The sequence below is a fragment of the Mus caroli genome, unplaced genomic scaffold (assembly GCF_978045245.1).
Source record: "Mus caroli unplaced genomic scaffold, Mus_caroli_1 scaffold_9, whole genome shotgun sequence".
NCBI classification, from domain to species: Eukaryota; Metazoa; Chordata; class Mammalia; order Rodentia; family Muridae; genus Mus; species Mus caroli.
Genome location: NW_028227264.1, coordinates 82,789,979 through 82,934,157, shown reverse-complemented (window position 1 = coordinate 82,934,157; position 144,179 = coordinate 82,789,979). Strand labels below are relative to the sequence as shown.

At 44.9% G+C, this 144,179-nt stretch overlaps 1 protein-coding gene, 1 long non-coding RNA gene and 1 pseudogene across 3 annotated transcripts; 2 read left to right on the top strand and 1 right to left on the bottom strand.

The window, feature by feature from the left end:
* The first annotated feature begins 1,915 nt into the window (after positions 1-1,915).
* Positions 1,916-51,252, top strand: Aldh1l2 (aldehyde dehydrogenase 1 family member L2). 2 transcript variants are annotated; one of them, XM_085843064.1, is made up of 23 exons: positions 1,916-1,988; positions 8,834-8,978; positions 13,403-13,637; positions 15,921-16,086; positions 17,604-17,705; positions 17,908-17,997; positions 22,594-22,728; positions 24,195-24,320; positions 25,111-25,202; positions 26,714-26,861; positions 30,542-30,661; positions 31,142-31,269; positions 32,774-32,924; positions 35,099-35,169; positions 35,248-35,353; positions 36,751-36,838; positions 37,295-37,388; positions 39,500-39,599; positions 41,899-41,997; positions 43,367-43,532; positions 45,806-45,911; positions 46,653-46,852; positions 48,683-51,252. In XM_085843064.1, exons 1-23 carry the CDS (start codon positions 1,941-1,943, stop codon positions 48,736-48,738), a joined length of 2,772 nt encoding a protein of 923 aa, XP_085699190.1. In that variant the 5' UTR covers positions 1,916-1,940; the 3' UTR covers positions 48,739-51,252. The 2 variants fall into 2 exon arrangements, with proteins under 2 accessions (XP_085699190.1, XP_085699189.1); XM_085843063.1 differs by lacking the exon at positions 1,916-1,988 and having other exon boundaries at positions 8,695-8,978.
* LOC147002703 (uncharacterized) lies at positions 15,949-18,878 on the bottom strand. Its single transcript, XR_015048445.1, has 3 exons — positions 18,783-18,878; positions 17,904-17,975; positions 15,949-16,066 (listed from the first exon to the last, which is right to left on the bottom strand). It is a non-coding gene; the product is annotated as an uncharacterized LOC147002703 (long non-coding RNA).
* A 36,029-nt stretch (positions 51,253-87,281) lies between the features above and the next one.
* On the top strand, positions 87,282-130,879 carry LOC147002702 (igE-binding protein-like; annotated as a pseudogene).
* Positions 130,880-144,179: the final 13,300 nt, after the last annotated feature.

The window sequence follows — 144,179 nt, the reverse complement described above, 5'->3', positions numbered from 1 at the left end:
GCAATGTCTTGGACCAGGGCAGTGGTTAAGAGCTCACACTGCTCTTACGGAGGATGGGAGTTCAGTTCCCACCATCCACTTCAGGTGACTTACAACTTCCTGTAACGCCCCTCTGAGGCCTCAAGCACTCACATACAGACAACACATTGCACTAATTAAAAATGAAGTAAATCTTTTTTTTCCAAAGATTTATTTACTTATTTTATGTATATGAGTACACTGTAGCTGTCTTCGGACACACCAGAAGACAGCACCGAATCCCATTACAGATGGTTGTGAGTTACCATGGTTGCTGGGAATTGAACTCAGGACTTCTGGAAGAGCAGTCAGTGCTCTTAACCACTGAGCCACGTCTCCAGCAGAAGTAAATATTAAAATACATACATACATACATACATACACAAATGGAAAGATGCTCTCTAACCAACTGTGCATGATCTCTGAGTGCTCAAAAGTGAAATGGATTTAAGCAAGAAGTCAGTAACATTTGTTTCATATCATTACAAAGAAAATGCCAGACAGAGTCTCAGAGACTTCAGTAAGAATAGGCACATTTCACCAAATGTTTGTTACATCTTTGGGTTAAAGAGTGTATGGTTCATGAATTTAACAAAAATAATAAATAAATAAATAAAAAACCAAAACTGAAGATCTTTCAGATCTGCCTTTAACAGCTTCTTTAGGTATCCAGTGCCATCCAATGCCCCCCACGAGTATATAAACAAATCGAGAGAGTTGTTTAAGGGGACTAAGGATAGTGGAGTCCAACAGAAAGTAACTCATCTGTACGGATGTGACAGAGAACGCTGTCAATCTGTTCAATCAATGAATTCACAATAAACAGTTGGGAAGTAATAATCACACGGGCAGAAGAATATCAAAAAACAAGAGTGAACGAAACTCCACGCAGCCCCGAACTCCAGGCTAAGGAGTCCTTTTGGGACAAGGGTTTCACAACAGCATGTGTGCAAGTTTCTTCATAGAGGCAAGGGACAAATGCAGGTATGAGTTATCTACTGGGGACTGGAAGTGTGTGACAAGGCCAGCGGACAGTATCTTACCAACCCTCATCCTCAGATGATGGGGATATCAGACTATGCCTAAAGTAAGGGTGCCCAGCACCTTATCTTCCCAGTTCAAGCCGGAGCTCTACAAGTGTGCCTGTCGCTTTCTGGCGACTGTTAGGCCGGTAACTTGCGAAGTGTTCTAATTCATTTCTGTTGCGAAACACCCTGACGAAAAAGCAACTTAAAGGAGAAAGGGTTTATTCAATTTAGGAGTCCAGGTTACTATCCACCATTGTCTGGAAGTCAAGGTGGGAACCCGAGGCAGCTAGTCACACTCAGAGAGAGAGAATAAATCCACACATGCTTACTGCTCAACACGGTTTTTTTCGTTTTCACTCTTACTCTTAGTTCAGGGTCTAGTCCATGAAATGATGCCACCCACAATCAGGACGCATCTTCTCACCTCAGTTAACCCAAGAAATGTTCCATCTAGGTGTGCCTGGTCCAGGTAATCCCTTTCCCAGATCATCCTACCTTGAGCCAAATTGAAAATAAAAAGTAATCCTTACAGGGTGTCCGATTAAATTATAAGGTACATCTCTCTGCCTAACTCCGCGGGTCTGAGTAACTTATGGAAGGTCCCACCTCTAGCGAATACTTAGGCTATCCATGGAGCAGAGGCGGAGTCCAGGTAGTTTCCGAGAGCAAGCCCTTGGGTTAGGCACCGATTCATTCTATAGACCTGCACCAGGTCACGTGTGCTTAGGGGCAGGAGCTCTGCCAGCGGTGAGGGGCAGGACCTGCCATTCGAGGGGGCGGGGCCGTGAGCAGAGCTGGACTGAGCCGGAGCGAAGCACTCAACCCTCTGCAGCCCTGGTACCTACCCACTCCCGCCGCCCTCCTGGTAATCGCTCGCTCCTGCTCCTCTGCATCATGCTGTGGCGGGGTAGCCAGGCGCTACGGCACTTCTCCACCAGCCGGGTGAGTCCTGTCAAGGCGAGCATCCACATCCTGGTCTTGCTTTCCAGACCTCAGGGGTTGCAGGGCTGGGACGGTGAGGCTGGGGTGGGTAGTGATGCTCAGACCTTGCTAGAAGGGACAACAGCTTTTTTTCAGACTGGAAGACTCCAGAGAAGCCTGTGGCTGTATCCGGGATGGGAACTGTCAAGTGAGCCTTTGTCTGCTGCGGGGAATCAGCAGCAGACGCGGTAGTCAGGTCTGGCTGGGATGGCAAGCTGGTCTGGTGTTTTTTTTTTTTTTTTTTTTTTTTTCCTTTTTGTATTTCATGACCCTGACGTGAGCAGTTTAGGGTCGGAAAGGTGGATAAGTGTGAGCGAGACTGCCTTGCAAGGTTTACCAGATGAGACTGGGACCCAGGCAAGCTCAACACAGCAATCTGGGACAGCTTGATGCTTCCCACCGAGCAGCAGCGAGTAGTGGCGGCCAGATTTCCAGGATCACCCAGCGCTGCAGGAGTAGCCACGCTGGTGTGTTGTAAAACTGTAGAGTAAGAACCTGGCCCCGGCCCAGCTCACAGACGTGGGATTGCATCAGATCACTTCTAGAAATGGAAAGAGAGCCGACACGTTGCAAGTGGCTCTGCCTTCAGCACTTCGGTGGGTCTGGGGAGAGACAACACAGGCTGTGCACATAATCGCTTTTGTAATCAGCACGTCCTGGCTGTGTTATAAAAATATTTCCCCTCCGTTGGTATTTTTCTCTGACATTGCTATATGTAAAAAAAGTTGAAGGCAGAATCCAAATAAATGGTCAGAATTTATTTTGCTCCATACAATCAATGCAAGTGACTTTGGGGGACAGTCATAGTTTATAAGAGACCCGTCTGCCCTGAGCTTTGGACCATTCTGCTGGGTAACCCTCGGACCCTTCCTTAGTTGTTTAACCACTCAGGCCGTGAAATCTGGTCCTGGGGCACAGATAGCTAAGAGTCGCGTCTACTATCCTGGTCTTGGCTATCACCTTGTCAGTAAACTGTTGGGAAGCTAAAAGAAAGGAGTTTTGAAAGATGACAAGATTTCCACACTGGGGTTATAGAAGTTTTCATTTAAGGAAAAAAAAAAAAGCTGAACAAGCCAAGTGACAGATACCAGGAATAGAAACATAGTTGGGCAAAACAGCAGGCAGCCCCAGAGGCCCTTTGTCCCCAAGAATACATATGGGAAGGTGACCACAGACAGAGCTGGGAAGTGGTCATAGTTCTTCATGGTCAAAAGGAGAACAGTAAAGAATGAGGGAAGAACCAGAGATAGTTATCTACAGATAGTGCAAACGCATCCTTTGCACAGTGCTCTGTAAAAGTTATCTTAAAACAGACACCTACATGGTTAATAAGACTGTAATACAACCACTTTGGAAAACTGTCTGGGAGTTTCTTTTGTAGAAATTTCAAGTCACATTCTATTGGGAGTCGAGGATGTGGTGGGGGATGCCACAGCACATGTGTAGGAGTGAGAAGGTAAACTTTAGTAGTTAGTTCTTGCCTTCCTTCTTGGTGGTCCTGTGAATCAATGCACACACACAAGGCTGCCACGGTTGTACCCACACTCACAGGGCCCAAGCTCAAGGCATGCACACAAGAAAAAGGTGAATTTTATTGCATCTGAATTATACTTCATGTTAATCTGTTTACTGTGACTTTTAATAAATGCAGGGGCTGGGGAACCAATAGAGATTTCACTAGCTCTCAGTTCTGGAGACTTAAGAGAATGGTACCTGCATCTCCATGGCCCTGGTAAAGCCTTGGAGAGATGACATCACAGTGATGGGGACACATTGGAGAGTGAAAATGGTGTCTGCCCCTTTCTTTAAAGGCGTTGAGATGTTCTGTGGTCACCAGTTTCATGCCAGGAGCTCTCTCTCCTCACCTGGCTACTCATCCCTCTTCATTCCTCAGCTCCTGACAGGCCTTTTTAAAAATGTTTTTTATCCTTCTTTTTCCTTAAACAATTATTTATATTCATATATATCATATACATATACATGCATCATATACATTATGTATGCATACATATATACATATATATATATACACATATACATATGCATGTTTGAGAGGTACTTGAAAGCTGGCTTAGCGTTCTTGCTGAGGCCGTGAGTTCAGTTCCCTGAATCTGTGGATGGGTCCTGCAGGCTTTACAGCAAGCAGAAAGAAATGATCAGAGTGAGAGAAGAATACAAACTGGCTCAGCCTGGTTTTGGTAACCAGTGCTAGGACGAGACTTGAGTCTGACCCAGAGCATTTTACTTTAGCCATACTTAAGCATGGCCCAGTTTTGGAAGGAAGTTTTCAGAGAACAAGTAACTCAGCCCAGTGAGTACAACCGTTGACTTAGAAACAGTGCTCGAGATTAGGGTCTAGGAAGACTGACAGGGCTAAACACAATGCCCGTGGGGGCCAGCATTGGCTTGGCCCTAAGACCGCACAGAGGTCACTTAGGCTGTGGTAAAGCACAAGCGACATCGCTCATTAGGATGAGTTTTGTGACATAGAAGTAATGCTCAAGGTTCTATTGGTAGCGGAGGTCGGGGGTGAGTCTGGGATAAATAAACATCATATTCTGGGGGACACAAGCAGAGCTTGGCCCAACAGGAAGCAAAGATTATAAACTACATTCCCCTCCCCACCCCCCATCCTAGCAATCTGGGAAAATAGCTAAGCCCCTTATTCCAGGCAAGAGATTGAAACTCTGTGCTTAATTTTCCTGGCTTCTCCAGTGCTTATCTGTGTGTGCAAGGACCTCTGGACCTCTACAAGCATCCATATTGGGCAGTTCATCACCACCTGTAACTCCAACACCACTTTCTGGCCTCTGAGGCCACCAAACACTCATGGTATAAACCACAGGAAAGACAGGGTTTCCCTGGCTGTCCTAGAACTTGCTTTGTAGACCAGGCTGGCCTTGAACTCACAGAGATCCACCTGCCTCGGCTTCCGGAGTGCTGGGATTAAAGGTTAGTTCCATCATTACCAGCTTGAAAGCATTTTTAAAAGCAATGAGGGCTAGGCTAGGCTAGGCTATGGCAGACCTCTAGCCTGGCACCCACAGTGACTCAGCTTTGGCCCCCAGTACTGAGGGAAAAAATCAGTATGACAATCGACACAAATCCCTTCTTCATGGAATGATGCAATCAGGAAACCGAGCTCCACAAGCTTGTCACTGATGACACCATCTGCAAATCTTGCATAGCTTCATCTCTCTGTGAAGCATGACACGTGGCTCCTATTCAGGCGAGAGCTTGAAACACTGGACGTGGGCCTTTGCATGCTTCAAATACATTCAAAGTTCCTGACTCCGTTGATGTGTGTCAGCATCCCAATGATTCCCCATTTTGGATACTGTGCTATTTATTAATTTTCTTCTGTCTGGAACTTCCAAGGGTTCTCCCATAATCCTCCCCCACTTTCTTGGCCAGCTCCCAGAATGAGATGCCTGCGGTTCCCTTGAGAATTCCCTTGGGGAGAAGGAGATGGCTCAGCAGGCTAAAGTGCTTGCTAAAGAAGCGTCACGTCCTGAGTTCAGATCCCTGCACTTGTGGAAAAAGTTGGGTGTGGTAGTGTGCACCTGAAGCCTAAGAGCTGGGGAGGCAGAGACAGGAGAATTCCTGGAGTCAACTGGTTACCAGCACAGCTGAATCAGTCAGCTCCAGGTCTGGTGAAAGACCTTGTCTCAAATAATAACATGGAGGGCCATAGAGGAGGACACCAGGCAGTGACACCTGGCCTCCATGAACATACACACATATCCACCTGCACTTATATGTGTACACATGCAAAAACACGTATGGACACATATGTACAAATATCCTATCTCCTACCCACTATGAAGAACTCCCCGTAATATCTTCCCCTTTCAGAACCTGATTGTGCTTGCCCACCTATCTTAGCACTAAGTCACTGATACATCTACTTGAGTGTCTTCCCTCCTGGATGATGAATTCCCAGACAGGAGCCATTTTTTTCTATGCATCTTGTAGTGTAGAGGGTCCTAAAGAGAAATGTGCACAGAGAACAGTGGAGAGAGACAAAATGAAGAAGTGTGGGTATGTCTGTAAGAGATTTTCCTGACTGATAATTGATGTGGAAGGGCCCAGCCCACTACGGGCGGTACCATCCTTAGACACTTAGGCTGAATAAGAAAGCTAACTGAGCAAGAGGGAGGGAGCCAGTAAGCAGCTTTCCTCCATGGTTTCTGCTTCAGTTTGTGCTTTAACGTCCCACATTGGTAGACTGTGACCTGGAACTATGATCCAAATAAGCTCCTTTGCTCTCCAGTTGCTTTTGGTCCTGGCGCTTATCACAGCAATAGGAAAGCAAACTAGGAAATCCCATCCGGTTTCCTGGTGACTACTGGATTTCATGCTATGTCTCCACACCTCTTTGCTTTAATATCTTAATCTGTAAAGATGAGTTATGGATGCCTGTTTCTGAGAATCTGTATAGTCAAATCATATGTGTGAAATATGTGACGTGGGCCCACATTCTAGTCAAATGTTTCTAGTTATTTTTACTTTTTCTTTCTGCCCCCAGTTTCCCCGGGCAGTCTATCTCTTGTGGTCTGGTTCACCTGGTAAATGTGAGTGTGCTCACGGATCCCTAGGGAGCTTCCTAAGATGAGGCTTCCTGGGACTCTGATTCTGACTCACTAGATCTGCCATGAGAACCCAGAACCCACATTTGAAATGGCAGATTCTGAGTACCGTCAAGTACATCTGGAATTTTATAAATTCACAAACACACTTCGAGTCCTGAAACCTTGAGTATTTCCCAATGTTAAAGACTCACCCTGGGCTGGGGGTGTAGCTCTGTAGTAGAGCACAAACTTCAGGTTCAACTCATAGCTCCTGAGGGGTGTGTGTGTGGTGTTAGGGGAGGGGCGAGACGTCACCAGTTAAGCTCAGAGAATGTTTAATGAATATAATATTTTCAGTGACAACATGGTTGCTTTCAACACCCTTTCAAATCAGCCAAGCTGGAACTGAACTCCAACGAGTCAGATGACAGTCACATAGAATGTAGCGAGCACATGGCATTAAAGGAAGAGGTCTCTTGTGCGACTTCAGGTTTTCCACCGACACCCACATTTTGGTAATGCTGGTTGTTGTACCAAAGGTCTTGCACATGGGGAACAAATATTCCCCAAAGAGCTACATACAACCTAGCCCCTCTGAGTATTTTGAAAGCAGTGTTTTCTATATCTTAAAATATCTGGCATTAATAATTGTATAAGGTGAAGTTGAAATTTTTGTAAGGTGGCCAACAGGAAGATTCTATTTCAGCCCTAATTATAGGATACAGAGATAATATTTATAGAACATTTTTATATTTTTCTTGGGGTGTATGTGTGTGTGGTGTGTACTGGCCAGACAGGTCAACTCCAGACTTGTGCCTTGGACACACTCTACTTTGTTTTTTATTTCTCTCTCTCTCTCTCTGTATGTATGTATGTGAAACCTGCTGAGTCCAGTTAGTATTGCCTGTATGTATGTGTTTGGGGCTTGTCACTTAGAATTTGATAACTGTCATGTAACCTTGGGTGCAAGAGTTGTATGGAGATGTATCAGTTACATGCAGGAGTTGTATGTAGATATATCAGTTACATGCAAGAGTTGTATGGAGATTTATCAGTTACATGCAGGAGTTATATGAAGATTTATCAGTTACATGCAGGAGTTATATGTAGATATATCAGTTAGGTGCAAGAGTTATATGAAGATTTATCAGTTACATGCAGGAGTTATATGGAGATGTATCAGTTACATGCAAGAGTTGTATGGAGATGTATCAGTTACATGCAAGAGTTGTATGGAGATGTATCAGTTACATGCAGGAGTTGTATGTAGATATATCAGTTAGGTGCAGGAGTTATATGTAGATATATCAGTTACATGCAGGAGTTATATGTAGATATATCAGTTAGGTGCAGGAGTTATATGTAGATGTATCAGTTACATGCAAGAGTTGTATGGAGATTTATCAGTTACATGCAGGAGTTATATGTAGATATATCAGTTAGGTGCAGGAGTTATATGTAGATGTATCAGTTACATGCAAGAGTTGTATGGAGATGTATCAGTTACATGCAGGAGTTGTATGTAGATGGGGCTGGCCATACAGGATCAGTTGTTCTCTGCATTTTAAACAATCACGTGGCTTTCTGTAATTATCTCCATCTACTACCAAAAACTATCTTCTTTGCTAAGAGATGAGAGCTACACTTATCTGTAGGTTAAGTATGAGTATTTAGAATGCAGCAGGGAATCATACAAGTTTAATAAAGTGGCAGTGGGGTACTCTCCTCCAAGATTTATGACCTTACTAGTCATGGGGAGTTGGATAGGTTTACACTGTCAGGCATAAATTCCCTCTTATGTAGAGGGTCTTAAGTCCTTAAGTCCAACTATAAAGCTGTTGGTTACCACCAAGACATAACTGCCACTACTGCCCCTTTAGGAATATCATGTCCTAAGCGTCATTGTGGTTCATAATTGTTACAGGTAGGCAGGACTATTGATTGTCTCCCTTGCTTGCATAGCACCTTCTAGTACTATGAAAGTTATTCCTTAGGGAAGAGGTCTTCTGGTCAAATCCAGTTTGATTTTTCTAGAAGTTGACTCTTTCTCGTGCCTGAAACTGTGGTTGTTGTTAGAGTGTCTAGTTTGGGGAGAACATTATCACCCCCCACGTAGCATAGCTGGACTGCAAAGGGGTCTTGTAGTCCTCAAATCATCTTATGTGACTCATTCCTCAACATCTCATGCGACTGTTTTCTGTCCACAGCAATCGTTGTCACTATACTCTTTCACAGGTTTATTTCAAAAACAAGCTGAAGTTGGCACTTATTGGCCAGAGCCTGTTCGGACAGGAAGTCTATAGCCAGCTCTTGAAAGAGGGCCACCGAGTAGTGGGAGTGTTCACAGTGCCAGACAAGGATGGAAAGGCCGATCCACTGGGTGAGTGCATCTGGGGACACGTGGTCCAAACACTCTCAAGGCTGGTTGGTGATCAGAGCTGGGTTTGTTGCATCGCATGTGATCTCTGTTGTTGTTGTGCCATATCGAGACAAGGCTTTCATGGTCCAACCAAGTCTATGTTCCGGCCAGCAAACAGGGAGGGCTTGCCACCTGAGCTTGAGGACCTAGTTCATAGCTCCAGCACTCATTAAAAGCTGATGCCCTGGCTTTGTTTCTTATGTCAACATTGTGGGGCGAAGGTGGAGACGAGAGAATCCTTGAAATTTGTCGGCCAGATAATCTAGATAATTGGCAAGCACTTGGTTCAGTAAAAGAACTTGTCTCAAAAAATAGGATGTAGAAGAATTAAGGGACTCCTGACATTGACTTGTGACCTCTCTACACACAGGTGACCACATGGGCATGTGCATAGACTCAGACGAACATGCACACTACACCAAGAAGAGAAAGAAAGGGAGCACAGAATGAGCACTTTACTCTGGGCATAGCCCAGAAGTGGCACAAGTCACTTCCATTCATATCCAACCAGCCAGATATTAGGTATAGGCCAAGTCATTCACGGGGTTGCCTGAGATTGTCTTTGAGGTAGCTATCTATTTAAGTGCACAAAGTGTCTTAGTTTTGTTTCCTGTTGCTGTGACAATAATTTTCAACAGTGTCCTAACAAAAGCAACTAAAGGATGAAGGATCTCCTTGGCTTGCAATTTCAGGTTACAGTCCATCCCTGTGAGAATGTTGAGGTGCCTGGTCAGGTCACATCCATTTGATCAAGAGCAGAGAGTAATGAAGCCATGCATGCTTGCCAGTGCTCAGCTAGCTTTATTTCACTTTCAAACAGTTCACAATCCCCTTCCTAGGAAATCGTACTGTCCATCTCAGAACGGTCTTCCCACTTCAACTAGGGTGATCAGGATAATCCCCCACAGACCAGCCCATAGACCAGCCCGATCAAAAGTTTCTTAGTGAGATTTCCTTCCAAGATGATTCCAGGTTGTGTCAAGTTGACAACTAAAGCTGACCACCCCACTAAGAGATCCCACACCTGGAGGATGTGTGCAGACAACTAGCAGTCCTACTATGTACATGGATTTTTGGAATTACAAATATAATTATCAGACTCATTTCAAAATAGATCTGGGAAGAGGGTGTTTCCTTGGTACCTGGACCCAGGGTCAGGACCTCTTTCCATTAGTCATGACCACTTGAATTCATGATGTAAACTAGAAAAGGAAGAAAAACCCAACACAACTTATACCCAATATGGCCTTGAGACTGTGCAGCACGCTTAGCAACATATGCTCTAAGATCAGGCGATGGATGTGGAGTCTGCCCCCTTTCCACCCATGACCCTCTGCAAGTCACTTAACTTACTAACCTCCAATTCAGTGGCCCCTGCCTCATAGGGGGATGTGAGAGTTCACTGTGGGGAGGGGGTCGTATGTAAAATGCTATGCCTCACGTCAGGCTTATAAGCAAGTAAAAATGACAGCAGCCAAAAGCTCTCATCAGGAGAGTCCACTGAGCGAGTCAAAACTAGATCTGGGCAGTCAAAACCCACAATGAGACCAATAAGCTACCATCCCAAGTTTCTATCTCTGCAGAGCTCTTTTTTTTAAATAGTAAAAACATCTTCTCTACCCCATTTTCTTTCCCGAGCAACCTCAGATTCCTTTCATTATCACACAAGTGATTGTGTGTGTGTGTGCCCATGTGTGTGTGTACCTGTACTGTAGAGGTCAGAAAGGATGTCAGGTGTCCTGCTCTGTCACATTCCACCTTATTCCCATGAGATAGGGTCTCTCTCTAGGTTGGAGGCCATCAATTCCATGTGGTCCTCCTGTCTTTCCCCACAGTGCATGCAACCATGTCCAGTTTTTAAAAAAGATTTATTTATAATGTCATGCTTCAGGACTTGGGAGGCAAAGGCAGGCAGATCTTTGTAAGTTCGAGGCCAGTATGGTCTACAGAGTAAGTTCTAGGATACAAGGAGCTATACTGTGAGATCCTATCTCAAAAAAATATTCATTTTACTTTAATTATCTCTATATCTGTGAACGTGGTCACCAGGCACTCAAGACAAGTTCTGGGAACCACACTACTGAGCCACCTCTCCAGCCCTGAGTCCATCTTTTTAAAATGTGACTGCTGGAGATTTGAACTCAAGTCCTTGTGTTTACATGGCAAGCACTTTTATCCTCAGAGCCATCTCCCCATCCCCCATTATTATACTTTTACCTCCACTCACCTGCCATCTGACATGAACTACAGTTCTTGAACATTTTATTAACATGCATGTTTTGTGCATTATTGTGCTGGTGGCTCAGAGTCTTTCAAATGGCTTGATCAAGGACTAGCCTCCATTCAGATACCTTTGGGTCTTAACAAGGCTTCGGGGCTCAGTTTTGTCTCAGAGACCCTACCTCATCCTTTAGGACTGTGATAACTGCAGAAGGAAGGAAATGAAAGAACAGAAGCAAACCCTCCAGCCCTAGCTCCTGGAAATAGCCTATGGTAGATATATATGCTGTCACACACACACACACATACATGCACATGAACACACATATGCACAGACATACATGCACATGAACACATTGTAACACACATGCACACACATGCACATACATCAGACACATGTACACACACATGCACACAAATAGATACACATCAGACACATGTACACACACATGCACACACATATGCAGATACACATGCACATGAACACATTGTAACACACATGCACACACATCAGGCACATGTACACACACATGCACACACTTATGCAGACACACATGCACATGAACACATTGTAACACACATGCACACACATGCACACACATCAGGCACATGTACACACACATGCACACACTTATGCAGACACACATGCACATGAACACATTGTAACACACATGCACACACATACACACACATTAGACACATGTACACACATGCACACACTTATGCAGACACACATGCACATGAACACAATGTAACACACATGCATACTCATCAGACACATGTACACACACATGCACACACATTCAGACACACATGCACATGAACACATTGTAACACACATGCACACACATGCACACACATGCACACACATCAGGCACATGTACACACACATGCACACACATATGCAGACACACATGCACATGAACACATTGTAACACACATGCACACACATCAGACACATGTACACACATGCACACACTTATGCAGACACACATGCACATGAACAAAATGTAACACACATGCATACTCATCAGACACATGTACACACACATGCACACACATTCAGACACACATGCACATGAACACATTGTAACACACATGCACACACATCAGGCACATGTATACATAAGCACACACATATGCAGACACACATGCACATGAACACATTGTAACACACATGCACACACATCAGGCACATGTATACATATGCACACACATATGCAGACACACATGCACACACACATCAGACACATGTGTACACACATGCACACACATATGCAGACACACATGCACACACATCAGACACATGTGTACACACATGCACACACATATGCAGACACACATGCACACACATCAGACACATGTATACACATGCACACACTTATGCAGACACACATGCACATGAACACAATGTAACACACATGCATACTCATCAGACACATGTACACACATTCATACACACATGCACATGAACACATTGTAACACACATGCACACACATCAGGCACATGTATACATATGCACACACATATGCAGACACACATGCACACACACATCAGACACATGTGTACACACATGCACACACATATGCAGACACACATGCACACACATCAGACACATGTGTACACACATGCACACACATATGCAAACACACATGCACATTATGCACACACATACACACTCATGCACACAATAAATGAATAAAAGTGTAATGAAAGTTCTTTTAAGAAAAGACCCTTTCTGGCTGGGTGCTGGTGGCACACGCCTTTAATCCCAGCACTCGGGAGGCAGAGGCAGGCAGATTTCTGAGTTCGAGGCCAGCCTGGTTTACAAAGTGAGTTCCAGGACAGCCAGGGCTATACAGAGAAACCCTGTCTTGAAAAAAACAAACAAACAAACAAATAAGAAAAGACCCTTTCATCAAAATCTGAAAATATTATCCACTTACCAGTTTTTTGAACTCAAATACATTATGCATTCAATATATGAGTGTCCCTCTAGGGACAAACCTTATACAATATTAACAACATCAAATTCTAGTCATAATCCCAGTTGTTCCCCACTGTATTTAGCCTGTAAAAGTTGTGTGAAATCGCAATGTCACCGTGTGTTAATATGAGACCATGGTTTTTATAAAAGGGACAATCTCTTTTTTTGTGTGCTCAGCTTTGGCCGCAGAGAAAGATGGGACTCCCGTGTTCAAGTTCCCTCGATGGAGACTCAAGGGTAAAACCATCAAGGAGGTAGCAGAAGCCTACCAGTTGGTGGGGGCTGAGCTCAACGTGCTCCCCTTCTGCACACAGTTCATCCCCATGGATGTCATTGACAGCCCAAAGCATGGCTCCATCATCTACCACCCCTCACTCCTACCCAGGCACAGAGGAGCTTCTGCCATCAACTGGTGAGCCTTGGAATGGCTAAGATGACAGCTCGATTTCCATAGTCCATGGCTTTTCTGTTTCTCTTCTACATGATGCAGAAACGAGGTGTGCTTGGGGCTGGGGAGATGAGATGGCCCAGTCAGCGATGTGCTTGCTGTGCGTGCATGTGGACCTGAGTTCAGATCCCCACCACCCACATGAAAGCCAGGCATGGAGGCTTGCATCTGTGATCCCAGCTAGAGGGAGGTAGAAATAGGCTTGCTCCCCAGAGCTCACTGGCCAGCCAGCCTGGCTGAATCAATGGCCTCAAGGTTTCATAAGAGACCCTGACTCAAAAGCCAGAATGAAGAACTGAGCAAGGTACTTGATGACAGTCTCTGGACTTTGCATATGTGTGTGCTTCACATGTATACATCCACATAAACACGTGCATTTAGCATGCACGCAGGTGTGCTTATGTGCTCATGCATGTGTGTGTGTGCGCACACATACCTTGTATGTGTGTAAGATCCTGGCTGATTGCTTTGGTTGTTTGAACACCTCTGAGAGCTGGAGATACTACATGAAGAAGAATAGAATTCCCCAACTATGGCCTCTGGTTATGAATTCCAGTGGCTGTAACCATGTCCCCAAAGCTTCAGTGGTCAGACAAATAAGATCAATTTGGTTCATGCTGACTTATCTCAGGACTTCTTTGCACTTTTTTTTTTTGACCTGTATCTTCATAGTCTTCACAGTGCGTGATGCTCTCAGAACTTTTTCTTCTTATACAAATGATCTCAAATATATTTAAGAAAATGCAGAGTTACAGGAAACTACCTTCTTTATCAGCCATCTCCTTCCTTTGACTTAAAGCTTCTTAAAGAGATTTTGTCCAACATTCTCATATCTGTTTAACAACAGTTCCTGACAGGCCATAAGTACCCAACACCATGGTGCACTGTGCTGAGTCCTGACAGGCCATAAGTACCCAACACCATGGTGCACTCTGCTGAAGCTGATCTGGACTTTTCCCACCACCTTTACCTTTGTTCTCTTTTCTGCCACCTTCTTGGTATCTCTTGGCATCAGATTGTTGGATATATAAAAAAAAAATCTATATGTGGTTTAAATGTGCTGAAAAATACTCTGGTATTTAAAGATTAATACCAGGAATTGAGTTCCTTTTGGTTTTCTAAGTAGTAGTAGTAGTACATACACTTTGCACTTGGATCTGTTTTTCATTTTGAATTCTTTCTATGTGCAAAATCATTGGGTCAAAGCATATGGATATTCTCAAGGCTCGTGACAGTGTGATGATAATTCCTCAATATTTCTAAAAGAAAGACAGAGCCAGAGAGACCCATCTGATGACCGATTTAGGTGTTGCTTGCTTGATAGCTTGGAGAAACACAAATGATTTAGGGAGGGGTTGAGGCTCCAGAGATGGTTCAGAAGTTAAGAACACACACTGCTTTTACAGATGACCAGAGTTTGTTTCCTGCACGCAAATCAATATCTCACAACAGCCTGTAACTCCAAGTCCAGGAGATCTAGCTCCCTCTACTGGCCGCTGTGGTCATCTGCACACACATGCCATTTACTCACAGACACATACATATTAATACAAATAAATCTAAAAAATGACTCAGGGCATTGCCAAAGTATCACTTTATACCTTCTCTGTATGTGCCTGCTCTGTAAGATGAGTTTATAGATATCTGCCCACATATCCAACTTTTTGTTTGTATTACAAGCCTCTATGGAGCCAAGCTAAGAATTTCTCTTAGTATAGGCTGTACACAGCATACAGGATGAATCGATGATTTAATCAACTGACACTTACTACAGTTTACATAGCCAGTATGGAGCTAATTCTAAGTGATATTTATACTAAATTATACACTCTACATTAACAGTCAGTTTTCCTTCTCACAAGTACCCTGTGACATTGTTCATTCTTATTCTGCCTAGTATATGATCGAGTGTAATGTAGGAAGTATAGGCGGGGATGAAAATGATGCAGTCCTGAAGAAGAAAGCCAACACCTGCAGTCAGTGGGTGGTAGTGAGGACGGATTGTGACACATTTGAAGATGCACACAAGCCATTATTGCACGACGACACCTACACGAGGATGCAGTGCTAGAAACATAGGGGTGTTGCTCTCTACGAACACTGATGGCCCTGAGTTCTGCATGAACATCTGTAGGCCACTGTACTCACTCTCTGTGTTTGCAATGTAACCTCCTTACCTTTAACCTGACCAGTTTTCTGCTTGATGCAAGCAGCCAGCATTTTAAATGGAAACTCTTCTTTTTACAGGACTCTAATCATGGGAGATAAGAAAGCTGGGTTTTCTGTTTTCTGGGCAGATGATGGTTTGGATACAGGACCCATCCTTCTTCAGAGATCGTGTGACGTCAAGCCCAATGACACAGTGGACTCGCTTTATAACCGGTTCCTTTTTCCTGAGGGGATCAAGGCCATGGTCAGTATACTCACACCATCAGCATGAGTTTAGCAAACCTTTAACATTGGATGACTGTTTTTCAAATTTGCCAAGCCAGGCATGGTGGCACATGCCTGTAATGTAAATTGGAGCTTGAAAGTCTGTGACGATGACTTGTTCCTCTTCAAAGAGAGAACGGCCAAGACAACTAAACTGCTGTATCCTCTTGCCAAATACTCTAGCCGTGTTGATAATGACTAGTTATAAGGAAGAATAAAAAAATTTTAATTTTTTTCTATGTAACTTAGATTTCCTTTAAAGGTATGCTTGCTTAAGTCTACATAACAGGATGAAATGTGATTACTAAGTATTTATTAAGATGTGCTCAGAGTAAAAGATTCCAAACATTCATCTATACTGTGAAGTAAAGTAATTTATCCATAAAAATATTCAAAGATTCAGCAAGCAATTCCTATGCCATTTGGTTGTCTCCCCAACTTCCACCCCCACAAGAATTTGGTAGGAAAAAGTAGCAAGGTTCTATGAAGTAGTCATCATTGATGTGAGGGAAGAGTGAGACTTGTTTATGTCCCTTAGCGATTCAGTCAGAGGGTCCTTAGCGGCAGAGAGACCTGTCTTCAAGTCCACCTTCTACCACCTACAGAATGATGGTTTATGGGCTGACAACAGCAAGCCTTTGCTCTTTGGCCTTGGTTCCTTCCTATGTACAATGTGGGAAACTGTCTGGCTTGTACGAGTATTCTGCAAATGAAATGTCATCATTTGTATAAGGGACTTAGCACACAGCAGGTGCTCCAAACTGATAATTACAATCAAAATAGCACGAGGCATCCATGGGCCTCCCAGCGAATGTGTCAGGGAAGAGAAGTGAGACACGTCCCTAAGCAGTGACACCATGAATGGCTTACATCACCGTGATGGACAGAATGGCCCATCCTCTCCTGCCTTCCTGTCTCTCTAGGGTGAGCCGGGGCCTTGCATATGCCAAGCATGAGCTTTGCTCCGAAGCTTCACCTTGGGCCCCATCAAGGATTCATGCTCGAGTACGGGCTTGATGTTGGAGTGGGCACATTTATACCAAAGTATAAATCCTGCCAGGCATGGCAAACCCTTTGTCATTGTGAAATGACACTGTATTTTACAAAGTTCACACTTAAAAGATGTGCAACTGAGTTATCGGGAAAAAAAAACCTTTTGGTGTGTTAAGTTAGTTTCTGTATAACGTTGTGTCTAGTTGTATTCATAGCTATCCTTGACCAAATATGGCTGAGTCTAGAGTTGGTCGTCCAACTTTTCTGGAAATTACTGCTTCCTCATTTGCAAAGCGGGAATGTGATATACACCTTTCAGGATACTTGTGGTGTCTGTAAGGGATAACTTCCATAAAGTAGCTGTCATACCCCATGGGCTCAGCATGTACGTGGACCAAAAGACACAGATGGCAGTTGACACCACAGCCTGACTTTCTGAGCAGATCTATAGGCCATGCCTTTATGGCTCTCTGTCTCTCATACCAGTACTGGTTTTGACTTTAGGTAGAAGCCGTCCAACTCATAGCTGATGGAAAAGCGCCTCGCACTCCTCAGCCAGAAGAGGGGGCAACATATGAAGGCATCCAGAAGAAGGAGAACGCTGAGGTATTAATTACATCAATAACACACAGCCAAGTCACAGCCCTCTACTTCTCAATAGATATCCTAGGAGACCATTTCCTGACCCAGAGGCAGCTCTTGACCCAGGGTCAGCTGGCCCTATGTGTGTCCTCACTCGTTTCCCCGATGGAAGAGAAAAGTTAACTGTCACCTCTAGGCCTCACAACCCATATTTCTGCTCACCTAGATTTCTTGGGACCAGCCTGCTGAAGTTTTGCATAACTGGATTCGAGGTCATGACAAGGTCCCTGGAGCCTGGGCAGAGATAAATGGACAGGTACTCTTTTGAGGGATACATCTCCATCATACAATTCCTCTCTCCGTCTTCACCTCCCTCCCTCCCTCCCTCCCTCCCTCCCTCCCTCCCTCCCTCCCTCCCTCCCTCCCTCCCTCTCCCCCCTCTGTTTGTTTACTATTGGTATTTAAACCCAACCTTACACAAGCGATGAAAGCACTTTACCACAGTACTACACTTTGGACTACACTTTGGGCCTCATCTTACTAAATTACTCAGGTTGGTTTTAAATTGTAATCCTTCTTTAACTGCAGCTCTAGAGAGGCAGAGGCACAGAGACTTCTGTAAGTTTAAGGCCAGCCTGGTTTACATAGCAAGTTCCAGGCCAGGGCCACCATATCTGTACAGTGAGACCCTGTCTAGAAAGAATGGGGGACAGGGGGGAGGGGAGGGAGGGAGGAAGGGATGAAGGAAGGAAGGAAGGAAGAAAGGAAGGAAGGAAGGAAGGAAGGAAGGAAGGAAGGAAGAAGGAAAGAAAGAAAGAAAGAAAGAAAGAAAGAAAGAAAGAAAGAAAGAAGAAAGAAAGAAAAAATCAAATATATGGCCATTCATGTAAATACATAGTCCTTGGTATGTAGGAAATATTCAATACATAGTAACTATTACAGCCCAATAAATGACAGCCAACATTTATAAAATGATAACTGTGATGGTTTGTATATACTTGGACCAGGGAGTGGCACCATCTGAAGGTGTGGCCTTGTTGGAATAGGTGTGACCTGGTTGGAATGGGTGTGTCACTGTGGGTGTGGGTATAAGATCCTCACCCTAGTTGCCTGGAAGTCAGTCTTCCGCAAGCAGCCTTTGGATGAAGACATAGAACTCTCAGCTCCTCCTGCGTCATGCCTGCCTGGATGCTGTCATGCTCCCACCTTGATGATAATGGACTGAACCTCTGAACCTGTAAGCCAGCCCCAATTAAATGTTGTTTTTTATAAGACTTGCCTTGGTCATGGTGTCTGTTCACAGCAGTAAAACCCTAACTAATACAGAAGTTGGTACCAGGAGTGGGGTATTGCTGTGATAGGCCTGACCATGCTTTTATTTGACAGAATGTGGATTTTGGGACTTTGTATTTGGAAAGCAATGGAATGCTTTAAATGGGGCTTAATGGGTCATCCTAGTAGGAATATGGAAGACTTAGTTGCTGGGAGTCATTTGAACTGTGTTGACCTGGCCCAAGAGATTTCAAAGGAGAAGAATTTCAGAATGTGGCATAAAGACTGGTTTTGTGGTATTTTGGTGAAGAATGTGGCTACTTTTTGCCCTTGTCTGAAAAGTTTGTCTGAGGCTAAGGTGAAGAGACTTGGATTAATTGCATTGACAAAAGAAGTTTCAAAAAGCCCAGCAGAGACTTTGTTCTCTGGTTAAGTCTTATGAAGAGAAGTTTGAATAAGCATAGCAAGCTTAGAAAGGAAAAATATAAAATATATGGTTTGAGTATTAAAGGGGTACCAGGGAGTGAAATGGAACAAATTCCTGTGTTCTAGGAGATAACAGATTAAGGGAGTGGGACCTTGGGGCAAGATCCTACCCAGCTAAATTAAATCCAGGCATGGTAGTACACACCTTTAATCTCAGGAGACAGGCATGCTGATCTCTGCATTCAAGGTCAATCTACAAAGCACGAACCAGGATAGCCAAGCTTAGGCAGTGAAGAATTTAGAAAACATAAAGCTAGTGATAATGTAATAGTACAAGGGGATCATGTTCTAGTTCCTGTAAGCAGCAGAACTCGGCAGTTTCAGCCACGTGGCTCTGGCTCTAGAGTTAAGAATGGAAGGAACTACTGGGAAAATTGATGCTGGTTAGCTGGAGCTAAGGAATTAGCAGTGATTAAGAAGAGACCAGCATCACTGAGGTGAAATCTTCTGGAAATTGTTTGCTGGGAGCACAAAGAAGCTGTGTTTCAGAGATTACCAAGGTTGTACCTCATGCTGCGGCTGGACTTGGTAATGTGTAAGAGTCACTCAGGTGGTACTGCTTGCGAAGGAATGAAGGGATCATGGAGAGAAGCTGAGGCTTAGCACTGTGAGAGTCCAGGGAAGGCCATTGGAGAAGGTGAAGCCTCAGCTGTAGTTGATGGCTTAGGACTGAAGGGGTCATGCAAAGGATTTGAGGCTTGGCATCCTGAAGAGGGCCTATGAGAGGCTATTGGTGAAGTCTAGTTGGTGTGGAATACCCCAGTGTATTGGAGATGTCAGTACCATGGAGTGATCACCAAGAACTGCAGTCGTAGTAGAGTGGATCAACCTGAGCTTAGAGTGCTACAGAGAGCAGAGCTGGAAAAGTGATGCCAGCCCTTAGGAGGAGTCCAAAAGATCAAGTGGAATCCCAGACACTGAAACAAGAAGCTGTAACATTGAAATTGCCTTGGAGACTCAAAGGTGTTAAAGATGCCAGAGCCATGGGACACATGCTGAGGAAAGCTGCTAACAGGGAGTGGAACCAGCCTAGGAGAAAGCAGTTTGTTGCAGTCAACAAAGATGAAAAAGGAGTGGAGATCTGAAGACCGCTTTGACATCAGCCATGGAGATGCAGAGTTTGGAATTTGCCCAGCTGGTTTCCTGCCTTGCTTTGGAGATTACAGTTAAGTAAATTGGATGAATCTCAGAAGAGACCTTGAACTTTGGACTTTTAACGTTGTTGTGACTGCTATAGACTATGAGAACTTTGAAAGTTGGACTAAATGCATTTTGCATTATGCTATGTTTAAGTGTGGCCCCCATAGACTCATGTTTTTGAACAAGTCTATGGGGACCAGGGAGTGGAATGTGATGGTTTGTATATACTTGGACCAGGGAGTGGCACCATCTGAAGGTGTGGCCTTGTTGGAATAGGTGTGACCTGGTTGGAATGGGTGTGTCACTGTGGGTGTGGGTATAAGATCCTCACCCTAGTTGCCTGGAAGTCAGTCTTCCGCAAGCAGCCTTTGGATGAAGACAGAACTCTCAGCTCCTCCTGCGTCATGCCTGCCTGGATGCTGTCATGCTCCCACCTTGATGATAATGGACTGAACCTCTGAACCTGTAAGCCAGCCCCAATTAAATGTTGTTTTTTATAAGACTTGCCTTGGTCATGGTGTCTGTTCACAGCAGTAAAACCCTAACTAATACAATAACTTAAAAAAAATCAGTATCTTTGCTCTTGGTCACCATCCTTTCCAGTTTTCTTGAACTGACCCCTAGAACAGCCTTCATGGCTCACCATCCTGTGTGGGAAGAGTGTGCGTGTTCCTGGGCACTCATTTGTAGAGTGACTACCTGACATACATGAGGTCCTGAGTTCACTCCTGTCTTAGTTAAGGTTCCTGTTGACATGATAAAACTCTGATCAAAAGGAGCCTGGGAAGGAAAAGGTGTATGTCTTCTTATACTTCCTGGTAACTGTCCATCACAGAGGGAAGTCAGGACAGGAACCTGGAGGAAGGAACTGAATCAGAAGCCATGGAGGAATGCTGCTTACTGGCTTGATTCTTATGGCCTGCTCAGTCTGCTTTTTCATACAACCCAGGGGTGGCACCGTCCCTAATGAGCTGGGCCCTCCCACATCAAACATTAATTAAGAAAATGGCCCACAGACATGCCTACAGGCCAATCTGATGGAGGTATTTTCTCAATTGAGGCTCCCTCTTAGATTACTCTAGCTTGTGTCAAGTTAACAAACAAAAAACAATCTGGACAATTTCCCAGCACAATAACCTAACCCACTGCAACACACACACAGACACACACTCACACACACAGACACCGACACACACACTCAGTCACAGACACACATTCAAACACAGACACATATTCACACACAGACACACACACTTACACACAGACACACACACACAGAGACACTCACACACATTTACACACAGACACATACACACAGACATACACATTCACACACACTCACATATACAAACATACACACAGAAAACCTACCTTTAAGTGAAAAGACTACTTTTTTCCTTTTAACCTTGGCCTTCTTTCTGACCATTTGAATGCATGATAAATGCACACTCCTATCACCTGGATGGGAAACTTTTTGAAGCTTTACCTTGTATGTGTATAGATGTGTTCACATGTGTGTGTGCACATGTGAAGAAATAGATGTAGTATGTGAGGTCATGTATTGTGAGTGCATGTCCATGCATGTACACAGGTATGTATGGGGGGGCAGAATAAATAAACTATTCTGTGTGTGTGTGTGTGTGTGTAGGAGCCTTCCAAAACCAGAAGGGATCAGATCACCTGGAGCTGGAGTTACAGGTGGTGGTAAGTGGCCATGAGGGTGCTGGCAACTGACTCTAGGTCCTCTGCAAGAGCAGCAGGCACTCTTAACCACTGCGCCTGTCTCTGGCCCACCCCCGAGACTCTGGTCACATATTTACAGAGATTCATATAAGTTACATTTCTTCTGATATGCTTGGTTCTGCCTCACCAAATGAATGCAAAATGACAAGATCGTGTCTCAGCTTTCCTGCAGAAAACACTGTGAACGTCAATGTTTGTACAAGGTGATGCTTCCCCACACCCTGGCAGTGGCTCTAACTTCCTGACTTCACCGGTTTGATCTCGTTCTTAGATGGTGACTTTCTACGGCTCATCACTGTTGACTAGTTCTGTGCCTTCTGGAGAACCACTGGATATTAGAGGTGCCAAGAAGCCCGGTCTTGTCACCAAAAATGGCCTTGTCCTTTTTGGGAATGATGGAAAAGCAGTAAGTGTACAAAGCCACTTGGTGGTCTTCCTTCTATCACCTCAGTTTTTAGGGAATGGCTTCCTGTAGCACTCAATGAGAGACAGAAGGCTCATGGTGCCTGTGCCCCACATCTCTGGCGATGAGAGGCCTTCGTACGCCCCAAGACAAGGTTCCTCACGATGGCTCCTGGACCTTCGCAGTGAGACCACAGGGAGACCTGTGGTTACAAAAGGGGACATATGGACCTCTTCTGCTCATCCACCTGCTGGCTTGGGAAGGCTGCTTCTCCCCTCTGTGCCTCAGTTTCCCTGTCTATAAAGCATGGAGAGAGATTCACATCTGTCTCCTACTGTCAGTGATTAGGAAGACCCAGTAAGACCCATGTGGCCTCCTCTCCCATTGTTCACTGCTGTCACCTCCTTAGGCCAGCACCACCATGGCTAGCTCTGGGCCTCGCGGACAGCTCCCCCATGAAGGGTGTAAAGGAGCATTTGTCCTTTACAGATGTGTCCCTGTCTTAGTCAGGGTTTCTAGTGCTGTGACAAAACACCAGGACCAAAAAGCAAATTGGAGAGGAAGAGGTTTATTTAGCTTACACTTTCAGATCACAGTCCATCAGTAGAGGAAGTCAGGGCAGGAACTGAAGCCAGATTGGAACCTTGAGGCAGGAGCAGACACAGAAGCCATGGAGGGATGCTGCTTACTGGCTTGCTTCTCTGCCTTGCTCAGCCTGCTTTCTTACAGAACCCAGGTCTACCAGCCCAGGGATGACACCACCCACCACAGGCTGGGCCCTTCCCCATTGATCACCAACTGAGAAAATGCCTTACAGTTGAATCTCACTGGGGCATTTCCTCAACCGAGGCTCCTTCCTCTCTGATGACTCTAGCTTGTGTTATGTTGACACACAAAACCAGTCAGCACAGTCCCCATTGTTTAAGGGTAAATGTTACAGTGTCTTAGTGCCCAGCTGCTGCTAGATCTTTAACCAGCTGTTATTTATTACCTCAGTGACACTACACAAATCACTGGATTTCATTGAGCCTCCAATTCTGCAACAGTAAGGCAGGCACAATGGCACCCAGCTCTGTCAGGATTGATACTAGCATATGCCTCCAAATGTGCCAGCGGCTGCATGCTGGCAGCAGTGGTGTGTCCTCTCGGGGGTGGGAGACGGGGTGGAGGTGGGGAAGTGGGATCCATAGCATCCTTCAGGAGGTTTCAAGTCCAAGCACCTGTAACCAGAATGCAGGTTTTCCCTGAGTGCACTGTCCAACCATAGGAGGGCATCTGGCCCTTTAGTTGACTGGCCTTTTTTTTCTGCCACGATGAAGATGTCATCCCAGACCTTTAGGCACGGGGAAGCAGGTCAACCGTATGTCTGCATTCTCCAAACAAGCCGGTCTCTATACCCCTCTAACACGGGTAGCCTTGGTCTTGGGTGGTCCGAATCCTCAGCTTGTTTTCCTACTGCCGTTCTGTAGCTGATGGTGAGAAACCTGCAGTTTGAGGACGGAAAGATGATTCCAGCCTCCCAGTACTTTTCCGCGGGTGAGACATCAGCGGTAGAACTTACGGCCGAGGAGCTGAAGGTGGCAGAGACCATTAAGGTGAGCAAGTGATGTACCTTGGAAACGGACTCGTTCCTCGAAAACCCCGCACCTGTTTGTGGCTGGGTCTAATTGTCCTTAGAGCAGTGGGAGTGTGACTTTATCTCCTCCTTCTGTATAAGTTGTGGTTAAGAAGCACAGCATATAGAGATTTATTTTTCTGTTCTAAGTTGGCTTGGAGGGTTTGGGCGAGCTTGGTGGTAAGTAATTCTCTGCCGGTGAAATGAGCCAGTTCAAGCCAGAGTTTATAAAGGCAGGTTTATTGGGAAGCAGCTCTCAGACCTCACTCACCTCACAGGATGGGTTCAGGGAAGTCACCACGGGAAGGAGGGGGTGGGGGAATGAAGCAGGTGGAGACGGGCAGAGAGAGAAGTTGGGTGGGGGAGACTCAAAAGTCTGGATTATATAGGGAAGAGATTCTGGGGGAGGGGAAGACTAGCCCTTGGTTTGGAAAGTTCAGGGGCAGAAGTCGTGGAATGCCAGCCATGCCCTGCCCAGGTAGGGACTGAGGGATGCTGGAAGAACCCTGAAGCCAGTTTGCTTTGGTATGCAAAATGTTTGTCCTGGGGCTGAATCCCGGTTGGGACACAAAGGGTAAAGAGAAACCTTTAGAAACCCAGATTGAAGGCTATTTTTAGTCTAGCCAGACAGACAAAAACTCACACATAATTGTAAATCGTTTTCCACTGGGCCAAACTGGTGGGACAGAGCGACAGAGCGCTCAGGTCGCCCCTTCTCAGATGCAGTGGCCACATGGTCCTTCTTTAGAAAAGTGGTCCTTTTTGTGCAGGTCATCTGGGCTCGAATTTTAAGCAACGTCCCTGTGATTGAGGATTCCACAGACTTCTTTAAATCTGGAGCGAGCTCAATGGATGTTGTGAGGTAAAGCCGCCACCCCTGAACGCTCACCCCCTTCCGCTCGGTGTGTCTACTACAGCTCCTTCCCTTCATTCTTTCCCTTGTTTCCGTGGCCACACGCACAGATCTTTTTATTCATTTTGTCACCAACCAGGTTGTTTTGCATCTCCTTTAATGTCTCTAATTGTTATTTTCAAAAGATTTATTATTATTTTATTTGTGTGTGCTTGTGTCAGTGAATGCCATGTGTGCGCAGTTACCCTGCATGTGCAGGTCACTAGATGCCCTGAAGATGGAGTTACAGGGCCGTTGTGAACTGCCCACATGGGTGCTGGGAACGAAGCCCAGGCCCTCTGCAAGAGTAGAATGTGTTGTTAACCAACGAGCCACTCTTCAGCCCCAGGACACTAATTCTCATACCCCCTCTGCCAGTGTCCCAAGATGACCATTTCCCATCCTCTCCACTCCCCTAACATCTCCCTGTTATTCTGGGCTCACCAAATATATGAACTTCAAGAGCATATGACATCATCAAAAGTCAATATTAAAAAAAAATGTATGTATTAGCATTGGGGTGTATCTGCACAATCACATGCCATGACACATGTGGAAGTCAGAGAAAACCCCGTGGGAGTCTTATCTTGTGGGTTCTTAGGCTCAGGCACTCAGGTCTGTTGGCAAGTTCCTTTATCAGCTGAGCCATCTTGCTAGCCCTGTTGTCATTATCTTAGTAACTTACAAGGTACACCAACTTCTTCAGGAAATAAGTGATTAGAGGGCCAGAAGTGGTGAGCTTTCCACACTGGACCTGGTTTAGCTTTCCCGTTTAAGGTTGGCTAACAGCAATGGTTAGGTGGACACTGAAAGACAGAAAAGGACTTGTGAAGGATACTGGCCTATAGGTGCTACCGAGCACCTCAGTTAAACACGTAATACAAACCAATGGTCAGCTTCCTCTTGAAGGTAGACTACAGAAAGTACTCCCTGTTACCTTCAGGTCTTACAATGTTCCCAGTTAGGAAATTGTTTGTTTTTTCTCCCTTTCTGAGTTCATTTGAAAGGCACAGACTCATGTGCCCACAGATTTCTGCTGTAGTTAAAAACATCTTCCCCTCAATTTATCTCATTTATAGTTGTGGTTAAAGTTAAAAACAGAAAAACTGTCTGCAAGACAGGCTTTTAATTTTCTCACACTACATCATATTTTAAATTTATGTCTGCGTGTGCCTGCTTGTCTTATGTGCATCACATGCCTGCAGTGCCCACATAGACCAGAAGGGGTGTCAGATCACCCTGGAACTGGAGTTAGAGGCAGTCAAGAGCTGCCCTATGTGGATGATAACAGAACCCAGGTACTCCTGTGAGAACAGAAAGTGCCGTCTGTCCCGAATCTTAACATCTTCTGTAATTGCCACCAAAGATGATCTTGTATGATAGAAGCAGAAATCGTTTCCAAACCTCTTCACCAATGCCAGTGAACAGGCCATGAGGAAACTGTAAAAATGGACGTAAGGTGACCCGATCCTCACTTTAAGGCTGGTGGAAGAGATCAGACAGAGTTGCGGAGGGCTTCAGCTGCAGAACGAAGATGTCTACATGGCCACCAAGTTTGGAGATTTCATCCAAAAGGTCGTGCGGAGACTGAGAGGAGAGGACGAAGAGGCGGAGTTGGTGGTGGATTACGTAAGTGTCTCATCGATGGGCAACTCCAAGCTCTTACAGACCACTGTTACAGAGGACGCATGTATTTGCCATTTACATATATGGCCTTTAAGACCAGCGTTAGTGCTGGGTGGTGGGGCATGTCTTTAATCCCAGCACTTGCAGGCAGAGGCAGGCAGATTTCTGTGAGTTCGAGGCCAGTCTGGTCTACCTAGTGAGTTCCAGGACAGCCAGGGCTACACAGAGAAACCCTGTCTCAGAGAAGAAAAAAAAAAAAAGGCTAGTTTTATTGAGATATAATTCAGGTGCTATAAAATTCACCTTAGTTATAGCAAATCCAGATAGATTTAATATGAAATATTATCGCCTGAATTTAGAGGTATACAGCTGATCTGCATAGCAGTGAGCTTTTCTGTCCGACTGGTCTTAAGTATAAACCGGTATTAAGTTAGATTTGCCATTCAATGGTTTTTAGAACATTCACAAACTGTGCAATCATTATCACTCCTATCTAATTTCAGAACATTTTTATCACCCCGAAAGGGAAGACTGCATCCATTGGAGATCACACCAATGCTTTTCTCCTCCCCTGCTCCATACCAAGGCTCTCAGAATCCAGCAGTCTCTTCCCTGTGTCGGTGGATTTGCCATAATGTTGGGATTTCCTATAAATAGGACCATGCACCATCCATGTGGCCTTTGTAGTTGATCTCTCTCTCTCTCTCTCTCTCTCTCTCTCTCTCTCTCTCTCTCTCTCTCTCCCTCTCCCTCTCCCTCTCCCTCTCCCTCTCTCTCTCTGTCTCTCTCTCTCTCTGGTATGTTCAAGGCTCACCCTTACAGCAGTTTTCACCACTTCCACTCGATAATATTCCATCATGTCTGGCATACTTCCTCTTTTTAATTCTGTCACTGGGTGATGTATGGCTCTGGAGGCTGTTGTTATTATACTGATATAAAACTTCAGGTATCCATTTTGACATGACAATATAGGCATCGTGCTAAGAGTGGCATAGATGGCTCATACTGTAGCTCTCACGTTTAACCATTTGAGGGACTGCCAAAGGCAGCCACATCACTCTGGAATCCCACCCCCAAGGTTAGCAGAGAGCCCTAACCTTCCCAGGCCCCTCTCAAGCTCTCACTTGCCTCTCTCTTTAGCTGTCCTAGCAGGTGTGTGTAAAAGTGCTGAAGTATGGTTTCAATTTTGCATCTGCTGATGGACAGTGATGATGTTAGGCATCTCTTTGAGTGTTTATTCAAATCCTTTGTCCATTTCCAAAATTGTTTATCTTCTTATTGTAGAGTCCAAGTACTCTGTCTATTCTGAAATTTAATCTTTATCAGATATGGATGTGTGTGTGTACACACACATATATATACACACACACACATATATATATATATATATATATATATATATATATATATACAGACAGAAAAACATATTTTATACATGTGAGTACACTGTAGCTGTCTTCAGACACACCAGAAAGGGCATCAGATTCCATTACAGATGGTTGTGAGCCACCATGTGGTTGCTGGGAATTAAACTCAGGATCTCTGGAAGAGCAGTCAGTGCTCTTAACTGCTGAGCCATCTCTCCAGCCTCCTGTAAATATTTTTTGAGCTGTGGTTTGCTTTATTCTTTCACTTCTTTGTAATACCCTTTGACACATAACAATTTTTTTCCCCCTGAGGACAGAATCTAACTCGATTCCCCTCCACCCTGCCCCCAGAGACAGGGTCTCACTTTGTAGCTCTGGCTGTCCTGGTGCTCACTGTGTAGACCAGGCTGGCCTCAAACTCACAGAGCTCCATCTGCCTCTGCAGGGATTAAGGGTGTGCCCACCATGGCTCAGCTCATACTTTTATCTTTATGAGTAGCTGTCACTACACTTTCTCTGGATCTCTTCTGGTGGCTCTGTTTCTCCTCTGTCTTCCTTGATATAGGATTGCCTATGGTGCCTTTGCCATCCTCCATTGTTTCTTTCACTGCATCTTTAGTTATTTTCTCACAATAATCATTTTTGCTTAAAGCAATCTAATTCAGGTTAATATGAACTTAATACCAGCAGTATAGGAAAACTTCACTACTATATTCTTATATACCTTTAAATTTAGGTTATTATTTTTCATATTAATTCTATGTGGATTTGCTGGCAGACCTATTGCTGTCTTTGTTTTCTTGTTTTGGTTTTTTATTTTAATTGTGTATGTATGTGACCTGTGAGGGTGTGTGTGTGTGTGTGCGCGCGCGCGTGTATGTGTGTGTGCGTGGATGCAGATGCCTATGGAGGCCTCAAGAGGGTGTCAGATACCCCTGGAACTGGAGTTACAGGCAGCTGTAAGCTGCCACATGCTCGTTCTGGGCACTGTACCTGAGTCCTCTGCAAGAGTAGCAAGGGCTCTTAATTACTGCACCACACTATCTCCTCAGAGGCAGATAGCAGCTGTCTTCTAAAATCAGGTAGAAAGAGTGTTAAAAACAACAAAAATGTTTTTATACAGATTTCTCTCTTTACCTTCATAGTCACCTTGAGAAATCTATTTAATGTGAATTCAAAATTTCCCTGTGTGTGTCTTTGTGCATGTCTGTGTGCGTGTGTTGTGGAGGGGGAAGTGTGGGTGTGTTATCTATGTGCATGTGTCTGTGTACACAACAATAGAGTTGATAAGAAGGTATTGGTACCCTCCTTTATCATCCACTGCTTATTCCTTTGAGATGGGTCTCTCCCTGAACTGGGGCTTCCATTGGGGTTCACATTTTCTTGTCTATGCTGGGAGCCACAAACCCTAGTCATCCTGTTTCCACATCCCTCAGAGCTGGTTACAGGTGTGCGTGGCTATGTGGGTGCTAAGATCCGAACTTGGGTCATCACCATTGCTGTTTGCTGTCCTTTAATTCCAGCCCAGAGGCTCAGTGTGTACCACTGAACTAACTGTGTCTGCTCATCGGGGATGCTTTCACTTCCGCCTTTCAGAAGGACGGGTTTGCAGGAGGAGGCAGATACCGTTCTCCCCGTTTTACTGATGAAAACCCTGAGCTTGATGGAAGCAACATAGTAGCCTCAATCTCTCTTGTTACCCAGCAGTAGAGAGAACAATAAGGCAGCTCATATGTAACAGAAAGAACATAGAGGAGAAATCTTGAGATGGCCCCAGCATAAAAGGAACTACCAGGCAGGGTAAAGAATTTCCCAAAGATCCAAGTGGCACAATTGGTGGTTCTGTCAAGTCTGTCAATAGATGGCGCTGCCCACAGGTGTTTGAGGCAACTTTGTGTATAATGAAGAACATCTGAGCCAGAGCTAAGCCTAGACCTCAGGTGGCCAGAGCATTAAGAGAGTGCATCTGCCCTTGTGACAGTAGATGTCACTAGAATCCCACCAAGCTGACCTTTTTCCACATTAGTGAATGTCTTTCTTTCTTTTAGGGTTTTTAATTTCTCTTTTTAAATCTGTTTGAGTATGTGTGTATGAGTGTTTGCCTTGGATGCATGCCACCCTCAGAGGTCAGTATATGGCACCAGATACCCTAGAACTTGAGCCCCTTTGTGGGTGCTGAAAACCAAGCCTGGGTCCTCTGCAGGAACAAGTGCTCTTAGCCACTGTGCCATCTCTCCAGCTCTGTGAATGTTTATCTTTATAACCACCTACCAACTATCAGGTTGATAGTCACAGAAGCACACTGACTTCACTCAGGTCTCCAAGGAGGTGAACGGGATGACAGTGAAAATCCCCTACCAGTGTTTCATAAACGGGCAGTTTGTGGATGCCGAGGATGGAGAGACTTACGCCACTGTCAACCCCACAGATGGAACTGTGAGTGACGACGGCCCCCAGGCTCCTTGTTCAAACACACGTCAGCATGTCACACATGACTCTTACCCACTCAGCTCTGACACTAGCTGTTGTTCACTATCGTGACTTTTTTTTTAGTAGACTAAGTGTTTATGATGAATTTAGATTCCTGTATCAGTGCCCAGCAGATCCCTCTGTGCAGGGCTCTGTGGGGGGGGGGTGTACTTCAGACTCATGGCTTCCCTGAGGAAGAACTGTACAGTTGCCCTAAATGTGTCTTTTCGGAATGAGATGACATGTATGATGGACAACATCAGGTTGTTTCCATGTTCAAAGTGTCTCCTTTATGTTCCCCATTTAATCTCAAGATGGATTAGTTTTCTGTCATAGAACTTTCTCATTTGACAAGTCATACTCTACTTTTACTATTAATAGAATATTAATTACGAGAGTCACATCAATAGATCCCTCAGTGACCTATTTCTGCTTGTCTTGAACTAGACAATATGCAGAGTGTCCTACGCTTCTTTAGCGGATGTTGACAGAGCAGTAGCCGCAGCCAAGGACGCCTTTGAGAACGGCGAATGGGGGAGGATGAACGCCAGAGACAGAGGAAGACTCATGTACAGGTGTGCTTGCTGGGGGAAACAGCTATGTTGTCTTTGGAAATTCGTTAATACTGTCAAGACTTTAAAATTCCCATAAAACATTCTGTCTTGAATGCACCCATGGAAGGCAGACATGACTTTCATAATTTGAGTCACATAAAATCCTACACACAAGTTCCTGATGCCTGGATACTGCTTGTATCAGTCAGAGGTCATCAAGGACTATGTAAGATTCAGGGAAGAGCATGGGACTCTCACAATGACTAAGGACCCAGGCAGGGCTGGTGGCAGAGGAAGCGGGTACTCCTCCCAGGGCTGAAGGGATGGAGGCAAGGTCCATAGCTGTGGATGAGCTCTCTAGAGTCCTCTGTAGATGCAAAAGAGCACTCTACAGTGGCCTTGGGAGGAGAGCAACCATGAGAGACCTGGGGGATTTAACCCATTGACCATGTCCTTCACGGTCTTCACAAGTGTCCTGACATGCACCTCAGTCACCAGGGGATATGGGCTATAAAGGCCCTCCAAGGTCACGGACCCGAGTAGAGATTGGACAGAGAGCTTCACACAGGGGACAGCCCATCTCTGTTTTCAAAGACAAAAAGGAAGGGGTGGGGGCGGAATGCTAAGGTCCTGGAAGAATATTACAAATGAAGTTAAGTGTTCCGGAAGCAATCATTTTCAACTATTCATCCTGGTTTCTCTTACCTACAGCTCGACATTTCACCCGAGTTGACAGGATCCTTAGAGTGAGATCTAACAGAAGCATGGAGGGGATGGGTGTCAGGTCATTCAAGCCCAACTCTTGAAGATCCCAAATGAACCACTCTAGGAAGAGAGGAAGGGAGGAGAAGAGAGAGGGAACATAAAAGATATATTTTTACTATTCATACCATCCCACAGACTCCATTCCCCTTCCTAAGGAACCTGGACACCGGGGTGACTCTGCTGCAGACTTTGTGATTCATTCCACACTCTGGCTCTGACCTCTTCAGTCGGTTCTGAAAGCATTTCTGTACCAATGAGAAAGCCACCCGTGTCCACAGGTGGTGTGGCTCACGCTGACACTTCCCTGTGTATTAATAAACCACCCACCATGCTGGTTCCTTCGACCCACCACCTCCTGCCTGCCTGTGACCACCAAGGCCCAGCTGCTACTCTGCTGCTTGTGCATGCAGGAGGCAAACGGCACACGCTGGGGACATAGTTGGTTTCTCCCTGTAACTGTAAGGCTAGCTGGTTGTAGCTCAGCGGTAGAGCACTCACCTAGCATGTGTGAGGTCCTGGGTTCGAGCCAAAGCACTGCAGAAACTGTAATAACAACTTCCTGAAATAAGCCACTTATACAATGATTTATTTAATACCTACCTCCCCACACCACGAGCTCCATCGGGGCAGGTATGTTGCCCCTCTGGACTAGTCTCTGGATTCTTAGTCCTGGGTTGGTACCCTATACAGGGTTGGCATATCCAGCTGCTCTGGGCTTCATCAATATGTACTAACTGGGTTTCTTTCACTGACCACACAGACTTGCTGACCTAATGGAAGAAAACCAAGAGGAGCTGGCCACCATAGAAGCGCTGGATTCCGGGGCTGTCTATACCCTGGCTCTGAAGACTCACATTGGAATGTCTGTGCAGACATTCAGATACTTCGCAGGCTGGTGTGACAAAATTCACGTAAGCAAGGAAGCTCCTTCTTCCCACAGGAAAATGGCCTCAAGGTTGAGAGTTTGCAGCAGGTTTGGCCTCAGTTCTGAGATGGCAGCTTATCTCCCTGTCCCAGGAAGAGGAGCAACGCTAGATCCTCACATTGCGGAAAAGCAGGCCGCCTGCTGTGGGCCCCCTCTCAACAGTTTTCCTTCATGGAAATAAATTTTCACCTTAGTTTTGAGGCAGGGTCTCTTTTGTTGTCTTACCACAGTGTCTGCCAGACTACCTGGTCCTAAAGCTTCAGGTATTCTTTGCTCTCTGCCTACCATTTCTGGAGTGCTGGGATTACAGATGTATACTACATCTGGATTTTGTGTGACTTCCAGGGATCCAATTCAGGTTGCCAGTCAGGACTGCATGGCAAGCACTTTTAACCCCGAGCCATCTTCCTGGGCCCTGTGAGCCTTTTTATTGCAGTATGAGCCCATTCTCAAGGGTGGAGCCTCACAGCTCACATATTTTGCATTATAGACCCTGCTCCACAGTGGAGGTTAAGTCTCCAATGCATGAATTATATAGGTGTATATTAAGACTGTGATCATGTGGGGCTAGAGCTATGGCTCAGTGGCTAAGAACATTGGCTGCCTTTCCAAGGGACCTGAGTTTGATTCCTAGCACTCACATATTATGCACATATTATGTAATATGCACCAGCATATTACAGCTGTCTTTAACTCCAGTTGTTTGGGATCTGACACCCTCATACAGACATACATCTAGGCAAAATACCACTGCACATGAAATAATTAAAAAAAAAAAACCAACCTGTGACCATGGTTAGAGCAATCATGGGTAGGAAATAGATAGCTGTTACCCTTATTCTGGGTAAGGACACAGGCATCAGGAGAGACCTTTCCTGTGTCACAGCAAGGGAACCAGAGAACCAGGCTAGAATTCATGAATTCTGACTCTAAAGGCTAGCGATGGTCTCTGCACCTTGTACTGAGGATGTCCATTACCTTCTGAGGATGTCCTGCATCTTGGGCTGGGATGCAGCTCATTTGGTAGAGGGCTTGTCTAGCATGCATGAAGCCCAGGCACCACATACTATGTGTGGTGGTGTGTCTGAATCCCAGCACTCCAGAGATGAGCTCAGAAGGGCCAAACATGAAAGGTTACCAGCAGCTACTCTGTGAGTTTAAGGCCAGCCCAGGACACATGAGACCTTGTTGTGAAACACAAAAGTAACAGAGTCTTATAGTCTTCTAAGAACCTGGGATAACGGCAGGGGCAGGGTTGTGATCTGAGTGTAAAGGGCACAGAAATCACTTTACATGGCTAAAGGAGACAGTTAAGGGAAAAAACTTGTTAAAGACACATGCACAGTAAATATTTAATTTGCCCCCAACTCTAAACCAGTACAATGTGTGATAAGAACAAAAGCCACACTGGTCTTCATATAACAGGAAACGGGTATGTGTGTTTGATGGATGCTGTGTGTATCTCTGTGTCTATGTATGTTTATGTGTTTGATGCATGTTGGGTGTCTCTTCCTCAACTGCTCCCCACTTTTGTTTTTTGAGACAGGGTCTCTCAGTGACCTGGAGCTTGTGCATTTGGTCAGACTGTCTGGCAGGACAGCTCTAGACTGTGTCCTGTCTTTCAGTGCTGGGATTATAAACTCTGCCATCCCACCCGGCTTTACACGTGGGTGCTGGGGGATCTGAACTCAGGTCTCCAAGGCCTCCCTGCAAGCACTTGACTGAACATGCCTTCTCCCCAACCCTATAGAAGCAGCTCGTCATTCTAGTGCGGGGGTGGGGTGGGGAGTGGTGTTATTTCTTATACACTGAACATTGCCTTTTCATATAGACAAAAGGATGAGACGAAAGGAGAGGGCAAAAAAGTATATTACCTGCGATTAAACTCAGTATTTCAATTAGTAAAATATCAATTTTTGTCAGCGTTCTGGAGTTATGTGGGTCGATCGAAGAAAGGAGATCACTCCAGAATGCAATAAGGCTCTGAGGCAGCAGGGAGGTCCAGCCTTGATGAACTGAACGTTAAACAGTCATGCAGAAGCATATTTATTGATTATCTATTGGTTGAAGGTACAATAAAGAACAACTATTTCATTCTAATGGCTACCATAGATGCAGTGATTCTACTAGAATTCCACTACAAACTTTTCTTTCCTATAGGGTTCTACAATTCCAATCAACCAGGCCCGACCGAATTACAACCTGACCTTCACCAAGAAGGAGCCACTTGGGTAGGATGGGGGTGGGGGTGGAGAGCCTGAGTGACCTGGATGTTGTGGAAACCAAGGTCACGAGCCTTCTCCCCACAGTGCCTGCGCCATCATCATTCCCTGGAACTACCCACTGATGATGCTGGCCTGGAAGAGCGCAGCGTGCCTGGCGGCAGGCAACACCCTGGTGCTCAAGCCTGCACAGGTGAGTGTGGCTCAGAGGGTCCCCCTGTCCGCACACTTAAAGCATACATACGTTTATAAACAGTGTGCCTTCAAGCTTGCCACATATATTATTGGTAAGTTCCGATCTGTGCAGGGGGGCAGAGGGGGAGAAGCATGTGTATGAATACAGAGGTCAGAGGACCACTGCCAGGAATTGTGGGATCTGGGAATCACACTCCGGTGGTTGGGTTTGGTGACAAGAGCTTTGTCTGTTGAGCCACCTCGCTGGCACTGTTCACTTTACATCCCCCCAAATCTTGTAAAGATATGGAAGATCAGGGAAAAGCACATAAAATAACTCAGTAATTATGACAACTAGGTAACCTTTGATGCTGTGACTGTAACACTGCCCTCCTCAAATGTGTTGGGCCACCTGCAGAGATATCCAGGGAGCCTGGAGGGCTGCAGGTTGAACATGCCTGGAAGCATGTACACATGTGTGTGTGTTGGGGGGTGGTGGTGGTGGCTTAAAATCACACTGGGCATTTTTCAGAGTCATCTATTAATTCTAGAGTACTCTCTGTTTAAGACAGTGTCTCTTGTGGTCCAGGCTGACCTTGACCTTGCCGTGCAGCTGATGCTGATTGGGAACATCTGATCCTCTTGCCGCCACCGTCCAAGTACAATGATTACAGGCAAATGCCACATCCAGCTTCAGGAGAGGTTTAAAGTGTTACTCTATCCACGGTGGCTTCATTATAGGTCATCACAACACACTCTGTGGACCAGTCCCCTCTCCAACTGTGACAGACTAAACACATGGGTACAATAGGCTTCTTGGTTTTCCAGTGTCTGAGGCCAGCTTCTCACCCAGGCTCTCCAGACTGCCATTGTCAACGCCTAATGGTGTAGCTCACGCGGCTGTCACTAGAAGGGGGAACAGAAGCTCTTCTCTGTGTGTGCTGCAGTCTGTTGTGCGGGTTCTATGTCCAGTCTTTCAGCTGCTTGTCTGTTTTATGAAGGTTGCTTGAGTTAATAACACAGTTGGTGACTCCACATAGCCAGCCCTGTCAACTGCACACAGGGCAGCTTCTGGAGCAGATGAGCAACTGAAGGGACTGTGATATAGACACACAGCCAGAGACAGAACTACAGTGATCTTGCTGCTCCCCCTGGCCCCCCACCGAGAACTCCCCTTTGTCCCGAGAGCACTTGCTCCTCTATAGGACATGGATGACCTTTGTGACCATTGGCCCCCTAGGGTCACAGAGGCAATATGGCGGAAAGCAACCACATCTTGCTCTGGTCTCCAAGTGTGAGCACATCCACGCTCACGTGCATGCACCTTGAACATGGACCATACCCACAAATGAGTGCTCCTGTAGTCACAAAGACACAGGGCCTGGTAAGGACGGTGATCACTATATCCATTTCCAGGTCACACCCTTGACAGCTCTGAAGTTTGCAGAGCTGACCGTGAAAGCTGGCTTTCCGAAGGGGGTGATTAATATCATTCCAGGCTCAGGTAAGCCTGCAGGGGATGGGGGGTCGGGAGACAGACACTGTTCTGACTGCTGAGTGGCTCAAGGAGCTCAGTGCTGCTTCCCACTGCAGTCTTCGTCCCAAATGAACCACATTAAATACCGATCACCAAGCATCAATATACTTACTGTGTAATAAAAGATAAAGATTGGAAATCTAGTGTGTGGGGAGGGGTAAGGGAGGGGCTGTATAGCATTGTAAAACCAGCCTAAAGGTAGGCCATTTTGTTCTCAATAAGTACATTGGATGATAACAACCGAGACATATCCATCAATAAGGGGGAGGTGCTGACAGCCATATTGAGGATATTGTTTAAATCCCTTTGTAATCAATGCAGAAAATGCAAAGTGCAGGTTCAACTGCAAGTTTAGAAACCCAGCTCAGCACACACAAACCCGTCCTCCCCAAAAGATCATGGTTTGTTGAATTAATTCTACAGGGGGTGTCGCAGGACAGAGGCTCTCTCAGCACCCTGACATCCGCAAGCTTGGCTTCACTGGATCCACCTCGGTGGGCAAACAGATCATGAAAAGGTACTGGCTTGCTGTAGGGCGTCCTTCCACAGAGTGTTGTGGACCATGGAAGAGCAAGGCTGGGGCTAGAACTCAATTGCACACACAAAGTCCTGGGTTTGATTCCAAAAGCTGCAGAGAACAGATGTGGTCGTTCACAGTGTGATCTCTGTACTCCAGAGGTGGAGGGTCAGAAGTTAAGGTCATTCCAACAAAACAGGATGGAAAGCTACCTGGACTACATGAGACCCTGTATCAAGCACACACACATGCATACACACACTCACATGTACACACATACACACACATATATATATACACATACACACATACTCATGCATATATACACATACATGCACATACATACATATATACACATGTATACCCTTACACACACAAATGCATATACACACACCTACACTCACATACATGCACACACACACCAAACCAAACCAAACCAAACCAAACCAAACCAAACCAAGCCAAGCCAAACGAGACACCATCACCAACAAAACTAGAGAAAACCACATCAAACTTCCGGAGGAACTGGCTGTCACTGATGAGTACTGAGAGGCATAAACACCAGGAAAAGCTTCCCAGTGCCCACAGCAAACTCGGGGTCACGGGCTGGAGATGGAGCCCTGTGGTTAGGTGCTTGCCTGGCAAACCCAAACACACTACCAACATGAAGGTAAAAGATGTGGCAGGTTAGACCCAAAACAATAGCATTTTATCAAAACGATAAAAACAATGGCCACTGAGACATGGGGGATTTTGTGGGCTATCTTTTCTTTTTTCTACCATTCTATCCGTTCTGAGAGTGCTTCTTAGGGCTGGGAGCAGCCTTCTCAAGGTTTATCGTGATCACCCCTCAAACTGCAAAACAAAACCACAATGTAATAAAAGGAGCAAATAACCAATAAACCACTAAAGGCTGGTTCCCACCCACAGCAGGCTGGTTCTTACTCTGCAGACCTTCATACAACTGAATTGTTTTCTTTTAAATTTATTTCTGTAATTTTTCCCCTTAATGTATCTGTGTGCATATATACCTGTTTGCCAGAAGAGGGCATCAAGTCCCTTTTATAGATGATTGTGAGTCACCACATGGTTGCTGAGAGCTGAACTCAGGACCTCTAGAAGAGCAGCCAGTACTCTTAACTGTTGAGCCATCTCATCAGCCCTTGGCATAACTGGATTCTTTTTTACTTTTTCTTTTTTCTTTTTTTTTTTTTTTTGGTTTTTTCGAGACAGGGTTTCTTTGTGTAGTCCTGGCTGTCCTGGAACTCACTCTGTAGACCAGGCTGGCCTCGAACTCAGAAATCCACCTGCATCTGCCTCCCAAGTGCTGGGATTAAAGGCGTGCGCCACCACTGCCCGACTCATAATTGGATTCTTAAAGGTGAATTTTCCTTTGAGAATCCTCACCCTTTGACCACAGAAAGTTTTTGAACATTACAGAAAACCTCTAAAATAACAAAAGGAGCCAAAAAGAACATGAACATTGGCACACTTACTGCCCAGCCTTAGCAGTGGACCGGCTCCTCTCCTGTCTCCTTCCTCTGCTCTTCCCCTGCCTTCTTTGAGACATGGTTTTCCATTCTCCTGCCTCCACTTTCTGAATGCTGGAATTACATGCACTGCCAGGTCCTCATAAGTGTGGGTCCCAACATTTCTGAGGTTCAGCTGAGTTTTGCATGCTGAGTAGTAACATGGTTAGGGGAGGGTTGGTGGTGATGGAAAATGGGGTGGGAGAGGGGCTAGTGGTGAGGGGGTAGGAGGTAGGTAAGGGGTAGGGGATAGAAGAGGGGATAGGGAGGAGGTGGGGGAAGGAATAGTGGTTGAGGGGGGAGAGGTGGGTAAGGGGTAGAGGGGAGGGGAGGGGAGGGGAAGAGGATGGGGAAGGGGACAGCAGTGAGGAGGGAGGGGAAGGGGTGGATAAGGGGTAGGGGAAGGAAGAGGGGATAGTGGTGAGGAAGGAGGGGATGGAGAAGGGAGTGGGGGAGGGGTGGTGGTGAGGAAGGAGGAGGTGGGAAGAGGAATAGAGTGGGGGAGGTGGTAGTGGTGAGGGGAAAGGGGGTAGAGGGAGGGGAGGGGAAGGGAACTCCTCTCTCCTATTTGTTTTCCTCTAGCTGTGCTGTGAGCAACCTGAAGAAAGTTTCCCTTGAGCTTGGTGGCAAATCCCCACTGATAATATTCAGTGATTGTGACCTTGACAAGGCTGTACGGATGGTGAGTGGGCCAAAGCCAGGCTGTAGGAACCTACTTCTAAAACACATCTCATATCCTTTACAGGGGGGCTTCCGATGGGATCTAGTTCAGCTAGTCCTAAGTAAATGCCATCCTTTTGTGTATCCTAAGGATGTTTAACTTTTTTTTTTTTTTTTTTTTTTTTTTTTGGTTTTTCAGGACAGGGTTTCTCTGTGTAGTCCTGGCTGTCCTGGAACTCACTCTGTAGACCAGGCTGGACTCGAACTCAGAAATCCGCCTGCGTCTGTCTTAACTTTTTAAAAATGGTACTTTACAATAGCTCCCTCCTATCTGCTAGCATCTTGCCTACTTCACCCTTCTTATCTGTTCTAGAAACTGGGCTCTGGTTAGATTGTCTAAACAGATGAAGCGGAGAGTTTGCCTCCATGCCCGATAACTTGAGTTCCATCCCCCAGCCCCACATGGTGGAAGGAAAACCTACCTCCTGCAAGCTGTCTTCACATTATATATACACATTACAGCACGCGTGCACCTACCTCCAAAAATTAGCACGTATCTATAGTACTAATAACTCAAGGAGCTGAGGCAGGAGGATCATCTAAGCCTAAGCAGTTCAGAACCAGGATGGACAACATCACAATTCTCCATCCCTTTAAACCACAGTACTGGGCAACAATCAGTCTTCTGGTTTCTGCTTAATATATCATCACGGATGACGCCATGTGAGGAAGCCCAGGATCCTCTACTAATTTTGCACCCTAATGCATACTATTTCAAAGTGTGGGGACATACTTTATATAAAACAAGAGGCACAGTTGTGTTGGCATGCTAGATAAATTGGGCAAATCCCCCCCCCCCTCAGACAAACATGCCTAGTGAGCCATTGTGAGTGAGGCTGCTGAGCCTTCTAGTGACTGACTCTGGTGGCAGGCATGGCTTCCTCGTTCTGCCAAACACCCCCTAGGTAGAATTTGAACGTGCATTCTCAGCCAACCCACACTGGGCAAGGGCCCTAAAGAGAACGGAGAGGTCTGCTGTAAAGGAGATCTGCACACTCCTGCCAGGGCCTATGTATACCACCCGGAGGCTCCAGAGGCAGTAACAGGGTAATACAGATGATAGCAAGGCCAAGACTGCCCTGGATATGTTCATCCCTGAGAACTTTTCCAGAACATTCCAGAGGGGGGGGGCGGGGGGGAGGGGGAAACAAGGGTCAGGAAAGTGGAAAAGGGGATTGGTTCCATTCACTTACTTTTAAAAAGTATTCTTATGATTTTATGTGTATGAGTGTCTTGTGTGCATGTACATCTGTGAACCACACTCATGCCTGCGGCCTGAGGTGGGGAGTCTCCATGTGGGAATCCAGCTTCAGTCCTGTGCAACAAGGAACACTCTTAATCACTGAGCCAACTCTCCAGCCCCTACTGATATCTCTTTAAGAGATAGAGAGGAGAGAGGAGGGAGGGAGGGAGGGAGGGAGAGAGAGAGAGAGAGAGAGAGAGAGAGAGAGAGAGAGAGAGAGAGAGAGAGAGAGAATGGGTGTTTTGCCTGCATGTGTCTGTGTTCCGTATGTGTGTGTGTGCTGAGATCTGAACCCAGACCCTCTTTCAAAGCAACAAACGCTCTTAACCTCTGAGCTGTCTCTCTAGTGGTGCCCCACCCCCATTACACTTTGGAGTGCTGTATAAGATGACTAAAGATTATGGAGGGTGAAAAAAAAATCAGGATTTTGAGTTTGAGGGCAATCTGTACTACCTGTCTCTGTCTCTCTCTCGAAGCAATAATTTTATTGCCAAATTATTTAAGTATACCCTCATTGTCACACAGTTTCAAGTGCACAGGAGCCCAAAACAGAAAATGTCAAAATAATTATCTCCTGGAACTTCTCTTCACTGATAATCAACAGGACTGACTTCTCTGTTATCTGTGACCTTTGGGGCCAGGGGAGATGGCGGATTAAGGACCAGCTCAGGGACCGTTTGGATTCCCAGCACCCACGTGAGAAGCCAGATAGGGCAGTGTGTACCTGGAGTCCCACCCAGCACTGGCACACAGGAGGGTCCTGAGCTGAGTTCACGAGCCAGCAGGTCTAGCTGACAGTCTCAATAAAATAAGAAAGAAAGAAACAAAGACAGACAGACAGACCAACCGACCGACCTGGAGAGCTACTGAGGAAAGCCTCTTGCCCTCTGGTTTCCATGTGCACCCCACACAGGTGCACATGCTTGAACATGTACTCACAGGAAGTCCCACCCTCTGTGTAACTGGGTCGCAGGCTTCATGCGCAAAGCTGACACTGCCTTCTCTTCTGATGCTGCAGGGCATGGGCGCAGTGTTTTTCAATAAAGGAGAGAACTGCATTGCAGCTGGGCGGCTGTTTGTGGAAGAGGCCATCCACGACGAATTTGTAACCAGAGTGGTAAGGCATCCTCAGGTTTGCTGAGAGTTACACACGGGCAGCTCTTCCTTGAAAAGCACTGCTGGGATCACTCCTGACTTTTTAGACGTGAGACAGCAATAGCGGTGTTGCAATAGTTGAGCTGGCTGGGGATGCAGGTGGCTCAGTTATTCAATGAGTTTGCGTGTATACACTCTAGCACACTCGCACATGCACACACACACACACACACACATACACCAGTGCAGGCACATTACCTGTAATCCCAGTGTTGGACAGACAGCTGATCCATTTCACCAGCCCCTCAACAGCTATTTATTGAGCACCTAGCAATGCCAGACACTGTGCTGAGTGTAGGTGATACAGAACCAGGCAGGAAGATATGGTCCCTCTCTCACAGAGCATCTCTCTGGCATAGGGCTCCGTGCAAGACACTAAGAGATCAGAAGCAGACCTATGTTTGAATTTATAGGGTCATAGTGGCTCCCATTCTTCTCACTGGACTGGAGTAACAGTCAGAAAATGTAGAGAGTTGAAGAAAAAGATGATAAAAAGCAAGTGTGGACCTGCCAGTGAGGAATGGAGTGAGCACTTCTCACCAGAACATTCCATCCTGGGGTCAGAGGCCAGGTCAGCCCTGGGTACATAGTGAATTCTCAGCCAACCTGGGCTATGTGACACCTGTCTCAAAAAACAAAACAACAACAAAACAAACCTTAAAACAAAAACATTCCAGCAACTGTTCTATCATAGCTATCCCCTAAGACTCTCCCAAAGAACTCTACGACATTTAAAAAGGGAAAACACTGTAAACTCTTTTTTGCTATTAAGAACCTTAGGGTGCCATGTTAATGAAAAATCAAGAATGTCAGTTTGCTTTTAATGGGCTATCATTCAGGATTTTGATACACAGTGCTTGGTTTGTAATTGTTAGCAAATAGCACTTAAGAACTTGGTCTTAGCCGGGCAGTGGTGGTGCATGCCTTTAATCCCAGCACTTGGGAGGCGGAGGCAGGTGGATTTCTGAGTTGGAGGCCAGTCTGGTCTACAGAGTGAGTTTCAAGCTATACAGAGAAACCCTGTCTCGAAAAACCAAAACAACAACAACAACAACAAAACTTGGCCTTTAAAACTACAGTAAAATGACTGTGTGTGTGACCAGACAGGCCACTTAACCCCTTCATGGCCTCAGTTTATCCTTCTGTAACATGGGACTATTGAAGACCTACTTCCAGTGTAGCTACAAAGAGTCAATTACCACATTACCACACATCTGATAACTGCTTAGTACAGCATGTGCCTCATGCAGGGGTTCAGCCAGGAGTATCCACTTTCATGACTAATGGCAGATTTTTTTTTTTTTTTTGTGGGCTGCATACTATCTATGCAGGTGGAAGAGATTAAAAAGATGAAAATTGGAGATCCCCTGGACAGATCTACGGACCATGGGCCCCAGAACCACAGAGCGCACTTGGAAAAGCTGCTGCAGTACTGTGAGACTGGGGTGCAGGAGGGGGCCACACTGGTGTATGGAGGAAGACAGGTGCAGAGGCCAGGTATGAGTCCCTCGGGGGAGTGCCTGCCTGATGGCTCACACCTCACCACAAAGCTGGAATGGATGGCAGCCCCTTCTGTTTCAGAGCCGTTCCTGCATTAGAGTGGGATGTGTACGTGTATGGCTATGTGTGTATGTCTTAGGGTTTACTGCTGTGAGTAGACACCATGACCAAGGCCACTCGTAAAGGACAACATTAAACTGGGTCTGGCTTACAGGTTCAGAGGTTCAGTCCAGTATCATCAAGGTAGGAATGTGGCAGTATCCATGCAGGCACAGTGCAGGCAGAGCTGAGAGTTCTACATCTTCATCTGAAGGCTGCTAGCAGAATACTGGCTTCCAGGCAGCTAGGATGAGTGTCTTAAAGCCCATGCCCACAGTGACACACCTAGTCCAGCAGGGCATATCTTCTAATAGTGCTACTCCCTGGGCTGAGCATATACAAACCATCACAGCGTGTAAAAGCGGGTGTCCACAGAATCCAGATCCATCGCACCCCTCTGGAGCTGCAGTTACAGGTGGCTGCGAGCCACCAGATTTGAGTGCTCAGAACCAAACTTGACCCCTCTACTAGATCAGTCCACACTTTTAACCACTAAGTCCTCTCAACAAACCAAGTGGAATTTATAACATGACAAGAAAATTATCTTTATATCCTGCTTGGCCACTTTTAAATTGGGGGCACAGTGGCAGGCACTGTTTTTCTAAGCCCCAGTTTCCTGTGTAGAAGGGAAGGGGGCAGACCACATTGGTGGGCCAAGGCCCTGCCTGTCCACAGAACAGGCGTGATGGTGTTATCAGGCACCGGGTGGTCATCTTGGGTCTTGTCACTTTGATATTTACATTTCCACCAGCCAAGCCCAGGGAGTCTTGATGTCAAGCAGGCTTGGTGTTAGAGGATTTCCCAAAGCTGAGACAACTACTCTCTTGGCTGTTGATGCGTACTGGCTCCTTGTTGTAAGTATTGGTAATTGCAAAGAAAATAAACCTGTGCATCCTGTGTTTCCTGGATGAATTGAGTTTCCAGAAGACTGAGTATGGGGGACATTTCCACAGAAGAATTCTTGGAATTTAAAAAAAAAAAAAAGGAGAAAGGAGAAAGAACACCATTTAGCATTTCTCTAACAGATGACACCATCGGTTCAGGAAGAAATTGGTGGTCCGTGGAAGCTGGTGTTAGATCAAGGTATTAGGAACTGAGAGATGGATCAGGGATTTAGAGCCCTGGCTGCTCTTGCAGAAGACCTGGTTTGGTTCCCAGCACCTACACGGTGGCTCGCAATGGTAACTCCAGTGCCAGTACTTACCCTCTTCTGGTCTCAGTGGGCACCAAGCAAGCACATGCTGTGCCTGCAGGCAAACATAGTATTTTTTAAAAAGGGTTTACCATTTTTTATGTGTATGGGTGTTTGACCCGTATGTACACCTGTGCAGCACACGCATGCCTGGTTGTGAGACACCCACCATGTAAGTGCAGGGAATCAAACCCGGGCCCTCTTCCAGAAGAACAAGTGCTCTTAACCACTGAGGTCTCTCTCCAGGCCCCGACTATTATTATTTTGATGACTACAGAGAAACAAATACCACCTCAACAAAGCCATGGCATATTAAGAAGGCTAAGATGATCTATGGTATTCCCAGGCAGGGGAGCAGACAGCTGTACCTCCAGCACTTGGGAGGTTGAGGAAGTAAAGAGGTTCAAGACCAGCCAGGGCTACATAGCAAGCTCCAGGTAACCTTGGGCAATAGGGAGACATTGTCTCAACAGAACAAAGCAGAGGGGTAGGGCAGGAGGAGGAAATATTAAAGTAAAAGACGTGAGAAATTCAACCACTGAGTGCACCTGTAGATTTCTTTCAGTCTTTAAACCAGAAAGGGTAATGCTCAAACAACCGAGGGCATGTGTCAGTGAGAGGTCATCGCTCCTGTGGTTGGTTTTAGAATGCCTTTTCTTTTGGCTCACTTGTTCTAAAATGCTTGGGAGGGAGAACTCGAGTCTGAGTCTTGTGTGAAGCCATGTCAGAGGCGGGTATACCAAGTCCAAGATGTTAACTCAGGAATATTTATTTTACTAAGTACATTCTCTACTTTTGCATGTTTTAAGTTTTCGTAGTAAAGCCAATGAAAAAATAGGCAGCCAGGAAGGCCACCATCGAATAGAAACGCCGCTCTCTTCTTGGGGGTAGGGCTGGAAGCACCTGGAGGAACCAAACGTGTGCGGATGATGAAGATCTATTTTTTGCCTGTAATTGATGCTTTTGTCTTTCCTCACAGGCTTCTTCATGGAACCCACTGTGTTCACAGACGTGGAAGACCACATGTACCTTGCCAAGGAGGAATCCTTTGGGCCTATCATGGTCATTTCTAAATTCCAAAATGGGTGTGTTCCTTAGGCATATGGTGTAACTTGAGTTTCAGCTAATGTCCCTGCCTCTGCCTTGTGCTGTACATAAAGCATATATGTGATCAATGAACATGCTCCACCCTAAGAATATGTCAACGACTTGACTAATTAGGAGCATCGGGGGGTCGGGGAGATGGCTCAGTGCGTGCAATGTCTGCTGTGCAAACATGAAGTCCAGAGGGCAGATCCTTGGTACCTATAAATGCTAGGTGTGGTGGCGTGATGCAGCTGTAAACTCAAGGGTGGGGAGGCAGGGCAGGAGGAGCATCATCTGGCTTGCCGGCTAGCCAATCCAGACTGGTGAGTTCCGGCTTCAAAGAGAGACCCTGTCTCAAAGACTAAGGTGACAGACTGACAGGTGGGATCTGGAGAGGGTTCAGGGGGTTGCTGGAGAGCCTTGTTCCTGCAGAGATCTGAAGAGGTGGGTGTACACAGAAGACATGCTCTGAAAACCAGGGAGAGGAAACTCACCAACTATCCTCAAAGACTAAACAACATGAGGCTGCTCACATTGAAAGAGGCACCAGAGGCCATGCTTGAAGAGTGGGAATCTTTATATTGTTGTATCTCCTGCAGCTTTCAGTGCAGGCCTGGAGTCTTGGCTCAGTGGGTGCCAGAGAAGTTTTGCCGTTTTAACGTGCAGGAAACCTTCAAGCAAAGTAACTTGGTTTTTCTGTACTTTTAATGGTGTCTTCTGTTTCTGGAAACATCTTACAGGGACATCGATGGGGTGTTGCAGAGAGCAAATAACACTGAATATGGCTTGGCCTCAGGGGTCTTCACGAGAGACATCAACAAAGCCATGTACGTGAGTGACAAGCTAGAGGCGGGAACGGTTTTCATTAACACCTACAACAAAACTGACGTGGCAGCCCCATTTGGTGGAATGAAGCAATCTGGCTTTGGAAAAGACTTAGGTATGTGTGGTTTATTTTGCTCCTGTGCATCCATGTTGTATCACTCAAGAACACATAGTCCCACAAAAGGCATCTCCTACACAGCAGTTAACAAAGGACGGTAAAAAACTTAAAAACCATTGACTACCTATTAAGACAGCATCAAGTATTTGTTGTGCATGGGTAAGTGCACCGTAGCACACATGTGGTGCTTAGGGGACAACTGTCGTAGTCTGTTCTCTCCTGTCACCCACAAGAGATTAAACCCAGGTCATGGGACTTGCATGAGAGTGCCTTTACCCACTTAGCCATCTCACAGGTAAAATCTTTTAGCTAAAATCTGTTTGGTTTTTCAAATATGGCTTTTAGAATGAAGTTGGTTTAGCTCTGTGGGACTTGGTAAAACCAATGCGACAGTTGGGGGATGTAAGTAGCTTCAGGAGTCAGCCCTGTCTCTGAACTGAGTCTTGCAGAGTCACTGAGATAGGAAGGTTCTGTGGGGCCTCTCAGATCAGATATGTACACCACCAACATACCTCAATGTCAGCCGTCACGCTAATACCTCAAGCCCACTTTGGATATGGAAGCTGTGCTAGGCCCTACTCCTAGTATTGAACCTGCTGGGCACAAGTGCATGCAGCAGGCAGGTCTTAGGAACTCATTTATTCAGGTCAGGAAATCACAGCTCAGAATGGCTGGGTCAACTGCCCTGATTCACACAGTCAGGCACTGGCAGAGAAGTCAAAGCCAGGCACACCAACTGCGGAGCTCACCTCCTACTCTATATAATCTTCCACTGATTTAAAAGAGTGGGTGTAAAAACACAGGTAAGATGTGGCCCACCCCTGTAATCCAGCGCTTAAGAAGCGAGACTGGCCAAACAGCAAACGTGAGGCCAGCCTGGGCTACGTGAGTCTCAAATGACTCTGGAATAGAAAACATTTTATTTGTTGGACGTTATCGGCAAATCTGTCTCACTTGGGATATTAGATTCTCTTTCCTAATGATTTTGACAAGTGTATTTACAGGGATTAAGAAGCGTTTATTCCCATCCCTGGGTCTAAAACACGGTGGGAAGCAACCATTTCTGCGTGTTCCCAGACGGTTTAACTGACAGGCAAAGGCCTGTTTTACTAGAAGACACTTACAGTTCGCCTGACAGTCCCTCTCGAAGTTTAATACCTCCTTAGATCAGTGTAGTCTCAATCTTGGCTCTCTCTCATATTACAGCTACTTAGGAGCTTAAAGGACACAGACATTTGATCTGATTGCTCTGGAGCAGGCGAGGAACGAGAGTTCGGAATTCTGTCTGGGTTACTCTAACAAGGGGACATGTTTGTCTACCACTTCCATTAGCTTCCCTGCGGTGCTTGGCTCTAAGCCTATCCCATGGTCTTGTGTCTGTAACCAGCAATGTAAGCTGCACTTCCTTTCTCTTTGCAGTGAGTTGAAAGGGAAATGCCCCCAAGCTTTCTTCCCTGTAATCCACGCTGCTTGGTTTACTGTCACGCAGCAGATAGCAGCACCCTGAGCACAGAACTGGAAAATGGAAACACAGGGAGAATTTATCCAGCAGGGAAACAGGATGAAGGCTTGGCACTGAGGCTTGCCATCCAACATACCAATCCTGAGAGGGTCTGGTAGACTATCTAAGCCCTTACTGTTCATCATGGTCTATGGTCCCCAAACATCTGCACTGGGAGAGGATAGTTAGGGATGGCTGGTATCTGGGCCTTCCCACGTGCAAGTCAGCAAGGCCCTGGGATGATCCGGGTGAACCTGAACAGCACTGGCATAGGCCACAGAGCTTCATCTTTGTGCCTGTTCTACCCGTTCCACTTCTCTCCCCAGGTGAGGAGGCCCTGAATGAATACCTGAAAATCAAAACAGTGACACTCGAGTATTAGAGAAACGCATCAGGAAACCTTTGATGGACAGCCCACTTCAACGCTTCATGAGCTGAAGACCCTGACGGTGCTGAGGAAGGAGGGGCCGTCTGGAAGCCACAAAGTAGATACGAGAACCAAGAAGAGGGTTAGACCACTTGTATGAGCATTTACCTGAGGGCCTCAAAAATTCCAGTACACTTTTTATCACCAAATGGCTTAACCTCTTTTTTAACAACATTGGGTGCTGTATGTTTTTCAAAGCTCCCTCCCAGGAATGTCTATGCTTTTCTAGGTCACCCTTCCTGAACATGCTGACCTCATTCACAGGAACACTTAAGAGTTCTGGGTCTCAATCCCTAAGACGTATATACTGAACACTGACAACCCTTTCTTTAGCTGTGCATTCAAGCACCAGTTTATCCTACAGAGAATGTGACACCCATCTTCTTCCTTTCTCCTATGAGAAGGAAGATTGGTCTTTGTGCCTTTGACTATTTTGTAACCCACTATGACAGGCAGGCAGCTTCCGAGCCTTTCTTCCACATTTACATACTTGGGACAAAGTACTGTAAAGTTCAGAGGATACCCACTTATTGGCGTCATCTTTGATCCTGTACTTTAAATCCTAGTAAAGCGCCTGTGATGGTCAATCGTGGTCATACTATACCAGCTTACTGTGTGAGTTGGGGGAAAACGACCCGACTTGTCTGAGCTCTGGCCTCCTCGCGTGTTAAACAGGAGTAGCAGTGCCTTCCGCGGAAGCCTCATTACAAGGACTCTGTGCTTCATAATTCATGTGAATGTTCCATTAAATTGAAATGTTCCTTCCCACCACTACTCTAGAAGTATGGCCATAAATTGATGAGATTCGTGAACTTCCTAGGCAGCTCCTTAGTCAAGGAAGCTAACTGATGGATGAATGAACTTCCTATACTTCTCAATAATCAAGGCTCAGACTACTCTTCCCTGCCCATTCTTCTTACACAGTGCATAACACAGCAGGATGCTGCCAACTGCCGTGCAGTGAAAAACAGTGCTAGGCACAGTGGTTCATGCCTGCGACACCAGACTCAGGCCAGGCCAGGGCAGGGTCCTTATTGCTGACCTGAGGTCAACCGGGCTATGCAGAAAGTGTGATGCCAGCCTGGGTCACACTAAGAGATCTTCTATCAAAACCAGAAAAACAAAACCAACATTTAAAATATGTCAGTGGCACCAGGAAAAGGGTCACCTTGTCCCTGGATGCTTACTTTGCTGTCTCCAGGACATGTTGCTTCTCACGACTGTATCTGCTGGCTCTGCTGCTCACTGGCTGTGTGTGGTCAGGGGAGTCCGTGACCTCCTGTCTCCAAGTCTCCATTTGTTACATGGAAGATGATGGTCAGCTCCGTGACTTACTTGGTGTAGTGGTTGGAATGGGCTCCCAGGGAGCTGCATCATGCCTCTTCAGGACTGGCCACAAGGTTTCCCACTGTGACTCAAGTTCGATTATCACCACTGACATGCAACCAGACAAAGGGGAATTCCTGAGCACAGAAGTGATGTGCAGCAATCCATTAATTTCTTGTGATGACTAGGGAGATAGTCCCCAAAATAATGAAGTGGCTGGGCTGGAATGGGGTCTAGAGAGCGTCAGAGGCAGTACTCATGGCATAGGACCTAGGCACCCATGACCCCAAGGTATGGCGAGTTAAATGGAAAGGAAGTGTTTATCCAACAACATGGAAATGTACTCTGCCATAGAACAGGAGTCAAAGTAATGTGTGGAGGGCCACTTAAGACAGTGATGCTTTGCTCTTTCTCTGGGTGCTCAGTCTGTGTCTCCTTCCCTCCCAACTCTCATACCTAATCAGAGTATTCACGACCTCCGAGACATGCTGCCCTGACATGCACTACAGTCTTTCTGCACTTCTGGCTAGGAAGGCTCATCACTCACCCCTTACTAAACCACAGTGGACAAGAATGGTGGGAAGTCCACAGGTTAGAATTTGCTAGAAACACATTCTGTTTTCTTCAGAACCACGGATCAGGAATCAACTGATATTTAAGCCCAAGAACTTTACTGACACAAAGCTGAGAGAAAAGAGTTTATTGACGCTATATATTCCACCCCGGGTAAGGCCATGTGCCAGGCACTGAGGGCCTCACACAGAGCAGCAGATACACAGCAATACACAAGCTGGTTATAATCACCAGAGCTCGATACAACTAAACACACAAATAGATTCACTGAGCATGACAACTTTGCATATGAGATACTTAAACCCTGTTTTCTGACTCAGTTTTTAGAGTGCAGAGAAGACTACTCCAAAGACTTTAAAAAAGTGAAACTGCCACACACAAATATGAAGTTTACAATTCGATAAGGGTTTGCATGTTGTGAGCATTGGAAGCACTAATTGAACTCAACAGGTTACATACATACATAAGTACATACATAAGTACATACATAAGTACATACATGAGTACATACATGAGTACACACATACATGAATACATACATTGGCCAATAAAGGAAAGACCCAGTGAGAACCAGCCAGTCTCCTCTGAGGATGACAGGTACACAAAGCCCTGGCTCACACCCACTAATGCCCCTCCCGTATCTGCTGGTTGCCTTGATATTTGGCTTCCATCTCTGTCTCTGCTTCACTGACTTGTGAGAGACCACTGTGTACTTAGGATATACACTGTTTCAGGTTCTACGTGTCTACCCTGGGCTTTCTAGAGTTTAAATTGCCTTAAGTTTTGCTTTTTTGTTTCTGATTTCAGGATTTATATGGGGCAGGGGGTGTTATTCTCAATTATGTTATTAAACATGAAATCCTAGTATGATGCCCTTATGTCACAATTACAGTCACGATCTTTAATATGTATGTAATTTACCCTCATATATGATTTGAGGCTAAATCTAACTTTTGTAGAAGTAGCCTGTCCTGACATCTTGACTCATTTTACACTGACTTGAGATATCAGCTTTGTAGTACATTTTCATTCTCCCAGACCCATGCACATGCAGCACTAACTGAACAGAACAGGTTATTTACATACACACATATATAAATACATACACGACATGTTTCAAGTTGGGTTGGATATAATCAAGATAAACTGTATAGGTATATGAAATTGTCAATGAATAAAAAATATTCTAAAAAGTTTTCTCCTTTTCCTCTTCACTTCTCACAAGAATGTCCAAAGGACCAACAATTATTTACTGGGTGCCCTTATCTATGTTGGAAGCCCTCTTGTTCAATGAAGCAGCCCCAGAAGGACAGAATAATGAAAACTTTACATACAAGCTTAAGCATTTAGAAACCCAGACAGGACCCAAGAAGAACCTTTGCTGAACACATGGTAGTCAAAGATGTCAAAATACAAAGTGAAAAAAATCCTTCCTTCCTTGTTGGGACCCAATGTCTGTACTTTTATTGTAGTGTATGGAATGGTGGATGTGTTTGTTTGCCCAGGGTGAAGAAAAAGGACCTCGCGGTGGGGCAAAGGGAGCTACAACCAAGTGGCCAGAATAGGCCTTTATAGTACCATTTGACCTGCTAAGGTATTTTTCTCTATTCTTCCAACTAAAGTTCTTCATGAATTAATTTCTTCATTAACTGGCTGCTACCATCTAATGTGTTGTGGGCATACAGAATAACCTTGGCAAATCTAATTGTCAGAAAAGCATAGAATGGTAGACTTGACAACCAGCAAGGCTACCCTGTTATACCTAGAAAAGTTGAATGCCCTGCTATACCCAGCCACTATACCCAGCCAAATTGAAAGGTTAGCGAAAGGAGGAGGAGAGGCCCTGGCAGCCATCAAAGCATTTAGGAAGGAGTAAAAATGACTCAAAAATATCCTCATACACATGACTGAGTAGGAACAGATTATGTCTGAGTGGTTCAAGAACCACCTTCTGCCGGGCAGTGGTGGTGCACGCCTTAATCCCAGCACTCGGGAGGCGGAGGCAGAGGCAGGCGGATTTCTGAGTTTGAGGCCAGCCTGGTCTACAGAGTTAGGGTTAGTGAGTTCCAGGACAGCCAGGGCTACACAGAGAAACCCTGTCTCAAAAAACCAAACCAAACCAAACCAGACAAAACAAAACAAAACAAAAAAACCGTTCAACCTCAGGTGACTGTGGAGGGCACAGATCAGATCACAGCATCAACTCCCAGTGCAAAGTTGTCCCTACTGAAATTTCCTATTCCTGTAGGACTCTGCACATCCTACATAAAAAAAAAAAAAAGGTAAGAACACAAATAAGTGACTTGCTGATACATATCAATCATTTGGAAAAACAAGGACAAAGAAGCTAGAAAAACAAGAACAAACCAAACTAAAACCATATTGCCTTGTTGATGTCAAGAAATAGTAAAAATAAGAACTGGGAAGTTAATGACACAGAAACAAAATTCTATGAAGACTCAGTGATTCTAAAATCTGGTTAACAACAGAACCTTGATACAATAACAACGAGATGACCTAAATATAAAAAAATTATCGATGCAACACCTGTCAATTAAAGCTGATTGGTCTGCAGCTGAGGTAGGAAATAAAAGGTGGACATCCACTATGCAGTAAGGATTCTGGGAGAGAGCCTGGTGGGGGAGTTGTCCTGCAGAAGATGAGTATCGTCTCATGAAGCTAAGGACCAGGTAACCAGCCACATGACAGAACTTAGATTAGAATAAATGGGTTATTAACTTATGAGCTACCGGGGAACCAGCCAAGGCTAATTGGTCAAGTATTTATAAATATATAGTTTGAATTTCAGAGTTGTTATTTTTGGAACTTAGGGTGAGGAGGAAATTTTGGACTTTATGCCCAAATCAACAAATTCAAGTAAACAGGTAAGCCTTATACTAAACATGATTTCAGAATATTCTAAATGAATGCTTTAAAAATCTACACTGTCATGTTACAGGTTAGAAAACATAAGAGAAATCCAGGTGTTTGTTCATACAAATTTCCAAACTCAGACGAAGAAGAGATCAACAACTTAAATGAGGTGAGAACAGTGATTAAAAACTCTTATGACTCAAGATCCTAGGCCCAGATGGACATGCCTATCTTCTTAAAAGCTGAGGCCAAATCTAAACGCTGTACTTCCCAGCTACAAAACACTCTTTCTGGAAGAGTATTTCTCCAGCCAGCCACCTTCCCTAAAGCAGGAGGCCAGATACTGTTATCAAATTCACATGTTTGAGAAGATGACTAATGACTTTAAGGACTTCTCTCAGAGTTTGATGAGACAAACAACTGATTACAGTTATGTTATATTTCTATAGGGTGCATAGTCCAGTTAGCTGTACACTTCATTTTGTGATGGTTAACATTATGTTTAAAGTCTTGAAATTACTTAATAAGAGCAAAACTTGTCCTCCACTGGTAAGCCTCTAGAGCTTGTGGAAATGTACTGTCAGCTAAGTTACCTGAGATGGACGTCTTCCCATAACACTTGGGCTATTCTTAAAAGTACCTAGAGTCTCGGAAAACTTTACATGCCTCTGCTGTTCTACTTCTGAAGCAAGGTCTACTTTTGTACAAAAATGTTTGCCTGCTTAAGATAAGCGGGAAACCTACAAAATATGTTGCAAAAGCTAAGTCCTGCTCACACAAAGATCTATTTTCCCTTAACCACCCCAAAAAATGTAACCTTGTGTTTTTTGCCTTCATAAACCTCTAACATAGCTCTTGGCTGCATCCTGAAAACCCCAAACTTCAAGTGTAGTCCTGGTGCCATGGTACCTGCCAAATAGGATTGCCTAAACTTATTAAGACAGATAACTGGTCATCCTATTCTAGCAAAATTTTACTTCATTTTGTAAAGAATTTGGCATCAAACATAAAACTGGAATTCCTTACAACCCCATGGGACAAGGAATAGTTGAACGTGCTCATTGCACTTTTAAAAATTGCCTTTAAAAAACAAAACAAGGGCAGTTATATCCCCCAAGGTCACCAAAGGCACATCTTGCTTTTGCTTTATTTTTTCTAAATTTTTTGCAAATTGATGTTAAAAGTCAGTCTGCAGCCAATGGCCACTGACATCCAGTTATTTCTAGTTCTTATGCCGTGGTAAAGTGGCAGGACCCATTAACTAATGAATGGAAGGGTCCAGACCCGGTCCTAATCTGGGGAAGGGGCTTGTTCTGTGTTTTTTCACAAAAAGAAGATGGAGCACGATGGCTGCCTGAAAGATTAGTTCGTCAACTGGACAAAGATCCTGAATCTTCTAGTAAGTATGACTCTAACCTTGATTATGGATAAAAATCCTCTTTAGCCGAAAAGTTAAATTGGAGCATAGCCTCCACTCCCAGGGAAGCTGCAGCCTTTCTGCAATTCTCAAAGCCACCTCCCCCACGCTGGGAGCTCTAAGCCTAAGCTTGATAGTTACTAAATTGCAACTGAATGGAGTACCTGGACTTCTCCAGATAAGCTTTTATACTGTTGCTTTTCACTGTCCCACCCTTGTTTCTCAAGCAGGTCAGCCACACTGTTCATCCTGACTGCAGCAGTTTGTGGAAATATAACACAAACTAGCTGCACGTAGTCTCCAAGATGGAATTGGATGGTTCAGGAAGATCTAAGATTTCCTAAGACAGGCGTGGCCACCAGCCACCATAATTCCCAGGCAGGACTATGGAGCATAAATAAATTTTGTGCCTCAGTCCAGCTTTGGCATAACATGGAGGAAATTGAAACCTTCCCTCAGCCTGAAGCTGACTTAGCCAGAACTTGACCTTGCTGCCACTAAGGAGACTACCTAGGAGATTACGTAGGGTGGAGCCGTCCTCTCTAGATCACTCTATTCAGCCACTGTCTCTGTTCCTCTTCAAGATACTGCTACCTGCTGAGAGCTCCCCCCCCCCAGCTATTCCATAGACTATACCCTATCCTGCATGTCATCACCTGCAGCTGGTTCCAGGCTCCAAAGATGAATTGGTGGGAATGCCCCCCCCCCCAACTTTATAAGTGCATTTGCCATCAAGCATTTGAGCCTTGATCAGAAAACTGTCTTGGCTCCATTTCTCTCTTGTTCACCTAGTTTCCCTTTCTTTCAGCGCCGGCCTGCCACTCAGGTGTACCCTGTCCATGTGAGCCCCTGGACGGCTCGCAACACAAGCCCTTCAAGTTTCTCATTGATACTGGGGTCCATCCGAACCCACAGTCATAAGGAAATAGGAAGTCCCCCATTCCTGGCAACTCTCTCCCGGACTGCCCCTTTTGGCATAGGGAGACAGTCGACTTCCCATGCATTGCCCTGGGTAGATCATGATGTTAATAGTGGCAAGGTACGCTCCCTTGTGGTTGCTGGCCTAACTGCCAATCTCCTGGGTCAAGATATCCTTGGAGAAACTAAGACCTATATTACTACTGATCCTAAGGCCTTTCCTCCAGGACCTGCTTGACACTGAAGAGTATGAACAAGAATTTGAACAGGGGAGGGCAGTATATCCAAATTGAAGAAATAGATCCTTGCTTTGAGAAGATTGGTGGACAGTACTCACGCACCCCCAATCCTAAAGGCCACTGCTCGACCCCAGGTCTTAAAGATCCAATGGATACCTGGAGATCCTTTAGGGGTCGAGCAGTAGCCTATTCCTGCCCAGAAACTACAACTGCCACATCTTTTGGTTCAACAATAGAGGGAGCTGGGACATCTAAGGGCCTCTACCAGTCCTGGGAACTTCCCAGTGTTTGTGACTAAAAAATTCAGTGGCTTGTGGAGGTTGTTACAAGACTTAAGAAACATCAATGAGAAAATAATTTCTTTCAGGACCCACCCCCCAGAGGGGACTCCCCTGGAAACCAGCGATCTCCAGTGCCCCTCATTTAACTATTATAGATGTTATTTTCCATCCTACTCCATTGAGAAGATTGTGAGATTTGTCTTCTTGGTGCCCTCCATTAATTTCAGAGGTCCAGACTTGAGATATGAATGGACTCTTCTTCCTCAGGCCATGGTTCATAATACCCTCCCATTTGTCAATATTATAGCTTTCCATTGTTTCCTCCATGTCGACAGACCCAGATGTCCTCTTTTACATTTACATAGATGATACTATTCTGGGACATCCCAATGAATCTGGGTTATGAAAATGCACGGATAGATGCCTCTCCATCTTACTAGAGAATAACTTCCCAGTCACCCCTGAAAAGGTTCAAAAGATGCCCCTCTTTCAAATCCCTGGCTCTATACTGTCTTTAGATACCGTCTCCCCAGTTAAACTCCAACTTAAGGTTCAAGATACTTATACTCTCCTATAGATTCAGCCGTTCTTAAGAGATGATACCCTTTTTCTGTTTGTACTCTTATGTTTCTTCAGGGAAGACCCTGTGCACTGCACTCCTCGGCAAGGGAGTGTATTGGGGAGGCAGCCAGTGCACTGGATTTACCTTTTGATTGGTGGGATTCCCCAGGTTTATTCCATTACCAATCAGATTGCTGATGGTATCATCAAGGGAAGAGATGTTTCAGTTTGACTTTTTGGAACACATCCTCAATATACACTTACTCCCCTCAGGATGGCCGATATTACCTGGCTACAAAGAAACAGTGAGCATGTCGCCTTGGCCCTTCTAAGGCTTTCTGGGTGAGACTGATTCACATTTTGGTCCCCACATATGGATGATCTCCTTTTCCAGGTTGGAGTGGATGCCTCCCAGACACTTCTTCTCTAAGCCTGATCCTAATTCTCCCACAGCCTTTACTGATGGTAGGTGCCTGGGATCCTCTGTGGTTCTCTATTCTCCTTTTGGGGAAAATGACGAACCTGGACCCATTAGTTCTGAGGTGTATGAGATAGAGGGGTCAGCCCAATTTAAAGAGCTCTTTGCTGTCATAATGCCATTGGATTCCATCCCTGGTATGATTAATTTGTTTTCTGATACTTTACATGTGGTTAACTTATTGCCCAGTTTGCCTGAAACCCATATTAGGCTAGATTCCAATCCCATATCCCCCTTGATTCAAATAAATATCCTGACAGAGAGTAAAAAAATATTTAAGCCCCTAGACCTGTGTCCAAAGTAGCCCCATTGTTCCCGGATGCCAGGTGCTTGTGGTTTTTGCCTTTCTATAGCCCGATGTCAGGTGTTTGCAGTTTCTGCCTTTCTATAGCCCGATGTCAGGTGTTTGCAGTTTCTGCCTTTCTATAGCCCGATGTCAGGTGTTTGCAGTTTCTGCCTTTATAAACCCTAGCCTTGAGCTTGTAGTTGATTCCTCTACCCCTGCGTGGGATATGAGTCGTCCCCAGTGCACTGGTCTTTCCTGAATAAACCTCTTGCAGTTTGCATCAAGACCGTTTCTTGTGAGTGATTTGGGGTGCGCCTCTCCTGAGTCAGAACGTGGGAGAGTCCTCACGCCGTGGGTCTTTCACAAGCACCTACCCTTCTTAGACAAACACAAAAAGCCCATTTATCTTCAACACCTCAGGTCACCAAAATCTCCCAGGCTTCTTGTAGAAGGGAAAAAGCCTGGCTGACCAGGTGGCATCCAGATTCCAATGTCATACTGTCTCAGGGGCCACCTGCTTTCACCTCTTGACCCATACTAACTGGAGAAGCCCCTGTCATAGATTGCCCCACTCACCATCCTAATCAGCCCCAGAGACCCAGTGGATCTAGGCTTCTCTCACCGAAGCTATCTGCCAGCAAAGAACTGTCACAGATGGATTTTCAGCAACTGCCTAATCCTTCCTCTAAAGTAGTTTGCCTCAATATCTTTTACATGCACCACACCTTGCATATTAGCCTAGAGGCTCTATACAGATCTTTGGAGACCTACTAGACCTTGCTAGACTCCAGACACATACCCTAAGGATTCCTATTCCTACCAGATGCAGGAAAGCCTTCCATACAACAGCCTTTGCACCAGTTCTGAGGACACCAGCCAGGAGGTGACTGGCAGGTCAACTTCACCCAGCTGAGGCAGGATTAGAAGGCAGGACTTCCAGCTGGGAAAGAGACAGACATTGTAGGTCTGTGATCCTGAGAAACCACCCTCGGCAGAGAACATGCTTCTTGCTATGTATGCTTACTGTGGCTGCCATGAAACAGCTATACTGTGCCTCTGCCACCTTGTTTCTGGGCCTTTGTTCCCCATCCTCTTCTTCATCCCATGGGCTGGGGAGATGACGTGCACATCAGGGTCATGACTAATAAGACTGAGCTGCTAGGGGGGGCTCGCTGACTTTTCCTCCCATTTGACTTCCCCTGTAATTAAGTATGAGGGAAGTCAGACTCTGCCCCAATCTGTGGTACTTTAAAGGGAATACCCCCCCATGGGTTGCCTTCCCATTAGTTATACAACTTTTCTTTCTGATGCTCCAGATAGATGGGTTCCAGACAGGCGGCCTCCCCTCACCTCCCCAAGCTCCCCACCCCCACATCGTAGAAGGTTAATGTGGGAGCTTTCAATAATGATTTTGGGGTATTTTAGTTAATAATGAAACTTTTGTAAGATCAAAAGAAACTATGCCTCTGAAAGGATGTCCACAGGAACATTGGGACAATGACAAATTGTGGGTATCCTTGCTTTCAGGTGATAGTCCAGGATGTGGGTTCAGTTCTTGGTTTTCAGTACATGATCCTCTGTCAGGAGCCATAATGGGACAAGCTCATAACTCGCAGGTGATCATCCTGAAGTGGCCTGCCTCAAGATTATTATATAATCTATGACAAGTAAGCCCTCATTAAGCACGGCTGTGAGGGACTAATTTTAGGAAAGATTCCTGCTATTAATAGGCTTTTCCTGTTATTATTAAACTTTTATAACAATCACTAAGTAGAAGCACACCCCCTTTGAAGTAGATCTGTGCAGATCCATGAAGATGTACTGTCTTGTAGTGATGCTATATAGACAAATAGATGACTTAAGTCCTAATGATGATCCTATAAGAATTCCTAAAATTATATCTGTGATTATTAAGCTCTTTTTTAATGGGTCTGGTATTAAGTCCTTTTTTGATAGTCAAAGCTGCAATGAGAACTTAGTCTCCCATGTGTCACCAGTAAATTGTAAATTGCTCTTAGATGGTAACCAGACGAGTCTCCTACTCAGAGCACATTTCAAAAGGTTGTAAAACAATTAACCAAAGGTCACTAAAAGGCAACTAACCATTTACTATAGGTGCAAGGACAGAAGATAAAATACCAACTGGGTTTATCTATACAAAACTGCACTAATAACTTAGTTATGGTTTTAAACCTTCAGTGAACCGGTGGAGCTGAGTCACATGATGGATGTTTAGCCAGATAATTTCTCCTAATGGATATGCATGTAAACATTCCCTGTTGTAAACTTCTATTTCAATTTATGATTTGATTCTTTGTGTGAACTTGTGATGAACTTTTTAACATGTGATCATGTATTCTGAATGATGTTTAAGGGTTGAGGACAAAGAGAAGAGTCAGAACTGAGGGACTGAGGTGAGAGGAATGGAGGTGAGAACTGAGATGACCGAAGATAAAGTATCGACTGGGTTTATCTATACAAAACTTCACTAATAACTTAGTGTGTGAGCCTGTGCCTGTTTTACATCCTTCTAACCCCACAACCTCTCCTTAGATAACCAAGCACACTGTCAGAGCAGTGTCCAAAGTGAAGTTACAGGTCAGGAGGACTGTCAGCCGAGCTGATGCCAAGACTTGTTCTCCATTGTTGTCCCTACTTTTTGCTCTACAGCAGGAAGATATTTTAACAAAACCACCATATGCTTAACCTATGACCAAACTTCCGAGGCTTGCCATATACAATGGGTCAAGAGGAAATAGAGGATGCCATGGCACAAGGACACCATAAACACATGGGAAGCACTGCAATGACTCCAGTCTTCGAAGCTTACACTTCCTCACCACTAGGAGACTGGTATCCTTGCGTTACCAACTCCCAAATAAACATCAACATTGAGGACCCCTGCGATGGGCAGAAGGCATCATGGGGGACGTATACAAATCACCCTTGAACTCATACACATTATGATTCATTATATTTGATGTCCAGAATTTGACACCTTACAGTAAAGACTTTATAAAACAAGAAGAACAAATCTTTTCTCAGGTCCAGGGGAGGAAGAGGGCTCTATCCCTGCTGCTGCCACTTATGGCCCAACACATCACAACCAGCCTACTTTCCCCCTTTGGGGGGACACCCTGGACTCCCAACTTCCCTTCTGCTACTTGGGACCTATTGGGGTAACTTTCCTCAAACTGTATTAAGATGTATTTCTGTATTTTCAATGGCCAATTCTGTACCAGCAAAGTGCTAAATCCTTGCAAGATTTTGGTATTTATTGTTGTTAGAGATTTAATAACTCTACTAGTTATGGTTTAACCCAGCCAGCACCCCAATAATCCACAGTCCTATTGATTTTCTTAATCAGCTTTAGCACAATTACTAGGTGAACACCCCTAATCTGCTCTTCTACACTAGACTGCCTATTTCCGAGGTATTCCCCACAATCCTTGCTGTCTGAGTCTCCCTCAGGGATTCCTTTACCACCACTGTCCCCAGGTTGCACTCTTTCCGTTTATCACGTGTGGAGAGCTTTTGGTGCCTTTGCAATCAAGCTCTCCCAATAAACGTGTGCAGAAGAATCCTGTTGTGGCATCCTTCTTGCTGGCAAGTCAGGCGTCTACAAGCGGTGCCAAAACCTGGGAAAACGAGACATCTTTAGGCACGAGTGAAGAACCCCTGTTACAGGGAGGATTCAGAACTGCATCATGGGGAAGGAAGAAGTGTTCCTGCAATAATAATTCCTCTGTTGAGAAGAATTCGAACTCGTGGATTCAGAACTCTCCAGCTGGGGAACGGCGGTGCAGGTAAGTAAAAAGAAAATAATGTAAGTCTCTGAGAGATATGCTTTCCTATGGAATAGATCCGGTAATTGTTGCTGGGGTTGTGTTGCTTGTTTTCTTTCATGTCCTGATATTGTGTTATTGTCTTAATTTTCATCGCCCTGGGCACGAGTGAATCTGCTGGGAATAGCATGGCAGATACATAAGATCATAAAGCGAGTGTAGATAAATTCGTGAGTTGATCTTGGGACTAAGAATTTCAGGTAGATAAGTGAGTGTCTCAAGAACACTTTAGTCCAGGACGATCATGGGTACTGGCCAATCTACGCCGTAGGTAGGGCCGGTACAAGCCTTGCTTAAAGAACGAGGTTTAAAGATTTCTGAAAGTACAGTGAGAGGGTTCTTAAAAGAGATAGACAGACTCGGTCCTTGGTTTGTCCCCACTGGGTCACTGACGCTACCTAGTTGGGAAAAGTTAGGGAGAGATATAGCGAGAGAGGAGGCTGAAGGTAAATTGAAAGCAGGAACAAGACCGCTATGGAAGTTGATTAAGGCTGTATCCAGGACAAGAAATGTGAACCAGCGGTTAAGGAAAGGCAGCAACTTTTGCAGGAGCACCAGGAAAGCATGTCAGAAACAGAGAGAAATGAAAAGGAGTGCGCAGAAAAATAAGGAAGAGATATAAAAAGAGAAAAGGAAAAGAAACCAAAATATAGAGATTCAAAAGATAATATAAAGAATGAAGATTGAAAAATTAAGTCAATTTACCTTCCTCTCTAGGACTTTGAGTTATTAGAATTATCTAGCTCGGAGGACTCAGAATTATCAGCAGGGGAGGAGGAAGATTTGGGGGAGGCTGCTGCAGAGTATGAGGCAGAAAGATATGGTCCAATAGGGAGGAGTCTCAGTGCTTCCCACCACCTCCGCCTTATACAGAAAAGGAAACAATTGGCAATGGCCACTCTTTTTGCACTCCTAGAGGGTTGCGGAAAATGTGTCAGGCTTTTCCTGTTTTTCAGGATCAAGCTCAACTGCAATATTATGAGCCAATATCGCATAAACAAGTGAAAGATTTAGCAGAGTCAGTAAGGACCTATGGAGTCAATGCCTCTTTTACTCAGTCCCAAATCGATAGACTGGCTCACCATGCCATGACTCCTTTTGATTGGATGACTGTGGTAAAGGCATGTCTTACGATGGGACAATATCTAGACTGGAAGTCTATATGGCATGATCTGTGCTTGAGTCAGGCCCATGCTAATACTACTGCAGGGCAATTAGCATGGAGCTTTGAAATGCTTACAGGTCAGGGTATATGGACAAACAATCAGTTAGGATACCCAGTGCAGGTCTATGATCAAATCAATCAGGCAGCAGTGAAAGCTTGGAAAGGATTGCCTAATCGAGGAGAGGTATCTGGTAATCTGACAAAAATTATTCAGGGAGCTAATGAGCCATTCTCTGAATTTGTGGCTCGTATGATGGAAGCAGCCGGACGCATATTTGGTGATTCTGAGACCGCAATGCCATTAATTGAACAATTAGTTTATGAGCAATGTACCAAAGAATGCAGAAATGCTATCACACCTTGGAAAGGGAAAGGACTACAGGCCTGGATGAAAGCCTGTAGAGAAATAGGAGGACCCCTTTCAAATGCAGGGCTGGCTGCCGCAGTTTTATTGGCACAAGCAAAAGGAATAACCTGCTATAATTGTGGACAAATAGGTCACATGCAAAGCAGTGTACAAAGGGCAGAAAGAGTAGGTTTGAAAAGAAAGTACCAGGCATTTGCTCAAAATGTGGGAAAGGAAGACATTGGGCAAATGAATGTAGATCAATCAAAGATATAAAAGGAAGGCCAATACCTCAGTTTAAAGTGCAACAGCCAAAAAACGGAGTTAGAGGCCCCCGTCCCCAGGACCTCCAAATGTATGGGGCACTCCAGATCACAGTGTCCATGAGGCCACCCAGAGACCAAGGAGAGCCACTCCAGGTTCAGCAGGATCAGACATCTGTGCCACCTCCAGAGTAATTCTTACACCTCAAATGGGGTGCCAACCTATTTCCTCAGATTTTAGAGGTCCTTACTGAAGGATACAGTGGGCCTACTGTTGGGTAGGTCCTCTTCTGCCTTGAAAGGATTGGTGATACATCCCGGAGTAATAGACTCAGATTATGAGCGACAAGTTAAGATTATGGCTTCATACAACAGAAAAACTTTATGAATGTAAACACTGCGGGAAAGCATTCATGAGATACTGTTCTTTTCAACTGCATAAAAGGACTCACACTGGGGAGAAACCTTATGAATGTAAGCAATGTGGGAAAACCTTCAGAGATGCCAGCCATGTTCAAGCACACAAGTGAATTCACACTGGAGAGAAACCTTATGAACGTATGCAGTGCGGAAAGACATTCACTTATGGCCACTGTGCCAGAAGACATTTAGGGACTCACAGTGGTGCCTGGCCTTACAAATGTAAAATGTGTGGGAAAGCTTATCCCTAAGTCTATTCCCTTCGAAACCACAAAAAAAGCCACAACGAAGAAAAACTTTATGAATGTAAACAATGTGGGAAAGCCTTTAAATACATTTCTTCCTTACGCAACCATGAGACTACTCATACTGGAGAGAAACCCTATGAATGTAAGGAATGTGGGAAAGCCTTTAGTTGTTCCAGTTACATTCAAAATCACATGAGAACACACAAAAGGCAGACCTATGAGTGTAAGGAGTGTGGTAAGGTGTTCTCATATTCCAAAAGTCTTCGGAGACACATGACTACACATAGTTAATTAGAGAGGGATAGTTTTAAGTATAACTTAAATATATAAAAGAGCTCTACACATTCTAGCTCCTCATTAAAAAACAATAAATTTCACACTGGAAAATGAGCCTATGAATGCAATATGTGTGCCAAAGTCTCAGTACATGCCACAGTTACTATCAGGAAGCATTTCAGCTCTGAGGACTTACTGAAGATGATTTCCACATAGAGACCTTGGGAACGCTTTCTGACCATCCTTGCTAGCATACGTGGGAAGACATGGTGAAGAGAGAAAAATCTATGGCTGTTGGCCTCTCCCGTTTCAACTTGGATTTTAGCAGTGTGAGAAAGTCTTAAGAAAGGTGCAGCCTTATTACCTATGCAAACCACCACAGACCCAAACTCTGTAAATGGAAGAAATACCTGGATTCTTACCAAGTTAACAAATGTTTTCAAACCCATGAAATGAGTTTCCAAATCTCATGAATCTTAGAAGTATAAAACCTGCTGGTCCCAGTGCTGCCTAGAAGCCAGCCACCATGGGAAACATGACTGTGTCCTGTGGTTTCTCTCAGTTGCTCAGTGCTAAATGTGTCAGTATACTGTCGATTTCTGATTCTTAGTCATAATTCTGTTGGTATTTTTGGGGTTAGTTTTGTTTAGTCTACAATTTCAAATATGCATACTGCCTTGATTATATCTACCCTAAGTCACCCAAGACACTCAACATTTCTCGCTCCCATCTTCATGTGAATTCCCCACCCTTTTCTTAGCCAAAGCTTCAGTGTGTTGAAGAACGAAACAGCTGCCCCCTTGTCCAGCAAGCAGCACACTCCCAGTCCATAGCTCCAACATCTTTCAACCCCGTTTATGGGTTTTAAGCAATCGTTTCTCGGTGGTTTTTATATCTATTTATTGAGGGCAGAGTGAGTCATGCTGAAATATCTGTTTATCTGAACCTACCTGGTTCAAGTTTAAGTCTCCAGTCTAAATGGGACAATAGTTGTCTGCCAAAATTCCCAGGCTATGTGTGTATTTAATGGGAGTGTTTTTTCCTTGTTGACAAATTTTTATTTATTGCATTTTAACAAAGGTAGATCCTACAAGTAAATTGAAATGTATTTCAAGAGCTGGCAAGATGGCTTGCTGCCTATCCTGATGACTTGAGTTCAAGTCCTAGAAAAGGTGAAAAGAACCAACTCCTTTAAGTTGCCTTCTGACCTCCACACATGCCATGGCAAGTGTGTATAGAATAAGTGTAAAATAAAGTATAGCTCAAATATGCATACATTTAATCATAATTTTAAGTACTTTTGTGGTTAATTTTTTAAAATAAAAATGACTTTGAAAATTGAAAAAAAATGGCTTGATTATTGCACCAGAAAAGGTACAGCAGTCTAATGTTAGTCATTTTTTGGGAGCCACTATTACTTTACGGTGTGTTACCCCACAAAAGATTAGTATAAGAAAAGATTATTTAAAGACATTAAATGATTTTCAAAAATTATTAGGAGATATAAATTGGATTAAACCTTATTTAAGGATCCCTACTTTGGAATTAAAACCTTTATTTCAAATTTTAGAAGGATAATCACATATTACCTCATTGAGACAATTAACACCTGAGGCTTCTGAAATTCTTAGGAGGGTAGAAAGAGCTATCCAAAAAGCACAGTTAAATCGTATAAATGAGCAAGAACCTTTGTGCCTATGCATATTAAGAACCATAAATTTGCCAACTGCTGTGTTATGGCAAGATGGCCCTTTAGTATGAATACATCCACATATATCCCCTAATAAGACTATAGAGCATTATCCCACCATGGTGGCAAATATGGCTCATAAAGGTATTAAAAGTTCAATTAGTCACTTTGGAAAAATGCCTGATAGCATAATTATTCCATATACTGCCGCACAAATGCAAATATTGTGTGCTACCATAGATGAATGGGCCATTCTTAGATGCAGTTATTCTGGTTTAATTGATAATCATTATCCTAAACATCCTTTATTACATTTTATGTTATTGCATCCAGTGATATTTCCAAACGTGACGGCTAATACCCCTATAAAGGGAGCCATTGATATTTATACAGATGGATCCAAAACAGGAATTGGAAGTTATGTGATTAATGAAAAGGCTGTACGGTTACAATTTACATCAGGAGCCCCTCAATTGGTGGAATGTTTGGTGGTTTTATACGTTTTTGTTTTGTTTTGTTTTGTTTTTTTGGTTTTTCCGAGACAGGGTTTCTCTGTAATAGCCCTGGCTGTCCTGGAACTCACTCTGTAGACCAGGCTGGCCTCGAACTCAGAAACCCGCCTGCCTCTGCCTCCCAAGTGCTGGGATTAAAGGCATGCGCCACTACGCCCGGCAGTTTTAGAAGTTTTTAAAAGATTCCTTATGCCCATAAATATTATCTCTGATTCTGTTTCTGTGGTTAATGCTGTATTAGCATTAGAGACCGCTGGGAATTTTAGCAGTCTAGTCCAGTATCTGAAATTTTGATGAAAATACAAGATTGTATTTTGATGCGTGAGCACCCCTTTTATATTCAACATATTAGAGCACATACATCATTACCTGGACCTATGGTTAAGGGAAATGCAATTGCTGATTCAGCCACCAGAGATATGATTTTGCTATCACAAAGTTCTATAGAAGGTTCTTGTCTCTGTGGGTAAGAGACTGTGGCAACTGCTACCCGCTGAGAAGCCCCTGAGATATTCCGGAGGAACATCATATCCTGCATGTCGCCTACAGGCTGGCTCCAGACACCAAGAAAGGACTGGCAGGGGATAGGCCTTCCCCCTTATAAGCACACTCTCTTAGTAAACTGGCGAAACTTGAACAGACTAGCATGTCTTGGTTTCCATTATTTCTCAACCCACCTAGATTCCCTCTTTTATTTCAGCTCTGGTTGCCTCCCAGGCTCGAACCCAGACATAAGAGCCACAGGCCGTTCCCAACACTAAATAAAGATAGAATGTTAAAAGCAGTAAGGGAAAAAGGTCAAGTAACATATAAAGGCAGGCCTATTAGAATTACACCAGACTTCTCACCAGAGACCATGAAAGCCAGAAGATCCTGGACAGATGTTATACAGATCCTAATAGAACACAAATGCCAGCCCAGGCTACTATACCCATCAAAACTCTCAATTATCATAGATGGAGAAACCAAAGTATAACATGATAAAACCAAACTCACACAATATCTTTATACGAATTCAGCCCTTCAAAGAATAAAGGGAAAACATCAACACAAAGATTGAAACTACAAGAAAAAACAAGAAAGTAAACCTAAAGAAACCTAAAAGACAGTCACAAGAACAGGATTCCAACTTTAACAACAAAAATAACAGGAAGCAACAATTCCTTTTCTTTAATTTCTCTTAACATCAATTGTGGAAAGCCACTCCAGACTCCCTGGCCAGCCCAGGCTGCACCCTAAGATGGCGCCTGACAGAAATCTATGCCAGGCAGTAAACAAGTCCATATTTGGTGGATGGTTTGCCATTAATCCCTGATTGGCTGAGCAAGCCTGCCTGGTGAGGAGATGTGACCTGTGGTGATTGGTTGAGGCGTGGTTGTGGCTTGGGTGCATAAAAACGCTTGTACCCCGAGGCTCGGGGGGAGTTGAAGAGAGAAGCTGCCTGAATAAACTGCATTAAGAACTGGTGATTGTGTTTTCCTTGCTGGTCAAGGCAGACGCAATGAGTGATGATGAAACCCGGGACCTGACTCCCCCACTGAAGAGGTTCAGAACTTTCTACAGTCAGGGTCTGTCGACAGGGTGAGTATGGTAAGTAACTCACAATCCCGGGGTTGGGATTAGGCTCTCGGTAAGAGACAATAAGACTCTCCGGCTCTGGAGACGAGAAGGTGAAAGTAAGAAAGACTAGATAGGGAAATAGGGACAGTCTATCCTTTTTTATTGGTGTGGCGACTGTGTGGAGTGTGATAAGTAGGTAAAGTGGTGAAAGACTAGGTTATGGGGTTGTCACAGTCACACCCATTTTTTTCGGCTCTCGATGAGCTGCTAAGAGCGAAGGGCGCAAAACTCAAATAGCATACCATTCAAGCCATTCTCGAGGAGTGTGACAAGGTTGCTCCTTGGTTTGCCGTGTCGGGCCATTTGGCTCCTGCTAGTTGGGATAGGTTGGGAAAAGACCTAGATTTCTCCTGGGAGCAGGGTGTCATTAAAGCAAGTACTAGAGCAGTGTGGAAACTAGTGAATAGCTGTTTAGAAGATGAACACTGTTGTCAAGCAGTGGAAACAAGCAAGCAAGCACTAGAACAACTGAAGGAAGAGAGATCATTAAAGTCCGAAAAGGCAAGCTCATCGAGCTCTGAAAATGGATCAGAGGAGGATATAAAGGAGCTAGCATGGGAGTTAGGAAGAATCTCCTTGTATCCTGATTTTACAGGATTAAAGGAGGAGACAAGTGAGGAGCAAAGTAGTAGGAATCAAGGCTAAACCTCTAATGCAGACCTTAAATATTACAGACAAGACAGGAAGAGGGAGGAAGTGACCCCTACAGCTCCCCCGCCCTATAAAGATTTGGGCATGACTGGCAATTCGTTTTGCCCTGATGCTTGGAAGGATGTAAGATCCTCTTTGGGTTGCTTCCCTGTTTTCCTAGATCAACAAGGGAATCGTTACCATGAACCATTGGACTTTAAAGTTATTAAAAATTTAGCAGAATCTTGCAGAGCCTATAGAGTTTCTGCCGCCTTCACCATAGTTCAGCTAGAAGCGCTACAGTGCTATTGCCTAACACCCAGCGATTGGGCAGGGTTGGTGAAGGCATGTTTGTCTCCTGGACAATATCTGGATTGCAAACCGTTCCTGATTGAATTTGCTAATGAGCAGGCCGCCGCTAAAGCAGCTGCAGGGAATCAAGTCTGGGATAGCGATATGTTACTTGGTCAAGGTCGCTTTGCTCAACAGCAAACTGGTCCCCCCCCCCCGCAAGTTTATGAGCAGATTATTAATCAGATAGGAATTAGAGCCTGGAAGTCTTTACCAAATAGAGGAGAAGTGAGTGGGAATCTAACAAAGATTATACAGGGAGCTACTGAGCCTTTTGCTGATTTTGTGGCTAGAATGGTTGAAGCTGCTGGGAAGATCTTTGGAGATCCTGACGCTGCTATGCCATTAAACAACTGGTATTTGAGCAGTATACTAAGGAGTGTAGAACAGCCATTACTCCCTACAAGAATAGGGGAATTGAGGCCTGGATGAAGATTTGCCGAGAGCTTGGAGGGCCTTTGAGCAATGCTGGACTGGCCGCAGCAGTGATGCAATTGCAGGGGAGAAAAAGAGGAACTCCTGCAGGAGCATGTTTCCGCTGTGGCCAGGTGGAACATGTTAAAAAGGATTGTTCAGAAAGAAGTGCAACACAAGGACCTCAAGCTAGACAGCCAGGACTGTGAACAAAATGTAGGAAAGGAAACCAGTGAATGTCGATCTGTAAAAAACATCAACGGATGGTCCCTTGTCTCCTCTAATTCAGGAGCTTGGCCAAAAAAAGGCCAGCGGGGCCCCCGTCCTCAGGGCCCACAAATATATGGGGCAGTGAGTGTAGAGAGCCAGGGGGAAACAACCTGGCCTCTTCTGCATCCTCCTCGAAGCCAAGGAGAGCAACTGAGGGTTCATCGGAATTGGACCTCTGCTCAACCACCAGAGTTGTATTGACTCCACAGAAGGGAACCCAATTAATTGACACAGATTTCTGTCAGGCGCCATCTTAGGGTGTGGCCCGGGCTGGCCAGGGAGTCTGGAATGGCTTCCCACAATCAATGGACTCTATTCCCCAATAAAAAGACAGACTAATAGACTGGCTACACAAACAGGACCCAACATTTTGCTGCTTACAGGAAACCCACCTCAGGGAAAAAGACAGACAATACTTCAGAGTGAAAGGCTGGAAAATAATTTTCCAAGCAAATGGTCTGAAGAAACAAACTGGAGTAGCCATTCTAATATTGAATAAAATTACTTCAAACCCAAAGTTACCAAAAAAGACAAGGAGGGGCACTTCATACACATCAAAGGTAATTCTGAATATCTATGTTCCAAATGGAAGGTCAGCCACAGGCATTAAAGAAACTTAAGTAAATCTCAAAGCACACATTGCAACTCACACAATGATAGTGGGAGACTTCAACACCCCACTCTCACCAATAGACAGATCCTGGAAACAGAAACGCAACAGAGACACATGGACACTAACAGAAGTTATGATACAAATGTATTTAACAGATATCTACAGAACATTTTAGACTAAAATAAAAGGATATAACCTCTCACCACCTCATGGTACCTCCTCCCAAACTGACCATATAATCGGTCACAAAACAGGTTATCAACAGATAAAAAATATTTTAAATTATCCCATGCATCCTATCAGATCACCATAGACTAAGGCTGATCTTCAATAACAGCAGAAATAATAGAAAGCCAATATTCACGTGGAAACTGAACTACACTCTCCTCAAGGATACCTTGGTCAAGGAAGAAATAAAGAAATTAAAGACTTTTTAGAGTTTAATGAAAATGAAGCCACACCATACCCAAACTTACGGGATACAAATGAAAGCAGTCCTAAGAGGAAAACTCATAACTTTGAGTGCCACCAAAAAGAAACTAGTGAGAGCAAACACTAGAGCCTGACAGCACACCTAGAAGCTCTAGAATGAAAGGAAGCAAATTCACCTAAGAGTCATAGATGGCAGGAAATAATCAAACTTAGGGCTGAAATCAACCAAGTGGAAACAAGAAGAACTATTCAAAGAATAAACCAAACCAGGAGCTGGTTCTTTGAAAAAAAAATCAAGAAGATAGATAAACCCTTAGCCAGACTAACTAGGGGACACAGGGACAGTATCCTAATTAACAAAATCAGAAATAAAAAAGGAGATATAACAACAGAACCTGAGGAAACCCAAAACATTATCAGATCCTACTACAAAAGGCTATACTCAACAAAACTGGAAAACCTGGATGAAATGGAGAAGTTCCTAGACAGATACCAAGTACCAAAGTTAAATCAGGATCAGATTAACGATCAAAACAGTCCCATTTCCCCTAAAGAAATAGAAGCAGTCATTAATAGTCTCCCAACCAAAACCAGCCCAGGACCAAATGGGTCTAGTGCAGAGTTCTATTAGACCTTCAAAGAAGACCTAATTCCAACTCTCCTTAATCTATTCCACAAAATAGAAACAGAAGGTACTCTACCCAATTCATTCTATGAAGCAGCAATTAATCTGATATCTAAATCACACAAAGATGCAACAAAGAAAGAGAACTTTAGGCCAATTTCCCTTATGAATATTGATGCAAAAATACTCAATAAAATCCTCGCAAAATGAATCCAAGAACACATCAAAACAATCATCCATCCTGACCAAATAGGTTTCATCCCAGGGATGCAGGAATGGTTTAATATTCGGAAAGCCATCAATGTAATCCAGTATATAAACAAACTCAAAGACAAAAATCACATGATCATCTTGTTAGATGCTAAGAAAGCATTTGACAAAATCCAATACCCCTTCGTGATAAAAGTCATGGAAAGATCAGGAATTTAAGGCCCATACCTAAACATAATAAAAGCAATATAGAGCAAAGCAGTAGCCAGCTTCAAACTAAATGGAGAGAAATTTGAAGCAATCCCACTAAAATCAGGGACTAGACAAGGCTGCCCACTTTCTCAATATAGTACTTGAAGTCCTAGACAGAGCAATTCGACAACAAAAGGAGATCAAGGGGATACCAATCGGAAAGGAAGAAGTCAAAACATCACTATTTGCAGATGATATGCTAATATATACACATGACCCTAAAAATTCCAGCAGGGAACTCCTAAACATGATAAACAGCTTCAGTGCAGTAGCTGGATATAAAATTAACTCAAACAAACCAGTGGCCTTTCTCTACACAAACGATAAACAGGATGAGAAAGAAATTAGGGAAACACCACCCTTCACAATAGTCACAAATAATATAAAATACCTTGGTGTGTCTCTAAGGATTTGAAAGATTTATATGATAAGAACTTCAAGTCTCTGAAGGAAGAACTTGAAGATGAACTTGTGGAGAGCCGCAATCACCATTACAAGATGGCACCGGTTTCCACTGTGCCCGTGTAATTTAACTAGTAAACAAGCAATGAGCACATGTGCGAGAGTGTCTTTGCGCCAAGTCACGGCCCATCCCAGGGCATGCTAATGGGGCCCTGAGCGCAGCAGCCAATCAGGCATGGACACGCCACTCTGAGAGGTATATAAGCAGCGCTTTTCTGGGGCTTGGGGTCTTCCTCCTCATCACACTGATGCTAGCGCAATAAAGAGTTACTACAGAAGGATCCGGTTGTCCGTGTCTTGCTGGCTAGACGGTAGCATGCAACAAGTGGTGCCAAAACCTGGAAACACCTTACCATCGCTGGCGCAGAGGAGACCCTCCATAGTTCGTGGGGTGGATTCAGAACTGCAGCCAGGTTAGTTTTTCAAGGTAAGCTCTGAGAGGCATGTTTGTTTCTGGTCATTCTCCACAACTAAAAGGGGCAGTGGAAGCCTTCGTAATTGTTCTAGCGGCACTTATCCTTTTCCTAATAGTGAAAGCAGGACAGGGAGTGCTGGAGGAGGTTCAAGACAGCATGTCAGAAACAGAACGGGGTAAAAGATTAGGAGCTCAAAGAAAAAAGGGTATACCTAAGAAAAAAGGCCCTTCCACGAACCCTGGGTCCAAGGAAGTGAGAGAACGGGGAAAGTATGCCCCGGGAGAGAAGAGAGAGGAGCGGGGAAAAGAGTACCCCCAAAAGAAGAGCCTCTATCCGGTAAAGGAACTTGAGGCTCTGGGACTTGATGGTTCAGATTCAAGTGAGGAGCTTAGTCCCACTGATGAGGAAGATTTGGAGGAGGAAACAGCTCGCTATGAGGAAGAGAGATGCCATCCTGATGAAAGACGGCCTAGCGAATCAGAGAAGTCCAAAAGGAATGGAAGCAAGGGTCAGGTCGTTGTTCGGTCTTCAGGCCCTAGTGCCCCTCCACCTTATGTGGAAAATTTTCGCTCAGATACTTTTATCCCTCGAGATGAGCAGCAAAAAGTACAGCAGATGTTACCTGTCTTTGAGGCAGCGGATAGAGGACGTGTTCACGCGTCAGTCCGTAATTATAGAGTTAGTGCCAATTTTACTTTATCTCAAGTCGAAAGACTTGCTACTTTGGCCATGACTCCGGGAGACTGGCAAATGGTGGCAAAGGCTGTGCTCACTAATATGAAACATTATTTAGAATGGAAAGCTTTATGGTATGAAGCCTCTCAAATGCAAGCAAGGGCTAATGCTGCCGCTGAAGGAGATCAGAGGAATTGAAAGTTTGATCTACTGAGAGGTTAGTGACAATATGCTGCCAACCAGACAAATTATAATTGGGGAGCATACGCTTAGGTTTCAGCTGCTGCCATTAAGGCGTGGAAAGCACTTTCAAGGAAAGGAGAGGCAGAAGGACATCTGACAAAAATTATACAAGGACCTCAAGAGCCATTTTCAGAATTTGTAGCCAGGATGATGGATGCTGCAAGAAAAATCTTTGGGGATCCAGAACAGGAAATGCCCCTAATAGAGCAGCTGGTCTTTGAACAGGCTACACAGGAGTGCAGGACAGCAATTACACCTAGAAAGAGCAAAAAATTGCAGGACTGGCTAAGGATTTGCAGAGAGCTTGGAGGACTGCTCTCTAATGCAGGTTTGGTGGCCGCCATTCTGCAAGGCCAAAAGCGCTCAAATATAGCTGAGCGCAGAGTTTGTTATAACTGTGGTAAGCCAGGACACTTAAAGAGAGATTGCTGTGCTCCTGTTCGGCAGAAAACACAAGGACTGTGTATAAAATGTGGGAAGGGTAAGCATTGGGCCAGTGAATGTCATTCAGTTAGGGATATCAGATGACGGCTTATTCAGACAAAAGATAATGAAGATGAGTCAAAAAACGGGTATCAGGGCTCCAGGTCTCAGGGCCCCAAAACATATGGGACTCCAGTGATGAACAGACGGACCCCACGGTCCGTAGGGTAACAGAAGGCTCGGCAGGATTGGACCTCCATTCCGCCTCCCGAATCATGTTAATGCCACAAATGGGTGTACAGCCTGTCCCCACAGACTTTAAAGGACCCCTGCCGACAGCAAGTGTAGGCCTGATATTGGGCCTTTCTTCTCTGACTTTACAAGGACTTACTGTTCACCCTAGAGTTGTATATCAAGATTATGAAGGGGAACTTCAGGTTCTCTGTTCTTGCCCTCAGGGTGTTTTTTCCATTTCACAAGGAGACAATCCACAGGATTGCCCAGTTAGTGATTTTTGCCAAGTTTGCATAAACGATTTCCCTCTTCCGGTGTCCCTTGAGGCACCAGGAAGTTTGGCTCCTCTAGAATTGACTCAGCTTATCTAATCATGAACCTTGACTCTAGGCCCTCCATAGAATTGCAAATAGAAGGAAAGCCCTTTAAAGGCATTTTAGATATAGGAGCTGATAAGAGTATTATTTCCTCTCATTGGTGGCCGAAATCTTGGACCGTCACACAGTCATCTCACTCTTTAAAAGGCTTAGGGTATGAGGCCAACCCCACTATTAATTCACGCTCCTTAATGTGACAGGCTCCTGAAGGTCAATCAGGACATTTTGTTCCTTATATCTTACCTCTTCCTGTCAATCTTTGGGGAAGAGATATCTTACAAGCTTTAGGACTGGTCTTGGCTAATGGATATTCTTTGCCGGCCACACAAATGATGATAAAGATGGGTTATAAAGAAGGAAAAGGGCTGAGAAAGAAAGAACAGGGTAGATTAGAGCCAATCCCTTAAGACGGTAATATAGGAAGAAGAGGCCTGGGTTTTTCCTAGGGACCATTGAGGGTACAATACCCATACCATGGCTCACAGAGAAAGCTGTGTGGGTTCCTCAATGGCCACTTTCCTCTGAAAAATTAGAAGCAGCGATAGATTTGTTCAATGAGCAATTACAACTCGGACATTTGGAACCCTCTACTTCACCTTGGAATACCCCTATCTTCCTGATTAAAAAGAAATCCGGAAAATAGAGATTCTTGTATGATTTAAGAGCTATTAAGGCTGAAATACGTTTATTTGGCTCAGTTCAACGAGGGTTGCTGTTGCTTTCAGCCTTACCTAAACATTGGGAAATTATAGTTATAGATGTTAAAAGATTGTTTCTTTTCGATCCCCTTGTGTCCTCAAGATAGACAATGATTTGCCTTTACTATCCTGGCAAGTAATCATGCAGAGCCTGATAAGAGATATCAATGGAAAGTTTTACTTCAAGAAATGGCAAATAGTCCCACCATGTGTCAATTGTATGTGCAGCTGGCACTTAAACCAATCAGAGATCAGTTTTCGTCGATGCTTTTGATATGTTATATGGATGATATTTTAATGTACAGCAAAGATTTGAAACTATTACAAGAGACACTTCTCATTTTAATTAAAACATTGGAACAGTGGGGATTACATGTTGCCATAGAGAAAGTGCAAATTGCCCAGATAAAAACCTTTTTGGGGTCAATTATCTACCCCGATAAGATTGCTCCTCAGAGATTAGAGATTCGCAGAGATCATTTGAGTACTTTAAATGATTTTCAAAACTTGCTAGGAGATATAAATTAGTTAAGACCATTTTGGAAATCTCATCTACAGAAATAAAGCCTTTATTTGATATCCTAGAAGGAGACCCTCACATCTCCTTGCCCAGGGCACTTACCCCCGCTGCTGGTCAGGCTTTACAAATTGTGGAAAATGCTTTACAAAATGCTCAATTACACCACATTAATAAATCAAAACCCTTCCAATTGTGTGTTTTCAAAACTGCAGGGCTACCAATGACAGTTTTGTGGCAAAATGGACCTTTATTGTGGATTCATCCTAATGCATCTCTTGCAAAGATAAAAGATTGGTACCCTAATGCAGTTACACAACCTACACTTCGAGGGTTAAAAGCAGCTATTACTTATTTCAGAAAAGAACCTTATCTTTTGATTGTACCATATACCTCTGTACAAGTTCAGACCTTGGCAGCTACATCTAGTCTATGGAAAGGCCCAGATCCTATTTTAATAAGATCCAGGGGAGCTGTCCGCAGGATGAAGATAATCCATTTTGGCTGCCGGAACGATTTACGCGAAAGATCCTGACTAACAATGATGAGGGCTGTACGGATTCCTTGGAGCTTGCATCTGACCCTGTTGCTGATTCCGACATGGGTTCCTAGTATTCAGGGTGAACAGAGATGTGCCATCTTATCTGCATTCCCAAAACCAATGCCCGTTCGTCATGATACTGTGGCGTTTCCAAAATTTTTCACCACAAATAAAACCCTAGACTTACCATATTTACAATATAACCCTACATGGGCTCCGTTGGGGGAAAATTGCTCCCTTCCACAATGGGGTTCTGTAAGGAGCCGCCCTCACATTGGCCATTACAAGATGGCGCTGATGGCACTGGCACCTGTGTAAACAAACCATCTGCACATGCGCTGGGGTAGTTTCCCACCCCATGTGCTCTGCCTTTCCCGTGACGACAACTCTGGCTGATGGGCTGCAGCCAATCAGGGAGTGACACGTCCGAGGCGGAGGACAGTCCTCCATAAAAGGGAGGGGGCTCCGCCATCTCTGGCTCTCTCTCTGGCTCTCTTCTCCACTGGCTCCTGATGGGGTAAGCAATAAAGCTTGTGCCGCAGAAGATTCCGGTTGCCCTGAGTGTGTTCTTACCAGGGGGAACAAAAGCGGCGGGCAATAAATGGTGCCGAAACCCACGAGCTACTACATCACGGGGAACTGTGGTAATGAAGTGTTCCCACAAAACAGACTGTTGAGAAGGATCCGGCGTGGGTTCAGAACTCTTCAGCTGGGGAACGGATGCGCGTTCGTTACAGCTTTACAAGGTATGTCTGGTCTTGAACTTTCTCTAGTGTTAAAAGCCCTTTTATTTCTTTTCACATGTCAACAAGTGGTTAAGACAGGGTGGAGAATTCTGAACGAAATTTAAGACAGTCTATCAGAAGTAAAGCGGGGAGAGAGAGCAGGAAAAAAGAGAAAGCATGGCGCGCCAAATAAGTATACAGGCCTTTCCACGGGTCTTGAACCCAAGGAAAAGTTAATGTCAGGGAAAAATACCTGGGGAGAGATTAGAAGGAAAGAGGAGAAAAGAGATGAGTTTAAAGAGCCAGTTCTTAGTAGCTGTGAATCAGATAAAGAAATTAGCTCTTCTGAGAAAACAGACTTAGAGGAGGGAGCAGCTCGTTATGATAGAGAAATGCGAGGTTATAGGTCAAGAAAAAAGCCAAAAGCGGCTGGCAAAGTCCAGCTTGCTGCTCGGCCTCAGGGCAGTCGGCTTCAAGGTCATAGTGCACCTCCACCCTATGCGGAGCCCCCGCCCTGCGTAGTGCATCAGCCCTGTGCAGAGAGGCAGTGCGCGGACTCGTTCATTTCAAGAGAGGCACAAAGGAAGATACAACAGGCATTTCCGGTCTTTGAAGGAGCCGAGGGTGGGCGTGTTCACGCTCCGGTAGATTATACACAGATTAAAGAGCTTGCTGAATCGGTCCGTAAATATGGAACCAATGCTAATTTCACCTTGGTGCAGTTAGACAGGCTTACTGGCGAGGCATTAACTCCTGCTGACTGGCAAATGATTGCAAAAGCCGCTCTCCCCAATATGGGCAAATATATGGAATGGAGAGCTCTATGGCAAGAGGCTGCACAAACGCAGGCCCGAGCAAATGCTGCCGCTTTGACTCCAGAGCAGAGAGATTGGACCTTTGACCTGTTAACGGGTCAGGGAGCTTATACCGCTGATCAAACAAATTATCACTGGGGAGCTTATGCCCAAATTTCCTCCACGGCTATTAAGGCCTGGAAGGCGCTCTCCCGAACAGGTGAAGCCACTGGACAATTAACAAAGATACAGCGGCTGAACGTCATTGTTCAGAGCCAGATAGGCCCAATGAGATGGTTAAATGGAAAGATGTTTTAAGTAACAAATGGAAAGGACCGGATCCTATTTTGATAGGATCCAGGGGAGCTGTTTGTGTTTTTCCACAGAATGAAGACAACCCATTTTGGATACCAGAAAGACTCACCCGAAAAATCCAGACTGAACAAGGGAATACTGATGTCCCTCGTCTTGGTGATGTCCAGTGCGACAACAACAAAGGGAAAGCAGCGTTGGGAGATACAGAATTGGACAGCTAAATTTGAACAGACCCTTTGAAAATTGAGACTTGCCCCACGCACTTGGACCTGTCCCTGACCTAAGGAGTATCTTTTCAACATTTTCCTTCTTTAAAGAATGGGTGGGGGTGGAATTATTTGGAGCTGTTCTTTGCTGTGGATTAGTGTTGCTTCTCTGATTGGTCTGTAAGCTTAAGGCCCAAACTAGGAGAGACAAAGTGGTTACTTCCCAGGTGCTTGCAGCACTAGAACATGGTGCTTCCCCTGATATATGGTTATCTATGCTTAAGCAATAGGTCGCTGGCCACTCAGCTCTTGCACCCCACGAGGCTAGTCTCATTGCACGGGATAGAGTGAGTGTGCTTCAGCAGCCCGAGAGAGTTGCATGGCTAAGCACTGCAGTAGAAGGGCTCTGTGGCATATATGAGCCTATTCTAGGGAGACATGTCATCTTTCAAGAAGGTTGAGTGTCCAAGTGTCCTTCCCCCAGGAAAAACGACACGGGACCAGACCAGGACCCCTCCGGGTGATGAGCCTGGGAGGAGGTTTTGTGTACGGCTCCTTTACCTGCACACTGGGGATTTGACCTCTATCTCCACTCTCATTAGAATGGGTGGCCTATTGCTCTTAAATAAAAGGGGGAGATGTAAGGAGCCGCCCTCACATTGGCCATTACAAGATGGCGCTGATGGCACTGGCACCTGTGTAAACAAACCATCTGCACATGCGCTGGGGTAGTTTCCCACCCCATATGCTCTGCCTTTCCCGTGACGACAACTCTGGCTGATGGGCTGCAGCCAATCAGGGAGTGACACGTCCGAGGCGGAGGACAGTCCTCCATAAAAGGGAGGGGGCTCCGCCATCTCTGGCTCTCTCTCTGGCTCTCTTCTCCACTGGCTCCTGATGGGGTAAGCAATAAAGCTTGTGCCGCAGAAGATTCCGGTTGCCCTGAGTGTGTTCTTACCAGGGTGTACAAAAGCGGCGGGCAATAGGGTTCCCTATGTTTTCAGATACAACAAGAGGGGAAATGTATTTGGCTTGTTAATCGCATGTTGGGCCTGTTTGATGGACAAAATATTTGTCGATAACTGAAGGCCTTTCTTCCTAGATTTCATCTGCCTTTTCTTATTTTAAGGAGTGGGTGGGGGTTATATTGTTTGGCGCAGCCTTATGTTGTGGGATAGTGTTTATGCTATGGTTGGTATGCAAACTCAGATCTCAACAGAAACGTGACAAGGTCGTTATCACTCAAGCACTTGTGGCCATTGAACAAGGGACTTCCCCTGAGATTTGGTTATCCATGCTAAAATAGTAATTGGCAAATTTTGGCTTGCTCTGCTCTAGCATCTTGCAGATTTATGGATCCATTGCACCAGGAGGAGAGAGACTCGACAATCATTGATCAGCCCTTGCACATCGCTGAGGTTTCCTCTTTACACGCGATAGGGTGATCATGATTTTCCTAATAAACCAATGTAAAATTTGGGCTGGCCTCGCTTGTAGAGTTCACCCTAGGCCATCTAACAGTTATTGTTACACAGCACTGTGGTATCCAGAGACGGGCAACTTTCCTCGTGCACAGACCAACCTAAGACATGGGGCCCGGTGGTGATAGGGTTACCTTATGACGGGTAAGGCTGTGACATTAGAGGAATGATCTAAACAGGAGCCACGGCAGAGGGACATAATTGCACAGGCCTGGACCAGCCTGGACCAGCCTGATCTTATTAAACAGCCTCATTTTAATAAAACAAAAAGGGGAGATGTGAAGAACCACAATCGCCATTACAAGATGGCACCGGTTCCCACTGAACCTGTGTAATTTAACTAGTAAACAAGCAATGAGCGCATGTGCGAGAGTGTCTTCGCGCCAAGTCACGGCCCATCCCGGGGCATGCTAATGGGGCCCTGAGAGAGCAGCCAATCAGGTATGGACACGCCACTCTGAGGGGTATATAAGCAGTGCCTTTTTGTGGCTTGGGGTCTTCCTCCTCATCATACTGATGCTAGCACAATAGTTACTACAGAAGGATCCGGTTGTCCATGTGTGTTCTTGCTGGCGAAATGGTAGCACACAACAAGATCTAAGAAGATGGAAAGATCTCCAACACTCATCGACTGGGCTGGATTAATGTAGTCAAAATGGCTATCCTACCTAAAGCAATCTACAGATTCAATGCAATCTCCATCAAAATTCCAACTCAATTCTTCACTGAGTTAGAAAGGGCAACTTGGAAATTCATCTGGAATAACAAAAAACCCAGGATAGCAAAAACTATTCATAACAAAAAAAAAAACCTCTGGTGGAATCACGATGCCTGACCTCAAGCTTACTACAGAGCAATTGTGATAAAAACTGCATGGTACTGGTACAGCAACAGACAGGTACATCAATGGAATAGAACTGAAGACCCAGAAATGAACCCACATGCGGGAAGCAGGTGTGGCCGCATAGGTCAAGTTGTTTACTGCCTTGCCCAAGCATGCGCAGTGAGGTTGCATGCTTGGGCTGCCTGCCAGTCTGGACTGTCTGTTCTTCGTGATCCAGACCTGTCAGCCTATCAGTGACCGACATAAGCTCGTGCCTAGAGCATGTGTGAATTCTGATTGGATGAGTTGGGGTGGAGCTAAAAAGAGGTCAGTCAGCGCGAGTATAGGAGTAGTTTTTTTAGCCCTTGCCCTAAGTAGAAGCTAGTGTAGTACGAGAAGCTGTTGTAAGGGGAGTTTGTTGTAAGAAAAGCTAAAAGGAGGAGAACAAGTAAAGAAGCTGTTGCATGAACCCGACTTGGTGTTCTTGTCATTCATGTCTCTCCAGCTCAAAGGACCTGTAGCAAGTGATGGCCCGTACGGCAACGTTAAGTAAAGAAAGTACAGGCCTTTGGAAATTTTGGTAAACAGTGGTAGGAAAATTTTGGTAAACAGCAGTAGGAAAAGTTTAGTAAACAGCGTTAAGGAAATTTTAGTAAGCAGCAATAAGGAAAGTTTAGGTAAGTAGCCAGTTTAGAACCTCTTTAGCTAGACTGTAAGAGTCTGTGGAACTTACAAAAATTATTCTACTCTGTCAGAGGCACATGCCAATCTTAAATGTTCCTTGTTAATTCATTTTCTCTTAAGTTTTTTGTTGTGTTTAGTTCTGTTTGATAACTGAAAAATGAGAGATCAGAGTGATGCCATCTTTTAAAGGGCAAAGGAAAATGCAGTTTCCAAATGGAGGGCATTCAGATTTTAGTAAACAAGTCAAATAGATAGGATGGGTGTATCAAGGCCAGAAAGGAAAGGCAGAGCAGAGGCAAATGTCCAAAGTGATCTAAATTATAGGACAGGCAGCTTTACATTTTAAAAATGGAACTTGGATAGATAGTATGGACAGGTAACTGACTTGAGAAAGGACTACTATAGACTGAGACTATTAATTCAGTAGCAAAATACTTGCAAATTACAAGAGTACAGTTGGGAACCAATGTGGAACAGCCATTTCACAGTGACAACTGAACCTGTGCTTCAGTTAATTAGAAGTATCTGCAAGGAGGGAGCTACAGTGCCTGACAGACATATGGTCAGTGGAAATGGCTAAAGGATGCAGGTAGACAAGTCACTAAACCCAGCAAGGAATTATAAATCACCCGAAGGCAGTTGAAAAAGTAAACTTATTCTGGTAGAGAGAGCAACACCTTGGTGGAAGGTTGGTGTATCTGAGCTCAGTTTCTTTTTGTAGAGGTTTTAAGTGATTGTCTCTCTTCATGAAGGAGAAAATGAGACAGGTTCCTTGGAAAAAGAGGGACGCAGAATTAAGGTTCTCAGGTATAGAGACAAAGGTAAGGTTCCCGGGGAAAAAAGGGATGAAGAATTAAGGTTCTCAAGTGTAGGAAGCCAATTCTAAGATGGCACCGGTTTCCGGTAGGCCGTCAGCATAAACAACACCACTGCGCAGGTGTTAACCCCAGTTTGGCACCAAACCCTCCCGAGCAGGTGCATGCTAATTAGGTGCCGACAAACTGACCAATCTCAGGAGAACACGAGGCCTTTCCCAGTCCTGGGATGCATATAAGCAGACCTCCCTGGGTTTCTGGGGTCCCTGTAGTAGCATCGAGGTGTTCCTGCAATTAAGGCTGTTGAGAAGAATCCAACCATTCCTTGCCGGCTGAGGTGGGCGCGACATCTGGTTGCCCTTATGGGGACCTGAGGACGATCTCGTGGATTCAGAACTCTTCAGCTGGAGAATGGCGGTACCGGTAAGTCTCCCAAATTAGCCCCCGGTTAAAAGGCGGGATATGTTTTTCTCGACCATCGATCCTGCATGGGTAGCTGTAATCGTTGTTGTTTCGTTTTTTGTAATCTATGGCCTATGACTTTGTTTGAATTGTCACAAACCTGGACATGAATGCATTTGTTGGGAATAGAACCACGGATACACGGCAGTAAAATGAGTGTAGATAAATTTGTGTGCCGTCTCCTCTGTGTAAGATCCTCATGTAGATAAGTGAGCAACATGGGGAACTCACCCTCCAGTCACTTATTGTCTACTCTACAAGACCTAGTTGGTCAGCAGAAACTCAGAATAGAAAGAAAAATATTAGCCAGTTTCTTGTCTGAGGTCGACCACATTGCACCCTGGTTCTTACCTACTGGATCCCTAACCTTAAGATTGTGGGATAAGTTGGGGAGAGATCTTGAAAGAGAAGCCGAGGAGGGGTCCGTGAAACCAGGAGTGAAACCACTTTGGCGAATGGTGCGAGCCTGTTTAGAAGATAAGCCACTGCTGTATTGGAGCAGTTAAGGCAGGTCAAAAAATTCTTACAGAACAACAAGAAAGCATGTCAGAGGAAGATTAGGAGCACGTGAGCATGAGAAAGAAAAAAGGGGGAAAAGGATAAGGAAAAGAAAAGGGAGAAAAGATAAAAAGGGAAAAGGTAATAAAGTAATAAATAAATAGTAATAAAGAAAGGGAAATAGCAAATATATATCCTTCTTTAAAAGAATTATCAATAAGTTTATCAAGTTCTGACTCCAGTGATTCAGAGCTCAGTAAAGATGATGAAGCTGACCTAGAAGAAAAGGCAGCATGGTATGAAAAGGATAGGTATGATCCAGATTGGCCATACAGAGCAAATCCATTGAAAAAAAAGAGTATCGGCTAATAAAAGTACAAAACCGAAAGTGCCGACAGCTCCACCTTTTAATCCTGATTACACAGGAAAATGGGAGCCCACCAGGGCTGTTAAACCAGGTACCTTATTTTGCCCGGAGATCTGGAAAGAAGCTAGTCTGAGTTTCCCTGATTTTATTGATGGCCAGGGGCAATGATATCATGAGCCAGTAGATTTCAAAACTATTAAGCAACTGGCAGAATCAGTCCGTACTTACAGAGTAAGTGCAGCTTTTGTAGTTGCACAAGTTGAGGCGCTTGCCAGATATTGCCTCACCCCTGGATTGGAATAATCTGGCTCGGACTTGCCTGCCGTTCCCAGACAATTTTTAGATTGGAAGTCCTTGACTTATGAATATGCAAATGGACAGGCGGCGGCCAACTTAGCCACAGGACAAGACCCTCAGAGACATTGGGACGCAGACATGCTTCTGGGTTTAGGACGTTTTGCTCTAGATCAGACAAAGTACCCTGAAGCAGTCTATGCTCAGATAAATGATATAGCCACCAAAGCCTGGAAGGCGCTGCCAAACAGGAGTGTGGTCTCAGGCAACCTTACTAAAATATTGCAAGGCCCCACAGAACCATTCTCAGACTTTGTGGCGCGCCTTGTTGAGGAGGCTACAAGAATCTTAGGGGATCCTAATACAGCTATGCCCTTGGTAAAACAATTGGTGTACGAGCAATGCACTAAAGAGTGCAGACCAGCTATCACACCCTATAAGCATAAAGGGATAGAGGTATGGATGAAAGTCTGCAGAGAACTTGGAGGCCCGCTAACTAAGGCAGGACTAGCTGCAGCTGTGGTGCAGCCAGGCAGATCAATAATGATGCTTGTTATAAGTGTGGCCAAAAAGGACATTTTAGAAAACAATGCCCAGAAAAAGGAAAAGGGAATGTTTTAGATAAACCTAGGCAGCCAGGTTATGTCATAAATGTAGGAAGGGTAAACATTGGGCTAATGAGTGCAGGTCAACAAAGGACATAGATGGTCGACCATTACAAGCAGAATATGGAGGTGCTAGGCCAAAAAAACGGACAACGGGGCCCACGACCCCAGGGCCCTCAAATATATGGGGTTCTTCAGAAAGCACAACAGAAACCTTGGCCGTCTCTCTGTCATCCAAGAGACCACGGAGAGCCACTACTGGCTCCGCAGGATTGGACCTCCACTCCTCCACCAGACTTGTATTAACCCCACAGATGGGGGTACAGCTTGTAGATACAGATTTTAAAGGCCCCCTTCCAAAAGATACAGTAGGATTGCTGCTTGGACTTCATTCTCTGCTTTAAAAGGATTACAGATTACCCCCAGAGTGATTGATCCCAACTACACTGGAGTTGTAAAAATTTTAGTGGCCTCTCCCAATGGCATCTAAGCTATATCCCCGGGAGATAGAATTGCTCAATTGTTGCTTTTACCCAGTTTACATAAATATTTCCCAGCAACTAATAAAATTAGAGGAGAGAATGGATTGGGTTCTACAGGTTCACAGCTTACTTTCTTATCTATGGAACTAAGAGACCACCCCATGTTAACATTAGAGGTTGAAGGACGATCTTTTAGGATTGTTAGACACTGGTGCGGATGGCAGTATCATCTCTACTCATGATTGGCCACCAAAGTGGCCTTCACAAACATCATCTCAAAGCTTACGAGGTTTGGGTTATGAGACTGCCCCTCTTATCAATACTAAAGAATTGACATGGAAAAATGAGGAGGGTAAGTCAGGAAAATTCCTACCTTACATTGTGGAAATACCTGTGACCCTATGGGACACTAATGGAAGGTTCCCCGGAAAAAAGGGGATGGAGCACTAAGGTTCTCAGGAATAGAGACAAAGGGAATTTCAGCAACATGGGTTCAACTGCGACTAAGATGAAAGTAAAAATGTTAGCCATCTGGAACTTGGTCAGGGCATGCTTGAGGGACGACAGTGCAAAGTACAATGCTGAAATAGAGTAAGGAACGGCGGTGCTTCAAAAGGCTAAGGAGATTGCTTCTCAGGATAGACACTGAAAACCTAAACAGCTTAGACAACAAACCAAAGATAAGAGAAGAAGGAATCTAGCTCTGAAGGGTCTACTCGTGACAGCGACGGGACGATAGCAACATTGTTGTCTGTAGTCAGACGTACATCTGGAGTTTGAGGTGCGGTAGGCCACCCAAACCATCAGCCCCTCCATTAGCCTTCTCCTCCCTCATAAAGATGAGGGAGACAAAAGGGGAAAATGTAGTCTTCATGCAAGTCTGGAAAAATGTGTCCACGTTGCGGGGGCCTTCCCAGTATTTCAGGACCAACAGGGGCAATGGTATCATGAACCCCTGGAGTGGAAGGATGTACAGAGATTGAAGGAGTCAGTTTCAACTTATCGGATCCAGGCTGCCTTTATAAAATCTTGAACACGTGTCTAAACTCTGATAAAGGCAGAGTTAAGGTTAGGTACTTTTTGAGCAATTTCCTCAAAGATAAAACATTAAAACCTGCAGGAAAGCTCCTGAAGACTGAGTAAACTTGAGCCATTAAAGAAGAATTCTTTAAATGAAAGAAAAAGAGAAAAGATGGTCTTATACAGTGGATGGGAGGAGTAGCCAATAGTATTAAAAGGAAAACAACACTATGAAAGGGACCATTGTTTTGTGTAAGATAAAAACACTTAAGGTTCTTAGGTATGCAGATGTATGTTCTAATGTAAATATGTTACAAAGTTATGTCTATAAAATCTGTATTTCAGTAAGCATTGAAAATATATGGAAAAGACATTTAGGGAACAGGCAGGGAACCGAAGGCAGTGTGGTATGGGGGTATAGAACAGAATATAGCCAGGTTTGAATAAAAGGTTTTTCTTTACGTACTTCTGTGTTTTGAAAGTAATAAGGTGTTCACAAAAATAAGATCATGGTTTCCTTCCCCAGAGGAGTGTCTGCCATTTCTCCTGGAGATTGAAATGCTCAAATTTTGTTTTTGCCTAGTCACCATGCTAGCTTCCCTTCAAGGGGACTAAAAAGAGGAAATTGGGGCTTGGGCTCCACTGGAATACAAATTTGAAAGCTGGTATCCTTATGGTTAACCAAAGAGTGGATTGGTTGCAGGAACAGGTGAATATTTTGGAGCAGTTAGTATTTGCTTCCTGCATTACTCATGTGGCAGGAATGTGTATACCCTCTGTTTAGTATCAGAATTTTTCCAGAGCTGCAAATCTGTGGTGTGCAATTGGTGTGATGCTGCTAGGAAATTGGAGTCATGATCTCGACACAAAGATGAAGGAACTGCAAGCATCAATTGTTGCCATCAACACCACCCATGTGGAGATTGCAATTACAAAGCAATGGCTGGAGATCATCCAGGGAACTGTGGGATTCTTAAAGGATTAAGGAAGGATAGCCTTTTGAGCACTCCTGCTGACTGTTGCATGTGGAGGAATGCTTTGGTGGATGGCACACATGTGAAGGCGGAACAGGGATGATAAATGAGTTTTAGTGCAGGCTATGGCAGCCTTGGAAGCAGGAACATTCCCCCAATGTTGGCTCAACATACTGGATTAGTAATCAATGACAGGTAATACCCTCACGTGTGCATACCAAGCTAAGATAGGATGGCGAAAGTGAGTTTGTCACTACCATAACGGGTAAGGATGTGGCACGGATGGGGGCAACCTAAGCCAGATACTGATCCCAGAGCTACTAATAAAAAGGGGGAGATGCGGGGGAAGTGGGTGTGGCCGCATGGGCCATGTTGTTTACTGCCTTGTGCGTGCATGCGCAATGAAAAAGCATGCGTGGGCTGCTTGGCAGGCTGGACTGTTCCTCATGATCCAGACCTGTCAGCCTATTGGTGACTGACCTGAGCTCATGCCTAGAGCATGTGTGAATTTTGATTGGATGAGTTAGGGTAGAGCTAGATGAGGTCAGTCAGCGCGAGGATAGTAGGAGGTTTGTAGGCAGCTGCACACCCAAAAGATGGCACTGACCTCTGGTACACCTGCGCCGGCACCATCCTGAATCTGGCGCCAGCCCCTCCCGAGCGGGTGTTACATATCAAAGTGCCGACAGACTGACGAATCCCAGGAGGACACATAGCTCTCCCCAGTGCTGGGGTGGATATAAGCAGTCCTCCCGGAGTTTTCCGGGTTCCCCGTAGCATGGAGGTGTTCCTGCAATAAAGAAGAATCCTACCGTGTTGCGTCTTTTCTTGCTGGACAAGGTGAGAGCCACAGAGGTTTTTTTTTGTTGTTTAGCCCTTGCCCTACGTAGAAGCTAGTTGTAGTAAGAGAAGCTGTTGTAAGAGGAGTTGTTGTAAGAAAAGCTGCAAGAAGGAGAACAAGTAAAGAAGCTGTTGCGTGAACCCAACTTGGTGTCTGTGTCATTCTTTCTGCCACCGGCTTGAAGGACTGGATCACCCACAAACCTATCGTCACTTGATCTTTGACAAGGGAGCTAAAACCATCCACTGGAACAAAGACAGCATTTTCAACAAATGGTGCTGGCACAACTGGCAGTTATGATGTAGAAGAATGCGAATTGATCCATCCTTATCTCCTTGTACAATGCTCAAGTCTAAGTGGATCAAAGAACTCCAATAAAACCAGAGAGACTGAAACTTACAGAGGATAAAGTGGGGAAAAGCTTCAAAGATATGGGCACAGAGGAAAAAGTCCTCAACAGAACAGTAATGGATTGTGCTAGATCAAGAATTGACAAATGGAACCTCATAAAATTTCAGAGCTTCTGTAAGGCAAAAGACACTGTCAATAAGACAAAAAGGCCACCACCAGAGTGGGAAAATATTTTTTACCAATCCTAACTCTTATAGGGGACCAATATCCAATATATACAAAGAGCTCAAGAAGCTGGACTCCAGAAATTCAAATAACCCCATTAAAAAATGGTAAACAAAGAACTATTACTCCCATAGAAGCCTTATGGGTATCCAGCATCTCAGAAGGCTCCCATCCAAAATAAACCATTAAAATAGACAATAAACCATTCAAGTGCCTTATTGATAATGGAGCAGACAGGACAATTTTAAAAGAGCAAGAGATCCCACGTGATTGGCAACTGATCCCTGGGCCCCAGCTCATAGGCATAGGGGGTACCTCTCACACATTCATCACTAAACAGGCTTACAAATGGGAAGACCCGGGTGGGGCTACTGGCCTTATACGCCCCCTAGTGGCTCAAGTAGCGACCAATCTTCTAGGGAGCGATATTTCACAAGCCTTAGAAGTGGTTCTTACCACACAACCAGAAAGAGACCACATTATAATAGAAGACATTATCCATAAAGATAATTGTAGGCAGCCGATGCCTAAAAGATGGTGCCGGTTTCTGGTACACCGTTGCTGTAAACACCACCACTGTGCAGGCGCTAGACCGAATCTGGTGCCAACCCCTCCCAAGTGGGTGCATACAAATTAAGGTGCCGGCAGACTGACCAACCCCAGGAGGACACAAAGCTTTTCCCTGTGCTGGGGTGTATATGAGGAGTCCTCCCTGGGTTCCCTGGGTTCCCTGTAGCATCGAGGCGTTCCTGCAATAAAGCTGTTGAGAAGAATCCGACAGTGTTGCATTTTCCTTGCCAGATGAGGTGGGTGCAACAAATTGGTGGCCGGCACGGGGACCCAAGGATCTCGTGGATTCAGAACTCTTCAGCTGAGGAACGGCGGTACTGGTAAGTCTCCCAAATTGATCCCTGGTTAAAAGGGGGGGATATGTTTTTCTCGCCCAGGGACCCAGCATGGGTAGCTCTTATCCTTGTTGTTTCGTTTTTTGTAATTTCTGGCCTCTGTTTTGTTTGATAGAAGCAGTTAAGGCAGGTCAGAAAATTCTTACAGAACAAGAAAGTATGTCAGAGGAAGATAGGAAACGCATAAGCAAAAGAAAGAAAAGGGGCAAAAAAGTGAGAAAAGGAGAAGGGAGAAAAGGCAAATTCAAAAGGAAAAGGAAATAATGAGAAAGAAAAGGAAATAGCAAAAAGATATCCCTCATTAAAAGACTTAACAATAAGTTCAGCAAGTTCTGACTCCAGTGATTCAGAGCTTGATAAAGATGAGGAAGTTGACCTAGAAGAAGAGGCAGCTCGGTATGAGAGGGATAGGTATGATCCAGATTGGTCATACAAAACCAATCCTTTAAAAAAAGGGGGGATTGGCTGGCAAAAGAGTAAAATTGAAAGTGCCGACCACTCCACCTTTTAACCCTGAGTATACTGAAAAAAAGGAATCCACAAAAGCTGGTAAACAAGGTACCTCATTTTGCCCAGAGGTTTGGAAGGAAGTTGGACTGACTTTCCCTGTCTTCTTAAATGGCCAGAGATGACGGTATCATGAGCCAATAGATTTTAAAACTATTAAGCAACTGGCTGAGTCAGTCCGTACCTACGGGGTGAGTGCAGCCTTTGTAGTTGCACAGGTCGATGCGCTTGCTAGATATTGCCTCACCCCGGTGGACCGGAATAATATTACTCAGGCTTGTTTGTCGTCTGGACAGTATTTAGACTGGAAGTTCTTGTCCTATGAATATGCAAACAGTCATGCAACAGCAAATTTATCCACAGGACAAGATCCTCAGAGATATTGGGATGCAGACATACTTCTGGGTTTAGGTCGTTTTGCTTTAGATCAAACAAATTATCCTGAACCAGTCTATGCCCAAATAAATGAGGTAGCTACCAAAGCCTGGAAGGCATTGCCGAACAAAGGCACAGCTCAAATATATGGGGCTCTTCAGAAAGACCAGAAGAAACCTTGGCCGTTTCTCCATCATCTGAGAGACCACTGAGAGCCACTACTGGCTCCGCAGGATTGGACCTCCACTCCACCACCAGACTTGTATTAACCCCACAGATGGGGGTAAAGCCCATAGATACAGATTTTAAAGGCCCCCTTCCCAAAGATACTGTAGGACTATTGCTTGGCCGCTCATCTTCTGCTTTAAAAGGATTACAAATTACCCCTGGAGTGACTGATCCAGACTATACGGAGATTGTGAAAATCTTAGTGGCCTCCCCCAGTGGCATTTCAGCTATCTCCCCAGGAGATAGAATTGCTCAAATATTACTGTTGCCAAGTTTGCATAAATATTTTCCAGCAAATAATAAAATAAGAGGAGAGGGTGGACTAGGTTCTACAGGTTCTCAGTTCACTTTCTTATCAATGGAATTAGGATCGCCCCATGTTAACTTTGGAGGTTGAAGGATGATCCTTTCTGGGGCTGTTAGACACAGGTGCAGATCTCAGCATCATCCCACTCATGATTGGCCGCCAAAATGGCCTTCACAAACCTCATCTCAAAGCCTCCGTGGTCTACGTTATGAGACTGCTCCCCTTATAAATGCTAAGGAATTGACTTGGAAAAATGAGGAAGGTAAGTCAGGGAAATTTTTTCCTTATATTGTGGATATTCCTGTGACCCAAAGGGGTAGGGATGTCTTAAACAAAATGAATCTTAGACTAACTAATGAGTATTCCCCACAAGCCCAAGAAATTATGTCTAGTATGGGCTACACTCCAGGAAAAGGGTTAGGAAAGTCATTACAAGGCATGACTAGGCCAGTGTCTGCAAAGTTCAAAGAAGATAAAAAGGGGTTGGGTTTTTCCTAGGGGCCGTTGAGGGTGGTATACCCATTACTTGGAAAACAGAGGAGACTGTATGGGTTGCTCAATGGCCTCTTTCCTCTGAAAAATTAGTAGCTTCCAGACAATTAGTAGAGGAACAATTGAAATTAGGACATATTAAACCTTCCCAATCACCTTGGAATACACCCATATTTGTGATTAAGAAAAAAATCAGGCAAATGGAGGCTCCTGCATGATCTTCGAGCCATTAATAATCAAATGCAGATTATGGGCCCCATACAGAGGGGTCTGCCCCTACTTTCTAGTTTACCCAAAGAGTGGCCTATTATAATCATTGATATTAAGGATTGTTTCTTCTCTATTCCCCTTGCATTGTGTGATAGCAAGCGCTTTGCCTTTACTCTTCCTTCTGTGAATAATGAAGAGCCTGATAAATGGTATCAGTGGATAGTTTTACCTCAAGGGATGGCAAACAGTCCTATGTGTCAACTTTTTGTAGGAGAAGCCCTACAACCTGTCCGTAATGCATTCCCCAAAATAAGGATAGTACATTATATAGATGATGTCTTTCTTGCCTCAAAGAATAAAGAAAGTTTAGATGAAGCCTATATTAAGCTAGTAAAAGAATTAGAAATGAAACAATTATTTATAGCTCCTGATAAAGTTCAAATGGGAAATTTAAGAGAGTTCCTGGGTGCTCGAATTACTCCACATTTTATTACACCTCAAAAGATACAATTACATAAAGATCATTTGAAAACATTGAATGATTTCCAGAAGTTGTTGGGAGATATAAATTGGATTCGTCCATATATGAGGCTATCAAATTTTGAATTAATCCATCTTTTTGATATATTGAAGGGCGATCCACAGCTTTTGTCACCTCATGCTCTCACCCCTGAGGCCCGAGTAGCATTATAAAAGGTAGAAAGGTGTTTAGAAAAGGCCAAGCTGTATAGATGGAAAGGACAAGACATCCTCCTATGCATTTTGAAGACATTCCGTCAACCAACAGAAGTGTTGTGGCAGTCAGGTCCTCTATTGTGGATTTATCCTCATGTGTCTCCCAATAAAACCCTTGAATATTATCCCACTGCTGTAGCTCAATTAGCGATTTGGGGCATTAAATCGTGTATTCAATATTTTGGAGCACCCCCTCAGAAAATCATTACACCTTATAATGCTAATTAAATACAGATCCTAAGTTCTTTGATAAGATGATTGGGCCCTATTGCGATGTAGTTTTGATCGGGAATTAGATAATCATTATCCCAAAGACCCTTTGCTACAATTTTTTAGTGAACATCTAGTGATTTTCCCCAAAGTCACAGCATCTAAACCCATATTGGGTGCATTGGATATTTATACAGATGGTTCTAAAACAGGTGTTGGTGCCTATGTAGTCATTTCTCAAAAACCCGTTCTTTTTCAATACAATCCTGGCACCCCGCAACTTACTGAATGTAAAATTGTGTTGGAAGCATTCAAAGCTTTTAAGGAATCTTTTAATCTAGTCTCTGATTCGGCTTATGTAGTAAATGCAGTGTGTGCATTAGAAATTGCAGGACCCATTAGACCCACCAGCCCTGTGTGCACCATCTTATTAGAGTTACAAAAATTGATTTGGAAAAGAACATATAAATTCTTTATTCAACATATTCGAAATGCCTTATAGACGCTAGCACTCCCATGGAATTTATTTTTCATGCCACTCCACTGGAGCTTGCAAAAGATTTTCATCAATTGTTATCATGTTCCTGCTGCCACACTTCAGCAGAAATTTGATATCTCTCGAGCCTCAGAAAGAAATGTGGTGTTACAATGCCCACAGTGTGTACAATTTCACCACCTTCTTCATGTTGGTATTAACCCTTGAGGATTGATCCCTTTAAAACTGTGGCAAATGGATGTTACTCATGTCTCAGCATATGGAAGATTAAAATATGTTCATGTTTCAATTGACACCTGTTCAGGTGTCATTTTTGTCTCCCCCATGTCCAGTGAGAAATCCTGCAACATGGTTGGCCATTGCCTAGAAGCCTGGGCAGCTTGGGGAAGGCCAGATAGTGTAAAAACTGATAATGGCCCGGCATATACATCAAAATCATTCCAAAACTTTTTGCAAAATAATGCAGGTTAGTCACTCTACTGGCCTTTCCTACAATCCACGGGGCCAAGGCATTGTGGAAAGAGCACATCGAACCTTAAAAGAACTCTTACAAAAACAAAAAGGGGAGATGTAGGCAGCCGATGCCTAAAAGATGGCGCCGGTTTCCAGTATACCGTGGCTGTAAACACCACTGCACAGGCGGTAGCCTGAATCTGGCGCCAACCCCTCCTGAGCGGGTGCATGCAAATTAAGGTGCCGGCAGACTGACCAATCCCAGGAGGACACAAAACTTTTCCCTGTGCTGGGGTGTATATAAGGAGTTCTCCCTGGGTGCCCAGGGTTCCCGTAGCATTGAGGCGTTCCTGCAATAAAGCTGTTGAGAAGAATCCGACAGTGTTGCGTTTTCCTTGCCGGACGAGGTGGGCACAACAGATAATACTGGAGACCCTAAAAACCCTCCTCCAAATCAACCCCAATTCTAGGGGCCACAGTCAGATTTAGTACTCCCTGCCTTGATTGGTGTAGTGGCTATTCCTGGTTGTCAACTTGACTATATTTAGAATGAACTACAATCCAGAATTGGAAGGCTCACCAGCGACCCTTATCTGGAGGCTTGGAGATAGAAGTTTCTGATCTGGATCTTGGTATGGAGATTTTGAGGTATAGTGGCTATGGATTCCAGAAGATTAAATCTCCAAGGTCAAGGTCATCTGGGATTAAAGGTGTGGTGGAACACACCTTTAATCTGGGCTACACCTTCTGCTCGAGACAATATAAGGACATTGGAAGAAGGGAGTCTTCCTCCCTCGCCAGCTTGCTGTGTGGGACTGAGTAACTGCTAGATCCTTGGACTTCCATTCACAGCTACTACTGAACCATTGTTGGGAATTGGACTGCAGACTGTAAGTCATCAATAAATTCCTTTACTATATAAAGGCTATCCATAAGTTCTGTGACTCTAGAGAACCGTAATTAATACAATTGGCTTTCCGATGAAGCCATCTGGGTCCCATAGTGGCCTCTATCAAGGGAGAAGCTCAAAGCCCTCACACAGCTGGTAGAAGAACAGCTGTTGCTACAACACCTCCGCCCCTCTCGCAGTCCATGGACTATGCCTGTGTTTTCTATAAAAAAAGAGCTCAGGGGGATGGAGATTATTGCAAGATATGAGGGCAATTAAAACCTGGGGCTCCCCACAAAGAGGCCTACACAACACCTCAGCCATCCCTGCTAATGTTCCCCTGTTAGCAACAGACATAAAAGACTGCTTCTTTTCCATTCCCCTTCACCCCCAAGGCTGAATGCTTTGCATTCTCAGTACCCCCCACTAACAACTCTGGCCCAGCCTCGGGATATAAATGGACTGTTCTCCCGCAGGGAATGGCTAACAGTCCAACCATTTGTCAGGAGGCTGTAGCCACTGCATTAAAACCCTATTTAGACAAAGGACTCAGTATCTATCATTGCATGGATATTTTAGTTTGTGGAGACTCTTCCACTTCCCCCTCTGAAATTAAGGACCAACTAATACCCTCCCTATCTGCTCTAAGATTTAAAATAGCCCCTCACAAAATCCAACTTATTCTACCCATTACATTTTTAGGAACAGAGATATCCCTTACTTCAACACATCCCCTCAAACCCACCCTTTCCTTCCCTCAAAAATTAACTCTCGCCTCCCTCCAGAGCTTTCTGGGCAACCTTAATTGGCTTTGGCCCTGGTTCCCCCTTCCCACAAGCATCCTTCAACCCCTCTTTAACCTCCTGAAAGGAGACAAAGGTCTCTCCTCCCTGAGAACACTGGGACAGTGGGACCAGAGGCAGTCCAAGCTCTAAATTCCATCAATGCAGCCCTAAAAGATATGGCTCTTGCTAGGTATGACCCAAAAAAACTTATACAGCTCCTCATCTTTAACTCCTCCCCTACACTTGTGGGGGCCCTTTACCAACATCGGGGGGGCTGGAATGGCCCCACACCCCAATGGGTGGCACACTCAGAGTTTTAAATGAGGTAGATGCGCTCGCCAGCATGATTAAAAATGGCAGGGATAGAGCCCTGCAAACCCTAGGGAAAGACCCTGACATTCTTGTCATCCCCTTCTCCCTCTCTGATATTCATAGTGGCCAATCAAAAATCACTCCCACTTTGCTATCAGCTTATTAGGATTCCCAGGACAAACTGACAACCATTATACTTATGAGAAATGGGCCTCTGCCCTCTGTTGCGATGGCTGCCCCCCAAACTACTCTTAAAAGGGCCCATAGCAGGAGCCCCCTCAATATTTACTGATGGGGGAAAAAGGGGGGCTGCAGCAGTAATATACTACTCCCCTGAGGATGAGCCCCCTATCCTCCGATTCAAAGAGATACCCAGTCACTCCCCACAATATAAAGAAATACATGCTATCTATCTAGCTCTAAAAGAAGTCAAGGCCCCCTTAACCTCTTTTCAGACAGTGTATATGCTGATAATTTGCTCCCCTGGTTGTCAAGATCCTTCATCAAACTAGATGTCAACCCACTTTCCCCTCTACTCATACAGGTATCCACTCTCTTAAAGGAAAGAGATTCCCCTCATCTACATCCAGCATGTCTGATCGCACAGTCCCCTACCAGGTCCTAAATCTGAGGGAAATACACTCGCTGACCAAACTGCCTCAACAGGGACATTCATGGCCTCCACTGTACAAGCAGATCAATTTCATTCATGCACACATACAAATATAAAGGGGTTTCAGGCCCGCTTCCTCCACATCCCTCTTGCTCAACTCCAGAGGATAATAAAGACATCCTCCTCTTGTGCATCCCTCATTACCACCCCAGCTTTACAGATGTTGGGCACCAACCCCCGTGGCCTTAAGTCCAATGCCTTATGGCAAATTGATGTCACCCATATTCCCCAATTCGGTAGACAGAAATATGTTTTTGTCACCATAGATACATACTCACATTTTATATGGGTTACAGCCCAAAGAGGTGAAAGCTCTAAAAGATTGATTCATCATATGCTCTCCACCTTTGCCATCATGGGCATTTCTCAACAGATAAAACTGATAATGGCCCGGCCTTCACTAGTTCTCAATTAAAAACTTTCTGCACACACTGGGAAATTGCCCAACATACGGGAATTCCCCACAATCCTCAGGGACAAGGAATAATAGAACACATCAAATCTTAAAAGACCAACTCCTAAAACAAAAGGCAACCACCTATCCCCCTAATATATGTGGGGAACAGGTGTGGCGGTAGTCCCAAGATGGCGCCTGGGACTGCAGCCAAGTCTTATGACTTGCACCTGACATCCTCATACACCTGAAAAATAAGACACGTCTGTGGGGCGCCACCCCACATCGTCGCCATTATAAGATGGCGCCGACATCGCCTGCCTCTGGAGATGAACAAGTGATCCGCGCATGTGCTGGCATTAACCGTTCATGGTGCCAGTTGCCCGCATGACAACGTCACCTCGGGTGACAAGAATTTGGCCTATAGGGAATCGCCACGTCCGAGGCGAGAGAAATCTCCTATATAAGGGAGGCGGTTTTCGGGCTTGGGGTCTCCGCCTTGTGAAGCTGATGCTCTCCCTCTCAAGACGCATTAAAGCTTGCTACAGAAGGATCCTGTTTATGTGCCGCGTTGTTTCTTGCTGGCGGGAAAATTAGCGCGGGACATTTGGTGCCGAAAAACCCAGGAATTGTGACCAGACCATCGTCAGCACCTTCGGAGACCCCTCGGCGACGGGGAGGGTTCAGAACTGTGGCTAGACTATTTTAGCTCTTCTACTCTTCCTCCTGGCCAGTTATATCTGTGAACATAGGCGGTGGTGTTAACAAGTTTCCAACAGCATATCAGTCCGTTGTAGATAAGCGGCATTGCACTCCATCGCGGCGCCAAATTAGTCTCTTGTAAATGAAAGAGCAGAAAGGCGAGCCGTACTTTCGGTTTCTCGCTGTTGCCGTAAGTCGGACGTAGATAAGCCGTGGGCCGCGCCAAGACATCTTTTTGATTCTAACAGTGACTTAAGGCGGACGTAGATAAGCTGCGGTTACTTTTGACCCATTATGGGGTCGTCACAGTCAATCCAAACATCACTTGAAAATCTCCTTAAGAAAAGAGACCTAAAGCTAGGGGACAAGGTTCTTAAGCACTTTGTTGAGGAGGTAGATAGAGTTGCCCCTTGGTATGCCGTTTCTGGCTCCTTGACCTTGGCCTCATGGAAAAAATTGGGGAAGGATCTTGATTTGTGCCCCGACTTACGTATGGGCACCAAAGCAGTTTGGAAGATGATCAAAAACTGCCTTGAGGATGAAACATGTGAGGAAGTCAGAAAAAAGGGACAAATAGCGTTGGAGACCGTTCAGGATGGCATGTCAGAATCTGAGCGTAGTGAGAGGATGGGTGCACGTGCACAAACTAGGAAGAGGATCCCAAAGAATAAAAGTGAAAAAGGACCTCCCAGGAAGCCTAAGAGGGCGGGAGAGAGGGGAACAAGCAGTATACCTGCCTCCCCACATGAGGAATCGGACTCCGAGGGAGTACCGATTTTTCAACCTATATCTAAGCCTGGGTTGTACCCAACCCAAGAGCTTGAAGCACTCAATATTCAAAGCTCTGAAGAGTCATCCGGAGCAGAGAGTGGGAGACTAGATACAGAGGAAGAGGAAGAACTTGATGAGGAAGCAACCAGATATGAGAGAGAGAGGTATTATCCTGATGAGAGGCCGTTAAATAAACGGACCTCTAAACCTGCCATTTCAACAAAACCTAATGCTTTACCCAGGAATCCCGTACAGACAGTTCCCTCTGCCCCACCACCTTATGAGATACGCCCTAAAGCTTTCTCATTGTTACCTGAAAAGGTGCATCGCAAGCTCAGGCTCGCTTACCCTGTCTATGAGCAAGATGGTGGGAGAATATATGCTCCTGTTGATTATAACCAAATAAAGGAGCTTGCAGAATCAGTTAGAAAGTTTGGAGCAAATGCCAGTTTTACTCTAATGCAGTTAGATCGACTGGCATTAACCGCCCTGACGCCCAGTGACTGGCAAACAGTGGCGAAAGCTGTGCTACCAAGCATGGGACAATACATGGAATGGAAGGCCCTATGGCATGAGGCGGCACAGGCCCAGGCTAGGACTAATGCCGCAGCCCTGACCCCAGAGCAAAGAGACTGGACCTTTGAACTCCTTACAGGACAGGGTCCTTATGCAGCAGATCAGGTCAATTATCATTGGGGAGCTTATGCCCAAATATCCAGTACTGCTATACGAGCATGGAAATCACTCAACCATAAAGGAGAAACTAGTAATCAGCTCACCAAGATTATACAGGGACCTCAGGAACCATTCTCAGACTATGTGGCCAGGATGATGGAGGTAGCAGGAAAGATTTTCGGGGATCCTGATTGTGCCGGACCCTTTATAGAGCAATTAATCTTTGAAAAGCCACTCAGGAGTGCAGAAGTGCAATAGCGCCGAGGAAAAACAAGGGATTGTCAGAATGGCTTAGAATATGTAGAGAGATTGGTGGACCGTTGAGTAACTCTGGGCTCGCCGCAGCCATTTTACAGGCACAAAGGCGACCTCCCCCTACGGGGGGCAGCAGTCGCACCTGCTTCAACTGTGGGAAATCAGGGCATCTCGCAAAAGATTGCCGGGCACCTAAGCAAAACCAGAGAACTCTTACCCTATGTTCCCGATGTAGAAAGGGTTACCATCCAGTCAGTCAATGCAGATCAACTAGAGACATTAAAGGCAACCTCCTCCCGCCTGCTATCCCTGTTAGACAGGAGCCAAAAAACGGGCCTGCGGGCCCCCGGCCCCGGGGCCCTCAAAAATACGGGACCCAATTCGCTGGGACCAGTCCCCTGAGCGAGGAGGCAGATCAAGCCAAGGCACAAGAATGGACTTGTGCGCCACCACCTCAATCTTATTAACACCTCAGATGGGGGTTCAACCTGTCCCTGCCATGCCCTTAGGGCCTCCCATACCGGACAACGCGGTGGGACTTATCATTGGCCGTGGTGCCCTTACCGCATGCGGACTAATAGTCCATCCAGGCATAACAGATAATCAACACATCCCAAATATGCAGATTCTATGCTCCAGCCCTCATGGTGTATTTTCTATTAAAAAAGGGGACAGGATTGCTCAGCTCCTCCTCCTCCCGCTGCTGGGAGAATTACCCAATCAAGATAAAAAACTTATGGGATCTTCAGAAATGGATTCGGCCTATTTGACATTGTCACTTGATTCGCGCCCGAAATTAATCCTTAACATAAATGGTAAAAATTTTGAGGGCATTCTTGACACCGGAGCTGATAAGAGTATTATTTCCACACATTGGTGGCCTAAAGCTTGGCCAGTGACAAAATCTTCTCATTCTTTACAAGGCCTGGGGTATCATTCCAGTCCAGACATTAGTACCAACCGGCTGGTCTGGACGTCACCAGAAGGTTTAAAAGGATGCTTTTCCCCCTATGTTCTACCCCTACCTGTAAATCTCTGGGGGAGAGATGTCATGACAGATTTAGGACTGACTCTGACCAATGATTATTCATTACGTCTTAGAGAAATGATGGAGAAAATGGGTTATCAAGAAGGCCAGGGTTTGGGACGCCATGAACAAGGCGAACCGCGCCCAATCTCACACAAGGCCAATAAGGACAGAGCAGGCCTGGGTTTTTCCTAGGCGCCACTGAGGCAGTACGACCTATACCATGGAAAACGGAGGATCCTGTGTGGGTTCCTCAGTGGCCGCTAACCTCCGAGAAATTGAGCGTTGTAACACAAATTATTGCAGAACAACTAAAACTCGGCCATATTGAACCCTCTACTTCCCCCTGGAACACCCCCATATTTGTAATAAAGAAAAAGTCTGGCAAATGGCGTCTGTTACATGATTTAAGAGCTATAAATGGACAGATGTCCCTGTTAGGGCCTGTACAGAGAGGATTACCTATGCTGTCCGCCCTTCCTAAGGGCTGGAACATCCTCATTATAGACATCAGAGATTGCTTTTTTTCATACCGTTACACCCTGCGGATAGACCTCGCTTTGCCTTTAGTGTCCCCTCTATCAATCATACAGAGCCAGATAAGAGGTATCAATGGAGAGTCTTGCCCCAAGGGATGGCCAATAGCCCTACTATCTGCCAACTGTATGTAGACCAAGCACTCGCCCCGATAAAGAGACAATTTCCACAAATAGTGTCTATCCATTACATGGATGACGTCGTGCTTTGCCATAAGAATCCATCTGTACTGCAACAGGTTTTTCCTGTGTTACAGAAAACATTAGAGCAATGGGGGCTACAGATAGCCACTGAAAAGGTGCAATTGGCAGACTCTGGACAGTTTCTAGGTTCTTTTATACAGCCCAACATTATTAAGCCACAAAAAATAGAAATCAGGATGGATAATTTACATACTTTAAATGACTTTCAAAAATTGTTGGGAGATATCAATTGGCTTAGACCTTTTTTAAAAATCCCTTCAACAGAATTGAAACCCCTGTTTGATATCTTGGAAGGGGATTCTCATATCACCTCTCCTAGAAAATTGAATCCTTTGGCAGTGGAGGCACTTAATAAAGTAGAAAAAGCAATAAGTCAAGCGCAGCTTGTTAGAATAGATTATTCCAAGCCGGTTTTGTTATGTATCTTGGACACTCGAGGCTTACCAACTGCTGTCATTTGGCAAGAGGGGCCCCTATGCTGGGTTCATCCACAAGCCTCCCCTGCCAAGATTATCGATTGGTATCCGGCCGCAGTAGCACAATTAGCATTAAAGGGATTAAAAATGACAATCAAATACTTCGGCCTTGAACCTAATATCATTGTCATTCCCTATACCCCTAATCAAATACAGGTGTTAGCTGCTGCTTCTAATGATTGGTCCATTCTATGTGTCACATTTAGTGGAAAATTTGATAATCATTATCCAAAGCACCCATTGTTACACTTTGCCCTGACCCATCCATTAGTTTTTCCCAAAGTAACAAGTCATTCCCCACTTAAAAATGGTCTTGTAATTTATACAGATGGCTCCAAAACCGGGCAAGGGGCCTATGTAGTTAATAACATTACCCATATCAGACAATATTCGGAGGTTTCCCCTCAAATTGTTGAGTGTTTGATAGTATTAGAAGTTTTACAGCAATTTGATTGCCCGCTCAATATTATTTCTGATTCCTTGTATGTAGTTAATGCAGTTCGCCTGCTAGAAACTGCGGGCCTAATAAAACCTTCTAGTAGGGTAGCACAAACCTTTGAACAGATTAGAAACCTTCTATTACAAAGAAAACATCCCTTTTATATCGTACATATGAGAGCCCATTCTGGACTCCCTGGCCCCATGACAGAGGGTAATGAGCTGGCAGATCAGGCTACGCGACTTGTGGCCACAGCACTATCCTCACCACTAGAGGCCGCCAAAAATTTTCATAGTAAGTTTCATGTTACCTCTGAAACACTTCGCCGGCGCTTCTCTTTAACAAGGAAAGAAGCCCGCGAGATAGTCACACAGTGCCAAAACTGTTGTCAGTTTCTGCCCACACCTCATTATGGTGTCAATCCGAGGGGACTCTCCCCCCTACAAGTTTGGCAGATGGATGTCACTCATATTGCATCTTTTGGTAAGACGCAATCCGTTCATGTGTCTATTGACACTTGTTCTGGTGTGTTATTTGCAACTCCACTTTCAGGAGAAAGGACATCTCATGTAATTCAACATTGCCTCGAGGCCTGGAGTGCCTGGGGTAGACCAAAATGTCTTAAGACAGACAATGGACCTGCTTATACCTCAAATAAATTCAAACAATTCTGTGCACAAATGCAGGTGACCCATATCACTGGACTTCCTTATAACCCTCAAGGACAAGGCATCATTGAAAGAGCTCATCGAACGCTCAAATCCTATTTATTTAAACAGAAAGGAGGAGCGATAACAGAGTTGCCCCCTGGCCCAAGAGTGGCACTATCCATGGCACTCTTTACTCTAAATTTCTTAAACCTGGACGATGCAGGAAGGAGCGCTGCAGAGCGCCACTGCTCGGAACCAGAGACCAAAAGAATTGGTAAAATGGAAGGATGTGTTGACTAATCAATGGAAAGGCCCGGATCCTATCCTAATAAGATCCAGGGGAGCTGTTTGTGTTTTTCCACAGAGTGAACAAAATCCTTTTTGGATCCCGGAGCGGCTAACACGAAGTATAAACCAAGAAGATGATCATTCTCCTGACCTTTCTGTGGATAACCCTAGCGCCAACGATAAGGACACATGAGTTTCGATGGGGAATCATGTCAACCTTCCCACTTCCAATGCCGGTGATGTATAACGCCCAAGTTTTCCCTCGCTTGTTTGTTACTGATAAAGAATTAGGCCTTCCGTTTTTGCCCTGGGATTCTCAAATAGAACGAGTAGTGGATAATAGAACTCACTACCTTCTGGGTAGCCTATGCTTTAGCATCAATGGGACGGTGCCCAGTTATATTGGGTTACATACTCAATCTATGTCAAATATTATTAATGGATGGACAAATGCTACACATTGGGGCGGGAATTTTACAGAATTATTTGGAACCTGGCCCCGGGCTAATTATTCTGAAGGTCTCAGACAACCAAAGTTGGCCCCGTTCTGCCATGCAAAGGAGGACTCGCATTCCCCTTTGCCTTAGTCAGGATGCCAATATGCGTATGGCCCCCTTTTCTTTAGATTGTTAGTAATGCTTCCTTGCCAAGTAATTCCGATAAGCTTGATTGTATGATGCAACCATGTTATTATGTTCTGTGCTGGAATGCTTCTGAGTTCCCCTTGGCCCTGGTAGCACGCCTGCCCCGATTTGTGCCTGTTCCTGTGGAGGCCCCAAGTTCAATGGCATTATTCAGAGAAAGGAGAGATTTTGGAATTTCTGCTGTAATTGTGGGCATCATCGTAGCCACCGCTGTAACAGCATCGGTTACTGCTTCGGCCCTGACCCTTTCGGGCACGGTGCGGTCGGCTGCCACCATAAATAAATTGTCCTCTACGGTGACCACGGCCATGGAGGCTGGACATCTAGCTTATACCCAGATTCAAGGCAGGTTATTGCTAGTGAATCAACGCATAGATTTAGTCCAAGAGCAATTAGATGTTTTGTGGCAAGTTGCCCAATTAGGGTGCGAAAGAAGATTGCCAGGTCTTTGTGTGACCTCTGTACAGTATGACAATTTCACACGGGCTGCTAATCTTTCTAAAGTTTTATCCCAGCATTTGTTACAGAATTGGACAGTTGAATTTGACCAGACCCTGCGGGAACTCCGAACAGCGATATTACAAATCAACTCCACCCGCCTAGACCTGTCCCTCACCAAAGGCCTCGCCTCCTGGATTTCTTCAGCATTTTCTTATTTTAAAGAGTGGGTGGGGGTGGGAATGTTTGGAGCCTTTTTCTGCCTCGGACTGGGCTTTATGCTTTGGCTAATTTGCAAAATTTATAGTAAAAGCAAGAGAGAAAAAATTATGATAACTCAGGCACTCATGGCCTTAGAGCATGGAAGGTCAGCGGAAGTCTGGCTTGCGGCACTAAAACGGCAGTGGATGTTAGCAGCCGGTCGCCGGCCAGGCAGCTCTTGCACCCTCAGCATCTCTATGCGTCGCACGAGGATGAGTGCCCGGTTTGAGCAGCCCATGAGGGTTGTTGAGCTAAGCATCGCACAGAGAGATACCCCCGCTCTCTCTGGGAAGCATGCCGTCTTGAAAAGGGTTGCCTGTCCTAGTGTCCCTTCCTCAAGAAAAACGACAGAGAGATCGGTCAGGAGTATGTCGGGTCCCACCTAGAGCCTAGACAAGACCCCTGCACATATCTTTTGTTTTTAAATTATCTTTGGGGATTCGGCCTCTACTTCCGCCCTCCTTGAATGGGTGGCTGGCTTGCCTTTGTATAGAAAAGGGGGAGATGTGGGGCGCCACCCCACATCGTCGCCATTATAAGATGGCGCCGACATCGCCTGCCTCTGGAGATGAACAAGTGATCCGCGCATGTGCTGGCATTAACCGTTCATGGTGCCAGTTGCCCGCATGACAACGTCACCTCGGGTGACAAGAATTTGGCCTATAGGGAATCGCCACGTCCGAGGCGAGAGAAATCTCCTATATAAGGGAGGCGGTTTTCGGGCTTGGGGTCTCCGCCTTGTGAAGCTGATGCTCTCCCTCTCAAGACGCATTAAAGCTTGCTACAGAAGGATCCTGTTTATGTGCCGCGTTGTTTCTTGCTGGCGGGAAAATTAGCGCGGGACACACGTCCATCGTGATAGCTGTGCAGGCGCACCATGACACAAGATCAGGCCATTTGACAAAGGCCAATGAACTGAGATTATGCGGAAGGGGCTGATGGGGCGTGGTTGAGGGGTTATATAAGGGATTGCGATTGGGGGCTAGGAGAGATTCCTGCTTGCATGTTGAAAGGTTCCTGAATAAACTGCTTTGAGAAGAACGCTGTGTCGTCACACTTTTCTGCTGGTCGGAGACAGAAGCGATAAATATACAATTAATGATGGCTCTGACTACCCTAAACATATTTAACATCTACAAAAAAAAAGTCCTATCTTCCTCCATTGGCATACACCAAAATTAAAACCCCCCATTCTAGTATGATGGTGACATCCTTTGGATGGAATTTGGAAGGGACCAAACTCCCTCCTTACAACTGGGAGGGGTTTTGCTTGCGTCTTTCCACAGGACCAGCCTAAGCCTATCTGGGTTCCTGCCAGAAATGTCTGACACCACCCCACCAACCAAGATGATGTCCCGCCTCTCACTGGTAGATCAAGGACAGAAGAAGGGTAGGAGGAGGCAGAGGAAACGCCACATCCAGAAGGATAACAAGATCTCCTGGAAGGACATCCATGACCTGGTGACTGCTGCCCAGGCCATGTGCCCTCCACAAGTCCCCCTCTCCTCTATTCTCTTGGCTGTTTTTGTCATTCTTCATGCTAACTCTATTGCTGCCCAGCTTCTCCTTAGCCTTCCCAACACCTATCATTGGAGATTCTATGCTAGGGAAACCTACAGTGGACACCACAAAGTTATAGGGACCCAGGACTGTCCAATACAAGGATGTCGAACAAGGACTGAGATCCCTCTACACCCAGATTCCATCTCCGCCAGGCAGCCTTTCTTCCAGTAATGGTGGGCTATAGGAGGAACAGAAAAGAAAGGTCCCTTCCTTCTCCACCTGCCAAGACAAGTCCAGACTGATTCTGAAGATGGGAGCAGCCTGGGCCTCCAGACACTTGAGGAACAAGCCCAATAAAAAAAAAAAAAAGACACCCCTGACCAAGCTATTATCCATGACCTCAGTGTTAGCACCAGGACACTCCAACCCCTGGCCTGTAACCCTTGACCTGCATTGCCAGGACAATGACCCTCAATCTCACAATCCCCTTGGCTCAGTTCCCATCCTCACTTGTGTTGAAAGAAAATTAAAATTCAAGGTTCATGACTCATGCAGCTTGCTAGTTAAGTTAGGAGGGCTTTTTGGGCTTAGAGCAAAGAACAAAGGCTGTAAAGTCATCCTAGGAACCAACTAGCCATAAAGATAGGGTAGACATACAAGAAATCCGGACTGGCCCAGCACCTCCCTATCTCCTGCCCTTCTGACCTAAGTTAAATGTTAACCAGATGCTCTGCTGTTACCTTGATCTGCATGTACAGTCTGCTGATGTTTAAATGAACCAATCATGTGAAACCATGCTAATTCCTCCCTGCTGATGTTTAAATGGACCAATCATGTGAAACCACACCTCCCCCAGACCCAGACCCTTTTCTATAAAAATCCCCAGCTTTCAAGCCATGTGGTCAAATCCACTGTCTCCTGCGTGAGATAAGTTTCCACCCGGAGCTCTGCCATTAAACTACCTTGTGTATTTACATCAAGATGGTCTGTTCATGATTCTTTGGGTGCACGCTGAATTGAAAATTGAGTGTGGGTTTCCCCACTAAGTTCTTTCACTGTGACGTCATTTTCCGTATAAATTAGGGGATCACCCCCTCCTTGCTCTCTCTTTTCTCTCCCAACTTTCTCTCTTTTTCCTCTTCTCTGCCCTTCTACCTGCTTTGCCGCCCCCCTATACTGCACAATAAACCTCTCCCACATGGAATCACCTTGGCCTGGTCTGCTGTTTGTTTTATCTGCTCAAAATATATAGATTAATATTATTTGCTATTAATTAACACATCACTCAGGCCTCACAAGTGTTGTGGGTTGTCCTGATGCTGCTCATATTCTTATGTTAATTCTGCATCAAGAGGGGCTGTCCCTGACAAGAGGCCATCACATACTCAGGAGATCTCATGTGAACCTTCTACCCATTTTAACTGGTCAATAAATGCTAGATCCTGTGATTGGGCATTGGCGGGGAAAGGTGGGACTGATGGTTCAGAGTGGGGGCAAGTAAAAGAAATAGATGAGAGGGGAAGGAAAAAGGACTGAAGAAGAGGAGGAAGTCTATTTTAAGTGGCCATTCTCTCTTCTAAGGCACTTAAGGCCTGCACTCCCAGAGATCCCTCTGCCTGTTTCCATAACCTTGTATACCAATCAGGTGAGTCCTCTGCAGACTTTCTCACTAGTGTTCCTGGGGCAGTAGAGAGGGGTGGATTCAGGACCCACTCGAGACATGCTGGTTAAACAACTCACCTAGGAGGGGCTTAAGGCCGCCACCCACATGCAGCTGTTAAAAATGATGGCATACATAAGGGTGTGTTCTCAACTAGACATCTTAACCCAGGGCCCAGGCCCATCATGACCTTAATTGCTTCTTTAGATGCCTTGGTCACAGAGAGAATGAAATCATTTGGAATTACCCAAAATAGCCCTCCTGACCACCTGTGCTGTGGCTGTGGAAAAAAGGGACACCTGAGGAAAGACTGTCTAGCACAAAGCCTAGAACCAAGTGTTCTAACTGTAACAAGGTGTTCCATTGAGTGAGTGACTGTAGAACCCAGGGTGTGAATGAAAATTTCAACTCCAAAAGGGGCAACCCTCAGCTCCAGTAAGAGAAACTACAAAAGTCTGGGTTATATTGGACCCTTTTCTGTTCTTCCACGTTTCCTGATGATGACTGCTCTCCCAGATGGCTTGCCTGTTAAATGCTTGGTAGATGCCATCATCATTACAGAAAATTAACTCAGACTCCCTCACTGGAAAGTCCTCCCAGGCCCCTCCATAAAGGGAGCTGGCAGCCAAAACCCACAAAGATAATGACACACCCTATACACTGGAAGGATCTACATGGCAACCTGGGTTCTTTTATGCCCATAGCTGCTGAGGTCCCCCACACCCTACGGGGCAGGGATATTTTGCAGGACATGGGTACTGTTCTCACAACTAGTACATGACCAGACCTTCTATAACATCACAGAACACAAATGTTCGGGCCTTATTGGACATAAAATTGACTGTCACCCCAAATTCTAAGGGCCACTGTCCACTACAAGCTAGTGCACGATAAGATCCCTGACCCAGTATCATTGACTTGGCTGACCGAAGCTGTCAACTGGGTGGATCATTAAACCCATCATTAAACCTAAACTTATTGCTCTTAAGGAATTAGCCGAGGAACAGCTATAACTGTCATCTTGAACCCTCAACCAGCAGACATTAATAACCCCATCTTCGAGATAAAGAAAGTCTGGCAAATACAGACTACCTCAGGAGCTGGAGGCTGTTAATGAACAAATGGAGAAGACAAGGACGACTCTTGCACGTCTGCCCCACCCTGGTGCCACCCCACCTCCATAATGAATAACGGACATGGTCATTAAATATTGCTTCTTCCAAATTCCCCTGGCTCCACAAGACAGAGCCCATTTTGCATTTGCAGTGTGAACACAACATAAGTAAACCTACGAAGAGGTATCAGATATTACCACAAGTGAGGAGCAGATGTGGCAGCAGTCCCAAGAAGGCGCCAGGGACTGCAGCTAAGTCGTATGACTTGCACCTGACTTCCTCATATAAACCACAAACATCGTGAGAGCTGCGCAGGTGTACCAGGTTACTGGCGAAGCCATTTGGTGGAGATATGCCCCTGCTGCCCTGATTAGCTGAAGTGCCTGGTGAGGTGGCATGGCTTGCTGTGCGTGGATGAGAACTGATAGTATATAAGAGTGAGAGGCCCAGGGCTCGGGGTCTTTCGCCTACACAGTCAATGCTCTCCCAATTAACGTGTGCAGAAGGATCCTATTGTGGTGTCTTTCTTGCTGGCAAGTTGGGCACTCACAAATGGTGCCGAAACCCGGGAAGTAACATCTTCAGGCACGAGCGAAGACCCCCGGTTAATGAAGTGTTCCCGCAACACAGACTGTTGAGAAGGATTCTACTGCGTGGATTCAGAACTTTTCAGCTGGGGAACAGTGGTACCAGTAAGTAAAAAGAAATTAACGTGAGTCTCTGAGAGGTATGCTTTCTTAAGCAGTAGGTCCGGTAATTGTCGCTTGCCTTGATAAGGGTAGCAACTTTTACAGGAGCACCAGGGAAGCATATCAGAAACAGAGAGAAATGAAAAAGGCATGCACAGAAATATAAGTAAAATAAGAAATATAAGAGAAAAATGAAAATAAGCTATTTCAGAGCTCTCCTAGGGACAGAAGGAAAACGGGAGACGTCCTGTTTCCTCTCTGGCTCCTACGGAGATATTCTTAGCTCTGGTTAGGATATCTGGGTCCTTTTGAGACACCAAGTTCTATTCCCTGTCTGTCTATTATCTGTTTTTGGTGCACCAAATTGTCCATATGTCTGTCAATTCGTGTTTGTTTTGTTTTGTTGTTTTAGAGGCAAATATAAAGTTGCCAGGAAGCAGGCACAAAGTAACGATAAGGTTCCCGGTTTTGGGACAAGTTAAGGTTCCTGGTTTTGGGACAAGTTAAGGTTCACGGTTTTGGGACAAATTAAGATTCATGGTTTGGGGACAAGTTAAGGAACTATGATAACCTCAGTGTAGTGATCAATAGATCCTCGCTGTGTAGTTATGCTTTTTTCTCCCATTGACCCTTTGTGGGTAGGTCTGATAATATTGGTCTTGTTTGTTCTGATATATGGACTCTGATACTGTTTGAATTGTCAGGCAGTGAAGACAGGTCAGAAAATCCTTATAGAGCAACAAGAGAGTATGTGGGAAGAGGAGAAGGGCTTAAAAAAAAAAGAAAAAGAAAGGAGACACAGTGTTATCAGGTGGACAGAAAGGACAAAAGAGCCGAGGCAGAGGAGGAAGGTGAATTAGCTTCTGCGCCCCCTCCCTATGCCTCCTCGGCAGACACCTATAGGCGGACCTTCTGTTCAGAGGTTTGGAGAGAGGTTAGATTCTCCTTGCTGGGATGTGCTATTTTCACCGACCAAGCAGGGCAGAAATATCATGAGCCTTTAGATTTCAAAGTAATCAGGAATTTGGCTGAGTCTGTACAGATGCACGACTTAACTGTCTCCTATACTGTGGCTCAAGTAGAGGCCTTAAATAGACACTGCATGACGCCGTCCGATTGGGCAGGCTTGGTAAAGGAATGCCTTTCACCTGGGCAGTATTTAGATTGGAAAGTCTTCCATATTGAATTTGCAAGTGAACAGGCAGCGGCTAACGTTGCTGCAGGAAATCCAGCATGGGACAGGGATATGCTGCTTAGTCAAGGTCGCTTTGCACAACAGACAGGATATCCAGTGCAGGTGCTTGAGCAGGTGAATCAGATTGCCGTAAGGGTATGGAAATCATTGCCCACCGGTGTTGAAGGTCTTGTAGAACTCCAGAGAGTCAATGAGGCACGCTCTCAATTGGTTTGGGAGAGAGGGTCTGTTTGTGTTTCCTCAGGATCATCGACAACAGCTACAGGTCCCGGAGTGGCTGACCAGAGCAATTCAGGGCAGGTGGAGCTGTGAGGACTTGGATGGATGTTCCTGTGGCTGGAGGTGCTCCGGCTAGTGAGAACTGAAGAGCTACGTTGGGGCTGTGTTCCTGAAACCCATGTCATTGACGCATTCAAGTGTTTCCTCAATTCTTTACATCTAATGCTTCACTACAATTGCTTTTCTATGCTGCTTCAACTAAAGGGATTGTTGTTTTCAGAGGATTCAAAATATTTCACAGATGAGTAATTGTGTTCAGCTGTATCTACTAAAGTTAATGTTACCTGGATTCGAGGGGTGTGGCCTGCCAGTATATCCAAGGGCAATGGCACTATACCCTCCCAACCTAGATGGGCCCCTCTTTCCTTTTTGTAGGAGTGTTCCTGATTCCCTTCCACCTTGGGCACTGGCCCTTATATGTACGGTTGTTATGTGGGGTGAATTGTAGTTGCACTGATCTTTCCCCCTTAAGCAAGGTGGCGGGAGGGGCCTGGGGTAATGCAAATGTTATTGGAATGGTTCTAATGTGTTTGAAACTTCTGTATTTCAATTTGCTGGAGGAAGGAATGTTTCTTTTCTGGCTATGCCTGTTTGTATGTGATCTCCTTTTGTGTTTATTGTTTAGAAGAATAATGTTAATTGTAGTAGTGATATTCGTTCATTATATCATTTGGCCGTTGTGACTAGGATGCCTTGCTTTGTACCTTTGCCTTTTCAAGTTACTTTGTTTACAAACTGTCTCCCTTGCTTCAGGGCTGATGAGTAGGGATGGGAGCCCTGGAATGTATGCTTGTAATAGTGTGTGTGTTGTGTGTTTGGCACATGTGTCAGGTGCAGTGTGTGCAGGCCCGCACTTTTGCCATGATAGCGTAGGCTTTTGCTTCAGTGGAGGCGGGACAATCTCCTTAGATTCGGTTTGCCACTCTAAAAGAAATTATGCTGCATTATGCCATGGGTTGCGAGGCTAAGCACTGCACAGAAGATAGCTTGCTGTTGGCATCCTGTGGAAGGCATGTCTGACTGCATGAAGGTTCAGTGTCCTAGTTCCCTTCCCCCAGGAAAAACGACACGGAAGTTGGCCAAGACCTCTCTGGGTGATGAGCCCAAGGGATGGTTTTGTGTAAGGCCCCTATGCTTGCACACTGGGGATCAGACCTCTACCTTCACCCATGAGGCTTGCTTGCAGCAATTAAGATCTGGCCATAGATTAATCAACATCCTGGCCTTTTGATGCACCTGCCGCAAGCAAAACACAATCTCCCCAAGTGTGGCTTGGCATGACAGAGAAGTAGTCAGTGATGGATAAGACTCCCTGGGCATGTCACCAACCTAAGACAGGGATCAAACCAATGCTGTTTGTCTCCCAAGGACGGGAAAGGGACATTGCTGCAGGGAGCAATCTAAGACAGACATTCTCTCTGCCAAAAAAGAAAAAGGGGAAATGTGAGGAGGAGATCCCAAGAAGGCGCCAGGGACTGCAGCTAAGTCATATGACTTGCACCTGACTTCCTCATATAAACCACAAACCGAGCTGCGCAGGTGTACCAGGTTACTGGCGAAGCCATTTGGTGGAGATATGCCCCTGCTGCCCTGATTAGCTGAAGCTGCGTGCCTGGTGAGGTGGCGTGGCTTGCTGTGCGTGATGAGAACTGATAGTATATAAGAGTGAGAGGCCCAGGGCTCAAGGTCTTTCGCCTACACAGTCAATGCTCTCCCAATAAACGTGTGCAGAAGGATCCTATTGTGGTGTCTTTCTTGCTAGCGAGTCAGGCGTCTCACAACCACAGGGGATGAAAAAGACCCTACTATATATATGTCAACTCTCTGTGGCCAAGGTCACACAAACACACAAACATGTCCTCTGACGTCCTACTTGTCCCTTACATACTGGCAGGCCCTAGGGTACCGCCACTCCATAGCTGAGCAGCCTCCAGGAACTTAGCCTACGAGTGCCCCCTTAACATTTTGCTTGGCTTCTCCATTGTTGAAAGGATTAACTAGCATTCTAAATGACATGAGAAGTAATCTATTCCCTTGCAGAAATCCAACAACATTGTGGGGCTATAAATTAGCTAAAGCCCCTTCTTCCCATATCAGATCAAAAGATGTGACACCTCTTCTCCCTCTTAGAAGGCCTCAATAGCCCATCCTCAAAAATTAAAACCTGCCTCTCTGCCTCCATTTGAGAAGGCATAGTCCTAAAAGGTCCACCCTCAGTACCTCAAGGCAAGAGGGCCCTCGTGTGGCTTCACCAAGCTTATTCAGACCAACATGAAGTAACGTCTAAGTTTGGTATGGTATTCAGGATCACCCTCAAGGATAGCGGCGTGGCCAGAAGGACCTACAAATAGAACCTGATAAAATATTACCTTCCTTTTTAAAATATTTCCAATCCTTGTGGACACACACTCAATGTTGGGCCTTATTCGGCCAGATACTGAGGCCTAGTGAGGAAGTGTGGGAAGCCGTTGCAGAGTGGCAGTTGCAGAGTGGCAGTTGCAGAGTGGCAGTTGCAGAGTGGCAGTTGCAGAGTGGCAGTTGCAGAGTGGCAGTTGCAGAGTGACAGTTGGCAACTGCTGGCCACCACACATACATAGGCAGTAAAGGTTCTTTTGCCAAGATGAGGTTTTGAGAATTAACCAAAGTTAACCAATCAGATGAGAGACAAGTTAACCAATCAGATGAGAGACAAGTTAACCAATCAGATGAGAGAGAACGCCTCTCCTAGGCCTATATAAGCAGCACCAGTTCTGGGCTTGGGGTCTCTTCGCCTCTGCAATCAAGCTCTCCCAATAAACGTGTGCAGAAGGATCCTGTTGCAGTGTCGTTCTTGCTGGTGAGCCAGGGAACGCACAAGAAGTGGTGCCGAAAACCCGGGAAAAGAAACATCTTCAGGCACGAGCGAAGACCCCCTGCTACAGGGAGGATTCAGAACTGCATCACGGGGAAGGCGCAGTAAATAAAGTGTTCCCATAAAACAGACTGCTGAGAAGGATCCCGCGTGGATTCAGAACTCTTCAGCTGGGGAGCGGTGGTAATAAAGTGTTCCTGTAAAACAGATTGCTGAGAAGGATCCAGCGTGGATTCAGAACTCTTCAGCTGGGGAACGGTGGTACCGGTAAGTATAAAGAAATTAATGTGAGTCTCTGAGAGGCATGCTCTCCTACGAAATAGATTCGATAATTGTCGCTGGGGTTGTGCTGCTTGCTATCTTTCTTTCCTTGATCTTATGACATAGCCTTAATTGTCAAGGCCCAAAATGTAAAGATACAAAAGATAGTATAAAAAATAAAACGCAGAAAATTAAGTCAATTTACCCTCCTCTCGAGGACTCTGAGTTGTTAGAATTGTCCAGCTCAGAGGATTCAGAATTATCAGCAGGAGAGGAGGAAGATTTGAAGGAGGCTGCTGCTGAGTATGAGGCTGAAAGATCTGGTCCAATAGGGAGGAGTTTCAGTGCTCCCGCACCTACTCCGCCTTATGCAGATAAGAAAGCAATTGGCAATGGTCACTCCTTTTGCACTCCTAGAGGGCTGCAAAAAATATGTCAGGCTTTTCTGTGAGGAGCCGCCCGCAAAGTCGCCGTTGCAAGATGACGCTGACATCCATTGCTTGTAGTAAAGTGGGCGCAGGTATCAGGGTATCTTTCCTTTACCTGAGCCTTGCCTCTCCCGTGGCATCATCTGGATGATGGTGGGCAGCCAATCCGGGTGGTGCACATCTCCAACTGTACTTCACAGCCTATATAAGGGAAGGGTTTTCTGCTTTCTGGGTCTCCTCTCCTGAAGCTGATCATCTGTCTCTCGAGATGTATTAAAGCTTTACTGCAGAAGGATCTGAGTGTCCTGCGTGTGTTCTTGCTGGCGAGACGGTAGCGCAGGTCACTTTTCCTGTTTTTCAGGATCATGCTCAATAGCGATATTATGAGCCAATATCGCATAAACAGGTGAAAGAGTTAGCAGAGTCAGTTAGGACCTATGGAGTCAATGCCTCATTTACTCAGTCCCAAATTGATAGCTGGCTCACAATGCCATGACTCCTTTTGACTGGATAAGTGTGGTAAAGGCATGTCTTACGATGGGACAGTATCTAGATTGGAAGTCTATATGGCATGATCTGTGTTTGAGTCAGGCCCGTGCTAATGCTACTGCAGGGCAACCAGCATGGAGCTTTTAAATGCTTACAGGTCAGGGTATATGGACAATCAATTAGCATACCCAGTGCAGGTCTATGATCAAATCAATCAGGCAGCAGTGAAAGCCTGGAAAGCATTGCCTAATCGAGGAGAGGTATCTGGAAACTTGACAAAAATTATTCAGGGAAATAATGAGCCGTTCTCTGAATTTGTGGCTCGCATGATGCAAGCAGCAGGACGCATATTTAGTGATTCTGATGCCGCAATGCCATTAATTGAACAATTATTTTACGAGCAATGTACCAAAGAATGCAGAAATGCTATCACGCCATGGAAAGGGAAAGGACTACAAGCATGGATGAAAGCCTGTAGAGAAATAGGAGGACCCCTTTCAAATGCAGGGCTGGCTGCTGCAGTTTTGATGGTGCAAACAAAAGAAATAACCTGCTATAATTGTGGACAAACAGGTCATATGCAAAAGCAGTGTACAAGGGGTAGAAAGAGTAGGTTTGAAAAGACAGGACCAGGTATTTGCCCAAAATGTGGGAAAGGAAGACATTGGGCAAATGGATGTAGATCAGTCAGAGATATAAAAGGAAGGCCAATACCTAAATTTAAAATACAACAGCCAAAAAACGGAATGAGGGGCCCCCGTCCCCAGGTCCCACAAATGTATGGGGCATTTCAGACCACAATGTCCATGAGGTCACCCAGAGACTGAGGAGAGCCACTCGGGGTTCAGCAGGATTGGACATCTGTGCCACCTCCAGAGTAATTCTTACACCTCAAATGGGGTGCCAACCTATTTCATCAGATTTTAGAGGTCCCTTATCAAAGGATACAGTGGGCCTACTGTTGGGTAGGTCCTCTTCTGCTTTGAAAGGATTGATGATACATCCCGGAGTTATAGACTCAAATTATGAGGGACAAGTTAAGATTATGTGTTCTGCACCCTGAGGCATCATAGCCATTTCTCCTGGAGATTGCATTGCTCAATTGCTGATTCTTCCTAGTTTGCATAACATGTTCCCTAGTAGCCAGGATTCCCGAGAAGATAAGGGACTTGGTTCTACAGGAACTAATGTGGCATACATATCTTTAGATTTGGATAACCGTCCCATTTTACAATTACAAATACAAGGAAAAACCTTTCAAGGTATAATGGATACAGGAGCAGATAAAAGCATTATAACCAGTAATTGGTGGCCTGCTTCTTGGCCTGTTAATTGTCATATAGCTTACAAGGATTAGGATATGAGGCTACCCCAACTATAAGTGCAAAATCCTTACAATGGAAAGATAAAGAAGGAAGGACAGGGCTTTTCAACCTTATGTACTCCCTTTACTTGTAAACTTATGGGGAGGAGATGTTTTGTCAGCCATGAACTTTATACTGACTAATGATTACTCTCAGAAAAGCAAGGAAATGATGAAAGGAATGGGATATATACCTGGACTAGGTCTTGGAAAAAATTTACAAGGCAGAATTTCACCAGTTAAAGCCACAGAAAAAGCAGATAAGAAAGTGCTGGGGGGGTTTTATGGGCCGCTGAGGAGCCTTTGCCCATTCCATGGTGTACGGTGTGGGTGCCTAAGTGGCCTTTACCCTCTGAGAAGTTAAAAGCAGCTACAGAGTTAGTACAAGAACAAATAGACCTGGGACATGTGGAACCCACACAATCACCCTGGAATACGCCTATTTTTGTTGTAAAGTAGTAGTCAGGTAAATAGAGATTGTTACATGACCTAAGAGCCATTAATGCACAAATGCAAGTTATGGGTCCTGTACAAAGAGGACTCCCCCTACTCTCGGCCCTACCTAAGGATTGGAGAATTATAGTAGTCGATATTAAAGATTGTTTCTTTTTCCATTCCATTGAATAAGAAAGATCAACCTAGATTTGCATTTACCCTGCCTTCTATTAATCATATGGAGCCTGATAAAAGGTATCAATGGCAGGTATTGCCCCCAAGGAATGGCAAATAGCCCTACCATATGTCAGTTATACGTAGGAAAAGCTTTGCAACCAGTTGGTTTCCCCTCCTTAAAAATTTGTCACTATATGGACGATATTGTGATTTGTGGACCTGAAGAAGAAAGTATACAGCAAGTTTATGGCTTGCTTAATGAAACTTTAAAAAATAATGGCTTGATTGTTGCACCAGAAAAGGTACAGCAGTCTAATGTTAGTCATTTTTTTAGGAGCCACTATTACTCTACGGTGTGTCACCCTACAAAAGATTAGTATAAGAAAAGATCTAAAGACATTAAATGATTTTCAAAAATTATTAGGAGATATAAATTGGATTAGACCTTATTTAAGGATCCCTATGTGGGACGATTCAAGTTCTCAGAGACTATTAGACTATATGGTTGTTATGTGGGGTAAATGTAAGCTGTACTGATTTGTCACCTCTAAGTATACTGATGGGAGGAGCCTGGGGAAATCATAGTTTTTATTGGAACGGGCCTGATTTGTTTGAAAATACTGTGAGTGTTTTGGCTTGGAGAAAAAATATGTCTTTTGTGCCTACACCTGTGTGTGTTTGGTCCCCTTTTGTGTTTTTAGTATAAAATGGTAGTTATGATAATGAGTTTATCAATCGTAGTAGTGATAATTGCTTTTATAGTATGTATTGGAATGCATCTGTATTTCCCTTGGCTGTGGTAACCCGTACGCCTAGATTTGTACCCTGACCAGTGCAAGCTCCATCTGTGATGACACTGTTTAGACCTAAAAGAGATTTTGAGATTACCGCTGCCAAAGTCACAGCAATATCGCACCTCAAGGAATGGGCTGGCATAGGGGGCTGGCAATCTGTGTTGCCACAGGAGTAATGGCCCTGTGGCGCATTTGCCGTATGCAAAAAGGCATACCATGCGCAGGCACTGTTGATTCAGGCTTTTGCAGCCCTAGAGTTGGGACAATCTCCTCAAGTGTGGCTTGGCTTGCTAGAGAAGTAGTCAATGATGGATAAGACTCCCTGGAGGTGTTACCAACCTAAGATAGGGACCAGACAACTACTGTCTGTCCTCCCAATGACAGGTAAGGACCATTATCGCAGGGGGCAACCTAAGACAGGCATTCTCTCTGCCAAAATAATAGGAGATGTGAGGAGCAGGTGCAGCCACTGCCCAAAGATGGTGTCTGGGACAGCTGCCAGGTCTTATGACCTGCGCCTGACTTCATTATCTCAGACTTAGCCACATCCCAGCCACCTGCACTGTGCAGATGCCATGCCTTGTCAGCTTCCCTGAGGTGTCGTCACTTGCTGTGAACCTATGGACTGCCGTTACATGACTGGGGTGATTGGGAGGAGTCAGTAGGGTATTTAAGGCACACCCCGGGGTTGCTTGGAGGATTCCTGTTCCTGCATTGCAATGCTAAGTGTTCCTGAATAAACCTGCTTGAAGAAGGACAACATGGTGTTGCGTCTTTCCTGCTGGCCGGGGTGGATGTGACACCTCTCTATTAAGACAAGGATGGGTGCTAGGCTTGGCTGCCTGGAGAAAGCTAGATGAGGGGACCCACTGAGTCCCCTATTTCTGGGATCAGTCAAAAGGCCACTGCAGACCTTGCCTCTTTCATTGATAGGGTAAAAGGAGCTTATACAGAAAATTTTCTGCAGGGAGCTCCAAGACCGGTTTACTAGAACATTGGTCTGGGATGACATGAACCCAGTTGCATAACGCTGCCATGAAAAGTTAGATGGTGGCCACCTGAGATGTGGGTACCTCTCTTCCTTTCAAACTAGAGTTACGGCCTCGTCCCTTAGAGAGGCACAAGAGGAGGACATGGAGGTCCTTGTAAACACCACCCCCCCCATTATGCCACTGTTGAGGGAGGACTTCCTTCAGCTATGGCCAGGAGGGTTGTGGGACAATGGGCTATTCACAGACAGGCTGGTCTCCAGTCGACCTGAGGTGTGGAATCCTGGGACCCGGTGGTGATAATTCACCTACATGGAACAGTCTCATGTCTCCTGGAACCCTGGCTCCGGTCAAAGTTACCGCCCCCACAGGAGAAACATGGCTTTTAGTCACATACACAATTTCCCAAAAGCTTCTGACCTTCAGACTAGGCTCCTCCCAGTTACCTAGCAACAGCAAGATAAGCCCACTGCAAGAGGGGCTGTTTCACCCCTCCTCACTCTCCTTTCTCTCTTATTCTTTCTCCTTGCTCACTCTAACCTCTTATTCTAGCCTTTCTTCTCTCTTTTTCCCCCTTCTCTCCTCTTGGTAATGGCTGCTCGCTCGCTCACTCACTCGTGCGCATGCTCTCTCTTCTCTTTTTTCTCTTTCCCCCTGCCTTTCTACAATAAAGCTTTAAAACCATAGACTGTCTCTGTTAATTAAGGCCTGCTGTGCTTGAACGATGGGATAGGCTTTCTCCTAATGAGCCATTTCTAATCTCCCAATGGAAGGCCTTCTTGTGCTCCAGCCAGGGACCAGACTAAGAACTCTTACCTTCATGGGAACCTCTCTCCTTGTGTCCTCTCTCCCATAACCCCAGGGCCGAGGGTGTCGCCCTGGGGACCCTGGTATCGGGGGCTGCCCCTTGTCCACCACCCCCCCCCCCATCGAGTGGGGTCAGTGGCTTAGATGCCCATCTGGGGCCAAGTGGAAAGCATATATGGCAGTCCTCCCGCATCTGCCTGCCCAAAGCACAGTAGCTCTGGCTGGACGCGGATCTTTCCCTCCTCCTCCTTCCCCAACACCACCATATCTCCACAAATGGTAGCAGAGGATGATTACTCCATCCACGAGAGACAGAACCAGCTAAAAAAGATGATTCGCACACACAGACCAATATCAGGACTCCCAAGTTTCCTAAGACTGTGAGTGATCTAGTTCAAAAACTAGGCCCCTCCCTCCTTGCTCCCCCTCTCCCCCCCCGCCCCCCCGTCTCTCCACAGTGTTTCTGACCAGCTTCCTCCCGGCTCCCTCTCTCTCACAGGTTTCAATGCAGCAAAAGGTTCTCCAGGCTCTGCAGCCCTTCCTCCCTTGCTCTCAGCTTTGATCTGTGTCTATGCAATTGATGGTCAGTACTCTGCATGCCTGCAGCGGTTGCACTAACTCTCTGCCTCTTCAAACTGCAGTGTTGCTCTGAGCTCCATTTGTCCCTCCCCGCCACATTCCTGCGAGAGAGTGCAGCTCATGCCAAGTGACTGACTGCAACCCAGGCCCTGCCCCTTACACAAGAGATCTGCTGGCAAAAGTGCTGCCAGAGCAGGCAGCGTGCAGCAGAGGCAGAAGCAAGAGGCGGGCAGCAGAAGGCAGCGCAGGCAGAGGTGAAGTGCTGTAGCGGGCCGGGCAGCCGCCTTGGCTAAAAAGCCTGTCGCTCACTCAACCCTCAATGTTAAAATTTTCACCTTCTGCTTTCCTAGTAAAAACAAAGGGGGGAAAAGTCAACTGCAGGGTACAATGTGCCACTCCTCCCCCATCGAGCTAAGACCTTGAAAACTGCATTCAATGCTGTGCTCCACCTACAGGAACACATAAATCGTGCTTTTCAACCCAAAATTTTCTTGCTTCTTTATTTAAATATTTATTTTCTCTCAAGCATTCATAATATATGTCCAAAAAAGTTTTCAACTTGTTTAAGATTTCCTTTAAGGTTCAAAAGTCATCCAATCCTTAATAAACATCCAGTTGCCTTTTAGAGACAAACATACTGCCTACCACAGATACAAAATTAACATGATATTTCCTTCCTCAACCATCCCAAACGGACCATGATGTGCTCCTGAACAAACGATTGCAGGTGTAATGTTTGCTAACCGCCCTATGCAGACAGACATAACCTGCTGGAGTTTTGCACCTCTGTTACAGTAACTCTACAGGTCTAACACCACATAGTGCCTGCTGCCACAGATCCACCTGAAACAATTCCATCTCCTGAGACCTACAGACAACAGCTGCCTTCCTCCTCTAAGATTTCCTAAGTCAGGCGTGGCCACCAGCCACCATAACTCCCAGGCAGGACTATGAAGCATAAATTTTATGCCTCGGTCCAGCTATTTTATTTATATGAACATGGGGGAAAATGTAACCTCCTCCAGCCTAAAGCAGGCTGATCCAGACATTGACCTTGAAGCCACTAAAAAGGAGATTACCTAGGGTGGAGCCTTCAGACCTAGATGACTCTATTGTTCAGCCACTGCCACTGTTCTCCAAGATATTGCTACCTGCTGAGAGTCCCCTGAGATATTCCAGAGACTACACCCTATCCTGCACGTTGTCACCTGCAGCTGGTTCCAGGCACCAAGAATGGATTGGCGGGAATGCCCCCCTCCCTTACAAGCACATTTGCCATTAAACATTTGAGCTTTGATCAGGAACCTTGACTTAGCTCCATTATTTCTCTCGACCGTCTAGTTCTCTCTCTTTCAGCTCCAGTCTGCCTCCCAGGTGTAACCCATTTCTCGTAAGCAGCAGGTCGGCTCTCAGCACAAGCCCACTATAAGAGGGGCTGCTTCACCCCTCCTCACTCTCCTCTCTCTCTCTCTTATTCTTTCTCCTCGCTCATTCTAACCTCTTATTCTAGCCTTTCTTCTCTCTCTCCTTTTCCCCTTCTCTCCTCTTGGCAATGGCCATTCTCTTGCCCTCTCTCCCTCTCTCTCTCTCCCTTTTCTCTTTCCCTCTGCCTTTCTACAATAAAGCTCTAAAACTATAGACTGTCTCTGTTCATCAAGGCCTGCTGTGCTTGGACAATGTGATAGGCTTTTTCCTAACAGCCTTTTCTAATCTCCGAATGGAAGGCCTTCCTGTGCCCCACCCACAGACCGGACTAAGGACTCTTACCTGCATGGAAACCTCTCTCCCATAACCCCAGGGCCAAAGGTGTCGCCCTGGGGACCCTGGTATCAGGGGCTGTCCCTTGTCCACCAACCATCAAGTGGGGTCAGTGGCTTAGATGCCCACCTGGGGCCCAATGGAAAGCATATGGCAGCCCTCCTGCGTCTACCTGCCCAGAGCACAGAAGCTCTGGCTGGATGCAGGCTCTTTCCCTCCACCTCCTTCCCTAACACTCCCATTTCCCTACAGAGGGTCATTTCAAAAGGGGAAGTCCAACCTTGGTGAAAAGATCCCGGTCCTTCTGTTGTGGCCCGACCCCACACACCCCTTGTCCAAGTTGCAAGAATGGTTTCCATTGGGCCAGAAACATCAAATCCAAGTTTGATCTTAGGGGGCAGCCTTTGAAGTCCCTCAGGGGCTGTTCCCAATCCTGTTAAATAAGGGGAGATCAGCAGTCAGGATCCTCTGGACTCTCCCACTTATCTCAGAGCTATGGCTCAAGATGACCCTCACTATAGGAGAAAATACATTCAGATTCCTCACTGACACTGGGGTTAATCACACAGTATGAAGGAATGAGGAAATTCCTCCTTCCTATCAGCTGTCACCAGGCCCTCAGCTTCTAGGTCTGGGAGGGCAATCAAATCATTAGGAAACTGTTAGCTGGCAGACCTGAGTTGATCACAATGGTAATCGTGGTAATTGAGATGAGCCCCCTAGTAGTTGCTGGGCTCAACACTAACCTCCTGAGAGAAGATGTCCTTGGGGAAGCTGAGGTATTTCTTACAACTGGCCATAAGACCTTAAACACTGGGAAACAACATTAGGAACAACATGAACAGCAATTTGAACCAGGAAGGGAAGATATTTCCAAATTATAGAGATGACCCCCATTTTGAAAGGGTCCAATGACAATCTGCACAGCCTCACCCCAATTCTAGGGGCCACTGCTCAGCCCCTCATGCCAAAAATATGTTGGCTACTTAGGGTCCCATCTGAGTCAAGCAGTGGCCTATACCCACTCAAAGATTATATCAGATAGCTTCTGGGACAGGCCATATTTCAGGTCTTCATCTTCAGCCAGGAAGCAGATCTGAGCTCTAGACATCTGGGCTCCTTCCCCGCAAGAGGAGAGGTGGCCGCCAGGGAGGGGTCTGACCTCTGGAGCAGGGGAGAGAGCCACCTTGTATCCCAGGTCCCTCAAAGACCAGTCTCTGCAGGACAGCACAGACTGCAGAAGTAACATAGCTCAGTTACAGGCCTCATTTCAGGCCTCCATCTTCAACCAAGAAGCAGATCTAAGCTCCAGACATCTGAGCTCCTTCCCAGTCAGAGGAGAGGTGGCCTGCAGAGAGTACTCTGACCACTGAGACTCTGGAGAGAGCTGGAATCCAAGGATTGCTGACAGAGGCAAACAAAAGCAAGGGAGGAACAAGCTCCAACCAGACATATCTATAACAACTAACATCAGAGATTACCAGATGGCGAAAGGGATACGTAACAAAATTACTAACAGAAACCAAGATGGCTCACCATCATCAGAACCCAGCACTCCCACCTTAGCCAGTCCTGGATACCCCAACACACCCAAAAGGCAAGATTCGGATTTAATATCGTATCTCATGATGCTGGTAGGGGATTTTAAGAAGGAAATTAATAACTCACTTAAAGAACTACAGGAGAACACGGCTAAACAGGTAGAAAGCCTTAAAGAGGAAGCACAAAAATCCCTTAAAGAATTACAGGAAAACACAACCAAACAGGTCATGGAATTGAACAAAACTATCCAATATCTACAAAGGGGATTAGAAACAACAAAGAAAACCCAAAGGGAGACAACTCTGGAGATAGAAACCCCAGGGAAAAAATTTGGGAATCTTAGATATGAGCACTAGCAACAGAATACAAGAGATGCAAGAGAGAATCTCAGGTGCAGAAGATTCCATAGAAAACATGAACACAACAATCAAAGACAATGCAAAAAGATCTTAACTCAAAACATCTAGGAAATCCAGGACACAATGAGAAGACCAAACCTACAGACAATAGGAGTAGATGAGAATGAAGATTTTCAACTTAAAGGGCCAGCAAATATCTTCAACAAAATTATAGAAGAAAACTTCTCTAACCTAAAGAAAGAGATGCCCATGAACATACAGGAAGCCTACAGAACTCCAAATAGACTGGACCAGGAAAGAAATTCCTACCAGCACATAATAATCAGAACAAATGCATAAATAAAGATAGATTAAAAGCAGTAAGGGAAAAAGGTCAAGTAACATATAAAGGAGGGCCTATTAGAATTATACCAGATTTCTCACCAGAGACTATGAAAGCCAGAAGATCCTGGACAGATGTTATACAAACCCTAAGAGAACATAAATGCCAGCCCTGGCTACTATACCCAACAAAACTCTCAATTACCATAGATGGAGAAACCAAAGTATTCCCTGACAAAACCAAATTCTGACAGTATCTTTCCATAAATCCAGCCCTACAAAGGATAATAAAGGGAAAACAACACAAGAACGGAAACTACACCCTAGAAAAAGCAAGAAAGTGATCCTTCAACAAACCTAAAAGAAGACAGCTACAAGTACAGAATCCCAACTTTAACAACAAAAGTAACAGGAAGCAACAATTACTTTTCTTTAATATCTCTTAAAATCAATGGACTCAATTCCTCAATAAAGAGACATAAACTAACAGACTGGCTTCATACTCATCAAAACAGTCCCATTTCCCCTATAGAAATGGAAGCAGTCATTAATTGTTTCCCAACCAAAAAAAGCCCAGGACCAGATGGGTTTAGTGCAGAGTTCTATCAGACCTTTAAAGAAAAACTAATTCCAATTCTTCTCAATCTATTCCACAAAATAGAAACAGAAGGTACTCTACCCAAATCATTCTATGAAGCCACAATTACTCTGATACCTAAACCACCCAAAGATCCAAAAAAGAAAGAACTTTAGACCAAATTTCCTTATGAATTCTAATGCAAAACTACTCAATAAAATCCTCGCAAACCAAATCCAAGGACACATCAAAACAATCATTCATCATGACCAAGTAGGCTTCGCCCAGGGATGCAGGGATGGTTTAATATACGGAAATCCATCAACATAATCCACTATATAAACAAACTCAGACGAAAAATCACATGATCATCTCATTAGATGCTGAGGAAGCATTTGACAAAATCCAACACCCATTCATGATAAAAGTCATGGAAAGATCAGGAATTCAAGGCTCATACCTAACATAATAAAGGCAATATACAGCAAACCAGTAGCCAACATCAAACTAAATGGAGGCAAACTTGAAGCAATCCCACTAAAATCAGGGACTAGATAAGGCTGCTCACCTTCTCCCTACCTACTTAATATAGTACTTGAAGTCCTAGCCAGAGAAATTTGACAACAAAAGGAGATCAAGGGGATACAAATTAGAAAGAAGTCAAAATATCACTATTTGCGCATGATATGGTAGTATATATAAATGACCCTAAAAATTCCAGCAGGGAACTCCTAAGCCTGATAAACGGCTTCAGTGTAGTAGCTGGATATAAAATTAACTCAAACAAATCAATGCCATTTCTCTACACAAAGGATAAACAGGATGAGAAAGAAATTAGGGAAAACACCACCCTTCACAACAGTCACAAATAATATAAAATACCTTGTTGTGACCCTAACTAGGGATTTGAAAGATCTGTATAAGAACTTCCAAGACCTCAGAAGATGGAAAGTTCTCCCATGCTCATGGAATGGCAGAATATAATAAAAATGGCTATCCTGCCAAAAGCAATCTACAAATTCAATGCAATCTCCATCAAAATTCCAACTCAATTCTTTACTGAGTTAGAAAGGACAATTTGCAAATTCATCTGGAATAAAAAAAAAAAAAACTTGGCTCAGGAGAAGGGAGCGCCATCTTGGTTCCTGGACTCCACCGAATTTAGGAACTTAGTCTGCACAGGTGAGAGTGTGCACCACAGAGGCAGACAGCTTCTGGGACAGGCGGGAGCCACAGAGCCGCTGAGGCAGCACCCTTTTGGGGCCACAGACATCCGGCACCCTCCCACCTGGAGGACAGTGGTCCCGCCCTGCACGGGAGCCCTCTGCCTCAGGAGAAGGGAGCACCATCTTGGTTCCGAAACTCCGAACTTAGGAACTTAGTCTGCACAGGTGAGAGTGTGCACCACAGAAGCTGACAGCTTCTGTGACCTGCCAAAGCAACACAGCACCTGGGAATGGTCCTGTTTTGGGCCTTCTTCGGCCAGGAGGAGGTCCAAACACCAGATATCTGTGCACCTTCCCTGTAAGAGGAGAGCTTGTCAGCAGAGAGTGCTCTAAACACTGAAACTCAGAGGAGAGAGCCTGTCTCCCAGGTCTGCTGATAGACTGTAATCAGAATCACCAGAAGAACAATTTCTAAACAGAGACAACTATAACATCTCCAGAGATTACCAGATGGCGAAAGGTAACCATAAGAATCTTACTAACAGAAACCAAGACCACTCACCATCAGAACCCAGCACTCCCACTTCGCCCAGTCCAGGGCACCTGAACACACCTGAAAAGCTAGACCTGGATTTAAAAGCATATCTCATGATGATGGTAGAGGACATCAAGAAGGACTTTAATAACTCACTTAAAGAATACAGGAGAACACTGCTAAACAAGTAGAAGACATTAAAGAGGAAGCACAAAAATCCCTTAAAGAATTGCAGGAAAACACAACCAAACAGGTGATGGAATTGAATAAAACCATCCAAGACCTAAAAAGGGAAGTAGACACAATAAAGAAAACCCAAAGTGAGGCAACGCTGGAGATAGAAACCCTAGGAAAGAAATCTGGAACCATAGATGCATCGAGCATCAGCAACAGAATACAAGAGATGGAAGAGAGAATCTCAGGTGCAGAAGATTCCATAGAGAACATCGGCACAACAATCAAAGAAAATGGAAAATGCAAAAAGATCCTAACTCAAAACATCCAGGAAATCCAGGACACAATGAGGAGACCAAACCTACGGATAATAGGAGTGGATGAGAATGAAGATTTTCAACTCAAACGACCAGCAAACATCTTCAACAAAATTATAGAAGAAAACTTCCCAAATCTAAAGAAAGAGATGCCCATGAACATACAAGAAGCCTACAGAACTCCAAATAGACTGGACCAGAAAAGAAATTCCTGACACATAATAATCAGAACAAATGCACTAAATATAGAATACTAAAAGCAGTAAGAGAAAAAGGCCAAGTAACATATAAAGGCAAGCCTATCAGAATTACACCAGATTTTTCACCAGAGACTATGAAAGCCAGAAGATCCTGGACAGATGTTATACAGACACTAAAAGAACACAAATTCCAGCCCAGGCTACTATACCCAGCCAAACTCTCAATTAACATAGATGGAGAAACCAAAGTATTCCACGACAAAACCAAATTCACACATTATCTCTCCACGAATCCAGCCCTTCAAAGGATAATAACAGAAAAAACCAATACAAGGACGGGAAGCAAGCCCTAGAAAAAACAAGAAGGTAATCCCTCAACAAACCTAAAAGAAGACAGCCACAAGAACAGAATGCCAACTTTAACAACAAAAATAACAGGAAGCAACAATTACTTTTCCTTAATATCTCTTAATATCAATGGACTCAACTCCCCAATAAAAAGACATAGACTAACAAACTGGCTACACAAACAAGACCCAACATTTTGCTGCTTACAGGAAACTCATCTCAGAGAAAAAGATAGACACTACCTCAGAATGAAAGGCTGGAAAACAATTTTCCAAGCAAATGGTATGAAGAGACAAGCTGGAGTAGCCATTCTAATATCTGATAAGATTGACTTCCAGCCCAAAGTCATCAAAAAAGACAGGGAGGGGCACTTCATAGTCAAAGGTAAAATCCTATCAGCACCTCATGGTACCTTCTCCAAAATTGACCACATAATTGGTCACAAAACAGGCCTCATCAGATACAAAAATATTGAAATTGTCCCATGCATCCTATCAGATCACCATGGACTAAGGCTGATCTTCAATAACAAAATAAATAATAGAAAGCCAACATTCACGTGGAAAATGAACAACACGCTTCTCAATGATACCTTGGTCAAGGAAGGAATAAAGAAAGAAATTAAGGACTTGACAAGTGGGACCTCATGAAACTGCAAAGCTTCTGCAAGGCAAAAGACACCATCAATAAGACAAATAAAACACCAACAGATTGGGAAAGGATCTTTACCTATCCTAAATCAGATAAGGGACTAATATCCAATATATATAAAGAACTCAAGAAGGTGCACTCTAGAAAATCAAATAACCCCATTAAAAAATGGGGCTCAGAACTGAACAAAGAATTCTCACCTGAGGAATACCGAATGGCAGAGAAGCACCTGAAAAAATGTTCAACATCCTTAATCATCAGGGAAATGCAAATCAAAACAACCCTGAGACTCCACCTCACACCAGTCAGAATGGCTAAGATCAAAAATTCAGGTGACAGCAGATGCTGGCGAGGATGTGGAGAAAGAGGAACACTCCTCCATTGTTGGTGGGATTGCAAGCTTGTACAACCACTCTGGAAATCAGTCTAGTGGTTCCTTAGAAAATTGGACATAGAACTACCGCAGGATCCAGCAATACCTCTCCTGGGCATATATCCAGAAGATGTCCCAATCGGTAAGAAGGACACATGCTCCACTATATTCATAGCAGCCTTATTTATAATAGCCAGAAGCTGGAAAGAACCTAGATGCCCCTCAACAGAGTAATGGATACAGAAATTATGGTACATTTACACAATGGAGTACTACTCAGCTATTAAAAAGAATTTTATGAAATTCCTAGCCAAATGGATGGACCTGGAAGGCATCATCTTGAGTGAGGTAACACAATCACAAAAGAACTCACACAATATGTATTCACTGATAAGTGGATATTAGCCCAAAACTTAGGATACCCAAGATATAAGATACAATTTGCTAAATGCATGAAACTCAAGAAGAATGAAGACCAAAGTGTGGACACTATGCCCCTTCTTAGAATTGGGAACAAAACACCCATGGAAGGAGTTACAGAGACAAAGTTTGGAGCTGTGATGAAAGGATGGACCATCTAGAGACTGCCATATCCAGGGATCCATCCCATAATCAGCTTCCAAACGCTGACACCATTGCATACACTAGCAAGATTTTGCTGAAAGGACCCAAATATAGCTGTCTCTTGTGGGACTATGCCGGGGCCTAGCAAACACAGAAGTGGATGCTCACAGTCAGCTATTGGATGGATCACAGGGCTCCCAATGGAGAAGCTAGAGAAAGTACCCAAGGAGCTAAAGGGATCTGCAACCCTATAGGGGGAACAACATGATGAACTAACCAGTACCCCGGAGCTCTTGTCTCTAGCTGCATATGTATCGAAAGATGGCCTAGTCGGCCATCACTGGAAAGAGAGGCCCATTGGACTTGCAAACTTTATATGCCCCAATACAGGGGAATGCCAGGGCCAAAAGAATGGGAATGGGTGGGTAGCGAAGTGGGGGGGGGAGTATGGGGGACTTTTGGGATAGCATTGGAAATGTAATTGAGGAAAATACTTAAAAAGAATATAGCTGAACCTAAGATAGAGCTGACTTTGTCTCTGTTGTTCTATAGCCTAGTTTCTGCCAGTCTTTATGCATGCATTCCTGTTTTTTGTAAAGTGTCATTAAGCATCCAGTAACCTCAATGTACCTTGGCTGATTTGTCACCTAACTTATTTTCTTTTGTATTATAAATCTGATGCTGGCTTTGAAAAATTACATTCAGATCAACACTCCCTGTGTTCACATCTGTTTGTCACCCCGCCAACTCCTTGCCAACCTGGGTACTGGTACCGATTCTCCTGTGGGTTGAGCGGCCGACTGAGGCCAGTCCGTGGAAGTTCCCCAGGTTTATTCCATGACCAATCAGTTTGCTGATTGTATCATCAAGCAAATAGATGTTTCAGTTCCACTTTTTGGAATCAATTCTCAATCTATACTTACTCCCCTCACGATGGCCAATTTTACCTGGCTACAAAGAAAGAAGAGCATGTTGCCTTGGCCCTCTAAGGCTTTCTGGGTGACAATGATTGACATTTTGATCCCCACAGATGGGTGAGCTTGTTTTCCAGGTTGGAGTAGATGCCTCCCAGACACTTCTTCTCTAAGCCTGATCCTAATTCTCCCATGGTCATTACTGATGGTGGGTGCCTGGGATACTCAGAGGTTCTCTATTCTCCCTTTGGGGAAAATGACAAATCTGGACCCATTAGTTCTGAGGTATATAAGACAGAGGGGCTGTAAACTCCAAAATAAATCCAAGACCACTCAGTCCCTTCCCCCTCTGAAGGGACTTTGCAAACCATACTATTAGGCCAAGTGCAGAGCCAGATAAGGAAGCTGGCTGACTAAATAATGCTGAGAAAAACCATAAGGGCAGGCAGTGTGAGGGACTAGGCCAAAGGTAGTCATCCTATGCAAACCAACCAATGCCTGAAAGGGTTACTTGCTACACCAATTAGAATAAGCCTTGTTGCCTAAATCTACCCCTTACAAGGTATAAAAAGTGTGTTGTTTGTCTGGGGTCTCTCCTCTTGCCTGCATGCTGAGGGGGTTCCCCAACGCATTGAATAAAACAAAACAAAACAAAAACAAAAACAAACAAAAAAACCTCTTGTGGTTTGCAGAGATGTCAGTCTCTGTGGGTTTTTTGAGTGAGGGTCTTTTGGCAGACTCCAACATTTGGTGCATTAGCCAGGAAAATCCTCCTCAAGACCCAGATGCTGGGCATCAGAGTACTGCTCCAGCAAGGTAAAGTGGGATTCCTGTCTGTTTTTGTCTGTCTTGTTCACTTGTGTGTCCTCCACTAGACCGCCTTCTGATTCTGTTTTGCTTTAGGTTTGTCTGACAGTTGCCAGAGCAGTGGGCAGATGTGCTAGAACACTGCAGCAACAGGAGGTTCAGAGGAAGCTCTGTTCTCCTGCTGGGAGAAAGTCCCTTGGAGGGTCTAACTCCATCTGGGCAGGGGAAGTAATCGTCCCCGGCCATCCGATTCAGTTTTTAGTTTATATTTTGTGCCGGTCGCCTGGAGGATGGTTTCTGTGTGTGTCTTGTGTGTCTCTGTGTTCCAACTAGGACTGATGACTGTTTTGAGAATCATGAGACAGACACTACCCACCCCTCTGGGCCTGCCCTTTTCTCCCATCCACAGGTCCCCTACCGGTTTGTAGTTATATATGCCCTCCAGAAAAAAAGCCTGAAAATCCTGTCAGACTCTGATGCTGACCTCTTCCTTTCAGATTCTCCATGGCTGCCCTGCCCCCCACTCTTCAACTCCAGAGAGCAGCTGGTGGTGTTCAGGCGCTGCTGCCGTCCATGTCCCGCCTGTGGAACCGGAGCTGAGAGAGTTCTGACATGTCCGTCCAGTGTGCCCCAGGCAGCAGGCTCCCATTCCTCCTCGGGTGGCCCCACCCCTGTTCCCATCTCCCTCGTGCTCACCTCTGGGCTGCGCCACGTGCAACCTCTGTGGGCTGCCAATGCTAGCCGGCCGCAAGGCCCTGCCACGCTGCCCAATGAGGTGCAGATCCTCTTTGTCTGCAGGCAGAGCGGTCTTCACCAGAGACCACTGGCATGCGGGTTTGATCCTAAGTCCCTTTGATTCTGGAGACAACACATCCCTCACTTGGGTGTGTTACTTAGGCCTATTTACCAAGTGACTCGGAAAGCTGCTAGCTTTGTGTGGGGCCTGGAACAGGAGGCGGCCATTCAACAGGTCCAGGCTGCTGTGCAGGCTGCTCTACCACTTGGACCATATGACCCAGCAGACCCGATGGTACTTGAGGTGTCTGTGGCTGATAGAGATGCTGTTTGGAGCCTCTGGCAGGCCCCTGTAGGTGAATCACAGAAAAGACCTTTGGGATTTTGGAGCAAAGCTCTACCATCATCTGCAGACAACTATTCTCCCTTTGAAAAACAGCTCTTGGCCTGCTATTGGGCCTTAGTGGAAACTGAACGTTTGACAATAGGACACCAAGTTACCATGCAACCTGAATTACCCATTATGAGCTGGGTACTATCAGACCCTGCAAGTCATAAAGTGGGACGCGCACAGCAGCAGTCTATTATCAAATGGAAGAGGTATATACGTGATCGGGCCAGAGCAGGTCCTGAAGGCACAAGCAAGTTACATGAAGAAGTTGCTCAAATGCCTATGGTTTCTACTCCTGTTACAATGCCATCTGCTGCCAAGCATGCACCTATAGCCTCATGGGGTGTTCCCTATGATCGACTGACCGAAGAGGAGAAGACTAGGGCCTGGTTTACTGATGGCTCTGCACGTTATGCAGGCACCACCCAGAAGTGGACAGCTGCAGCATTACAACCCCTTTCTGGGACAACTCTGAAAGACACAGGTGAAGGGAAATCTTCACAGTGGGCAGAACTTCGGGCAGTACACATGGTATTACAGTTTGTTTGCAAGAAGAAATGGCCAGATGTACGATTATTCACTGACTCATGGGCTGTAGCCAATGGATTGGCTGGATGGATGGTCAGGGACTTGGAAAGATCACAATTGAAAAATTGGTGAAAAAGACATCTGGGGAAGAAGTATGTGGATAGATCTCTCCAAATGGGCAAAGGATGTGAAGATATTTGTGTCCCATGTAAATGCTCACCAAAAGGTGACTTCAGCCGAGGAGGAGTTCAATAATCAAGTGGATAAGATGACCCGTTCTGTGGACAGTCAGCCTCTCTCCCCAGCCATCCCTGTCATTGCTCAATGGGCACATGAACAAAGTGGCCATGGTGGTCAAGATGGAGGTTATGCTTGGGCTCAGCAACACGGGCTTCCACTCACCAAGGCTGACCTGGCTACAGCTGCTGCTGATTGCCAGATCTGCCAACAGCAGAAACCAACACTGAGCCCCAGATATGGCACCATTCCTCGAGGTGACCAGCCAGCACCTGATGGCAGGTTGACTACATTGGACCACTTCCTTCATGGAAAGGACAGCGTTTTGTTCTTACTGGAGTAGATTCTTATTCTGGTTATGGATTTGCCTTTCCTGCACATAATGCCTCTGCTAAAAACACCATCCACAGACTTACAGAATGCCTTATCTATCGTCATGGTATTCCACACAGTATTGCTTCTGACCAAGGAACTCATTTCACAGCCAGAGAAGTACGACAGTGGGCCCACGATCATGGAATTCACTGGTCTTACCACGTTCCCCATCATCCTGAAGCAGCTAGCCTGATATTAAGATGGAATGGCCTTTTGAAGACGCAGTTACAGCGCCAATTAGGTGGTAACAGCTTGGAAGGCTGGGGTAGAGTTCTTCAGAAGGCAGTATATGCTTTGAATCAGCGCTCAATATATGGTACAGTTTCACCCATAGCCAGGATTCATGGGTCCAGGAATCAAGGGGTGGAAAAGGGAATAGTTCCACTTACTATCACTCCTAGTGACCCTCTAGGAAAATTTTTGCTTCCTGTCCCCATAACTCTAGGTTCTGCTGGCTTAGAAGTTTTAGCTCCAGAGTGGGGCATTCCTGTGACAACCTGACTATGTTTTGGGGAGGACTGTGGAAGGACTTTGGAACTTTGGGCTTGAAGATCCATTCGTTGTTAAGAGCTCTGTCAGATGTTGTGTAGGAGCTTAGAAGATAATGTTGAGAACAGTGCAGAAGATGGAGGTCTGGCTTGTGAAATTTCAGAAGGAAAATTAAAAGACTCTTTTCAGGGCCATTGCTGTTTTGATTGTGAAGATTCTGTAGTTCTGGTTAGCTGGGGCTGAAGAATCAGTTGTGATTAACAAGATACCAGAACTGCTAAAGCAAAAACTTTGCATTGCTGGGACTATTGATGCTGGTTAGCTGGAGCTAAGAAATTAGCGGTGATTAAGAAGATACCAGCATCGTTGAGGTGACATCTTCTGGGAAGTGTTTTCTGAAAGCACAAAGAGGCTGTGTTCCAGAAATAGCCAAGATTGTACTCCTGCTGCAGCAGAACTTGGTAATGTGTAAGGGTCACCCAGGCGGTACTGGTTTTGAAGGCATGAAGGGGTCACACAGAGCAGCTGAGGCTCGGCACTGTGAGAGGCCATGGAAGGCCATTGGTGAAGGTGCAGCCTCAGTTACAATTGACGGCCCAGGACTGAAGGGGTCATGCAGTGTTTTGGAGATGCCAGTACCATGAGATGACCACCAAGAGCAGCAGCAGCAGTGGAGTACAGGCATCTGGAGCCTAGAGGACGACGCGTGTGCTACAAAGGGCATGGCTGGAGAAGTGACCCAAGCCCTTGGAGGAGCCCAGAAGATAGTGAGTTGGATCCCAGACATTGGACGGTTGGAGATTGATTTTTGCTTTTGATTGTGACTGTGCCCTAATATTTTCCCTCTTGAAGGAAGAAACTATTTTAGTGGAGCCCACAGTTAAGAGACTTTTAATTGTAAAAAGACTTTGGATTTTTAAAAGAGATGGATATTTTAAAGAGATTGAAAATATAAGAATATGTAAAGACTGTGGGATGTTTAAAGTTATTTAGACCTTGGGGATGAATAAGAATGTAAGGGTTGAGGCTTACTAGTGATGTGTTTGTGTGTCAAGTTGACAAGGGGTCAATTGTACTGGCTAGTTTTGTGTCAACTTGACACAGCTGGACTTATCACAGAGAAAGGAGCTTCAGTTGAGGAAATGCCTCCATGATACAACATTTTCTCAATTAGTGATCAAGGGGGAAAGGCCCCTTGTGGGTGGGACCATCTCTGGGCTGGTAGTCTTGGTTCTATAAGAGAGCAGGTTGAGCAAGCCAGGGGAAGCAAGCCAGTAAAGAACATCCCTCCATGGCCTCTGCATCAGCTCCTGCTTTCTGACCTGTTTGAGTTCCAGTCCTGACTTCCTTTGGTGATGAACAGCAATGTGGAAGAGTAAGCTGAATAAACCCTTTCCTCCCCAACTTGCTTCTTGGTCATGTTTGTGCAGGAATAGAAACCCTGACTAAGACAGAGCACCACACCCCTTAAGATAGCAGCTCACGTGGGACAATTGCCAGCAATTGTTGCAGGTTCTTTTCACCACAGATTTCACCACAGAGGAAAGGCATAGAATTCTCTTAGAGGCTAGGAAGAATGTCCCAGGCGCAGATGGGAGGCCCTCTCAGCTGCCTACTGACATGGAAGCTGGGTTGATGGAAAGTAGGGAGCAACTGAAAGTCTATTGCCAGGCTCTAATGGTGGGTCTTCACCAATCTGACCAAGGGAAAAGGAAGTTACAGAAATTTGGAGGATTCTTTTCACCACATGATTCTCAAAACAGTCATCAGTAAGTCTCAAAACAGTCATCGGTAAGAGTTGTGGGTTGCTGAGAAAGTATGGAGGAGAGAAAAAGAAACGAAGGAAAGGCAGGAAGGATAGTGCTGCTAAGAAGTGAGATAAGAAGTGAAGGAAGAGAAAGAAAGAGGATGAGGAAGACAGATGTGTACAGATAGAGTTCTGGAAAGAAGAAAGTTTAAACCCATAGAGAATCTGGGCAAGGATATCTCAAGGGTAAAGAAGAGCAAAGCTTCAGCAGACTCAGAAATGGATGACAGTGGCAAATGGAGAGATTAACAGTGAGGAGAGGTAGAAACAGAGATGAAGGGGATTAGAGAAGGATCTGAGATAGAGAAAGGAAAAAGGAAGGGTTGCTATATAGAAATAGGAAGCATGATGGGCAGAAGGACAAAGCACAAGTGGTGAGAAGACACACGGACAAGCTAGCAAAGACAGAGACCAGAGTCAGAACCAGAGATATGCAGTGAGACAGAAAGATAAACCAGGGCAGAAGTGAACTATGGGGGGGGGATGGGTGACAGGATGGGGACGTGATAATTGGATAACATCCAAAGGAAGCAAAGACAAGGAGGAGAAACAAAGGGATGGAGAGTGAGAACATTGTATGAGATCTCCATTACAGTCAGGAAAACAGGAGCAAAGAGAGATAAATAACAAAGACTGGAACCTAGCAAGGTGGCACATGATGCTTGGGAATGAGAAGCAGAAGGAACAGGAAGCCAGGGAATTAAAAAGGGATTAAGAGACAAGAGAGAAACTTGCATAAAGTACTGGACACAGTAGTCAGGGAAACCAGAGAGCTTAGAAAGACAGTGCTGGGCACCCCCAGAGAGCCTTTGGCTAAAGATCACTGTGCTTACTGTAAAGGAAAAGGGCACTGAGCAAGAGACTGCCCCAAGAAGAAGGACCCCCTCGTGACCAAACCCTTCCACCTGTTCTAGAGTAAAGGGATAGCAAAAGTGGTGCTAACACAGATGCTGGGTCCTTGGAAGAGGCCAGTCGTCTCTGTGGTCTTTGTGATTTAGTGTCTTTTGGTGAACTCTAACAGGGTCAGCACAATTTAAGGAGCCCTTTGCTGTCTTAATGGGGTTGGATTCCATCCCTGGTATGATTAACTTGTTTTCTGATACTTTATATGTGGCTAACTTATTGCCCAGTTTGCCTGAAGCCCATATTAGGCTAGATTCCAATCCTATATCCCCCTTGACGATGCAAGCACCTACCCTTCTTGCACAAAGACAAAAAAAAAAAAAAAAAGCCCATTCATATTCAACACCTCAGAGGTCACCAAAATCTCACAGGCTTCTTGTTGAAGGGAAACAGCCTGGCTGACCAGGTGGCATCTGGACTCCAATATCACACTGTCTTAGAGGCCACCCGCTTTCACCTCTTGATCCATACTAACTGGAGGCCCCTCCCTCATAGGTTCCCTCATATCAGACAAAGATCTTAAAAAGATTGTCCGCACATACAAGTCCTACTAACCTTTCCTACAGGTGCCTCGGTAAGTCACATGCTCCAATGCTTTGCTATTCTTGGATTGCCTGATCAGATAAAAACTGATAATGGCCTCTGCTTTATAAGTGAAGCCTTTTTAGGGTTTTTAGGGATGTGGAAAATGATCTTTAAAAAATACAGTCAGAAAGAAGCTCTTTGTTCTCTATAGCCAGCAAAAAGCCTTTTTGTTTCTATACTTTACAACCAGAGATGCGATAAGGGTAAAAGATCCAGCCAGGCACTTGCCTGGCTTCCTGTGCCGAGGACACGGAGATAAAAATTCAGAAAGAACTCACTCCCCAATCCTGCTGCCTTGGAAATTTCACCAAGGACACCCAAAACGGAACTCCTCCTCCCAGCTCCTCCCAGCTCCTCCCAGCTCCTCCCAACTCCTCCCAACTCCTCCCAACTCCTCCCAACTCCTCCCAACTCCTCCCCTAGCTGTTAAAATCCCCCTAATGTCACCGCTCAGGGTCGAAATCCCCTGCCCTGCACGGTGAAAGGAGTTCGTCCTCAGCTAGCTGATAAAACCTCTTGCAGTTTGCATCAGGTGTGATTTTCTCTCAAGTCATTGGGGTGCTGGGCAGCTCATCCCGAGACTTGAGCAGAGGCCCAACTTCAGGGGTCTTACATAACAAAGTCCTTAAGACTCAATTACAAAAACAAAAGGGGGAGTTGCTACCCTCACATGATCAACTGAAAAAGGCACTATTTACCATAAGTATTTTAAATTTTTCTAAAGATCCACAACTGTCCCCATTTCAAAAACATTGGTCTTCACTGGTTTCCTACAGTTCCATTTGGGTCAGGTGGAGAGACCCACTGACCAGAGCTGGGAGAGGACCAGACCCACTCTTAACAACCAGAAGATGGTTTGACCCTGTGTTCCCCCCAAATGAAAAAAGACCAATCTGGATACCAGCCAGAGACATAAAATACTTTGCCCCAACAGGGGGATGATGATGATAATCACTCCAGGGATTCCCTAGACCTGAGAGCCCTCTTCCTGCTTCCTCCACAGATTTGTCAAGAAAAAAGAATGAAGATTCCCCTGTTGATGACAATGCTGAAGATCCTCCAAAAGATTGATGGGGGATGCAACCTGCTTCCCCCTCCTCCTCCTAATAGTGGGGCCGTGTGTGCTTAACAAACTCACATAATTTGTTCAACACCACCTAGAGGCAGTAAGACTCCTTCAGGTTGAAAGGCATTACCATAGGCTCATGTCCTGAGAACCAAGGTCAACATATGACTGGCCCTCAGAATATGAGCGACCCTCCCCAGTTTCTCCACTTAACCAATGACGGGTAAGATCTCAGACATGCTGAGATAACCTGAGACAGGTCACGGAGTAACCCCCTTGAGCCAGAGAGACACATGGTATCCAGAAACAGGTAAGATCCCCAGGCAGGGGGCAAACTAAGACAGAAGCCATGTGACCTGCTCATAAAAAGAAAATAGAGGGAAGATGCTGGGCCTTATTTAGCCAGATACTGAGGCCTAGTGAGGAAGCCTGAGCCTTTGCTCGAGTTTAGAGACCTATCTTGTTCACTTCTGTACTGGAGTGACTCAGCACGACCTGTTTAAGCCTGCCTCTGCCAAAAGACCGATACAATAAAATGAGTTCCAGCTTCAGCCCTGAAGTGGCTGGGTTCTCTCCTCTCAGCCTAGACCTGCTGGCACAGAGCCGGCAACTCAGCTTCCAGGAAATGTCTGTGTTTACAGGGTCTCTGGAGGACACCTCACCACAGATGCCTCACAGAGTTCTCCCACTTACCCCTGGAGATTAAGCCCCAGTCTCCTTGGCTCACAGCCTATTCTATTCTATAGCCTTCTCTGACACAAATAAGTCAAGGAATGGGGTCCTAACTCCAAGACTAAACACATGTCCTTCCAAATCCAGTGTCAGTAAAGCTTGGGGAATCGTTGAAAATACTCGACGGGAGCCCTCTGCCTCAGGAGAAGGGAGTGCCATCTTGGTTCCAGGACTCCGCTGAACTTAGGAACTTAGTCTGCACAGGTGAGAGTGTGCACCACAGAGGCAGACAGCTTCTGGGACAGGCGGGAGCCACAGAGCCGCTGAGGCAGCACCCTTTTGGGGCCACAGACATCCGGCACCCTCCCACCTGGAGGACATTAGTCCCGCCCTGCACAGGAGCCCTCTGCCTCAGGAGAAGGGAGCACCATCTTGGATCCGGGACTCCGACGAACTTAGGAACTTAGTCTGCACAGGTGAGAGTGTGCACCACAGAAGCTGACAGCTTCTGTGACCTGCCAAAGCAACACAGCATCTGGGAATGGTCCTGTTTTGGGCCTTCTTCTTCGGCCAGGAGGAGGTCCAAACACCAGATATCTGTGCACCTTCCCTGTAAGAGGAGAGCTTGTCAGCAGAGAGTGCTCTAACCACTGAAACTCAGAGGAGAGAGCCTGTCTCCCAGGTCTGCTGATAGACGGTAATCAGAATCACCAGAAGAACAATTTCTAAACAGAGACAACTATAACATCTCCAGAGATTACCAGATGGCGAAAGGTAACCATAAGAATCTTACTAACAGAAACCAAGACCACTCACCATCAGAACCCAGCACTCCCACTTCGCCCAGTCCAGGGCACCCGAACACACCTGAAAAGCTAGACCTGGATTTAAAAGCATATCTCATGATGATGGTAGAGGACATCAAGAAGGACTTTAATAACTCACTTAAAGAAATACAGGAGAACACTGCTAAACAAGTAGAAGACATTAAAGAGGAAGCACAAAAATCCCTTAAAGAATTGCAGGAAAACACAACCAAACAGGTGATGGAATTGAATAAAACCATCCAAGACCTAAAAAGGGAAGTAGACACAATAAAGAAAACCCAAAGTGAGGCAACGCTGGAGATAGAAACCCTAGGAAAGAAATCTGGAACCATAGATGCATCGAGCATCAGCAACAGAATACAAGAGATGGAAGAGAGAATCTCAGGTGCAGAAGATTCCATAGAGAACATCGGCACAACAATCAAAGAAAATGGAAAATGCAAAAAGATCCTAACTCAAAACATCCAGGAAATCCAGGACACAATGAGGAGACCAAACCTACGGATAATAGGAGTGGATGAGAATGAAGATTTTCAACTCAAACGACCAGCAAACATCTTCAACAAAATTATAGAAGAAAACTTCCCAAATCTAAAGAAAGAGATGCCCATGAACATACAAGAAGCCTACAGAACTCCAAATAGACTGGACCAGAAAAGAAATTCCTCCTGACACATAATAATCAGAACAAATGCACTAAATATAGAATACTAAAAGCAGTAAGAGAAAAAGGCCAAGTAACATATAAAGGCAAGCCTATCAGAATTACACCAGATTTTTCACCAGAGACTATGAAAGCCAGAAGATCCTGGACAGATGTTATACAGACACTAAAAGAACACAAATTCCAGCCCAGGCTACTATACCCAGCCAAACTCTCAATTAACATAGATGGAGAAACCAAAGTATTCCACGACAAAACCAAATTCACACATTATCTCTCCACGAATCCAGCCCTTCAAAGGATAATAACAGAAAAAACCAATACAAGGACGGGAAGCAAGCCCTAGAAAAAACAAGAAGGTAATCCCTCAACAAACCTAAAAGAAGACAGCCACAAGAACAGAATGCCAACTTTAACAACAAAAATAACAGGAAGCAACAATTACTTTTCCTTAATATCTCTTAATATCAATGGACTCAACTCCCCAATAAAAAGACATAGACTAACAAACTGGCTACACAAACAAGACCCAACATTTTGCTGCTTACAGGAAACTCATCTCAGAGAAATAGACACTACCTCAGAATGAAAGGCTGGAAAACAATTTTCCAAGCAAATGGTATGAAGAAACAAGCTGGAGTAGCCATTCTAATATCTGGTAAGATTGACTTCCAACCCAAAGTCATCAAAAAAGACAGGGAGGGGCACTTCATACTCAAAGGTAAAATCCTCCAAGAGGAACTATCAATTCTGAATATCTATGCTCCAAATACAAAGGCAGCCACATTCATTAAAGAAACTTTAGTAAATCTCAAAGCACACATTGCACCTCATACAATAATAGTGGGAGACTTCAACACACCACTTTCACCAATGGACAGATCATGGAAACAGAAACTAAACAGGGACACAGTGAAACTAACAGAAGTTATGAATCAAATGGATCTGGCCGATATTACAGAACATTCTATCCTAAAACAAAAGGATATACCTTCTTCTCAGCACCTCATGGTACCTTCTCCAAAATTGACCACATAATTGGTCACAAAACAGGCCTCAACAGATACAAAAATATTGAAATTGTCCCATGCATCCTATCAGATCACCATGGACTAAGGCTGATCTTCAATAACAAAATAAATAATAGAAAGCCAACATTCACGTGGAAAATGAACAACACGCTTCTCAATGATACCTCGGTCAAGGAAGGAATAAAGAAAGAAATTAAGGACTTTTTAGAGTTCAATGAAAATGAAGCCACAACATACCCAAACTTATGGGACGCAATGAAAGCATTTCTAAGAGGAAAACTCATAGCTCTGAGTGCCTCCAAAAAGAAACTAGAGAGAGCACACATTAGCAGCTTGACAACACACCTAAAAGCACTAGAACAAAAGGAAGCAAATTCACCCAAGGGGAGTAGACGGCAGGAAATAATCAAACTCGGGGGCGAAATCAACCAAGTGGAAACAAGAAGAACTATTCAAAGAATAAACCAATCAAGGAGCTGGTTCTTTGAGAAAATCAACAAGATAGATAAACCCTTAGCCAGACTCACTAGAGGGCACGGGGAAAGCATTCTAATTAACAAAATCAGAAATGAAAAAGGAGACATAACAACAGATCCTGAAGACATCCAAAATACCATCAGATCCTTCTACAAAAAGCTATACTCAACAAAACTGGAGAACCTGGATGAAATGGAGACGTTTCTAGACAGATACCAGGTACCAAAGTTGAATCAAGATCAGGTTAATGATCTAAACAGCCCTATATCCCCCAAAGAAATAGAAGCAGTCATTAAGATTTTCCCAACCAAAAAAAGCCCAGGACCAGATGGGTTTAGTGCAGAGTTCTATCAGACCTTCAAAGAAGATCTAATCCCAGTTCTTCACAAACTATTCCATAAATTAGAAACAGAGGTACTCTACCCAACTCATTCTATGAAGCCACAATTACTCTGATACTAAACCACAAAAAGACCCAACAAAGATAGAAAACTTCAGACCAATATCCCTTATGAATATTGATGCAAAAATTCTCAAAGTTCTTGCTAACCGAATCCAAGAACACATCAAAACAATCATCCATCCTGACCAAGTAGGTTTCATCCCAGGGATGCAGGGATGGTTCAATATACGGAAATCCATCAACGTAATCCAGTATAAAAACAAACTCAAAGACAAAAACCACATGACCATCTCGTTACATGCGGAAAAAGCATTTGACAAGATCCAACACCCATTCATGATAAAAGTCTTGGAAAGATCAGGAATTCAAGGCCCATACCTAAACATGATAAAAACAATCTACAGCAAACCAGTAGCCAACATCAAAGTAAATGGTGAGAAGCTTGAAGCAATCCCTCTAAAATCAGGGACTAGACAAGGCTGTCCACTTTCTCCATACCTATTCAACATCGTACTTGAAGTCCTAGCCAGAGCAATTCGACAACAAAAGGAGATCAAAGGGATACAAATTGGAAAAGATGAAGTCAAAATATCACTTTTTGCAGATGATATGATAGTATATATAAGTGACCCTAAAAATTCCACCAGAGAACTCCTAAACCTGATAAACAGCTTCGGTGAAGTAGCTGGATATAAAATTAACTCAAACAAATCAACGGCCTTTCTCTACACAAAGAATAAACAGGCTGAAAAAGAAATTAGGGAAACAACACCCTTCTCAATAGTCACAAATAATATAAAATATCTTGGCGTGACTCTAACTAAGGAAGTGAAAGATCTGTATAATAAAAACTTCAAGTCTCTGAAGAAAGAAATTATAGAAGATCTCAGAAGATGGAAAGATCTCCCATGCTCATGGATTGGCAGGATCAACATTGTAAAAATGGCTATCTTGCCAAAAGCAATCTACAGATTCAATGCAATCCCCATCAAAATTCCAACTCAATTCTTCAACGAATTAGAAAGTGCAATCTGCAAATTCATCTGGAATAACAAAAAACCTAGGATAGCAAAAATTCTTCTCAAGGATAAAAGAACCTCTGGTGGAATCACCATGCTGGACCTAAAGCTTTACTACAGAGCAATTGTGATAAAAACTGCGTGGTACTGGTATAGTGACTGACAAGTAGACCAATGGAATAGAATTGAAGACCCAGAAATGAACCCACACAACTATAATCACTTGATCTTTGACAAGGGAGCTAAAACCATCCAGTGGAAGAAAGACAGCATTTTCAACAAATGGTGCTGGCACAACTGGTTGTTATCATGTAGAAGAATACTAATTGATCCATTCCTATCTCCTTGTACTAAGGTCAAGTCTAAGTGGATCAAGGAACTTCACATAAAACCTGAGACACTGAAACTTATAGAGGAGAAAGTGGGGAAAAGCCTTGAAGATATGGGCACAGGGGAAAAATTCTTGAATAGAACAGCAATGGCTTGTGCTGTAAGATCGAGAATTGACAAGTGGGACCTCATGAAACTGCAAAGCTTCTGCAAGGCAAAAGACACCATCAATAAGACAAAAAAACCACCAACAGATTGGGAAAGGATATTTACCTATCCTAAATCAGATAAGGGACTAATATCCAATATATATATATATAAAGAACTCAAGAAGGTGGACTCCAGAAAATCAAATAACCCCATTAAAAAATGGGGCTCAGAACTGAACAAAGAATTGTCACCTGAGGAATACCGAATGGCTGAGAAGCACCTGAAAAAATGTTCAACATCCTTAATCATTAGGGAAATGCAAATCAAAACAACCCTGAGATTCCACCTCACACCAGTCAGAATGGCTAAAATCAAAAATTCAGTGACAGCAGATGCTGGCGAGGATATGGAGAAAGAGGAACACTCCTCCATTGTTGGTGGGATTGCAAGCTTGTACAACCACTCTGGAAATCAGTCTGGCAGTTCCTCAGAAAATTGGACATAGTACTACCGGAGGATCCAGCAATACCTCTCCTGGGCATATATCCAGAAGATGTCCCAACCGGTAAGGATACATGCTCCACTATGTTCATAGCAGCCTTATTTATAATAGCCAGAAGCTGGAAAGAACCCAGATGCCCCTCAACAGAGTAATGGATACAGAAATTATGGTACATTTGCACAATGGAGTACTACTCAGCTATTAAAAAGAATGAATTTATGAAATTCCTAACCAAATGGATGGACCTGGAGGGCATCATCTTGAGTGAGGTAACACAATCACAAAGGAACTCACACAATATGTATTCACTGATAAGTGGATATTAGCCCAAAACTTAGGATACCCAAGATATAAGATACAATTTGCTAAATGCATGAAACTCAAGAAGAATGAAGACCAAAGTGTGGACACTATGCCCCTTCTTAGAATTGGGAACAAAACACCCATGGAAGGAGTTACAGAGACAAAGTTTGGAGCTGTGATGAAAGGATGGACCATCTAGAGACTGCCATATCCAGGGATCCATCCCATAATCAGCTTCCAAACGCTGACACCATTGCATACACTAGCAAGATTTTGCTGAAAGGACCCAAATATAGCTGTCTCTTGTGGGACTATGCCGGGGCCTAGCAAACACAGAAGTGGATGCTCACAGTCAGCTATTGGATGGATCACAGGGCTCCCAATGGAGAAGCTAGAGAAAGTACCCAAGGAGCTAAAGGGATCTGCAACCCTATAGGGGGAACAACATGATGAACTAACCAGTACCCCGGAGCTCTTGTCTCTAGCTGCATATGTATCGAAAGATGGCCTAGTCGGCCATCACTGGAAAGAGAGGCCCATTGGACTTGCAAACTTTATATGCCCCAATACAGGGGAATGCCAGGGCCAAAAGAATGGGAATGGGTGGGTAGGGAAGTGGGCGGGGGTATGGGGGACTTTTGGGATAGCATTGGAAATGTAAC

Coding starts and splice junctions, on each gene's coding strand:
- Aldh1l2 (XM_085843063.1), top strand. CDS start 8,783: ATGCGACTGTTTTCTGTCCACAGCAATCGTTGTCACTATACTCTTTCA. Junction 31,270..32,773: donor AGAGGAAGACTCATGTACAG/GTGTGCTTGCTG, acceptor CTGACCACACAG/ACTTGCTGACCTAATGGAAG. Junction 46,853..48,682: donor TGGCTTTGGAAAAGACTTAG/GTATGTGTGGTT, acceptor TTCTCTCCCCAG/GTGAGGAGGCCCTGAATGAA.